The sequence below is a fragment of the Falco cherrug genome, chromosome 1 (genome assembly GCF_023634085.1).
Source record: "Falco cherrug isolate bFalChe1 chromosome 1, bFalChe1.pri, whole genome shotgun sequence".
In the NCBI taxonomy this organism is placed as follows: Eukaryota; Metazoa; Chordata; class Aves; order Falconiformes; family Falconidae; genus Falco; species Falco cherrug.
Genome location: NC_073697.1, coordinates 740775 through 851778, shown reverse-complemented (window position 1 = coordinate 851778; position 111004 = coordinate 740775). Strand labels below are relative to the sequence as shown.

Genomic DNA, 111004 nt, shown 5'->3' with positions numbered 1-111004 from the left:
ATTGTACGTATGAAATGAATGCAGCAGTAAAGAATATTACACAGCATTTGGGGTTTAACTCTGGTAAGAATGATACACAAGTCTGTGTATCAACTTGCCTGAGAACATGCATATGAAAACTCATACTGACAATCAAATCAGAATTACACATTTTAACTGATTGGTTTTAGCCAGACTTCAGTAGATGAACTAGATCTATAAAAAGCATTTAAGCATCACAATGCGTCCTAATTTCTGGTGTGAGATGCAGTTGTAGGAGAATTGATGAAAGATGGTTTGGAATCCTCAGACCAAGAATGGAATAAATTTGAGCTCAAAACTTAGGCTGGAGGCTTGTAGCAGAAGATAAATTCTTCATATATTGTTGTTAAAACACAGCTTTAACTTCAGATGCCTTTAAGATATTTAAGTAAGCAGCAGTTTCACTTTCCCAGGGAAGGTATCATAAGAGTACTTCACTGCTGAACAAATGAAGATAAAATTTGCTCTTTGCCAGTTTCATAATTTGTAAGAGTGGGAAAGCCAAAGTTGTTTTGCCTAACGAACATGTGAAAGTTTAATGTATCTGCTAACCCTGAAACTTACAGGACTACAGTAATACAGCAAATGGAGATAGCTGGACAGAGTTACTGTGTATCTGAGCAGCCTTGGTGATGAGATCGCTTTGCCATACAGGTTGGCATGGTCTGCTCTGGTGGGAACTTCTTGCTGCAGTCTTTCAGCCACTCCTTTCCCATCAAGAGTAGCTGGAGTAACAGCCAAAATCTGTGGTTACTGTTCAGGGAGGAGAGTAAAAAGAAGAGGACTTGGGCTGGGGAAAACTCTGAAATTCTTTAATTTTTGATGTATTTTATACTAATTGGAGACGTTCACACATTGAAATTCAGATTATCTGTCAATTTGGTGTATCTTATTTTTGAATTATTTAGCAGTTGCTAAAGAAAGCTTGGGATTGCTTTCTTTGGGTTTTTTTTGTTGTTGTTGAATGACATTCTGTATCAATTTTATAAGTGCATCTTGTGTGAAACTCAATAAAATTCAATTTTGTAATATTTGTTTAAAAAAAGGAAAAGTACAGTGTCAACATTTCTTTCTTGCTGTTCAGAGTTGGTGAACTTGCAATGTATTTACTGGATTCAGTTCCATTTTCCTTAAAGTGAGATTCTTGCAAATGCGGGGTACAAATGTGCGTGCAGACTGGGTTAGCACTGCCTTTAGTTCTGATTTATTTCTGTACCAGTTAGTTATTGCCACTTGTAGGAAGAAGGTATTGATGCCAGCCTACTGCTATGTTGTTTTTTGAAGACAAAACCCGTGTAAATGCAAAGTTATTATGTCTTAAGGGAGTTGTAATTTATGTAGTCGGTTACTACAACTAGACTAGTTGCAGCGACACAGTGAAGCCAAATGTAACTGCAGTATAAGCTTAGACAGATACTCTCCTGAGCCCAACAGTAGTGGTGAAAAGGTAAAAAGGTAATGGCTAACTGCACTTAAGTCCAGTTCCTGGCCCAGATCCTCGTCCTAAGGCTGGGAGCTTTCTTGCTTTGTTTGCACGCTTGGATTGTGGTAACTGGGCCTGAAGCAGTATAGCTGGGCTTCGGGGGGCATAGCTCTGACTTCTGGGTCACGGTAATTCGAAGGTATACTTGAAGCGTTGGTTGTAGAGGGCATTGCAAATGCAACACTTCCCCCTAAACTCTCTGAAAGTCTCGCAGGGGCCCAACTGAGCATGAAATTTCATTGTTTTCTCCTGCTCCAAGCTCTCTATTTGTTCTCATATTTGTGTTTGCAATTAATAGCGACTCCTTGAACATCTAGCAGTGTACCTTTAATAAAAGGTCACAGCTGCTTCTCTGAGCCTGGGTGGTCCTCTCAGAACTCTAGAGGTGGCTGAGTGGGGGGAAAAAACTACCAGGCAAAACCCCAACACCGAATTTTGGTCTATAGATAGAGGGTTTTATTTCCTCAGGCTTCCTTGAAAAGCTCCTGTCTTAACAGTGAAGTAAGAGCATTGGAGGTTAAGCAGTAAATAAGTTGCATTCTTCAGTTCATAAATCTCTCAAAAAATAAGATCTAGGCAGTTCTGATGCAAATAGTGATATTTCAACTAAAGTCACAGTTGCCAAATTAATTCCAAAAGCAGACGGTGAGTACAGTATATTCATAATTAGCATTATTCATTATGGGAGCATTAAGGAACAACTGTGTTTTCTGTAGGATTATTTGATCGCTTACTTGAAGCCTTTCAGATGTTCATCAGCTGAGCAAGATTTCCCCTCAAGCAAAGTTTTTTACAGTCACAAGTATGCTGTTAATTTAGTTGCCTCTCAGTTTAGAGTGAGTTTGTTGAAACTTTTCAACTTTGTTTTGGTTTTTTGTGGTGCAAATTTTTCTACATTCGAAGTATTCATTTAGAAGTCTGGTTTTGTAAGTCAGCATGGTCGCTGAGGTCACTGTTGTTAAAGCCAGTATTTGCCCAGTTGTGGCTGCTACACCAACTGCTGCAACAATTCTGAATCTCTTTGGTGGTGGTAAGGGAGGATGAATGCTCCTTAATTGTAGCACAAATGTAAGCAGCCTCTGTGAAACTCCTGGAACATTACAACATTTTGTCTTAACGTTTGTAAGCTGCTCTGTGGGTGAGTAAGCTAGTTGTACCGACAGTGTCAGACTTGGGGAATCATGGCTTCAGAAATGCCCTTCGCAATTACTAAACAAAATTTGCTCTTAAAACTTCTTTAGAGTAAGTTAGGAAACTTAGAAGTTTGGACTTTGTTAATTTTGTTGACTCCAAGGAGGCAAATAGTTCCCTGTAAGTACTAAGCAGCTGGCAAAGGGGGCTGGAACAAACACCGGCAAAGTGGTGCAACAGGACCGCTGTGATCTCCAGGGAATTTTCCTGCATGTGGTGGTCTGAGATGCTCAGACTGTGAAGGCTGTCAGAAACACCTAACCTATCGTTTCTGCATGTCTTTTTCTCTAGGAGGATAGTATCTTTCATTGGCCATGCCGACTAAGCCTAACTAAATTTATTTTTTTTAGGACTTTGGTATCTGCTATATTCTGATTTAGAAAAAACGCTGCCAACAGAGCAGTTGTAAGAGGGAGCACAAATATGTAACACCGAAGAACACTCTTTAATAAGCTCACAGCTGTAGTAACAGAAATATTTAAAAACCTATTATAGTTTTGGATTTATTTCTCAATCTTGACCAAAACACCTATTACCATGTTTGCACTGAAATAATCGCAAGACTTCAAAATGTGCCCTTACTGTAAGCAAGCTGCCCACCCGTACCTCCCAGCTACTGTCTTAGGCTGGGCGCTGTCAGTTCTTCAATCCATTACTACTTTGTAGGCGAGCAATGTCGTCAGGCAGAGCCAAGGTTTCGCTCCTGGAGGCAGTGCTGGCTTTAGCCAAGCTGCAGAAAGTGTTGGGCATCCAGGGGAGAGGGAGGAGTCGATTTTTTGTGAATACAAATATGTGAGTTGCAGCAGCAACTTTGGTTGTAAATTTTTAGGGTGACTGGTGCAGTTCTATTGTAAACTTTGCTGAATAAATCCTGTATTGAATATGCAAACACATTGCATGTATTACATGTTACATTGAATTTACTGCTTTCATGGGTTTATATCAGAACTTACTAATCTTAGATCAGTGGTATGAGTGTGATATTGCAAGGCAAGTATGTTTTTGAGTAGAGCAATATTTGGTGTTCAAGGAAGGCTCAGGTTTTATGTTGGTATTGCTTTTTCCCATCCACGCTCTGTTTGTTGGACAAAAGCAGGAGTAAGTTTCTGTGTATGTTGACTGCTTTGAATGTCAGAGTGTGTTCCTGCGATACCCAGTCCTGACAGATGCTTCTGTCTGTTGAAATTAAGTATCAAGGTAGCTCAGGAATCACTTGTTCACCGATAGTTTAAAATGGGTAATTCAGAGAACTGGAATCACAGAGTCTTGGCAAGCGATGCCTCCAATTCACAGAGAAGTGTGGCAAGGAAACTTAAAATTCAGCGTTGGACGCCACATTCTTCGGCTCAGTGCACCAAATCAGAACAGTAAGATGTGTGAGTTGATGCTAGCAAGGACAAGCCTGGTGACAGGACTGACTGTCAGTCCAGAATTTTCCTGCAGATTTGATTTGAACTTGACATTCTCGGTAAGGGCAGCAATATAGCCGTCAGCCAGCTTCTGGCTCTGGCCAAGGCAGCAGGAGCTGTGCTAAACTTGTCTTTTCTGGAAACAATTCTTGAAGTGTCGTGTGTATATGTAGCTAACCTCAAAGCCGTGGGACCTTGTTTTCAGGTCACTTGCTTAATTCTGTGCCCTTTGGAACCCTGCAGGGCGTAGCCGTAATGGAAATGCATTGAGGCTTGGCACTAGCTACTGATGTGAGACAAAGTCCTCGATACGGTAGCAGAGAACCCACCATCAGGCTGATCTAAAAATGTGAGTTGTCTTTGGTGACTTAAAATGACTGACATTAGAGAAGGAGAGTGAACTCTGCTCCATCTGAGGTAATGGTTTATGGTGCCTCTTCTGCTGTTTAACGACCACGTGCTATTTTGCCTCATGTGGGCAGGAGGAACTTCTCTAGCTAGTTTTTGTGCTAGACCCTCGCTGCTTAAAAGCAAGACCCAAAATCCCAGTGTATATTTAATAAGTGATTCTTTACAGTAGATCTTCTGCTAATGGCATCAGAGTAATTGTGTGGAATTGATTTACCTGTTTTGTACACCTTATGTTCAAAATGGCAAATGGCGTGAGGTAAGTTTCAGCTAAAGGTCTTAACACACCTGTCTTTTCTTTTATTGATATTTATTCAATTGATTTGGCAAGTCTAGTTTCTAAAACATTAAAATTCCAGTAGTCCCAACTTTCAGTAATTTACATTTTTTTTGTCCCAAGGGGCCTGAGGGCGTAGGTGCGCTAAGTTCTCGGTAAGCTAACCCAACCACAAACCCTGAGAAACAGGAATACAGGCTTCGTAGTGTCACGTAACCCCGCTGTAAGGAGCAAGATAATCTCCGGTGTCTCTCTGGTGTGAGCAGTCCACGAGAGCGGGAGGAGCACAGTGAGGAAAAGACCAATGCACAGGACAATCAGTTTGCAGGTCTTAACAGTTTACTTGTAAATTCGCCTTACAATTTAAACACCAGGGAAGTAAGTTAGATCTTAAATCTCTTCTCCTTGCTGTCATTTAGGATATGTCAAATTTTCATTGGCCTGGATGAATGCTAGAATAACCATAACCTGCAGCCTTTCCTTTCCTTTTCTTTTTAATAAAAGACTGAATAACTTTTGTCTGTGGAGGAAAAATCTTTTCAACAGAATTTAACTTGAGAAGGGAGGGGCTCTTGGGCTATTAAGAAAACGTTGGTGATCTTATTTTTATAGTAATCACCTTTTCTTCCTCTAAAGACAATATCGTTTGCCATAATATTCCAAGTAGCTGTTGGCAGCCTGTGGCGAATGGTGAAATGGGTATCGGATTGTCAGCGTAATGATTTCACTACGGGATATTATGAGTACGAGGACACCTGGTAACCTTCAAGTACAATCCTACAACAGCTATAAACCGGAGCTCCCTAATTAACGAGAAGCTGTGGCCTAAAAGCCACCTAAAACCCATTAATGCTGTCTAGCATATTATGGAGCATTTGAAAATCTTTCCCAGTGTCTTGAGGAGAAATTGTTCAGGATAATGTTTTTCATAGAAAAAAAATAATCGGGGGCTTTCTCCTGCTAGTGCTCAGCAGACTGGGGCTTCTAAAGCATGTGTCATTTATATGGTGGCCGATGATCTACAAAGAATAGATATTTATTATTTTATTTAAAAAAAGGAGAGGACTGATGAGTAACTTAAGCCAGTGGAGGGAAAAAAATGAAATGTTTGAAAACAGCCTCTGCAAATGTAGAACTGCATGCGTGAAGTGCAGCAGTAGCAGTAATGTGCATTTGTGTGCATCTTGCCAGAGACACATTTGTGTACGTTTATGGGGTGGGGACAAAGTAGGGGAATTATTTTTTCGTTGTCATTCCACACTCCTAAGCCATGCCATCTCGTCACTGACTGTCCGCCTGGCCCTTTCAGATCAACTGAACAGCCCCTGAATGAAATGACCCTGTAACACTCGTGACTGGGCGCTCTTGTTCCCCTGGCTGGGTACCAGGTCTCCAGATCACGCAGCTGCCTCTGCAAAGGTCTGCGCTCAGGACCTGGGGAAGGTCTTGCCACCAGGCAAGAAGCAGTCACAGGGAAAGCTCTGAGTACGTAGGTGAGAGCAAACCCCCTCGTTCATGGGTCGGTGTAACGCTGGGCGCGCTGAGCTGGGGGGCGGGGAGCTGGCGGGGGGCACTTCATGGGAGCAGATACTTCCTCTGCTTTGCTAGACTGTTCAGGAATTTGGGCAGATACGGTTTCCCTGTGCTGATGGGTGCCAAGGTGAGTCCATGGCCTGATGTGAACTCTGACAGGCTCTCCTGGATGTAGATTGCACGTAGAGAACAGCAGAAAATGGAGACCTTTGTCAAAGCCCCCTTCGTGCCTATGAGTAAAGCCCCTCTGTATCGCAGTACAGAAGTTTCCTGCTTGACCTCCTGTTGTAGCAAGCAGTGCACTTGCATCCAGAGAAGCTTCTCCTGGATCTCAAAGCCTACAGCTGAGTGCCCGGAGGAGGGGGGAGGGATGGTGCCATGGTGCTGGTGATGGTGTGATTTGATGGGCACAGGGAGAAGGCGGGTGGGCTTTGTTCCACTTGCCCCATGTAAAATGTAAAATGGGGGGTGGGGGCATGGAGGCATGTAGCAGCCTGGCATACACTGAGAGATGGGGATAAGAACATCTGAGCTCCAGCCAGCGCCTCATAGAAGGTAAGGGAGGCATTTATAAGAGTTATCCTACCAGCACGGCAGGTCCAGCCCTCCCACTACTGGACCCTTGTAAGCTACTTGCCTTACCAAGCCACAGATGCACACAACAGTCACAGCTATTAAACAGTCAGGGAAGTTAGTCCAGTACACCATGCTAGAGCAGCTAGAGTATTTTTGGAGGCCAGTTGTCATAATTTGGATCTTTCTGCTTTCATTCTGCTGGTTTCCTCCTTGTTCCTCTGTGTTGGTGCTCATCACACAGCCCGGCACTGGTGGCTGGGTTCTCTGCCACAAGAGCAGTGCCAGGGCTGAGGTCTGTTCTCAGAGCTGTTGAGCTGGTTCTGCCAGTTTTCTTCCAGTACTCACTGCTGCACTCGCTTGTTTTCCTTGTCTACTTTTCTGAACCTTGTTAATCAAGCATGTTTCACAGTATCAGAAGCTGGGTAGAGCTACTTACTCTAGCTCGGGTCCTGTTTGATGCAGCACCCAACTCGTGTACCTCCTGACAGATACCTGCTCAGCATCTTCCTCGATCTTAAATGACAGATTCCAAGATTCCACGACTTTCTTGAATGGTAAATATGTACACTGCAAATAATAGTATTACTGGTCCTACTGTTTGTTTTAAATCTTCCTTTCTGAAATTTAACCCCTGCTACTTTTTGTCCATCCTGGGCATAGAGAATAAATTTCACCTCCCCACCCCCCACCCACCCCCTTTTTTTTATTTTTACATCCTCGGCAGATGAGACTGTTTCGTGTTTCCCCTCAGGGTCCTTTGCTAAACCACTCCAATGAGTCCAGCTTCTTTGTGCAGACAGCGTGTCCCATGCTTTTCCTGGGCACAGAACTCCAGCTGATGCCTTCCTACACAGCTGAGCTGAGCCTGAGGATTAGACCAGCCAGCTTTTTGTTGCCCGTTCCTGGTATGAGATTTACCTCCTAAAACCAGGGTGCGACTTCTGACCAGGAGGGTGTGAATGCACTGTGAGATCTACGTGCTTTCTGTGGAACTGCCTAATGGTTCCCAAACCTGCACTTGTGCTGTGGTGCAGTGCTGCAAAATCCTGTATTAGAAATGCTTCTGTTCAATATTTTTACCATCCATTTGGTTTCAGGTGTTAGCCAAGCCTGTATTGAGCTCCTGTCATGTAACATATCCACAGCCCGCCCACCAGCACCATACTACTGATTAAAAACACTGAAGAGCCGCGGAGCATGAGACCTCTTGCAGAACTGCTGCTGTGTGATGATGAACTAGTCTAGTGCTAAATACTCCCCAAGCAGGATTTCCCGACAAGCTTTGTCAACAGCTCCATGCAATATTAATCTGTACTGTTTCCTTGGTTTGAGAATATCATGTGAGAGAGTATCAAAAGCCTCATGAAAATCAACATATGTGACTATCTGCTGGTTCTCACCTTACGGTGTGTTATGCCGTTGAAGGAAAACGCACTGGTTTGAAACGATCCAACAAATTTATACTAGCTTTCATTCATCATCCTGTTACTCTTCAGGCACTAAAACAAACAAAACTCAAATCTGATTACTTGATCAGAAAAATTTTGGAAGATTGCAACTGGTTTGATCTATAGTTTCCTTTTTTCCTGTTGTAAAGATTTCTCCTTTAAATCACAAGAATACTGCTAACGACCCGTTAGCCACTCGGGATTTTTTTGTTTGGTTGTCAAGGATCAAACCTAAGCTGAGTGCAAAATATTACATGCCTCGGTACCGCTGTGGCAGGATCTGTATGAGTCCCCGTGAGGCTGCAGGTGGTATATTTGATAAGGAGAATGGTGGGGTCTGTACTGTTGTATTTTGTCATCATGCGGTGTTCCCACAAAGAAGGTTGATGTGAATCTGGTAAGCAGCTCTCTCTAGCAAAGCCTTACTAATGTGCCTGCAAGTACCAATGGGGATAAAAGGAAGAAAGTGCTAACCCATCACCAGAATCAATGTTTATCAAAGCATGTCAAGGAGGAATAGGGAAGAAATGAGAGAACCCACTGAAGTGTCTTGTGGTGTCCTAACGTCCAGTAATGAGAAACAAGAAAGCAAAGGGCTTTTGAAGAGCCAGGCAAGGCAGTGTCCCACCATCACCCTCAAACACAGGGTGAGGGCTGAGGCTCTGCCCCATCCTTTGCTGGCTCGGGAAGGGGGAGCAGCACGCAGCCCAGGCAGTATCCAGGCATCCAAAACATTCAGTGGAGGGATTCCTTCCCGTCCTTCCCTTGGATTTACAGTAACTACCTGATTTCTTCTGGTCCTTTGACTTAAGTCCAGATGGAGACATTATTGCTTGCCAATGGGCTCCTGTTACTCTTTTCCTCCCAAATCTTAAAGCTTCCCCATCCTGTAAATGTGGCAGTCAAAGAGGCTTTCCATGTCAAGAGGAATCCCGTCTTCCTCAACAGCCCATGCAGCGTCACCCTGTGGTCATCTCAGAAACATCTGTGCACTTGCCTCCAGGAAGCATTTGGCACCACCAGGTCTTTAGGCAGAAGGATTAGGAGTCACAAGTCTAGAGCAGCACCACCACCACTTTCTCTGCTGTTCAGGCCTTTCTTGAAAGTATCTCAGTCGAGCAGCCAGGGTCACTTGGTGCGTGGCTCTTGGCTGTCTTTGTGCCTCTCCAGTGCCTTTGAGGCTTGGGTGCCAACAGAGACTCCACCGCCTGGGCAGGAGCCCTTCTGTTGCACCCAGCTGGAAGTCCACAGTTCCTTCTACTTTTTCCTTGCAGTGATGGCTCTGAAATGTTTGGGGGGTTTTAGCAAGCCATTTGTTTTTTTCCCCAACAAAGAGAAAATCCTTACTTTCTGACAGGATACTGGAGCAGCAATTTAAACTGGTGGCTCCCTGTCAAGAACTGAAGCAGAGGAAGCCTGTGATATGTTCATTTCCTTTCTCCTTATCCTAGCAGATAGAGTGAGCAACGAATCACTTCGTAACAATATTTTTAGTAGAAGACCATTATCATATGTCTTCTTGATCTTTTTGCTAGGCTAAAGTAGCTTGATGTTCTTTTCTTTAGACTCTCCATAATGCATCTTCATCCCCAAGAGCAGAAGCAGTGCTCCTGTCGAGGCTTCGCTGGGAACAAAACCAACAGAATAATTATTTCCTTTCCAAGTTATGCTCCTGTTAATGTATCTTATGGTTGATCTAGTAAAATCAACTATAAAACTACATAAAACTTTATAAAACTATATAAAACTTTAATCAACTATTAAAGCAAAATCTTCAGAGAAGTTGTCTCTGCCAGCACAAACTATGGACATTTCCCATGTAGCAGCACGGCCAACTGCACCAAGTCTGGGCTAGGCTTTAAAAGGATTTAGATGCTAATTAATTTTATTTAGGCACCTGAATACTTCTAGAAAACTCCTCTCTTGCATATTGTGTTGAGACTGTCACTTCATTGAGGAGTAATAGCCATAAATATGGATTAATGATTTTGCTTTGGGACCCCGATGCCTTGATTACAGATAATAAAAAGTCACTTTTTTCAAGACCAGAAGCAGGCAATTAAGATGCAATATTGGCTCCACTTACAATGTCAGTATCTTCTCATGAAATCCTAGATGTAGTGCTGTGAAGGAGAGATGAAAGGTGCAGGCTTCGCCTGGTTTCCTTTGCACTTCAATAATCTTTACATTTACACTTCCAGTGAGGTGTCAAATATTTTGATGTTATATTTTTGGATGAGAATTGAAATAAAATACTTCAGGCAAGAATTTAAGTCCTTGAGCCTGTACTCTCAGTGGAATATCAGCAGACTACAAAGAATCAGAAATATATACTTCACAGGTTTCCCACCCAATTAATGTATTTTATACAGTGCTAATTTAGTGTAAAGACCCCACTCTTTTGTCTATAACACCTAAGGAAAAAAACTAAAGTCAAATACTTGTTTAAGAAATAAATAAAATAAATAAATAAAACAATAAAATTAAAAAAAAAACCAAACCAAAACAAAACCAGAAAAACCCAAAACCCCGCAAAACCCACTCCACACTGTCTTTTTTAGGCAAATGATAGCAATTTCCAGGGCACTGCAATGTGCAAAAATCTTCAAAATTATGTGGGGCAGCTCCTCAGTTCTAGCTAGCTTTTCCTAATTAAAACAAATTCAATTAGTAATTCCTAGGTTGTAAGTTGAAAGCACCAATATAGCTTGCCCATGCAGTAACATTTACAGATATGTTTAATGCGAAGTATTTAATTAGGAAATACAATATAGTACCCCTTCGGCAACTCCCCTAGCAAACAACTGGCACTACTTAGAAAGCTTGCGTCTGCTTGAAAGTGATACACATGTTAAAATGTATACTCAAATCCTAGAATAGCTTTCACTTAAGCCACAATACTTTCTCCTTTTTGAAATGTGCAATAAATCCCTGTGCAAACATAATATCATGCTTTCATATATTTCATCCAATAATCTCAAAACCAATAAATCTCAATTAAGCTTCATAGCAGCACATTCTCCCACAGTGGGACATAAAAGACTATTTCTGCTTAAGAAAGTAATGAAACAAAGTGCAGGGATTCTAGCTTGCTAACCCCAAGTGTGTCTCATGGTAAGGGACAAGGCTAGAAGGACCTATAGTGCTGGTTCATCCTAAAGAACAGCACTTCTCCGACACAAAGGAAACTATTTGTTTTATGGTCACTCTGCTGGGCTTCATCAGGGGAATGTGCAAAGGTCCTTCAGGCCTAGGCTTCGGGGCTCCCCGTTCTTCATGGGGAAAAGTCTGAGCAGGCTCTTCCCCTCTGTGAAGCACCATGATTGATACACACCATGAGATTTGAAAAACAAAATGGTTTAGATACCAGTTTCTTTTCTTGGACCTCCAGGACATTACTCTTTTTTTTTTTTTTTTTTTTTTTAAGATTTTGTCTGTAACCTGAAAGCTGGAAGATTTTTCTCTAAAATAAATACACACTCACAGAATCACAGGGTGGTGAAGGTTGGAAGGGACCTCTAGAGATCATCTAGTCCAACCCCCTGCTAAAGCAGGGTCTTCTCGAACAGGTAAATATGTAAATTGCTGTCCCGGTTTCAGCTGGGATAGAATTAATTTTCTTCTTAGTAGCTGGTACGATGCTGTGTTTTGGATTTAGTGTGAGAATAATGTTAATAACATGCTGGTGTTCTAGTTGTTGCTGAGCTGTGCTTACACTAAGTGGAGGACTTTTCGGTTCCCGTGCTCTGCCAGCGAGCAGGGGCACAAGAAGCCAGGAGGGAGCAGTGCCGGGACAGCTGACCTGAACTAGCCAAAGGGATATTCCATACCATGGGATGTCATGCTCAGTATATAACCTGGAGGGGTTGATCACTGCTCTGGGTCTGGCTGGGCATCAATCAGCAGGTAGTGAGCAATTCTGTTGTGTATCACATGGTGGTATTATTATTATTACTACTACTACTACTACTACTATTACTATTATTATTATTATTATTATATTTTGCTTTATTTCAATTATTAAATTATTCTTATCTCAACCCACCTTTTTGTGATTCTCCTCCCCGCCCCACTGGGTGTGTGTAGGAGTGAGCAAGCAGCTGTGTGGTACTTAGTTGCTGGCTGGGGTTAACCCACAATACTTGCAGATTGTCAAACAATTGAAAGACACCAGGAGTTCCAGCCTTAGGAAATACAGCAAGCGTGAGTATTGCAAGACTGGCAGGACTGTAGTGCAAAAATGAGGCTTGCCACCTTAACTAGATGCTTTCTCCTGGGGTGAAATGCTCCTTTACCGCAGATTGTTCTACCATATAATTATATGGGCTTAAAAGCAGTCATAGTAAGAACTGAACAACTCCTAATTCCCATCTCTGTCATGAGCGCACTAGTGAGTGTTGCCTCAACTGTGCGTGCAGCAGTTAAAGCAGACCCTTTCATGAAAAGGATTAGCTGATATTTGGCTTTCAGAACAATTTATTTTGACTGAAGAGTTGTCATGAGTTTTTCTCAGCTTTCTAGAGCTAATAGTAATCTGATAGTGCTGTGAATGCTTTTTCCTTCTTTAATGTGTATCTGAGAATTCTTAAATCTAAGTGTTTTTCATTAAAGAATATGTCTTTCTTTTTCCTGACTTCATGATTTCTCAGTGTCTTTGAATGGTACAGAGGTGAGAAGGCTCTGCTCCAGATCTGATGTCTAAAAATAATTGTACTGCTTTGGTGAGGTAAAGTATACATTAATCTTATCTAGCAGGGAAGTTCTGACCGTGGCAGCAGTACTCTGCTAGAGCTCCCCAGTTCATCTAGCAGAAGTGTTATTGGCTGTAGCAGAAAGCTAACAGTAGATTCAGATTGGGTAAGTACTGAAAAAGCATTACTGAAAAGATTTTCATTCCATTCGAGCAACATCCTCCAAAACATGTCAACCTTTACGTCTGTTGCCCAGTCCTGGCCTAGAAATCATTCTTAAAAATGTCCTGAAATTCAGCACCGGTTACATGCGTGGAGGATGTGCTCTGAATGCATTTCCCTCAATAGCAGGAGTATTTGTTATTCGGTAACTATAACTGTGCTGAGTCGAAGCCAACCACTGTGCTGCGGTTTGGGTCACATTGCGTTAGGGGAGCTATAAACACACGCTGGGAATGACCAGACCAGCCATAGACAGTTGAGGATAGTAACTGATGACCTAGATACTTCACTTCAGAAAGTACCATTTGCTTCTAGCATATTCACCTGCAGAAGCTGAACAGGAGCATGAAAACAGGACGACACAGCAATGTCTCTTGTGCTAAAGTAGGTAGTTTTCATCTGTTACTCTATTGAAAAAAAAATTGAAATTATCTAACTCAGCTTTAGTTTTGATAGGCAAATTCTCTTCAACAAACTCTTTGAGTAAGTTGTAGTTCAAATGTATTTGTTTTCAAGACAAATCACAAGATGTAAATCACTTCTTTTTCAAAATCCAAACGTAATGCGCCTGTATGGTGCTAGCATATAGAACTGATCAAAGATTTAGTAACACTGTTTGAAACAAATGCTGTTTCTCAAACATTCCTCAAAGAAAACACATCAAATGTTCCATTAATTTCAGAGGGCTTTATTAGGAGGCTTTCTTAAGAGAGTCTGAAAGCAGACTACTGCTCGTCTTCGTGGTCTTGTTCATGATAATTCAATGACAAGCCTTAGAGCAGCAAAGGTCATTGTGCAAATCTCATGTGGGATTTCATAGAATCATAGAATTACTTAACATCTTCACAGGTTTCACTCTGGATTGCTGCACAACTGAACCAAGACAGTGAAAGACCAGAAAGGTCTTTCAAACTGTTTTAACTGCAGGAGGAAACTGAACATGGATGTGTCTTAAATGTGATGCTGCTCGTTGACAATGACTCTGGAGTTGTTCAGTGGAGCTTGAGAAAGATCAAACAGGACGCTGTTTCCTTTCTAACGCCTCAGCAGCCTTGCAGCCAGAGCCCTGTCTCAGAGCCTTGTCTTCACATACTTTCTTTTAGGGTCCTGCTACATGTGATTTTGCAGCTGTACCCATGGCAGTCCCCACTGGCTTCCTCTGAGTTCTTTTTCCTCCTCTTGGGTTCATACCTATGCCTACCTAAGCAATACCCAAGTGAGCTTTGTGCCTTAGCCTTGCCCTGGATAAGATTCCTAGAGGCTTCCTCTTTAAACAAATACCACTTCTGAAAACACATCCACGTTACTATAGCACTCCTCTTCCCGTGTTGGGTAAACGTGGTAAATCCTGGTAACTGGTGGAAAGAAATGAGTTTGAACTAGACTGCCGAGGCTTGCTGTGGGGCTTCACACGCGCTTTCCTTCCTGAACTGTCACCCTCCTTTTAAGTTCCAGCCCTTCACCTCAGTGTGTTTGTTTCCTGTTACCAGGCCCTTCTAACACCTGACGAATCTCATTTATCCTAAACGTGTCTTATTTAAACCGATGGTGTCTTACTTAACCCAACAGTTCCCACGGTGAGCTTACAGGAAAGCCAACCATGGCAGAGCAGCGATCATCAGAAAAAAGGATGGTGTCCAAGCATACCAAACAGCAGCTGCCTTTCCGAAAATGACTCAGTATCACTGGCAATAGTGAAAACAGGGAGATAAATGCAACTGTGAATCAGTGCACAAACAGGGCTGTCAAGATTTTCTCATTTCCAGTCACTTAGGATCACGTTTTCCAGGACATCTGGTGTTGATACAAATAATGTCTCCATTTTTGATCTTCCCATTTTTTTACTGCCATTTTATTTCTGCCCTGCACAATTAGTGCCAGTTATTTGTGCCCTTTTATATGGGCACCATGTATTGGAAACCTGAACTCTGCAGGGAGGCTCCGTCAGCGCTGCACAAGCTGCTGCCGTGTTTGAACGGAGCTGCTGGAATTCTGCCAGGGGAGGTTGCTCTGCATCCATCCTGCTGAATTTCTCTCTGTCTGTTTCCCAGACCCTGTAATAGTCCTGACAGCTCTAATGATCAGGGGGGTAGCCTGCACACACACCAGCAAGAGGTAGTTCATATAATCCCTCCAGATTTTCAACAACTGAGAGGCTGCGCTGGGACCTGCTATCTGTGAAGGACTCCAGGGAGAAACATTCCAGGTTTACGTGCTGCTCTGTCCAGTTGTTGTTTGATGTCCAACTCAGAAATACAAAACACTATTGTCACCAGAAATTCTTCTAATGAATATCTGAGAATTATTTCTAGTAGGATCACTATCTCCTCTGAGGTTTCCATTAAAAAAAAAAAAAAAAAAAAAAAGAAGAAGAAGAAGAAAGGTAAGTTACTCAGAAAACAAAGTAAACCTCTTGCATGTTATTTTGATAAGAAGCTCAGTCAATTCCCAATGTTTTTGTACATATCCCATCCTGAAAAAATCTGACTCTCTACAGTTGCCCTGCAGGTGATTTCAGTGTAACTGCACAGCCCCATCTCTCCGACTGAGGGTCTTGGGTTCCTTCAGCCAACATGGACTGTAGCCCTGCACAGGCTCTGGCTGTCTCTTAGATGCTTAACAAAGGTACAGGCAGAGCGCGGGCTGACAGTTTTTGGATGTCAGACATCCCTTCATGCAGGTCTCCTTCATGAGAGGTGAATGAAGGGTAGCCCAACGTGGCAGTCTAACAGTGGCGCTGACTGACTTCACTGCTCCACTCAGTGATCTTGCTCATAGGTGTCCTTACTTATGCTTTGGCTATTAACGTGAAGAGTCTGGTCCCTCTGTGTGAAAAAATGTTGTGTAGAACACAATTGTATAAAAAGAAAGGGTAACTTTGATTTTGAGAGCGTGAAGGAGTTCTCCTTGACCAATGAATGCTATACAGAGGGCAATATTCACCCTGTATGGGTAACAGAGAGATGTTGAGTGGTGAGGGCACAGTATTATATGGACTATCACACTGAGTGGAGCTATCACAACTGCAAATAAAACTCACATTTCTCCAGTCAACCAAACTGCAGATAGAGAGAATGAAACAGCCATAGAGGACAAGATGGCAAATAGTTCAAATATTTTTTTTTTTTCCTCGTCACATAACTGGGTGCACCCAGAAAATACTGAGAGGATGCTGCAGGGTGAACAAAAAATATCTTTATTTCTCTGCAACTGGAAATTAAAAGAACTGATTTTTCTGTTTGCCTTCAGGGTGCATGTTGCTCCAAACCACAGGAGGGAGGATGTCATCTTCCCCTTTTAAGCTGGATAGACTGGGCTGTGAACATCATGAACACTGAAACAAGACTCTGTTGCAGCATGATCCAGCTGCCAGCTTGAGGGTGGACATTTTTTTTTTCATGTTCTTCCAAACAGGCAATGCAAGAGGTTTCAGCACTGTCATTTACTTGGGGAAGAAGTTGTTCTTCCTGCTCAGGAAGAATTCTAGGGAAATTGCATGAGTGACAGTTAATCCCTCACCCTTCCCCGCCCCCCCCCCCCTTTTAATCATTGTTATTTCTGTGCCTTTAAGCAGCTTTGCAGTGTGAATCACATCTATTTTGAAACACAGAGACTAAGTTTTGCATGAATACCAGTTATGGAACCTGAATCCTTATCAGCAAGACTCAAATCCCATTAGTATTGCATTTTGCATAAAATATTCAAAATGAATTATATATATTTGTAGGGCAAAGGAGAAGTAATTAGTAAATAGAAAAAAAGAAAGTATTTTATGTAGGAAAGCATGGCCTGAAGTGTGTTTCTGAGACTTGGGAAGTAATGCATAATGGATAGGTAAGTGTGCTGTTGAATGTGGATATTTTCTGTAGGTGGATGCCGGAAATTGCGTAGCACTTAAGTGTAAATAATGCACATACAGTTAGTAACTCTGACCCGTTGCTGCTGAAACAGAGGAGAATGTACCAGGGAGAGCCTGATAATAGCGTTCAAAATAAGTCTCTAAGCCACAAGAACACACATATCTCCCAGCAGCCATTACAAATTCAGACTGACAATTTTGGAATCGTATTTTGATGAATCCCTCTCTCCTTTTGTCCTCACTCATCACAAGAGGGGTTTGTGACTGTATGGATGGGGGCTTCCAATGCATGACTTCTTCAAATACTGAACTTTTCAGTCGCTAGAGGGTAAATTCACAAAAAATGCACGTCCTCTTTTTGTGCGACTGGAAACAAGTACATACACGGTCTAATTTGTTCAGAAAATCTCAGAGATGGACATGTGCTGCTGTAAATGAGTCTAAATCAGCAGCTGGCTCAAGCTAGATGCTGCGGATTGGAAATACTAATTAATGATTTTCTAAAGGCTGTATCTCATACTGCAATTCACCTCAGGACTAGGGAAAAAAAGATACTCACAGCAAGAGACCAAGCATTGCGAGTGTTTGTATGCTACTGAAACCTTCACTCAAAAGCGGCAAAAGTTTACCCTGAGCTGTTCCTCTGCTTCCGCGTCCTAAATGGCTCTTTGCAACAGATTACAGTGTTCGTATTTGGGGCAAAATGATCATAAATACAGAAGGCAGTAGGCAACCAGTTTTTCTGTATCCCAATATCTTATCTACTGCCTTTCTATTCCAGTAATTGTGGTGGTCTTGGCAGTGAGGAAAGCCCCAGATAATCCTGCCTGGCAGCAGCGTGCAGAACTGGGCCTTCGCAGAGTGGAGGCCACGTGCTGGGGGGTCTTTCTTCAGACACACACGCACACACCCCGCCGTGTTATGTTTTGGTAAGTAAATGTAACCAAGTCCTGTGAAATCCAGAGAAAATAAATCCTCTGCATATTTTTCCAATTACAGAGGAGAAGAAACCCCCGTTTGTCTTGTCTCTGATCTCTGCAGATTAAGTGGGGGGACTTGGCTGACGGCCTGGGCCTTCCTCCTGTCCACAGGAGCGCTCTGGTCTTTATTTCAGCCTCCAGCCTCCAAGGCACCAGGACTCCTGCTGTCCTGGCAAACCTCTCCCAAATAAAATAATGCTGTGGCTTTAATAGCCTCCCACTAGGCTTTTTATTGCCTCACTGGCAGTGTCCCTTCCATGCTGTTTGTTGAGACAGCTTCAACAGCCTTTCTCTTATTGCATGCTAATAAGACCCAAGGAAGATCTTTCCACAGTGCAAAACCCAGAGCTTTGCCCTGTCTGAAATGCTGTCTAACAAAATTGATAAAGGAATTAAATCTTCCAACAAGCATCTCAAATAGATGCGATACTCATGTTTGGAGGTGATGTATGTTCTGCTCTGAATACAGAAAACCAGCTCCCGTCCAGTGCATTCAGAATGGATAAACAAGTTGTCACGCATAATTTTAATGGTGAAAATAACTTTGTGTGGGTGACAGAATGAGGATGAATGCATTTAATATGAAATCTGGTTTTATATATGAGTGCATAGGCTGTATTTCTCATACATGATAGCTTAATTTCTAAAGCATTGTTAAAGTTTGTATAACTCCAGTTCTGCTTAAAAAAGAATTCACCAGACCAAACTCCCCCTCCTTTAGGTGGCTTGGTACCTGAGCAAAACAGACAGTTGCGGAAGACAGAAGCCTGACAGGGACAGGAAAAGCCCTAGAAGAGGCAGCCATCACCTCCTTTGCCTACAAGAATGGGAACTGCTGTTGGTGAGGGCTTCAGCTGTGTGGGGCAGGGCTGCTCCAGTGGTGGGGCAGAGGCAGCTCTGACCCCATTCTTTAATGGGAGCTGTATCAGGGAGATGTTCACAGCTGAAATACAGAAGTCCAGCTTTGTCTGTTCCGTTAAAAAGACTTGCGTTGATAGGCCTTGTCCCATCCTGACCCATGTGAAGCTGAACCTCTGTGCAGGATGCCAGCCTGCGTTTGTAAGACAACACTGATCTCACTGAGCTTCTCCGGTGTTGTGGCAGGGGGGAGCAACTAAAAGCATGGAATGGTCGCTAATATGTATATTTGGAGTCTTCTGCCCTGATGTCCGTGGCCGTGGTAGCTGCTAGGTGTCATGCTGAACGAAGGCAGGCTTTCTCTCAATCAAAATACGGCAAAAGGAAAAAGCTCTCAGTGATGCCAATGCTCTAATTTTACTTCCAATGGGTATTCTACTATCTGAAACAAAAGCTCAGCACTGCCAGAGGGCTCTTGTATGGTTATGACTAATATAAACAAGTATTCAAAAGTGATTCTTCCTTTGCAAGCTGATCCCATGGTGTATTTACCTAAGCCATTCTCTTCTGGGGGTAGCTTGGTGACACTTCAAGCATAAGAATCCCTAAACTAGATTTAGTCATGCATACTTGAGTCAGTCTGGTGTTACTTAATTTAGTACAGGCCATTAAATATTTTTACCTCTGTATTAGGGTCAGGACAGGAGAACCAATCAAATGAGATTCACTGAGGCTTTATGTGTCATACAAAGTACTCAAGCGAATCTTCCACACAGACTTACTCCCCACCACATGTGACTGAGACAGAAATACAGGGAGGTCATGTATTCCATCTCTATACACATATCTTTACTTGTGAGTTTAGTGCGACTAGTGTGCATGTGTGCACATGTGCAAGGGCAATGTTAAACATTAACACCATCTCCATGCAAAAGTAAAGCCTCTTTCAAGGCGAGAATAAAGGTGTTCAAGGTGACAGCCAGAAGAGAGGCGCAGGATCCCCAGCCTGGTCTGGCCTGAAGATGTTTTGTTGGTACAGATACACCACGGATGCATTGCAGCGGCACAAAATACTGCGTACTTTAGCGTGGCTACCTCTGTGCAGGATATGTTCATCAGGGTTTCAAAGCACAGGATTTATTAATATATTAACAGATAGTTACACTGGTGGAAACATCTTTGCTACATAGAGGCCTGAAGTAAAAAGACACATTTGGCACAATCATTTTAGAAATCTTAATCTGTTTAGCCTCTTTAGTATTCATCATGTTAAACATGTACAGCACTAAATAAATTGGAGCTACTTAAATATTTATCAGATGTCTCCCTGCATGTTTAAATAACAAGCAGGCAGCCAGTCATAAACAACTTTTTTTTTTACCATCCCTCCAGGATCATCTACATTTCTTCTTTTTCCCTCAAAGGCTAAACATCACAGTCACCCTGGTGCCACAGAGTGGGGAGAAGCCAGGTAGGGTCTGGACGGCTGTGCGGGAGCAGTCACAGGGGCTGGAACAGAGCCTGGGACCCCCCTTGGGGCTGAAACCCAAGTCCCTGGCACAGCAGCGGGTCTCCTCCCCTGGGGCTGCAGCCCTGGTGCTCGGCTCAGCTGCCTCGGTTACCCAGTGCTGTTTGCAGCACTGAGCAGGCATTTTGGCCCATTTTTGTTTGGAACAAGTTTTGTTTACCCCTGTGATTCCAAATCTCACTGCAGCTTCAAGCTGTTGTATTATTATAACCTTTTGCTGCAAATGAGCTTTAAAAACTGGTTTGCATCATTGCCAGGAAGCTTAAAAGCAGAAAGAAGTCAACTCTTCTAATATGAATGACAAAATCATAGCAACGACCATTAACACAGACTCATCCCACACCCTGTTTCCACTGGTCACTGGTACATTTTAACAGTGTGAAAGTTTGTGTCAGGTGCACAAAGGGAATTGTAACTAGAATTTGTTCCCAGATGTGTGTCACACAGTGCTGATGCCAACCAAGCACAAATGCAGATCCTGCTGCTGAATGCTAGAAGGGGAAATCAAGGCAAAGGGCCCTGAGAAGACCACAACACAGTACAGAGCTGGGTTCTGATACTGGGAGTGCAAGTCCTACAGATTCAAGGGTTAGTTTCAACTAGCATGAGTGATGACTGGGCCCGATACACTACCATCTATATTCTGCACTTCAATAGCATCTTCCCCCCGAGGAGTCACTCACTTCACAAGCATCTTCATTTCTCTCTTACAGACAAGGAAATAAATGAAAAGAGCAATTATAACTTTCTACCACCTGTATTAAAAGTTGGGACAAAATGAACACAAAAAGTCAAAAACCTCTGACTCCCAGTTTTGTGCTTTTACCAGAAAAACATGCAACTGAGAAAACTGATGGCCTGTGAATCCTTTCGTTGTACGCAACACAATGGTTAGATATCAATGGTTCAGTGACAACCCCTGAAAACATTTCAGGTGGGATCTTTTGGGACCCAGTTTTGTGAGGAATACCTTCCTCAATGATACAGATAAGGGAGTGGAGGGTGTCCTTACAAAATATGCCAATTTGAGAGAAACAGTAGCCATTTTGGAGACAGAATTATTCAAAATAATCTTTATAAAATGTGGAAGTTGTACATCAAATATATAAAATTAAAGAAAGTGAAGTGAAAAGGAGGAAAAAAATTGAACACACACAAAAAAAAAAAAAAAACCAGGAAAGACTTGCCTAGGCAGCAGTACTGCTTAAGAGATTCTGAATATTGCAAGGACCAACACACACACTGGGTACGTACCAAGGACAGGACACCCTTACCGAGAAAGCAAATTCAGCAGTGCATGAAGAAGAGGCTATTATGGTGTGGGACATCATTAGGTTGCTTTCCTCAGGAAGGGAACCCTCAGCTGGGGTTGCATGTTTACACAGAGGAACTATATATATTTTAAAGGGCATACACAGATCAAAGAGAGGTCACAAGTCAGAAATTAAAACATGACTCTTAGGATAGCTTTGAAGATCTGGGCTTTGATCCAGAAAACAGAAGACCAGGGGAAGGACATGGTAACATGTGCCAGTTCATGTTCCAATATTTCAAACACTGTTATAAAAATGACAATCAATTACTCTATGTACACTGAGGGAAGGATGAGCTGAAATGAACCTAGTTTGCAGCAAAGAATATTTGGGTTAGATATTAGGAAAACTTTCTAATTATGAGCATAATTAAGTGTTGGACCAGACTGCCTGAGGCACACAGTGAATCTGCCTTCATGGGAGGTGCTGGAGTGTAGGTTGAGCAAGTGCCTCAGGATGCTCTGGGCAGACTTTGCAGCTGCGAGAGGGAGCTGGGGACCCTTCCCACTCTGTTTCTATGCCTACGTGGTATTTCTGAAATTCTGAGATCCAGTACCCAAATTAAATGTAATATTCCCGACACTATCTGTCTTGGCATTTATCTGGTCTTTGAAGTAGCTTCTGGAGCAAAAGAGAGGCTAAAAGTTTACTCCAAATGATTAAGCAACTCAATTGATAAGGCTGAATAGAAGTGCTCCAGAGAAATTTTTTTGGTCACAAATAAGTTCAAAATGACTTCATACCATGATCAAAGCACTGCTAAATCTGTGCTAAACCTCTTCCTGCCCATGGAGAAGAACTGACATTCTACAGATTTGAAATACAGCAACTGAGGCAGCCTGGATACAAAGGTTAACCTAGACAGATTAATATGAGCTTGTATAAAGCTCTTAATGCTATTCCAAATGCTAATAGTGACTGACATTATAGGGTTTCCTGGAACTGATTTAGAAAGATGAGAACTGTTTGCAATAAAAAGCCTGTTTATCTAATAAGAACAGCAAAAATTCCTTAATTACCTGGCACTTTAACAAATTATGATCTCATTTGACAGAAAAATAATTTCTACACATGGCACACATCTGTCCTATTTCCCAAGACACCATACTGTACCATACAGTGCTCTTCAAACAGGGCTCCAGAAGCACTTCTGAAATACATGCTGACAGAAAGCTGTGACAAAAGGCAAGTTTTATTAGGACCGTTTTGCCAACCAGTAAAGTGAACTGCAGCAAGTGAGTGTTTTTCTCAATGTGAGAGGAGACAGATTCACAGAGAGAGATTTTCGCTTTGCAGTGTCCACCCTCCAGACTTTCGTTCCAAGACTTGGAATAGGCAGATGAGATCATAAATGATCCTCAGCGCTCTTCACATAGGTGCTCTGCAGAGATGGTTTTGAAGCTTTTCAGCCATGCACTTGCTTTTCCTTTTTATTTCAGCCATGCACATGGTTTTCCCCTTTTTTGTCTTTTTTACTGAAATAACAAACGTGAGACTATTGTGAATCTGGCAAAGGCGTAACGGGAGTTTTCAGAACCTCGGGGAGCTGAGCCACTTCACTGAGAGTAATCTTAGCTCACAAATAGAACAGCAGTCCCTGGAAGTATTGCAAATCTTGCTTCAGCAGCAAAAATGTATTAGAAGATTTCTTTCCCCTCTTTAACATCAGTGAGAAAATATATATTTAAAATCTTTAAGTGCTTTTGCCAAGAAAGGCTGGACCCTTCCAACCTGGTGTTCTATTATTTCAGCATCCAGTTATAAAAATACTATTCTATTCCCCTTGACCTCCATCACAAAAAACTTCAATATTAAAGAAGAAATTGGGCTTCTCAGTCAAAATCAAAAGACAAGGTATTGAATTTGCTGTCTTTCAGAGATTGTGAAGTGACTGCAGGAAATAAATATCAGAATGGCTATAATATACACAAACTTAGGCTGAAATTCAACTGGAAGGATTTTTCAAGTGCATGTGGTATGCTGTGTCACTTCAGTACACGTGTTAACATTTGAAGTACAGCAGAATTCAGGTTGGGCTGACAGCTACACACAGATATATCTCCTCTTGTTGGGTTCAATACAAACTGTATTCCCATCCCAGGACAGACTTTGTTTCCTAGTCTTTCTGGGAATTTTCACAGATTTCACATAGCCAGGAAATATTTTTCATGTGATCTCTCTGCTCTTACTTTGGCAACTCTTGGGTGGAATTACTATGCACACTTTTTTATAATGTTTTGCTGGGTTTTGCTCTGTGTATTGAGATATTCTGCAAGCTACTTAAATCCAATTTAAAAACTACTGCAACGTGCATGTTTGGTAATACAAAACAGCTGCTAAAGAAAGCTCAAAATACATCTGATGTGCACTTTTTAATTGCATGCCTTTACTGTATCAACTCTCAGCTCATATAGAATATAGAAACTAATATGTTTTACTGCAGTGAATTCTGGATTGCTTTCTATAGGATGATTGCTTTTACAACTACAGCATGATTTGGGAATTTATTTTCCATGCTACAAATAAAGATCTGCAACAGCAAATATTCAAGTCTGTGCAGAGGCAAATGCTAGGCTGAGCAAGGCGCAACAGAAACTGAGAACTGGTAGCCTTGAGAAGGCTTTACCAAAATATGGTGAAAATTACTCTTTTGGTCTTGTAAAGTGTAGTACAACAAAACAGCACAAAGTCCCTAAATTTGTGGGAATAATCTGCCTGGCAGTTAGCTGCCCTCAATTGTCCTGTAAGGCTTTTCTGTCACTGCCTGTTCAGAGAGACAGGCTGAAACGCAGAGGAGTTAAATGAAGGGTCCATTTATTGAGAGGAGTGGGAACAGGAGTTTGCAATCTAAGCTCAGACTATTAGACTTCCATCTCATCAAATGTCTGTAATTCAGTGTTCAGAGAATTAAAGAGCAGAAAGATTGCCACAATATGAGTCAGGCTCAGATTTATAGAGAAAGCATTAAGAGTAATAAACAATGTTCCATGGTTTAACCCCAGCCAGCAACCAAGCCCCACGGAGCCACTCGCTCCCTCTCCCCACACGGGATGGGAGAGAGATCGGAAGAGTAAAAGTGAGAAAACTCATGGGCTGAGATGAAGACAGTTTAACAGGTAAAGCAAAAGCCACGCACACGAGCAAAGCAAACCAAGGGATTAATTCCCCTCTTCCCACCGGCGGGCAGGCTTAGCCACCCCCAGGGCAGCAGGGCTCCAGCACAGGTAACTGTGACTTGGGAAGACAAACGCCATCACACCAAACGTCCTCCCCTTCCTCCTTCTTCCCCCAGCTTATATACCCAACATGATGCTCATTGGTATGGAACATCCCTTTGGCCAGTTTGGGTCAGCTGTCCTGGCTGTGTCCCTTCCCTGCTCCCCGTGCCCCCCCAGCCCTCTTGCTGGCAGGGCCTGAGAAACTGAAAAGTCCTTGACTCAGTGTAAACATCACCCAGCAATGACCAGAAACATCGGTGTGCCATCAACATGGCCATCAACACCGAATGCAAAACACAGCGCTGCACCAGCTGCTAAGAATAAAATCAACCCTATTCCAGCTGAAACCAGGACACAGTGGCTTCCAGCTTTCACAAAAGATCTTTTCTACCTTAGCAGCTGTGTAGGATTTGCAGGCTTTATATGCTGAAGAGGCTACTGCTGCTTTCTAGTTGGAACTGGTGCCAAAATCCCAATCTTTTATCTGTCATGTCTGCTTTGGACCACTGCCTCTTCCAAGCACAGACCTTCTTTTTCTACACTGTATAGCTTGTACTATACTTGATGGCAGGGAAAGCCAACAACATTCAGTCACAAGCATTATTTTAATCAAGTGACCAGGCAATACCAGTGCTGGTGGGTATTAAAACATGTTATTTAACATAGTTCTTTCTAATATTTAGTTCAGAAAAAAAGAGAAAAGCATCAAAGTTCTACTTAGCAAGGTTGCCTTCAAAAATGGAACTACTGTATCCTAACAGGTTTAGTCTGCCAAAGGAAAAGACTAAAAGAATCTTATAAAGGTCAAATGGCAAACTGTTGGGCCAAGATGTAGAGGTTAGACTTGAGGACTAGTACCAGCACTGAGTGGTACCACACCTAATTCTTTGGTATTGCTTGGTGCTGTGGAGCAACTGCATCAGTCATCACTATTAAAAGGCTGTTCAAAACAGTAGAAAAGAAATTGGAAATTGAAACTAGGAAACTCAGGTGAAGGCTAAAATTTTGATCTTTAATAATGAGAGAAGATGGCCATTCAGACAGTTCACAATACAACCAAGGTCCACTGTCACTGGAAACCTAGGCATCTCTCTCCAGAAGTCTGCCTGATGAGCTTGATGTTGAAGCTAGTATGTGAGTCTTCATGGCTTCATGTATGTTGTGCATATGAATCACAGGCAAGGTAACCAGAACAGTCCTCTCTGACTTAAAAAAAGATCCCTGTGAATCAAGGAGTTTATGAAACAGCACCTGATCATTCGTTTCTTCATGGGACGCGCTGCAGACCAAAAAGTGCCTGACTTGCTGCAGTCCCTTTTATGAAAGTAGTTGATGAGTAACTATGATGATAATGAAAGTTATTCTTTGTTTTGCCTAGATTATGTGTGCAATGTCTTTGTTTTCTGTGCCTGTGTGGGCCTCCATTCCCAGGCCAAAGTGCAGACTGTGGGATGTGCACAAGTGGATGACCTGCACCCCAGACTTAACTATTCCTTGAACTATGGCAGTCTGGACACTACCTGTGAACTAATACTTATGCAGCCAGAGACTGGAAACCTGAGCAAAGAGCAAACAAGCATGACAACATGGATGCGTCCCTGCTGTACTCACCAGCTCGACTGTGAACTCTAGCACAGAGAGATGGAAGCTGTAGCCTGCAGCAGGGCAGAACCAAGAGGCACACTGTGGCTCTTGGAGCATGAGGCTGATTTGTGCTCTGCTGGCTGCACAAATACAGTTATACTCTACCTCTTACTCAGGCTAGAATTTAAGGCTACAGATTAACTTTAAGGCAACAAACCTCAGGTGTCCTCCAACAATACAAATGTTCCCAGTTCTCAAATGCTTGGTGTTGTCATGAAGTACTTACAATATGGAAAATCATTTGACATTCTGATGGGCAAAAAGACAGAGGAGCAGAGTTAAAGGTCACCTTTTCTTTTTTATGTTGTGCATGCTTCAACAGCAGAAATACTTTTCCCTTGCTTGGTCTCTCATAGTTTAATCAGCAGAGAGGTAGAATACAGGAAATAATAAATTAATGAGAACATTAGGGAAAGAAAAAAACAATCTCCTCCATAAAATTCTGAAAACACCTTCCTTAAAAAAAAAAAAAAAAAAAAAAAGAAAAGAACAGAATTGTATTATCGAGGAGAAAATGACATTTTGCTTGGTCCATGTTATCATTGTGGCTGCAGTGTTTTGCTCAGCCATAGGGAATAATTTTGTACCACACCTGAGAAGATGAAGGAGGGAGCTGGAGATGTCAGGTGGTAGAGGGGTGAAGCTGCACTTTTTTTGCAAGACAACAGCTTGTAGATAGCTGTTGGCTGCTGTCCGAACAGCATCAGCGAGTGTGGGTTTGGGATGGGGAGGGTCAGAAATGTGGGGGTTTTTTTAAGTGTGCAGTTTAACACGAGGAAACGGAGGAAAAAGTTCACTAACTAGACCAAAAGCCTGGACAAAGTAATAATTTCTCTACCCATGCTATAAGAAACTCAGGGATCAGATACTCAGCACACCTCTGTGAAAGGCTTATAAAACCCAGGCCCCTTACTATCCTGGTAATAACTTTTCAGCTGAGGTACAGTCTGTGTAAGATAAATCGTTATACTGCATATAGTTCATTTGAGGAGACTTGCACTAGGTGTAAAGTTAATAATAGAAACTAGAGCGAAGGGACCCTGTCAGGTTAATCCTGTGATGTGTGTTGTTTATGCGCTTCCTGCAAGATGTTGTAGGTGGTGATGCCATTCTCCCTGAAAACATAATGAACGGACGCCTTCCTTTCTTGTATTTTGTTGTGCTACAGATTATTTTATATTGATATTAAAAATAACCTTCTTCCAATCTTCTTTACTCACATCAGACAGAATTTACTCCGGAGCAAGCAGACAAAAGAAGGTCACTGCAGCAGCTAAGCTCCTAAGGTAGGATTACATTTTGTGGGAAGCATGGGATAGTTAGTCTGCGCTGAGGGTACTTCTGCTTATCATAGGGTCACAAACAGAGATGAAAACCGATCTTTTTTTTTTTCCTGACAACTGACTACTGACATGAATTACTTTGCTGCTGTGCTAGCTTTCCTGAGTGTACTTGGTTTGGCTTGATTAATTACCTCTGTAGTGTTTTGTTCTTACTGACATACAGATACTTTTATTAGATGCACATTATGTTTAAGCTGTATATTACAGTCTCTCTTGCCTCTGTCTAAGCAGTCCAGCTCAGGTCCTGGCTTTCAGAATAGATGAATAAATGCACTAATTAAAACAAAACCAAATCAAATAAATAAGCCACAAGGAAGAACAAAGACTCTATCAGTCCTAATCTCCAGGCGTCCGTGTCTGTAGCCCAAGGTGAGGCAGCATGCTGGGCTTGGTGCTGGATCACATACAGCTGCTGGCCGCTTGCACCATACACACAGGGGGCTTCATTAGCCAGGACTCAACTTTGTGACTGTGTGGCTGAAGCCTGTATGTACCTCCACAAGATACTGGTGTGCCACAAGATACCACCGTAGTGGTAGTAAGAGATTATCTGGTCACAAGCAAGGAATTACCAGTAGTTGAGAACACACGTGCCCCATGGCCATACCCTCATTTCTAAGGGGAAAGGCACCAAACTGTGTGTGCAAGTTTGGTAAACAGGAACATCCTTCTTTAAATTTTTTTTTTCCTAAAAGATCAAATTAAGGGAAATAAGGTGCAGAAGGTTTTCAGGACTTCATTTGAAAGCATTTATTTAAGGCCAGAAGTTGCTTTCTAACAAACTGAAATGCCCTTGCTGGCATGGTCATGTCCTCTGTCAGAAAGGTCATGCTACAGTTCCCACAAAGAGAACCTGGGAGCTGTTGTTCAGGATCTTTATGTCACCAGAGAAACGCAAGGTGCTGGAGCTAGAACCAAAATCGGCGGTGGTAGTTAGCCATTGCTCCACAATCTGTTATCAAACAGCATCAGAACCAAGTCATGCTCCTTTTGTTCCAGTGTCAAAGAGACATGTGCCGTTCCCATTTTAATTTCAAGCATTCCTGACATGGTAATTTATCAGGATGTCAAGCACCAAAGCTTGCGAGCAGAACTAAAACACAGAGATGATGGAAAAACGGGGCGGGGTGGGGAGCTCATGAAAGAAGCTACAAACTCCCAGCACATGCATCATGTAATCCCTGTCAGTTTGTATCTTCGTTTAGCAGTGAAAACTCGATTCCTCAGATGAAAAGCAATGAATATAATTTCTAAGTTCCTTGACGAGTTGTCACGCAGCTCTATCACAGTTGTGAGAAGAGGGCACAGCAGAGCAGTGGCAAGACGTGTAGCTGACAAAACATCAGCTCTCTGAAGGCACCCTAAAGCGATATACAGCAGGATAAATCTTCTGTTCAAATGAAGGCAAACCTCACTGAAATAATATCATAAACTGGCAAGAATCAAAGGTCTACAATGAAATGTCATGTTGTTTTCTAAGTTTGAGAATGAACGTGAGTAAGATTGTCCATTTCCCTTTTTTATTTTCCCTCAGGAGTAAGAAATTAAGCAAATACATGGCAGGCTATAGCACACAGCTATTGTGCTGTTTCACACCATTTTTATGCGTCTTAATCATTTTTTCAAATTTTACATGCTTTGCTTCTAATACAGCAACACATTCCTCCTGCCTGCTGCAAATCCAGTTCGGAGCCTGCAGAGCCTGAGCTAGCCTGGCTCCACCCTGGGAGAGTTCACAGCCCGAAATCTGAGCTGTGAACTCACACAGCCCATAATCCCTTAAACCTCACATCCCACAGGAGAATTAACGATGAGCAGGGATGCAGCTGTGGATGTCAGAGAAGGGAGAAACAGTGCCGATGGGGAGCTGAGCAGAAGAGAGGCACGTTGTATGTGGGTAGCTGGTGGGTGCTGCTGGGCAGCATTAGCTAATTGGGAGGGTTGGCAGAATCCGAGGGGCTAAGCAGACCCAAAGGGAAGAGGGCATTGGGTGGCAGGAGGGAGGGCAGAGCTAGGCAGAGTGCACAGTGGTAGGGGGCACGGAAGGACTCGCAGGTTATAACCCACAGAAACCTAGGCAAAGCGCGCAGGCATCAGGATAAAGGGTAGAGCTGACAAGAGGGATATGTAGACTGGTTGGATTTTGGCATGTTGGCAGAATTCACTCTTCAGCGTGTTCTTGGCAAAGGGTGTAAATCACTTTTCTCCATAGCCCTGGTGCAGGGAAGGCACACTGCTCCTCTTCCCCACTTCCATGCACCCTTCTCTCCCTGAACACATGCTCAGGGAACAGCCAGAGGAAGACTAAATGCAATGTGAGCGGTTTTCTACCTCTACCTTTTCCCTTTGGGAGGTGGAAAGGTTGGAGTTACGATTTTAGATCTCTTCAGGCAATACTATGCCTAGCTTAACTCCAACTAATGAAAAAGGCTATTTGTCTAATAGACCTTTAATCACAAGCTCTACTTAAAAATCAATTACATGATACAACTATTATAGTTAAGCTCTAAATCTCACATATCTTCCTGTTATCTGAGGATTTTCCTCTGAGATAACAGAGATGATTGATATGCAGCCAGATTTTCAAAGGTTCACCATAGAGTACACGCCAGGTTTCTTCATCCAGCTGTTTCTGTTTTGGATGCTTATAAAGCAGCTTTTCAAAGGCCTTAGCACCTATTGCTCTGTGGTTTGAAAGACCACTTCCTCATTTATTTGAGTAATTAGGGGCTTACCTGTCCTGAGAATCTGACTGCAGACCATTTAAAAGTTTTGGCCACAAAGAATAAAGCTAGAAGGCATCTTAATTAATTTTAGCCCAATCGCCCCAAGGCATGAAGGACCACAGATCAAAAGATGGTGTAGTCCTTGGAGAACAAGTTTTCTTGATGCTTTCTGAGCCTGCTAAGACTAAACATCATTTTCACAAGTTTGGCTTCTCTACTGTGACTGCATTACACCATCCACACAAAGCACATACCTGCACATCTTTTGCAGTGCCAACAGCCAAACATCAAACAGGCAGGTGTGCAGCTAAGCAAGCCCAGACACAGTTGCGATTTGGATCGCAGGGAGACACGGAGTGAAGGAAAGGGCTACAAAATGCTGCAGTATTTCCCACTTCACAGCTGTTTGCCTCTACTGGCCATGCAGTTAGCAGAGAGGAAACATCAAGGAAAGGTCAACAGCTCCTCGGAGCGCTTTCAGGTCAGACATATACTTGGGGTTGCCAGCAATGTAATGGGAGGCAGCTGAAGAGCTCATGCTTCCATTTACCATCCCACAGTGATAAGCTCTGATGTTTTAACTAGGTGCTACTCAGAGAACACATTTTCAGGACCGAATGCGATATAAATTATCTTAACTCAGTTCAGTCACTTCCAGAGACCTTAGGCAGACTCCTTGTATCGGGCTAGATACCAATAGTATGAAGAAACTCAGACGCGACTGGAGAGCTTTCTTATATTAATTGCATCATGCATAAAAAGCAGGAAAGCTGTTACACATGGATAACACTAATCAGAAAATAGGTGTTGGTTTAGTTTGCTGAAGAAATGCCTTCATTAACAGTGTTAGTATTGATTTAATTTCAGTTCTTCTCTGAAAGCTATTATCTTTTTCCTGTAACTCTAGTTGCATGTCCTTGTGTATGCAAACTGCAGACATTTCTCACCCAGAAGTCCTGTGGTAGCCTACTATAAATGGTAGTAAACCTATAATGTATAAATTAGTAATCCAAAAGAAAATCTTAGCGTCTTTGGCTCCAGCAAGGCAAGATTTTCTGAAACTTCATTCCATGCTGTTCTCTTCCACATTTCCACATTCTCCTCAAGTTCTGTTCCACCCTTGCAGTGAGATTTGGCCTTTCTGTTTTAACCCTGTATGGAAGCAAGGCAATCAAATCCACCAGATCATCTCATTAACAGTGTTTGGCATTCACAGCCCACTATGTGGAAGGAATGTTCTCTTGTATTTAGAACCATTATCATCCAAAGCTTAAGACAGGAGCTGTACTTCTGGATTTGAGGACTATCCGGCTAATATAACATATTTGTCCCTTTGTCAGGATGTTCTGTGTTTTCCCCATGACTACAGCATTGTCCTCTTTGTCACAGGGCTTAGGGTGCATATGAGAACTATAACAAGAACTAGGTCAAGAGCCTTTCTTTGAGCTCGTTGCCACTCCGTTTTTGGTTGTATCACTACACATCCTCCTGCTGAAGAAGTCCACAATTAGCTGTAGTCAGAATAATAGTTCTGGCTAGGTTCAGCCAATGTAACAACTTGTTCTTTGATGTGCATTGCTGGTAAATGCCCTGAGCTGAAATACAGGTAGAGTTCAGCAACACCAAATACCATTTGGAGGTATTGTGGGTACATGTGGGAAAACCTTTCAATGTTTGGCCAAACCTGCATTAGCAATGCAGTTTGCTGCCACAGCCGTAGCCTTGATTTCTTTCTGCCTGCCAAAAGGGAGACTAACTTGCTTCTCCATCACTCATACCAGCATGACCTTGGATCTCCAGTGCAAATTCTTTCTTTGCCTTGATTTGTGATGCTGAGTAATGGTGGGTCTACTAAGAGGCAAGAATCATGTCTATGTTTCATATATTGCAACAGGGAAACCATATTAAAATACCAAAGCTGCAAATAAAAGTCACAAAGGACAGAGGAGGAATGTGCGGGAGCCTTTGAAAGTCCGTGTTCCTGTATTGCAACCTGTAGGAAAAGCACGTCTCTTTTTACCAGTAAAATCACTGCCCCTCGGAAACAAAACCCACTCAGGAACATGGATACCAGCCCTAAAAGAAACAATAACCCCATCAGGAAATAAGGACAGCCCGTGAGAAGGGTAAACCAAGATGTTTTTTTCCACAAGCTAACGGATAAGTCACCTTGATGGGCAAGCAAGCCCGCCCGAACTCAAAGCTAGCCCTCGGCGAAATCACCGAGGGGGGGGGGGGCGGCACGGCCAGGCTCGGGGCAGCAAGGAGAAGCTGGCCCCTGGCTCCGGGGCGCCTTACCGGCGGGCGAGCGCGGGGTCACCTCTCGCCTCGGAGCCGGCCCGGCCCGGCCCGCAACAGGTCGCCGAGTGGCTGCGCGCTCCCGCCCGCCCGGGCACAGGTTCAGCCTGGCCCCCTCGGCCACGTTCCAGCAGCCGCGGCACGAAGCCCTCCCCCCTTCCAGCTCCCGCTCGGCCCGGGGTTAAACCCCTCACGCTCCTCCTCTTCCTCCCCCCGCCAGCCCCAGCCCCAGCCTGCTGGGGTGGTCCCGCAGCCCCGGCCCGGGGCAGAGCCCGCCCTCCGTAATCCATGCGCGGGCGGCACCGCGACCGCCGCGGCGCTCTGAGGCGGCAGGCTGAGCGAGCCGTGCCGTGCCGTGCCCCGCCACCTCCGTCTCGCTTTCCCCGCCTGGCCGGTGAGTGCTGCCGGGGTAGAGCTCCCCCGCCGCCGCTCTGTCCGCGGGAGGCAGCAGGTGGGGGTGGGTCTCCGCCGCCTTCCCCGGCCGCTCCCGCTGCGGGCGGCAGAAGGTCCTGGCCGGGAGAGTGCGGCGGGGGCAGAGGGCCCCTTCCCCCGCGGGAGGAGCGGTGTCGGCGGGCTGGGGGCCGCTGCGGGAAGCCGGGTGCGGAGGGGACGCGTGGCCGTCGAGGGAGGCGGGTGCCCGAGGGAGCGGGGCTGCCTGCGGGGAGGGGTCCGCGGCGCTGCCGGGAGGGGCTCAGTCGGGGCTGGGAGAGCGAGCTGTGGGGGCGGGGGGCGGCGGGGGGCGGCGCTGGCAGCGGGGGTAGCCCCGGCCCTGGAAGGGCGGGCGGAGGCAGAGGGGCCGGCCGGCGGGCAGGTCTGCGCTGAGGGGGGCGGGCGAGGCGGGTTTTGCTGGCAGGGGCTGTGCGGGAGGGACGGGTTCGGCCGCGGGGCAGGGGCTGCGGCACGGCACGGCGGTGTGTGCGGGTCCGCGGGGAGCGAGGGAGGATCCGCCCGCTGAGGGGAGCGGGGCGGCGGGCGCGGCCGCGGCGAGCGAGGCGGGTTTCCTCCCCGGAGGGCCGCGTGTGGCGGGCCCGGCTGAGGAGGGGTCGGGGCCCGGCCGTGAGTGCCCGGCCGCTGGAGAGAGAGGGGTGGCGGGAGCGGGGCGGGGAGAGCCCCGGCCATCTGCGGGGAGCGGGGGAGCCGCTCCGCGGGGAGGAGGGCGCCCGCTGCGCGCACCTGCCCGGGGGTAAGCGGGTGGTGTGGCCTGAGTGGCGCCGGCGAGGCGGAGCGGTGAGGGGACACCGTGCTGGCCACGGAATCGGCCCGCCGGGTGTCGAAACCCCGCCTGGGCGCTGCAGTGACACCGCGGATGCGAGCGGGGAGGGGGCCCGTCCGCTGCCGCCAGGGGCTGGCGGTCGGTGCTGCGGCGAACGCCGCCGCGCGGGAGTTAAGCAGGCGGTGCCGGCGGTGGCTGGTCGCGCAGCGCGCACCTGGCAGAGCGCGCCGGCCCCCGGCGGTCAGGCCTTGCTCTCGGCAGGGGGGGCTGGGGGCTGGGGCCGAGGGCGGGGGGGGGAGGGCAGGCGCGGCGGTAACCCTGGGCAGTGCCGTCCTCTGCCACACATGCGGGGGAGCGGCTGGGGAAACTACCGAATGGGTCGGTGTTCCCGCAGGGGCAGAGCTGCGGTACCGTGCTGGTGTTGCAGTTTGCAGATCGAGGAGTAAGCAGCGTGCTGGAGGTCTCTACAGTTGTAGTAACTGGAAAGAAGACGAAGGGAAGGCTTGGCCTCAGCTGCCATCGGGAGTACGTGTGGCAGCATCTCGGTAGTGGGATGTGTACTCAGCCCTTGTCGGTTCAGGTTTGCCAGAAAACTGCCAGTTTGTGGGTTGGCTTTACTGTGGTTTAGAATTTTCTATGTGATGCTCAAAAGTCCTCTCACAAGGAATGCTCTATGTATGTATACTAGGGTAAAATCAAGTTAATTGTTTTTTGTTTGTCCAGTTAGTGAAAATATACTTTAAACATTTAGGGAGTTGCTGATGGTGTTCTGGTGAAGATACATCACTTAACAATTTTTACAGGTCTGTCTCTGTTGCTTGCAAACGGTTGTGACATGTACAATGAAAGGATTTTTTGTGTTGCTTTTAAAAAAACTATTTATTTTCACATTATTAAGTAGCTGCTCAAAGCAAACTGGGTTCTGAATATCCAGTTTTTCCTGAGTTGAGCACTTAATCATTTTGAGGATATAGCAAGCATGTCAGGTGCATATTGAGGCTACCTCGTGTGGAACATTTTACTTGTTTTTTGTCAGTGCTGCCAGACTCTATTTTGCAGGCCCTAGTGCTTATTAGGTTTGTTTGCTTCTTACTCCTTCTATAGCAACAGGTTGTAATTGTTGGTAGACTTAGCACAGATTTTATAATGGAAAACTGTACCTTTCTAACTTGCCAACATCTAACGTGGCTTACCGGGTTATGTCTCTTGAATGGGAAGGTGGTTGTTGTTGTTTGGTTTTGGTTTTTTTTTTATACTTGAGAGTTTTAGTCTACCTGTAACTATCTGTTTTGTGGCTGTTTTAATTAATTCTGCTCTTCTGGTGGTTGCTCTCACTGGAGCAACCTCAGTCAAGGGGATTATGGACTTGGATTTTCAAATGACTAACTAAAAAATGTAACAAACATAGCCAGATACTTTGTGGGGGCTTCCTATGGACAACTGCATCCTTCCACCATCCCATCCCATAGTGGTTCATGGCCAGCTGGCTCCCTCATCAAGCTTTAGCAGTCTAGCCTCCGGTTGATTTAATTTCAGTTTGCAGGGTTAATCATTGTTGCATCACTGCACTGCAGCGTTGTATTTGCATGGATTGCAGTGTTAAACAGAGGGAGACCACTCCTGTTGAAACAAAGAGCTGGGCATCATGCTCTTTCAGAGCTCTGTTATTTAGAGTTGATGTATTGTGGAAGCAGTTCTGAACTAATGCATCTCTTGCTCTGTCTCCTCTCCTCCTCTCAGACTTACAGTGGGGTTGCTGAAGCTTTATTGGTTTTGGAAAATACTGCAATATTTTTAATAACAGGTAGGATATATCAGAGATATGATAATACTGAAGCATGCTTGGTAAAAGGATGAGGGTGTTCTCCACAGACAGTGAAGCTCTAGTCTTTTAAAGATGGACACTTGTAAACCACACAGAAAATAAACTCTTTCGTTATTACATATCTGAAGTACTTAACAGGGTTTGTGTTTTGTTTGTTTGTTTTTAATCAAAACATAATGAAATGGATATCTTATTTGATAATTAACATAAGCACTTGAAAGGTTCACACAACTTCTTTTCATTCTCTATTTGCTTGAACTTGGGGAGAGTTGTACTGGCAGTTACTGTAGCTCACTGACTGCAGGGATGCCACACTGTTTCTGAGGAAATGGGATGGCTGTATGCTGCAATGAAGAGTGCTATGAACTGCTATGTAATTCTCTTTACATGTGTCACTTTTGTGTGAGTCGTTCTTGCAGTTCTCAATTACAAATTTCATGGATAGATTTTTGCTCTTTGGTGCTATATGTCTTGCATATTTAACAACTGATATGCTCCCAGCTAAGTTTCCTTTAGATACCAAGATAAGGATAACTGCTGGGAGCTTTTTTATATCTGGGTTATTTTTAGGTAGGTTGAATACATATTGAATGCTCAGATGTATCCTGAGTTACAGGTTTAATAGTGTTTCTGTGAGTTCCTGATCATTATTAATGTAACCTTGAGAATACATTAGTGTTTTCTGTAGTATGGAGCGGATCTGGTGTCAGTGTGGAGGAATCGCCCAGTAAGACTATATATACCACATTTATCGTGATACATTTGTCAAAAAAGGGAGAAGAAGAGACTATGGTCAGAATTCTGCAGATTTTGTGATACGCAAGAAACCCACCTGCTTTGAAAGATTCTGAACTTTATAAAAGTTTAACTGAAAGTTAGGTAGAGTTGGAGACTGCAGTAATGTCTTTGGAGTTGAAAGCTGGTTATGTGTCTCCGCTTAGCAGGATATTGTTTGTATCTGCAGTACAGGTAGTGTCCTTGGAATTTCAGTAGTGTCCTTGTCTTAAAACTGCCACCCTTTTGTCTTGGTTAATACATGACTTCATGTTTCTAGCAGTTGTAGTGATTATTTTCTTATATTGGGAGGATGTTTTGACAGTGCTTTATTTGCCTGCTTGTGCAATTAGATACACTTTAAATTGTTCCTAACCTAAAATCTTAACAGCAACAAAAACCCCCGAGCAACTTGTGTGTACTTCTGCCCTTTGTCTAGTATAACAGAATGCACTCAGTCTTCTGGATTTGCCTTAAGCCACCAGTTAGGTAGGTCATCTTCCTCTCAATTTCATTCTTCACAAACACACCTAAAATTTCTCAGTACTGTACACTTTTGTATCTGTTTCCTTAACTCTTGGAATCGTGGCTCAGTCACCATGTGTGAGCTTTTTCTCCTGACTCTTCTCCTGAAGTGTTGCAGCTGTACTTGAGAAATCTCCAGAAAACTAAACTAAACTTAGAGGAAGTGTTCAAACTTTAAGAAAACCAAGTTTTACTGTACTGTATCAAATTTGTACAATCTTCGCTGTTCTGTCATTAAGGCAAAATAATTTTTTTTCACTTAGTTCTGGTCTTGTGATATTTTGTCCTGGAGAGTTTCTGTAGATTAGATAATAAATGACTGCAGCCTAAGAAAGTTTTGGGTTCTGACGATTTCTGTGACCAACCTAACTTAAAATTCCACTGAAAAAGATCTTTTATGTTGAAGAAAACTAGTCTTAAGAAAATTTAAAGGAGGAAAAATAATAATTTGGAGCTGCACTGGTTTTTTTCTTTCATTATTCTTTAACAAAATATTCTTTTCCAGATAGGAAAAATACTTACGGTTTGTGGTTTAAGTTCTTATGTTTCTGTGTTGAGCATCATATTTCAGAGTGGTCGCTAACATCACCTTTTTGAATAAGGCTTGGATAATTCTACTATTCATAGCATTATTACTATTCATTCTTGGTTTTCAGTAGCCATGAGGGGGAAAAGTAGATTTGTTTTTCTTCTTAACTCGATTGGACTTCAGGGAAGCAAAACTACCTCTGGTTCTTTGATCTGGTCTTGTATTCCTTTTGTTCCGTATTTGTCTTGATCTATCCTTTGAATGTAGCACAGACTATTAAACAAGACTGCAACGTGGTTTCTTGCAAGTCAGTGCTGGTTTTTGGAAGGGTAGCCTGGTTTTGCCAGACACTGTAAAGCATGGGAGAGACTTAAGACTCACTACCAATTTTAAGTCTTCTGTCTTCAGCATCACCTTGACCTGGAAGCACCTTGGAAGAAAAAGTATTGGTGTAGGCTTGGACTGACTGAGGCCATGAGGTGTCTGTGTTATTTTGCTGTCATTTGTCACATGTCAGCACCACATGAATGGTCTGAACACCAAGGTGGAGATTAAAAATATTTCTATTGGGTAGTGCTGCTGAAAAAGGCAACAGAGGGATAACTATGCTAAGCAAAGGCAGTTTGTGCTGGGTGCTCTCTGATTTGAAGTGTGCAGTTTGTTGGGCGCAGTGTCCCCAGATGTCCCCACCAATGGCACTTTGGTAGATCACCAAAGACATTTCAAAGGTAAGCCAGTCTGATGGGTGGGAAGGTCAGCGCAGTGATTGCTGGCACACTTGCCAAGTACAGGAGGCTTCGGAAGCTGAAAATGTTTCTGTTAACTTTTGTTGTTAGTTTTTTTTGTCTGTTTCCAAAGTCAGAAAATGTTTCTGTTGCTGGTTGGTTGTTTTTTGATTTTCTTCTGGTCTGTTTCCTTGGAGGCCACCACAGCCCATGCTGAAGTGAAGGAGCCTTACTTAGCCCCAGATAGATGATGTGATCAGTTGTTTTGCAGGAAACTTTGTTGGGGGTTCTGTTTGCATTTCTTAAGTGGTGGTTGATTAAACTGCTGTCATTTCTGTAGATTCAGAATGTTCTTAAAACATGTGTAAGCACCCAAAGTCATCTTAATGACACTCAGCTTTAGCAAGCTATGAATAAAAATTGTTGAGTTGACTTTTCCAGTTCCGAAGGAGAGCCTTGAGATAGTTTGAGTTAATAGAAGGTAATGACTGACACCCATTGTCACCTGTCAGGAGAGTGAAGTTCTTGTTCTGTTTTTTTTGTTTTGTTAACTTTTCAGCGATGAATAATTTCTTTCCTCTGTCTTGGAAGACAATTAAGAGTAGTTGGCATCTGGAACGTTTTACTGAAAGGTTGAGATTAAAGAAGCTACAGGATATGACTAGTAATAATTGCCATCAACTATGGTAACATCAGGTGGCTGATTAAATGCATTGTGTAACTGTTGTGACATGACATATTGTACTCAGTCAGAAGTGCAATTCATACATTGTTCCTTTAGTTTTGTTTCCCTTGGAGCTGTCCCAGTACTCTGCTTTATTTGTTTTTGAAAACTCACTGACCTGGAACTATGCATAACTGTTCGTTTCCGCCCCCCCCCCCCAAGTACAGTATGTTATAGACTGTATTACTGACAAGCCTCAATCTTTTTTTTGTTTTTTTTCTTTTCTATCCTATCTGGCTTGCTTTTATAACTATTGATCAATTTTCACAGAAGACTGCAGGTTATCTTGCACTTTCTAATTTGCTTCCACACACCTTAACAAGCTCTTTCTTGATTTTGCCAGAGATGGTGCGCTGAGTCATTTCCACAAGAGGCTTCTGTACTACTCTGAAGAAAGAATACATTGAAGGATAGATAAAAGGTGTGAGGGCGCACCTGCATTTTCCCGGTTAGAAAGCTAACCCCCAAGTGAATGTTTGAAGACTTCTAGGCTTGGTGGGACAGATATCTCTACCTCCAATTTTATGAATACCGCTAGCTATGGCTGTGGAACTTTGTTTGCTGCTGCTGCTGTTTTGTGGAAGTACCATTTCAGAGGTACAGCCTATATACAAACCACCTCCTGGGACTTTGGATTTTGGATTTGTACCAGCCAAGACCTATGATACAGGTGCATACCATGAACCTGGGCCAATAGGAATTTTGTTCAAAATAGTACATGCATTCCTGTACTTAGTGCAGCCAAATTATTTTCCTCAAGGTAAGCAATAAACTATATTTTTTTCTTTTTTTTAAATAAAGATTTGTTACTGATGTGTTCATCCTGTTGTAGTTATCAAGACCATAATCTGGAAGTAAATGATACAAAGGGTTTTGTTAGTAGCATGTGTTACGGCTTGGAAATGTGTACAGTTCCATATAAATAACATTTTTCTGCTAAGCATAGTGGGGAGGAGGTTGTTAATGAAAATGAAATACTGGTGAAATTTCATACATGCTTACAGATCTCAAAGCTGTCACTGATGAATCTGAGACTTTTTCTTAAGTATGCTTAGAAGCATGAGGTAGGTGTAAAGCATGAACTGCTTTATATTTAGTAGTAAATCTATAAGAGACAACTCTCTTAGAATTGCATATGATAAACAGTCAGGTGGTTTCGGTATTACAAGATTTTGCTTAGGAAATGGAAGTTTAGCAACTTGAAATAAATTTCATTTGTTTCATACCTGTGCATCCACAGTGTATGGTTTTATGTAAGGGCAGTTCCATTACACATTCCTTTGTGAGCTGTCATTTTAAGACTTGATGTTTTATTGTGTGGGGTTTTTTTTTTTCCATTCCTTTCTTACTAAGTTGTCTCTTCTTCTAAAGGAAGAGTTAAGATATCAGAGAAGTGTGTGCTTACTGAGGTTGTATTGATTAAAAGGTGCTTTTGTGAACTCTGTGTGTTTGTGGGTATGGTGGTTGTATCCACTTTCCAACATTTCTCTTTCTTTTAGCTCTTAAAAGAAAATGCTAATGTGTTTGTATAATACAGGCATATAAAATTATATTGAGGTGAAGCGCTAATAAAATCTAAGAATGGCTTTGTTTTGTTATTAGTGTCTTTTGGTGGTTTAGCTGTATCTGTGTATAAAAGGCATCTGTGTTGTTTTGTAGTACATCTTTCAATTTATATATTAAAACTGTTAGTAATTTAAAGTCTTAAATAAATTCTGTGGTCATGTACCTGTGTGATACCGGTGAACTATTATTTGCTTGTATTTTTGACACTTCTTCAATAGCTATAGAAGAATGAGCTCAAATGAACAGGAGTGAATGAATTCTATTTAGACAGGTGCCCAGAATCCCAGGTGTTAACCAGGAGAGCAAAATCCTGGCCTGTTCCCTGCAGGGGAGCCTGAGCAGGTCTTGCACAAGATGTAAATGAGGGCAATTGCATGAAGTAATGTCACCTTTTAGAGGAACTGTTTCCAGATACCTCTGCTTTCGTGGCCTCTTTCCTTCCATTAAATACGCAGATGAACTATTTGCCTCTCTGTGTGACCTGGTGTGTTAGGGTTACTGTGTGATGCAGTAGAATCATCTGCATTCAGCTCTCAGAACTTTGTTCTGCCCGAAGTCCTGCTTGAGTATTTTATTCTCTTGTGATTGTGGAAACTTGATTTCAGTGAGATGTTTACTGTGTCTTTATTTTAACAGGAATTTAGTCCTGTTTTGTATGTATCCTTGTATGTCAAACTTACTATTATGCACCCTAAGCATATAAATAATTGAGTATAGAGTTTATGATCGAGATTATAGCCCTGCGTGACTGCTTGTAGTAAGTTCTGTATCAAGTAGGTGTTGTGAAATCCATCATTAAAGAGAAAGGAGACATCCAGAAGTAAATCACTTATTCTTAACTTACAAGTTTTGCACATCTCATAACTCTTCCTTCCTTGTGGATACTTTTTGCCAAATCGGTTATTTTTGAAGTTTGGCTTTCATTACTTGCATTAGGTGAAGTCCTTTTCCCATGCCCCCACATACCTCACTACAAAATACAGATTTGACAGATCATGACAGTTTGAGTCATACCATTTAATTGGTTAATCCCCATAATCTCTTTTGCCATATGCTGTTCTATTTTCACATTCGGTGTATTAGTGGTGTAGCTACATACTTGAAATGCTTCTTTTATTTTTTTAAACTGCCAACTTGAAGTAGAGTTAATTCTGATTCAGAGATGAAAATAAACATAATCACAAATGGGCACAGAAGGCAAGCCTTTTGATGTTTCTAACTCAAAACTTCATCATTCCAATTGGGCTGGTGCTTCAGAAGAGTTAGCTCCAGGTTGATGCCCCAGTGTATTGCGTATAACCATAACAGTGGAGAAGTGTGATTTGTGTGCAGAACTTGACATCAATCATTTAGACCTTTGATCTTCGTAGGCTTTTTTTTTTCTTAGTACTTGGAAGTACTTGCTGTTTGGTTTTCCAATCTACTGTAAGTCCTCTTAGCTGAGAGGAAAAAAGTGACAGGATTGTCTAATTGCATTTAGATATTCCTGCCTTTGTAATTTTTGTCCTTTCAGTAGTGCTCTGATGGAGCTGAATATGTTACAGTACAACATTCATATTCCTTCAGTCCCAAGTGTGCCTTTTAGGAAGAAAGCTTAAATGAGCTTCATACTGTTACAATAAAGCAAAATATGAAGTACATCAGAGTCTTTGGAAAATGTTCTTAAAGTATTTGCATGCTGCTAAGCCTTAACATTTAAATAAATGTTCTTATGTTACTTAAGTTGAAAGAGATCACTTCATGTAAAGAAAAATCAGTCAAATATTTTGTAAGGGGTTTTTTTGGTTAAATCTAACTATTTATTCACTTCCAAATTTGTGCATGCCATCAGGTTTGTGGACATACAACTTAAATCTAAGTTTAGATTTAATAGGTAAATTATTAATGTGATTAAATACAGTGCTGCGTAAAGTACGATAACAGAACCTAGTCAAGGATCTGTAACTCCTGAAGTTTTTTTTAAATTGCTGAACATTTAAGACCAGCACTGTGCTCTTTAGCTGTGGCAAGAAACTAATTTAACAAAAGTGAACTAGGTTATCTGATTGCAGTGGTTCAGTGAGTGTAAACAGATTCTGCTTTCAGCTCCAGCAGTCAAATGGTTTTGTCCTCACCAGATGGTGTGCAGGTGTAAGTGGGAGTGAATTTACTCCTCTAAGCATAAAATGTTACGCAGGAGAGCAGCCCCCATTTTGAGTTAATGGTAACACTGGAATGGAAAAGACTGGTCACTGGCTTGCTGCCTGAAGCTCAGCAGGTCACTTGAATCTTGCTTTACCTTGGTTTCTCCATTTGTAAAATGGAAATGAAGGTGCCACTGCTGCTTTTGTCGACTGTGTAGTATAGACCATCATTATTCTTTGCTGTTAATAGCACCACTTACAATAAATAGATGATAACAGGAAAATTACAAGTTGTTTCTATCACTCAGCTAAGAGGATGTCTAACAAAACATTGTCAGTTCTCCTTTCTTGTATGTCATAAACCGAAGCATTAATTTATTAGTAAAGTTAGGTTAGTTCATGGTTGTGACATGTTGCATGTCATCTGTTCTGCCACAGACCTTCAGATGTGAACCTGGTGTAGACACGGCCTGGTCAGTATGATCCTCTGGCTGCTATGAATTATCTTACTATGGTTTTGTCTTTGTTCCCATGGAAACCAGTTGTTAGTTGCAGTAAGACAATGTTAATCTGAGATTCCATTTGCCAGCAGGATGTACACAAATCTTCAGCTTCACAGCTTGTGTCTTGTCAGGAGAATGTGAAGAGTTCACAAAGGAAATAAGCTGGGAATAAAGCTCCTGTACCTATTTTTAGGTGAAATAAGACAAAAACTTACAGGCCTGTTTACCTTACTCCGCTGTACCTGAATGTATTGCAGGACAGCTGTGCCACTTCTGTTAAGTTACAGCTGCCTTGTTCCAGCTTCTGTTTTTTGTTTTGGGTAAGCCTGTTTCTGCTGAAGCAGGAATAAAACTTTATCATAAAAATCAGCTGTTGAATGCAGGTACTTCCTGGGCAAAACATAGTATGGAGAGGTAAATGTACTGTTTGCCTGTGGGGAGCAAGGGCAAGCTAGGTTTTAGACCTGGAGTACACCTCTCAATTCTGTATGTGGAGTTTCACTTGTTGAACAGTTTGAGCATAAGACTTGAGGATCAGGACTTGACTATTTTAATGCAAAGTCCTGCCTCTGACCCCTTTTGGTCTTCCTTTCTCCTTACCTGGTCAGCCTTTAAAGCAGCTGCAGATTGCAGAGTTCAGCAAGTTAGTCTTGTGTGAAATCTCTTCAATTAATCTCTCACATTAGTGTATTCAGCAATTAAAACATTGTAACATTTTTTTACAAAATTGCATAATAATGTGAAAATAAACAGTGTATCTGTACCTAGTATAGCTGTAACAAAATGTATATGCAAAACCCTATTGTAGGTAGGTTTGAGCTTCTAGGATATTAATTCTTCTTTTAAATATACATTAGCTATGTTGGCTATGAGGTTCAAAAGGAAATAATAAAAATGCTTTATCACCCCCTCAGTTAAAAACTCACTCAGATTTATTTTTCTTTTTGTGCAAGACTAACTTTGCCTTTTGTAACTAGTTCTTGGTTGCCTGTTTCTACTGCAGTTTTGCTTCCTGATAGTAATAAATCTTCCACAACGCTCCTACCAAAAAAAAAAGCACGTCGGGATGTTGTGGCATTGGAACCAAACTCAGTTACATGTAGCTGGCAATGCCCTTTCTTTTTTTTTTTTTTTTTTTTTTTTTTTAAACTTGAGACTTTCCCAGGAGTGTTGGCCATGTCTGCCACAGGCAGGTGGTGAAGGGATGTGAGTTCTGACATACACAGATGCTGCAGTCAAGCAATGTAAGATACTGCGCAGGTACCCAAAACAGTTATGACCTCTTGTAAAAACTTAAATTACAGTATCTTTTTGTCCAGTTGTACGAAGTCTCAGTTTTAGTTTGGGTGTGAAACTGCACTGATGCAAGAGACTGCTTTTTTGAGCTAGTGTTTGACAGCTACCCCCCTGTGTATGTGGATTGGTTTTCTTAAAGCTTATTACGTCCTGGAGCTGGGTTGGGGGGTGCAATAACTGAGAAGAAGGGAAGAAGAGCAAGACTCGCCGTCCAGGTTACCTGTTAGATTGTTTTTTTCACAATAGCGCTTAGCCAATTTCAGTAAGCTGTAGAGTCAGTGCCTTCACCACAACCTTCTAACTGTTGGTTGGTTGGTTGCTGGTGTTTGTTTTTCCCCAGCACTGTGGCTAGAGCTGTGATATGACTTTAGAGTAGTAGTTGAAGTGTGCATATCAAAAATACAGGTTTAGTGACAGAGGTTATATATAGCAAGTAGTGGTGGTGTCATTTGTGTAGAACTGGGGTAAGAAGGGGGACTTGCAGTGCTTCTTTACTTGGTAATGTGTATGCATTGAAAGAAATTTTTTGTGTTTAATGTTGGAAATACTGGGGAAGATGGAGCAGCAGGAAGATACAAGATAAATTAGCCTCTTCTCTGCCCACTCATATACATTTAAGGAAAGTGTGTTTAAAAAGATCATTGTTCATTTCATGCTGGGAAGTTAAGAGATGCTTTACTTGATGACATACCCGTGTAAACAAGGAACACTTGGAATGTTTCTGAAGTAGATTTAAGGCCTGATTTTTTTATTTTTTATTTTCCTAGGTGTCAGAAGAGTAATTCCTTTTTCACTGAACTATTGCAGACTGCAGACTATCTAACAGATTGCTCGCCAAAAGGATTTTTGGTGGACAGGGAGGGAAGGCTTATACAGATTATCTGCTAGAGGCTACTGCAGAGAACTGTAGTTGCAGACATTAACTTTTCTTTAATGTCTTCCTGCCCACTTCTTTTGGGTGATGTAAACAAGGAATCTCTCTTGCAGACAGGTTTTCCGTTATTTATTTTTTTTTTTTTAAAGTGTAGCATGGCTGATCATCTGAACGTCTTGCACTATACGCACATGTGGAATCCTTTTTGTACAGCATCCTCAGTGCGTGCCCTGGTCTGGTTTAATACCGCCTGCCTGCTGTGCCTGGGAGAAAAACATGCCTTGACAGCAATTGGAAAATGACAATCCAGCTTCACAACTTCAATATTACCAGGACAGAAGGGAAAAACTAATGAAAGTGAACCTCAAGCAGAGTCTGAGGGAGCTGAGTTACTTTCTGTGGGGAGAATGTTCAGAAGTGGCATCACCACAGGTGGCTATGGTGATAGGCTGGAGGGCACCTGAAGCAGCAGTGCCTTTTGGAAGCTAGATTATAATAATAAATAAAATGGGCCTACAGTTGTGTGGTATTGAGACTCGCTCATGTTCCCCAAACCTAAATTGCCTTCTATCCCTTCCAAATTAGACAGCTGTGTCAGTCGTGTCTGTTGGGAACATTTCATAGCAAATGGGTTGGGCATTTTCTGGGCAAGGTACTGACCTGGCTCAGGAGACCTGCTGATAGTCACAGCATGGGCAGTGCCAGACCAGTGCTGAAAGTGTCCTGACCCTGTTCTGTTTGTCTGTGGATATCAATGGGAGACACAACATATAACCAAAGAGGTGATCAGCAGTGTTCTGTGCCTTGGTGCGCAGGGGATGACTTCTGGGCGCAGCTAAATCCAGGGGTGCTGGCTACAGGGAAGGGAAGGGTGGGAGCTACAGGATGGTATTGTGACAGAGAGTAGCCTTATTGTTTGTTTATCGTCCTAGGTAAAGTAGCTTCATTGGTAGGGTTTGTGTATTTATTTTTAAAAAAACATGCAATTTTAGGACACAGTACCTTTGCATCTAGATTACTGTGTGGTGTGTGTATTGGGTGTGGTAACGTTAGATAAGTTGAATATAGCATGGTGTCTGTGTGCTACCAATAACAGTAAACCACAATTTGAATTAAGCTCTGGGTGCATTAATTTTTCTTCTCTAAAAGATTGCTTGTCCCATTTAGTATCTCGTAGCAAAGAGATAAGTACCTTGGGCATCACCTTGGTCAAAGCCTAAGGTTCACCTTTCAGCTGCCAGTGCACAATCACAGTCAGAGTATACCATGTGAAGAAGGCAGTTCTTTGTGTCACTTCTGCTGTTAATAGGAAATCTAAACCGCTAAAAGCATGAAAGCTTATTTGAGACTTCCAGAGCATACCTGCAGCGTCTTGTATGGTAAGAAGTAGGATGAAATAGGTTTTGGGTCAGCCACATTCTCTGGTAACATGTTTCACGTGTGAACCTCTGAAAACGTATCTGTGACTGCAGACATCTTACAGGTTTTCAGGCCACTCTGCTGAGGCTCCGTGATTTTCCTAGCTTAACGATGGCTGTCCGTTCTCCCCCTCCATTTAGTTTTTACAAGCTCATCTATCTGCATAGTATCCAACCTTGTTCTCTTTTCTAACTTGTAGTTCATGGAACTGACAGGGAGAGGTGGGGGATGTCACTGGACTTACAGGAATAATGTTTTCACAAGCCTCTAAGGGACCTCTCAGTTCCTTCGTCATCTTGGCTGTTACAAAGCATTTTGAGTTAATCATGTGAGATACTGTATGGATACTGCCTGTCATTGGAAAAGCAGTCATTTGACTTTTTCTTTTCTTTGGTACAGACCATCATTAGATAACATTAGCCTAGCCCTCTCATTTTTTTGTCTGACAATTTTCTTAGGTTGTCATTTAACAAAGCAACAAACTCCTAGGTCCCGTTAAATGATGGCTTTTTCTTCAATGATGTCAGCCAAAGTAATAAGAATTTGATAAATGTTTGCAACAAATCTTCTTCCCACGGTCCTCATCTTCAATGTTTAATTACATCAAAAGATACGACAATTAGAATTTTTTCCTCTCCTTTTTCTCACTGTTTTTTTCTTCTCAAGATGCTTTGTGTAACTTCTAGATCTGAACAAAAGTGATGCTTTTTTAAAGTTAATATGTGTTATTCAAAAGTTGCTGGAGCAAAATATATGTGTATTAATTTTAGTGGGGTTTGTCATCCTTTTAACAGTATTAAATCTTTTCATATTGCTATTAAACTTTTTGAGTACACTTCTTCCTTTTCTGCAACCAGATTATCTCATTGTTAGAAAGGAAACCAGCTGCCATGAATGTCAGCTATTGTAGTTTCAGCTGAGCAATGAATCAGTGTATATATCTTAGTCTAAGCCTACCTGTTACAAACCCCCCCCCCCCCCCCCCAAACCTGTTTTGACACTTTTTGGCAATATGCAGATATATTTCTTCTTATCTAAAGAGAGTTCTGTGTTTAAATTGTGACCTGTATTGCATTATAACATAGTCAAGATACTTATTTTCTCTGAAAATATACCAAATCATTTAATTTTTGTGAACTTTAAACAGTGATTACAATGGTAAGTATGAATATTCTTAATACTACTAAGTATTGGTTTGGCTGTTTAACTGAGCTGAAAGATGCCTGGGTGTACCTGTATAGACGAAATACAAACTTGAGGCCTAATTAACTTCCTTCAGAGTAGCAACCATTACTTTTGCTTTGATTCTTTCAGTGAAGTAGTGATTTCTGTAGTACTTCAAACTAATACGCGTGCCACAGTTAGCCTACGTGTGTGGAAAATTGTGGCCCTTGCAGAAGTGGGAAAACAGAGAGAAAGAATTCTGAGGAATCTCACTGGAGCTGCCAGAATGCCAGTCACTGAAGTAATAAAAAGCTGGTACTGGCAGGGCTCCAGCATGTAATCCCCAATTATCTGTGTTCATATTTCCAATAATTCAATGATATGAGAAGATTTTCTGTGCTTTCCTTGGTTTACAGCAACTTCTGAGAAGAGAAAGGAGTAGGAAAAATGCTTTTGTTCATCCAGTCTAAATATTTACTGCTTTGATCAAAGTTGCAAGTCCAATATGTCTGCACAACCCACACTATCGAGAAGTTGCTCAGTCTCTGCAGTGTGCTAAAACAGACAAGCACATACAGTGCACCAAGTTAAATCTTCGCCTGTAATCTGTTGTAAATCTTTACCAGATGGTGGCCTAGGGAGAACTTGAGGTAGCTGCTGCAAAGTAAGTGGCAAAAAATAGCTGCCATGGCAGAAACAATGTGCTGCAGAAGTTTTGTTGCCTTCAGAAAATGAGAGTATGCAGTTTCTGTCTGCAGTACTTCTTCAAAGCTTTGTACTTGACTTTGTGTCTGTGTGATACATGCAAATTTATTACAGCCTCCTAAGCAAAGATTTTTCTAAAGGCTTCTCTCTTTTTGTTCTTTTTCCAAAACTTCAGCAAGAACAGAACTTTCTTTGTAGCGAAGAACAACTAGAAAGCCCTGCAAAGGTTATTTTCAAAGGAGAAATCTTTATTCAAAGCATCCTGTAACAGTCAATACTGTGGTTATTTACTTTTTTTTCCAAACCTTTTCCTGAGCAGGCTCTTTAACATTGTGCATGTTGATGGAAAGCAGAATGTGCCTAAACAGAAAGCAGAACTGCACTAAAGGAATAACCTCAAGTTTGGGGCTGCTCTAAGATATGAGGATTTTCTGTAGAAGACTTCCATTACCCAGTTGGTCTTCCTGACTAATAACAGCCTTGAGGAAGCTGATTTTATAAAACTTCATTGTTTCATCCACATTTTTGTGAAGTGTTGTGTGAACTTCTTGTGTGCACGAAGGAAGCTCATCGACTGTTAGTGGATTATCTGATCCACTGCTGTATAATTTCTTCAGTGGATCAATGATATTTTTTTGTCAGGAAGGGTGCAGAGAGGGTCTCCTTAGTTTCACATCCTGGTTCCTTCAGCAGCTGTTGCTGCCCTGCAATTCCTTATCTTCAGCAGTTGCACCATGCTTAGTCCTATCTGCCCTCTGGTTAAAGCTCACCCTGTTTAGACCATTCCTACCGCTTTGCTCCTGCTCATAGCTGTTCATCTCTTCATTACCTACTTCACATTGCAGCTTTACCCGCTCTCACGTCGTCCCTTACTGCATCCAGTGTAAGCTAGGACTCATTTCTAGGTGGTCTAGTAGCTTGTCCTTTCAACGATGAATAAAGCAGTATGTGCTTTACAAGTCTGCTGAGGCCTTAAAAATGCATTTACTGTGTTTTTGCTTGTGTTGTATTGTGTGTTCCTGGATTTTGAGAATGAGTGTGTGCTGTAGGATAAGAGTATTTCTCTTGCTTTTAATCAGCACATAATTAAAGAGTGCAGGGTCAGGGAATGGACAATGATCGTGTTGATGAGAGGAAATGGCTTACTGAACGCAGAAGAGGGTGAGAAGACAGACAGCCCATAGCAGATGAGATTAGATGTTAACATAGTTCAGCAATTTAGTATGAATTTGCTGGTTTTTACCTCCATTAAAATGACTTCTTCTAGCCATTGTGGAACAACAGGTTCTAGGGCTTCATTTTGGATGTCATTGGTGAGGTACAATAGCAAGGTTCCTTTCTTGTCTTTTTTTCTTGTCCAAAGGCATGGCTGATGGTTTAAGATTAGGTTTTGCACCTTATTTCTTTAATGCAGATGAATAAACAGGTGATTGAACAGGTAATTCCCTTTTACCATCTCTGTAGTGTAAGTAGGTGGTCTTGTGTGGAGGCTTCAGAAGCAAGGGGGGGAAGGTGGGTGTTGCTCAGTTGTGCTTGAAGTGAAGGGAGCCAGAATGGCCTCTCATGAGGAGCAGGAGGTGAAAGCTGAACCAACTTCATGTTCCCAGTAACTCTAAGAAAAAAACCTGGAAATTGTATAGAGAGATGACTTGCCTGAAAGTTGTGGGGAGAATTTATCTGAGAAGGCTGCTTTTTTCCTTAGTTTAGGGGCAAGGGTTATGGCCCAAGACTGTCTGAGGTAGACGTTGTGAAAAGGGGAGTGAACCTTTCGAGTCTGGAGTTGGAAAGGAATGGACTAGACTATTTGAGTGAATGCATGGATTAGACTCCTCATCTGCGGACTATAAAGTGGTCTCTTACTGTGTGGGAAGTGGGAAGATCTCCTCATCTTTGAGACTTCCCCACTTGGCCTACAGAGTGAGTTTTCTTCTTGCTCTGTGGAAAGAGGACAGGCTGCAGGGGGTGAGGAATGCGGCAGGACCCTCTCTGCAGTCGCTGCACCAAAGTGCATGGTGGATTCTTTGGCCATCAACATTACTGAACTGTCAGCTTGCTCTGTGGTGGGATCAGAGCCAAGTGATGATTGCAGGATGAGGGACAGTAAGAATGAGCAGAGTCCTTAAGCAGGTAGAGGTGGTAAAGGGAACCAAAAGTAACCTTGGGTTAGCTGCTGAAGGACACCTCTTCAGTGGGAGCTGAGTCTGACCATAGTAAAGGCTAATGGCCAGAGGCTTTCTAACTTTGGGGAAGCATCCAAAGCCCCACTCAAGTGAAAGCAAGTATTTTAAAATGTCAATAAACTGAACTCGCAGTAAAACTTGCTGTAAGATACCAGAAAGGCTTTTATCTCTGGTAAGTCTGAAAGGCTAATAGGGCTTTCCTGGTTTTCTTGGACTTGCAAGAGTTATTCATTACTCTGAGTCATAATTAGAGAGGAAAAAAACAAGCTTGAAGTTATTTTCATTAATTAATTTCAGACTAATCTTATTTATGACACTAAGTGTGGTCAAACTGGCCCATATTCAGAGAGATGCTGAACTATTCAGCATGTCTGTAGTCTGCTGACTCTTATCTACTATGTGTGAAGAGGAATGGGATGAAATACAGTTTAATGCATTACAATCAGGTGGCATTAAAGCAGTTATTAACTTATCATGTATTTTATCTATCTAATTCTCCCCTGTTATTCTGAAAAATCTCCATTCAGTGTGACATGAATGTTTCAGTCATGGCTCTTACTGTTTTGTTTGAAGTCCTTTTCAGAATAGGAGCCTAATATGGTATATTATGAATAAAAAGATAAATTAATTTCTGGCATAATTTGATTAATGCTGGAGTTGCACTATAGCTGAACTGGCTCAATGGAATTGTTTGAGTGAGGAGAAAGCATAGCATTCCCAAAGGTTTTACTCCAACTGTTTTCCTGTCACCTAGATTTGAAAAGCTTTCTTGGTGGATGAATTTGTAACTAATTTATGTTGGTACTTAATAGCCAGACAGCTTTATTTTAAATCTCTATTATTTTTGCTATTCCTTTCTGTAGAGCAGTTCTAAGCCAGCCTAGTGATAACCTCATTTTCTTGCCTGGGTAATGAGATAGCGAGTGTATGTACACAATACTTATGCAATGCAGGAGTTGGTGATTATGTTTTCTGAACTGGAGCTCCTCAGAGGTGCTTAATATTTCATCACAAATTGCATTGGTGAATTAACAGTTCATCTGGCTAGTTAGATTTACTAGGGCAGATGGCATTTTGCATGTGTGATGAGAGCAGGAAAGAGACAGAGCAAAGCAGTAATGTAATTAGCCATGTAAATGAGCCTCACAAGGTAAAGCTCTTTAACCCCAGTGATAAAATGTGTTCTGTACTAAAGCCGTGGATTACTGGTCCTGTGAAACAATGTGTGCAGCTGGTCAAGCTGAGATTTCAGAAGTAATCCTGTTAATCAGAAAATAGAGGGCACTGCTTTTTATCACACCTTCCTGGCACTTTTGTGTTTGAAACAGAAATCAGCCTCAAGGTGGTACTCTACCAGTAATGTAGGAGAAAGTCATGGAGTTACCTTAGTTAAATTTTCATAAAAACTTACTTGAATGCTAGAAATGAGATGTTCTAGATAGGGAGGAAAGATGCTTCATAAAAGCAAACCAAAAGCACAGACTGGATTAAATGTGAGCTGAGGTGTCTCTTCACTGTGCTACAGTAAGCAGTGTAGCCATATGTAAAAATAGGATGCTTATGTTTACACAGTACCTGGCACAGGGTGTTTGCCTGCTTAACCCTTAAACGCTGCAGTAGGAATTGTGATTACTATCAATGTAAAACCTAATAGAATCGTAGAATTGTTTGGGTTGGAAGGGACCTTTAAAGATCATCTAGTCCAACCCCCCTGCAATGTGCAGGGAGATTCTTGATGCTGCAAAACCACTGAGGCATGTTTCTGCTTACAGATGTGTGGGTTAGTAACTGCGGGTAATTAATTAACTGGGAATATGTCTAATGCAGTTGATAGTAAGGCTATTGAAATAGCAAGTTGATGGCAAAGACTGGTCAGTCACTGGTGAGGAAAACACCCTGAAGCATCATGTTACTTATGAAAAATCATTGCAAAGTAATACAAGTAGTAAATCTTTATTCAGCAGGAATGTCTCACACTCTGGAAAACTAAGGGGAGAAAATGGGCAGTGTAATGGTGGGCATTGCACTATGTATAAAACCTGTATTGTTCTCACTATTTAACTTACTCAATCCATGTTGGAACTTTTTGTACCTGTTTTCAGGCTTTCTTGTTTATTATAAATATGAAGGTGTTTTCATTTCAGATGAAAAGGCTTTAGAGCCTCTGAAATTCAAACCCACGTTGAAAATGCTGTTTTCTGCATCAGTTTGTTAAGAGTGTATTCAGGTTGATTTCTGTCATTGTTTTGACTGGCAGGCTATAAATTACAGAAACAGTATAAATAAATGGTGAATCGGGAACTTTCTGAGCAATTTAAGCATATTGCAAGTAATGAGTGGTTTGGGGGTTTTTGTTTGGGTTTTTTATGTGTGGGTTTTTTTGGGAGGGGGGTGATTGGTTGGGTTTTTTTAAGTATTAAATATTCTCCTTAGAGATATTGAAAACCTGACTGGATGTCGCCCTGGATGACCTGTGGTGGGTGACTTTGTACTGCACTGGGGGCTTGAACTGGATGATCTTGGAAGGTCCCTTTCCAGCCTCAACCATCCTGTTTCTTTTGAGTAGTGTAACATGTGTGTATGCTTGTGCATACAGATGTCCATAAATATATATGCGTGTATGTAAAAGTTCATGTAAAATGTTTTGTTGTTGGGTTTTGTTTGTCATTTTTTAATTTTAATGTATGATGGGGACAGACTCAACTAGAAGAATGGGGGAAAACTTCCAACTTTTATTTAACAGGAAAGGCTAATTTTCTAAAATTTGACTTTGTACCAATTCCCAACAACAGGAAATGTATCAAAGGAAGTTTTTGTCAATAATAAAATCTAGTTTTCATACACGCTTCCTAGCAGTGCTTTCACTCCTTCATTAAGTAATTTATAAGACAAAGTCATAATGATTGTAGGATAACTTTGGAATACTTCAGATTGGAAGGAACCTCTGGAAGTCATCAGGTCCAACCCTCTTCCAAAGCACGATGAACCTCTGAGTTAGGAGCAGCCTGGAAGCAAAGGCAGGTTGCCGGGGGCTCTCCTCTCTGCTTTGGAGTGGCACCAAGGAGGGTGATGCCACAGCATCCTGGATGGTCAGCTGCCACGTTTGGCTGCCCGCACACAGTCCGTACAGTCTGTACTGCTTTGTGCCACTGAGGATCACAGGAGCTATTCCTTTCTTCTTTCCCATCACGTTCTCATTTAAGTTGGTAGAAGTTTTTCTTTAGCTGCTGTTCTGCAGTGTGTTGTCACATAATGTCAAATGGTTGAATAAATGTGTAAACAAGAGTTGGTTTAGCCCTTTTCTTTTCCTGCTTGTTAAAAGGCACCTAGCTGTAGAGAAAATTCATTGCATGATAGTTTATGAACCAATATTTCCTAAATTTGTTTATGTGGTAGGTATATAAACAAAAAGAAAGGAATGTTATCTCTGCTGAAGAAGAAAAAAATGTCTAACAACTATTGTGAGTTACATCTTTGGGGTTTGTGCAGTCCTGCCTCATTTTGCTTTGTATGTCCTTGCCGCTCAAACTCCCAGAGAAACACCGTTTCTGCTTAGAACGGTCTTAATACAGGGAGGACTCTGCTGGTCCCAGTCTGTGAGATGTGTCAGTGGTGTATCAGTTGTGTGTTACCCATGCGGTGGTGTATGCCCTTTCCTTCAGCGGTCTCCTGACTCTTAAGCTGCAGAGCCTGAAAGCATTTTGTTTGTCCCAGGTGCTTATTTACATAAGTTCTGGCTTTACTTCTGTTATTGTGGGATTCAGCCTTATCTTCTGCCTTATGTATGGTCTTTCCGAAATGAGGTTGCCTCACCACAGAGTCCTTGATCATCTGCTGCTAGCACTCTTTCTGCGTTACAGAATATACTTCCAGTCTGTGGGTGATTCGTGGCTTGACACTCCTGTGATACGTTAACAGATTCTTGTTTTGTAGCCGGCAGCCTTGCTGGCTGCAGCTTCCTCGCAGGGAGTACCTTCTCTAGGACAGCAGTTGTCACCTCACTGTTGTGTGTTTTCTTTCCTGGGATGCAGTTTTCTGTGAGGAGCTCTGGAGGATCTCTTCACCTTGCAGATCAGCCCAGTCTGTGTTCCCGCTGTAGGGTGCTGGGGAGGGAGGACTGTGGGTTTACTTAGGGATTTGTTTTCCTGAGCCATGTGCAGGATTAGAAAGGAATGAGATCACAGCCCCTGTGAACTCACTGAACATATTTAATGAGTGCTACAGTGAATTCTGAGGGGGCTTGGATTTGTGGGAGATGAACAGTCCGTTTTGAGCTGTCAGGCCCTGTATTGGTCCCCAGGATAGGTAACTTACTGGAGGTTTTTATCAAGTACGTTCATTTGCATATGGGGAGACTAAGGACAGGGCAATAGTACCATGAAGTCCACCTCTGTATGAACATGGGGGGTAGAGTGCTCCTCCTTGAGGTGTAGGGTGCTCCTTCCTAATGTGTTTCCTCTTCATTGGAGGAGACCAGAAGTTCATCAGTTATTTCTTCCCAAACATTCGAACGATGCTGCTTTTACACAACTTGGCATAGAGCATGCCCAGAGTTGCTGATGCCCATCTGAGGCAGAGGGTTTGCAGAGCTGCTGGTGCCCCCCCTTCAAGTGCAGGGTGTCACAGAAATGGCTGGGGGCCATAATTCCCTGCAGAGTTCCCATAGGGATGGCAAAACCTTGATAAAGATAGGCTGGTGTTGTCCCAGAAAGGGGATCCATTCATTGCAGCTACTGGGGTTTACTGAAAGAAACTGGTGTAATAAAATGACACTTCTAATGTTACATTCCTACTTTCTTTTTTTTTGGTGGTTACTGTATTCTGTCTATATTGTGAATAAATGAGGAATGAGTGTGTTAGATGGAGCTGCATGTTATGTTTCTTATGCTCTGTGTGTGTATGTATCTATGTCTATATGCATGTATATAGTTGGCATAAATTTGAAGCAAAAGGGATAGCCAGAACATTGTCCAAGTAATTGATAAGTTTGTGATTAACTTTTAATAATGATTTTATGGTACAGAGGATGACCTCAGAAAAACCTTCACTGTATTTTAGGGGGAATTGATTGATTGATAGATAGCCTGGTTATCTTCCTGTGAGCTCATAAAACACACAGTTGATTAAAAAAGTTGCTACTAGACAGGTTTATGGAAACACTTATGTGCTTGCCTGTCCTGTTGATGTCTGTTCTTAATTTCATCTTGCCTACTGAACTGATTCATACCATCCTCTTACCCCCATTTTTATAATTTGTTGTTTAAAACTCTGGAATATTCTTGCTTATTTTCAGATCTCATCAGAAAACTAGCACAGCAGAAGTTTGGAAATACACAGGGCGATTATCAAAAGGTAAATTGTCTATGTGTATCTGCATAAAATAAAGGAAACAATGACTTTGAAATTAAGTTTTGTTTCTAAAACAGGAGATAAGTGTTTTAAAGCTATTAACAACAGGATGAAAGAATGAAGTTTGTGAATAACAAGTCTGATGGCTTCATACAAAAAGTGGGACCAAAACCTTTCCAAAAATATTGTGAAGAAAATTTCATAAGCCACTGTAAAGAAGCTATGCGTGGTTAAGGCTCACTTACAAATTCCAGCTGTAATGTGATTGTGGTGTGTGTTGCACAAAGATTGGAGACTGTGTATTGAAAAATTTTGCTTTTATTTAAAAATGCTTAGAGAGAACCATTACTGCTCAGCTCTCATTCTAGCTAAAGCTATTGTCCTCAAAAAGCTGCGTTTTTATGCTGGGTCTGGTGCCTTTGTAAAATAAAGTTTCCGCAGCCTACATATAAAATGTATTTTAGTTTATGTAGCGTGCTAATCATGTCAAGGGTATTTTCCATTCTCTCTTTAGGTTGGTAATCATCTTGTAACAGTTGAAATTCTTAAGTCTGGTAGCATGAGAAGTTTGAATGTAACGTGCTCTGATTTTAGGTTGTTCTCAAATATAGTGGCCCACTGTTGAAGCAGTATCGCTGGTTGAGTTCTGCAGCAGGAACCTTAACCGCGACCATGCAATGGGCACGTTACCTCATGTGAGCTCCTTGCTTGTAGTCCCTGCAGTATGGTGTACCTGTCAGGAAGATGAGTATGGCGCTTGGCATGCAGGCACTGAGCTATCGCTTTGAATCAGGATGACCGGGATGAGCTTGTGATTAGAAGGGGGAAAGCCTTGTGCTTCCATGGCCTCCTGACAACAAGCCTATTGCTCCAGTAGCTTGATAACCTCTGCATGACATCCAAGTGCGTGGGTATTGTCATGCTGTATCAAGTGACTCTTGCCAGTCCGATAGGCTTGTTTGTGGGGCTTTGTGACAGCGGTGTGCCGTAGGCTGTGCCTGTACACCTGGGAGGAGTGTAGGGTGGGTTTGCTCGGTAGAGGCTTTGGACAAAACCATTAGACCATAGGTGGTATACATGATCACTAGTATTTAGTAACTAGTGCGAAAATCATGGGAAATTTGAGACTAATGACAGCTGTAATCCTGCATAGTGGAGGCGCTTGTTAAAATACTGTGAGATTATAGGGAGGCAAATACAATATTAGGTGTGCTTAAGAGGCAAAACAGAGGCTGTTTATAGGTCCTAATTATGATCTGAATACCATGCAAAACTGTAAAACAAATTTGGAAAAGGAAAATATATCAGGACAAGTAGAGAATCCCCTCGAAGACAGAAGCATCAGTGAGAGGTAGCTGTGAAGAGGCCAGTGTGGCTGTAGAAGTGCCCCTGGAAGAATTTCCAGTGAGGATAGGGAGGTGTGAATGTCACAGAAGGGTGTGAGTAAGTAGTTAGAAATGTTGCCTATGGTTTTGATCACTCAAATTCTAGGAGAATGAACTCCGGCTAGGATGAGTTCAGAAAGTGTCTCTTAGGGTCACCTGGGAAACACAGAGGTCTTCAGAGGGGACTAGAGAGTTTGCTTTGCTTAGGAAAAGAATGGATAAGGGGTGCAATTACCCTTTTTAAATATATACCTGGAGAGGAAACACCAGGAAGAAAACACTGCTGTTTGGGAGAACGATGACGCTTTCACAGAAGCAAAGGGCAGAAATGGGCCATGTATAAATCCATGTGAGAAAGACGAGTTGTTGACCAAGCGCTGGGAACAGGCCTTCAGTAGCAAGAACAGGAAATCTGCTTCTCGTTTATCCTGCTAAGTATCTGCTGCCATTCCTCTGCTGGTTTTTTGTTTGTTTGGTTGTTTTGTTTTTTTTAATCCTATTTGTGGGATGTGTTTAGTGACCCAGGAGGCTTTTTCCACTTCTGTGCTGTGTGTCCCAGTGTTCCCAGTTGGACTCTTACTGTCGACATCTCCTGGTCCCCTGTCAGGGGCAGCAATCTGTCAGGACAGCCCAGCAGTTGAGCGCAGCTGCTGTGCCTGCTCAAGGCGAGCCAGCTCGCTGCTGCCGTTGTTTTACTTCTGCTGGGAGATGGGCTTGCTTGAAATGTTCAAAATCGTACTTGGTACCAGATTTATAAGGGTGGGTAAGCATTTGTTTTCCTCCCATTAAAAATATAGTTCCAAATATGATTTTGAACATTTTAAGTATGTTGTACAGTAGAAGTTTCATAAAGATATGTGTGATGCTGAAAAAAAATTTCCTAAACCTTGAGAACATTTCTGATTCTCACACGTCAGACTCGGGTCTGAGGAGTCTTGCCATCTTTAGCTTCTCTGCTTCCCTTTTCCACTTACAAGAAAGGGGAAAAGAGTTATCAGCTGTGAACTTGTCATATGGAGATGAAGGGGAAAAATACAAGAAATTCTGTTTCCATTGTGCAAATCGAATTCTTCTCAAATTCCTCTAATTGAATGTTTAGTTTTCAGTGTTGTTTTGAAATTATGGATAAGAAGACAGTGAAGAAACTGTTAAATAGACTTCTTCAGTCTTTCTTGAATGCCTTTTCTGTTATACTTTGGAATGATTTAAAATAAACCTGTACATAATTAGTTAGAAGTGAAGGTGAATTTTGCATGTGATGTGTTAAGGTCCCAAAACTGCTTTTGAAGCTGCAAAAATGAAATAAGCATTGAAAAGAAAAAGTCAGGAATATTATAGCAGTTATGACAGGTGGAATTCATGAAGACATCACTAAACCACGAAGTATAATGCAAGCCCTGTCCTTCTCTTCTGTGAGATGTGTTGGGAATGATACAAAACAGATGCTCAGTGCGAAAATAACTGGTCTGTTGTTGTTTTAATATGGGAATATTTTTTGGACAAATACTAGATTCCTTTCACTTACCAAGGAAACCAGAAATTATCTGCTATGTATTTTACTGTAAATATTTTTTGCATAATTATTTAATGGTGCTTCTGTGCATTATTTTACTTTAGTTGCTTCTTGTTATTGTTTCTGTGTTGTTAATTGTTTTGGTCATGGTTAATTATTCATTATTCACGTGATTTGTTTTTGTGCATGCTGCCTGTGTATTACACACATTCTTCATTTGTTTTGACTTCCACAGCCAGAAAATGTTGTCCTGACTCTTCAGGTAATGTTTTATGGTAGATGTACAGCTTTCAAAAGACACTAACCACATCTGTATGCACTACTACTATTAAAACATCCATAACTATTTTTAATGGTTTTTTTTAATAGTGTTTTTCCATCTAACCTATTTTAAGATCGTTTATGTTGTCAAATAGTTTTTGAAGTGTTCAGCTAATTAGAAAGGAGAACAGTAATCCTTTTGCAAAATCTAGCCAAGTTCTTCTTCCAAGCATCTAGTTTGTATTCTTCAGAAGGGCTAACAGCTTTTAACCAGCAGTTAATAACAATAATAAATTAAAAAATAGGCTTTATCCTAGAATGGGTAATTAGGTCAGAAATTTGCAACTCTGCTAATGGTGATGATTGCCGTATTTGGATCAGTTGGTAATTAGGGATTGTGAGGAAGGGCATCAGCAAAGCTGGAACTGGAGCATGAGTGATAGCTTGTGAGAAATTGTAACTTATTTTGCAGGACTATATCCAGCCTCAATTTCATCCGTTTGCTGCCAAGTTGCCCTTGTGCTGGCTGATTTGTAAAACAGAAGAGGGCTTAAAGTACTAGCGTGAGAATTAGTTCTCCTAAAATTGGGAAAGGAAAGGAGAAGAGAGATGTATCAGGGAAGGTAAACGGGGTGGGGGGGTGCCCACGCCGTGCTGTCTAGCTCTGTGCACAGACACCCGCCCAATCCAGTTTTGAATGTGTTGGCTTGTGTTTGCAGCAGTGGGAAGCAGTGTGGCCAGCTCCCAGCTTATCCCCTGAAGCCACAGCGCCTTGTGTAGGGGCTATGCCAGGGCTGCCTGGCCCCAGGGCTGCCTGGCCCTGCTTCTTGGTCCTGGGGCACTTGCACAGCTTCCGCAGTAAAAGCTAATTAGGCTCTTGCATTGCATCGTTCCCTTTCACTCTTTCCAGCTTCTGAAAGTGTCCTTTTAGTTGCTGGTGCTCTGCTGTTCAGCAGCAGAATAAATGTCTTTACCTGAGAGAGCTTAAAATCCACTTCTTTGTGTTTTCCAGTCCCTAAGCAGTTTTAGCATCAGCAGTTTGGAGAAGCATTTGCAATTGATCATCCGTTGAAGTGCTTCCCTTTGCGGTTCATATGAACCTTTCTGCCCATTACTGATTAAAAAGGAGAACAAGGCAAGCCTCCCGCCCCCAATGAAGTGTTGATCTAGTTAGCCTTGCAGATAATTTGTGGAGTCTTTTTGGAAGCAGATGTGAGAAACAGTAAATTTGTGGTCCAGGAAATCAAATGTGTTCATTTTTAACCTGTTTCAATTGCATTGATTCACATTTGTTCCTTGTGAGCATATTTCTCTTAGCACTCATTCCTGTAGTTTACCTAGCTAATACTCTACGTAAATAATTATTAGCTATCAGTATTTACAATGTTATGTATCTTTTTGTTGTATCAAAAGTTGTCAGCTATTGACAAAATACAGAACGTCCTTAACCTTGGGAACTTTGTAGATGGTTTAGTCTGTAGTTTGTTTTTTGGGTTTTTTTTTTTTATTAATATTATTTGCTCTATATTGATTGCAGTTACTGTGTGATATCTGCTATTACCACTGTTTTTGTCTGAATTACAGGCTATCTACTATGAAATCGGTTTTATAGTCTCCGCAGCCTTGGGATTGCTATTTATTTTGTTACTGCCTCTTGTGGGACTTTGCTTCTGTATGTGTCGTTGCTGTGACAACTGTGGTGGGGAAATGCATCAAAGACAGAAGAAAAATGCTGACTGTCAGAGGAGCTGTTTTGCAACATTTCTTTTTGTTGCTTCTTTAATAATAAGGCAAGTGTAATAAAGAGAACAATATGAAGCTTGGTATAGCACTAATTTTGCAGTATCATGTGACAAATAATGTTACTGTATTAGCCTACAGGTGCAGAATTATTAAAGAAAATGTGACTACATTGTAAAAAGGCTGCTACCATTGCTATCCACAGGTCATTATGTACTTGCTTGAGAGGAATGTAGGTGTGAAACAAAAAAAAAAATAAGCTCGATTTTGGCAAATGAAGTTTTCACCAGTCTCAAAATGGCAGCTGCAGAAGGTTTTGTTAGCCTTAGGAATATAGGATATAGTGTCCTATGTTCAGTTACCGTCCCATAAGAGAACCTGAGGTACAAAATGCTAGTTTGTTCTTGATAGTGTAGCGGCAGTGAGAAAAATAGTTGTGTGACCTCCTTCAGTATTTGCTGTCCCCCTGATTTTCATATTAGTTCAGAATAATGGGTTTTCTTGTGGGCACTGTGTTGTTTACAGCCTGCATGCACTCACTGTGAAATCCTGGAGTCTGGAGACACTTCGGTGCTACTGGTGTTAGGAGCACACTCTTGTTCTCTGCTGGGTGTGTAACAGATGATAAAGGACTACTGTCAAGACTTTTCCCTGTAGATGCTCTCAAAATACATTGCTTTCAGGCTTTTTATTTTCCTTCAACCTTTTCGTATTTTCACCTGCCTACTATCCTTATTTTGTGATTATAGATCAAGTCTTTTGATCTATACTGTGTCAGTCAGGTGGGACTTACTTTGTCACTTCACTATAACCTAGAATATTTTTTTTTCTTTTTACTACTGCTTTTCATGACAAATTGAGACCTTGCCTATGCTCAAATGTGGGCCACACTGATATCTGGTGTGGGAACATGCTCTTTTCTCCCAGGCATCACTAACAAATGTGACACTTCAGTATCCTGAAGACCAGAAAGTTAAATGGTACTGCAGGTGGTAGGTGCATCCCTGCCATGATGACAGGACAAAAGTTCTCCATAGTACAATGGTGCCTTAAAGAAAGTAAGTTATTAAATTATCTCTCAGCATGCCAAAACTGAAGGTAGCTCACAGACCTTGCCAGCTATCTTTACACCACGTTGCAGGATGCTGTGTTCTGGTAATAATGACTGAGGAATGTTGCCTGTCAGCAGAGAAACTGGGAGATCATCTGCCCAGTTGGTCTCTTTATCTTGCGCGTTTGCTGCGAGCTATTCTTGTGGTATTAAGCATACCCAGCACTGGCAAATGATTCTTTGCAGATCATGACTGGGAAGTCAGTGATCCCTACTGACATGCTTTCCATGCCTAGGGAGTCTGCCTCGGACTCATCCTTTTTTTGTAAGACATCAGGAGTATCAGATGCTTAATTTAAGGGAGGTGTTGGCGTGAGCTCTGTCTGCAGGTTTGCACAGGTGGAGATAATCTCCTATGACTTGCTGGCTAAGTCTCTAACGCTGTGAGTGCTGTGCAAGGCAAGATAGGACTTTATGAGACAAATATTACTTAGGCCAGCTTGGCTTGAGTGCTTGGGTCTCCGTACAAAGCAGATTCTGCTGCCCTTCCTGGATGTTCTTTCACAAGAGAAGAGAAGATGATGTGCCCTGGATCTATTTAAGCCTATGTCAACTTGCTTGCTGCTGTGCTGAAACACAAAAGGACAGGTAGCCATTGCCCCAACAAAAAAAAACCCAAAAAACAAAAAAAAAACCCAACCCACCCCCCAAAAAAACCCAAAAGAACCCCCCGAGAAAGCCTGAGATTTACTTAAAACTGTTTATTTCTTGTATTGTATGCAGGCTGTCTCCTTGTGGACTATTCTCTACTTTTTCCCCCAAGTTGCCATAGAATTTCATATTAGGTGGAAGATTTACCTGTAGTTGTTCTTCCAAAATCACACTTCTCAAGGAATGTGCCACAGCTGAATACATATGCTATGACAATAATCAAAAGGTTCATCCTGTTCAAGTAAAATGCTTATGGCTACTTGCAAACAGAGCCAAAAGAACAAAAACTTGAATGATCTCTGCTAATACAGGATTACATCAAGATGCAACATTAAATTGTTAAGGTGGATCCTCTCATTTTTTGGGTAAAGGTCGTGGAGCATCAGGGGCCTCCTTTGGGAGTGTCCCCCCCAAACCCTTGCCAGGTGACTGGAATGCTGTAGACTTCTTCACCCCAACTAGTGTGCTGCTTCAGGAGATGCATTTAGCAAGACACGCATCCGTCAGAGTGCCTCGAACCTGCACCTCTGCCAGTGGAGCTTTGCTTTAAATTAAGGCTGTCCAGTGGAAGGTACATGCAGACAGCTGATGGGGGGAATGGGAAGGTTTTCTAGGTGATGGACTTCTTCAGGATTACTATTTAAGTGTACATTCTGCATCCTCCTGTCCCTTTCCCTTGCAATGCCAGACATTATGGGATTCACACAGTCAAATGATCAGAACTTTGAAAGTAGGAAGCATGAGAATTATTTCTTTTTCATTAAACTTTTTATTTTTTCCAGTCCTTGGTATGGAAAGATGGGTTCAAACTGTATTTCCTTGGCTGGGCAGGACAGGTCAAATGCATAGTAGAGAGTATTAGTAGGGGAAAGACTCTGAATGTGGAGGTTGCAGTAGATTGTGTATATAGGTGACATCTCTTGAAAACTCTAGTAAAGGGTGGGGAATGGCTTTTCTGTGTGTCAGCATGCAAGTTCACACTGACATATATATGCAGTTAATACAGATTTTAGAAGATTTCAGCTAGTAGATTTTAATCTCAAGGAACATTTCTTCTCACTTTTCCATTGATAGGGTCCTCTGGTAATTAGGATGAAGTCAATACTAAGCTTACTGGAATCATGTGTAAAGGAATTAAAGATGACAGATTTTTTTTTTTTTTAATTAAAAAAAAAAACCACAAACCACTCTACCTAGATCTGCTCTCTGAAGGTGGGGTGCATGTGGGAAGTATGCTTTCCTCAAGGAAAGGTACAAGAGACCATTCAGAAGACTTGTGATTACATACACTGTTGTTTATCTTAAATAGGCCTTCAGTGTGTAATTTTCCAGTACGTGCATTTGTTTGATGCATTTGAAATACTTCTTTTGGTAGATTGAACCAAGAACACATGTGGTGTTTTTGGTAATTTGCAGTTTTTCTGTATGAATGTTGTCCTACAAAGTAGGATTCTATTGCTAAAGGGCATAGGATGTAGAAATAATCTATCAAATATATAGCTGAGTAATTTGATTTTTTGATATTCCAAATTTATCATCAAAAAATTATGTGCTTTTCTGCAAAGGTTAACTCGAATTCAGGATCAGAGACCTGCTATTAAATCTGATTTCCTAGTCATCTGCAAGCTTAGGCAAACATATGTTTTCTTTGGGAAAGAAATGTGATTTCATTAAGTTCTAAATTGTAAAGTCAAGGAAGGGACACTTGATTTCTTTAGAAAAATATCCTGATACATCACAGTACCAAATTTAATACTGGTGATAGAAGGTGTCCTGGCTATTGGATAGAAAAACACATAGTCAGTTTTCTGTCCTTCCAAGAGAGGTTGTGTTGTAAGTTTTGTGAAGTTGTGGATGTCGTTATGTATGAGGCTAGGGAAAGCCAAGTCCGAAGGAAGGGAATGGTACTTGGCATCTGGTGAAAAAGTTGTTACAGAAGTTTCTAGCCTGTTATTTTCTTAAATTTGTTAGTTAGTAGTGAGGAAGGTAAGATTCTTACAATATGTAAATCTGTTCAAGTTTTCTATTCTGTGACTTGGGATTTTTTGCAAACACAGCTAAAGGAGAAGCTTCGGTCCCCCACTGCAGCTGGATTAGTAACATTTATATCTGTGAAACCCGATAAGAAATTGAGGGTGGAATATCTGATTCCTGAAGAGACTGTTTAAACAATTCTCTAATCTGTTAGAGAATGTAGAAAAGGCATGTCCTTTTCATTCCTGCTTTATGACTTTCTCCTTGTAGCCTTTTATTGAATGTTGACTCCAGCCTCAGTTACATGTTAAATAGATTTATTTTTATCCTCTCTCATGTTGTGTGTTTGTTTAGTTACATTCAGAATGTAGTCACAATTGTTCTGAGTGCCTTGTCTGCTTACAGCATCTCTGCTATCTTGTTTCCTCCCACTCCTTCCCTTTAGGAGATGAAGAGAAAAACTATCATGCTCATATCTTACAAAGTACTGTTTTGTTAGCTTCCAGTTGACCTTTCTGCTCTGGAAGCATAATATTGAAAAGACATAAAAACGCTGGCTGTCCAAAGAACAAGGACATGATAAACTCCAAACCTCATAGTGACATATAAATGCTTGTTTATCAGGAAAAATTGAGATAGTTCATCTTCTGATTTAAAAAAAAACACAATTACCATCACTGTAGAGTGAAAAGAAGTAATACATTGCATGTGTCTATGATAAGCAAAGTAACTGGTTTCATTTTAGAATCATCAAATGGTTTGGGATTTTTATGCATTCTGAGCTACCCATGGGGGGTAGCTGATGGTAATGGCTGCTCAAATGTTTTTTGTAGTGGAAATACAACTATGTCATTTGCTGTTAGTTAAGTAAATAGCAAGATAAATTTTGGTGTCCCTTCATTCATTAATGACTTCTGGGAAGATAGTTAATTGCCAGTTTTGAAGACATAGCTGTGAAATTTTGGCTAGGGAAGCAACCGCTTTGTCAGACTCTGTTATCCTGTTATGAATATTCTTGGATGTTGAGAAAAATGTTATTGAAGCATTTGTAGTAGACCAGCACCTGTAGCATATAGTCTTGCCATCTCTCTGTATCATGCTCTGAAATCAGAATTTTCCTACTGAGAGTATTTGTCAGGGCAGAAGAGATTCTTGTACTTGAGACTAGTTTTACCAGGAGAACAAGCCTTTACGTTGTTTGGGAAGGCTAAAATAGGAAAAGCAAAATAAAGTTGAAGGTTTGGTTTTGGATCACTGATAAGAGGAGACATGCATCATCAGGGTGTTCGCTTCTGTCTTGCTAGGATATGCAAATCATGTTGGTTTAAGTACCCATTTGCTCTCCACCATCCCATTTCTCATTTATCTGGTTGTATTATGGCTTCCTTTGAACACACGTTTTTTTGCAGTAAGAATTATTCTTACCCTGTATATTTTGCCCCATCAGAAGCCCGTTACAGTATTTCTCTAAGTCTTACTTAAAAATAGTATTTAGGCTGTCTTGACACCCCAACTCAGGAAGTTTGACAGTCTGGGTGGAGCGCAATACCATTGGTGTTAGTGACTCCCTTTTGTGCGGATGTCCACAGTGACCTTTCAGGGTACTGCCTGCCTCTCCAGTGTTGAGCTGATGTGCTGTAATGCGCAGTACAGGACTGACCCAATGTGCCATCCAGCAACTGCTTGTGATGCACCCAGCTGCAGCCCCTGGGCGGTGCTTGCCCTTTGAGGCTGTATTGAGCCGGTGTTGAGTGGATCTGTGCTGTCCGCCAGTTAAACCTGCGGAAGGTTAGTGCTTAGCTTAGCCCATCAAGTGGGTTTGTAGTGAGCTGCCTTTGAGGCTACTACCACTCTAATGCTTACTTGATTTTTCTGGTATTTGTCTGAAAGGTTAGCTGTTGTGACCAAGAGATGTTTACAAAAAAAAGTGAATCATAGAATCGTTTATATTGGGAAAGACCTTTAAGATCATACAGTCCTACCGTAAACCCAACGTTTACCAAGTCCACCACTAAACCACGTCCCCAAGTGTCATGTCTACGTGTCTTTTAGATACCTCCAAGGATGGTGACTCCACCACTTCCCTGGGCTGCCTGTTCCAGTGCTTCACAGCCCTTTTAGGGAAGAATTTTTTCCTAATATCCAATCGAAACCTCCCCTGGCACAACTTGAGGCCATTTTCTCTTATCCTATTACTTGTTACTTGGGAGAAGAGACTGACCCCCACCTTGCTACAGCCTCCTTTTGGGTGGTTGTAGACAGTGAGAAGGTCCCCCCTGAGCCTCCTTTTCTTCAGGCTAAATGACGCCAGTTCCCTCAGCTGCTCCTCATAAGACTTGTTCTCTAGACCCTTCACCAGCTTCATTGCCCACCTCTGGACGCCTTCCAGCACCTCCATGTCTGTCTTGCAGTGAGGGGCCCACAACTGAACACAGTATTCGAGGTGCGGCCTCACCAGTGCTGAGTACAGAGGGACAGTCACTTCCCTAGTCCTGCTGGCCACACAGTTATGGATGCAAGTTGCCATTTGTCTGTTGGCAAAGAAAACTGGCCAGTGTGGAAGCCATTGTCTGTGTGAAAATGTACATGTTGTCTAATTCTCCTATCAGTTCTAGTTTCTTCACCAGTTTCTCTTATCAGGTCATCTACTGAAGTTTCCACCACTTTCTATAAGCATCATCAAGAAACTGTATTGAAGAGTTAGTCATTGGAGTCTGCTTGTCAAGTGCTTGTCATCCTTCTGTTTAAGTCTATTTTACATCTAAACTAAACAAAGAAACGTAAGGGTGATATATGCTAAGAGAGCTTTTGAAGCCTCTCACGGGACTTCTAATTGCCTTTTTACTTACTGTTTGTGCAGATCTGTCATATTGTAATTAGAATTTTACAGTGGGGTATGATCAAATAGAAAATCAGCAGCAGTGCTGACTGGAAGTCTAACTCGCTACCTTTTGGCTTAGTATCAGGAAATGCCTATATATTATTTTAGTGTTAACAGGGACTATTCGTGTGCTTTTAAAAGATCCTTGTAATTATGTAAATAAATTGGGCCATTAGCAGTAAATGTTGCTGACATTTTCAAATGTAAAATATTTCTTTTCACTGTTAACTTATGCACGTTTGCTGGTAGCTGTGTCAAGGTTAATAATACTTGTAAAAAAGCCTAACGTTTCTAAGTCTGGTACAATTTACCTGGGCTATATACATCTTCTGACAGTATCAATGCAAATGGATAAGTAGTTGTGCTTTAGTAACTTCTGAAGACTTCAGGTTAACATTGCTTTCTCCTTTCTGTTTTTTGAATGAGTAGTGAGAACTTGCAGAAAGAAAAAGAGAATGTGTGAATTTATGGAAGTGTTTATTGTGATAAAGTTGACCTTTTTTAGCTGTAATTTTTTGTATCTATTTTATGTCAGAATGGTCGTTTACAATAATAATTACCTGTATTTTTTATAGTGTTGGAGTGCTCTGTGCTTATGCTGCCAACCAGCATTTAACTAACCAAGTCCGAGGAGCAAAGAAACTGGTTAACAGTAACTTTAAAGATCTGAAAATTTTCCTTAACGACACTCCAGCGGTAAAGAATTTTTATCTTTATGGGGAGTGGGAGGGAAGAAGTGTAAGAAAGAAATATTGCAGAACATAGTTGTTTGTTTGGCATAAATTACTTTTTTGTATTTTGTTTATTCTTTATATGTCAGTCTCACAAAGTAGAACAAATGATGCAAGGTAAGACAGCAGTAAACGTTTGGGAGTTATCCTGATGGATCAGTATTCTTTGAGCAACTTCTGAGCTGTACTCCTGGAGTATGGTGCGATGGTGCTTGTAGGCCCTCTTCCTTCTGCAGAACTACTGCAGGTTGCTAGCAGAAGGTGAATCATTTGGAAAAAATATGTTTTTAAAAGGAATACATACAAAAAAGGGAAAGAAGGTTTTTCATGAGAATGTGGATTCTGTGTTTCTCTTTCCTGTTTCCTTGTATTTTGGACTTGTTATGTGCTCTGGGACTGAGCTACAGTAACTTCTTTTCCACAAGTATTTTTACTGTTTTTTCTTTAAACCAGGGTCATACTGTGCCATAATAAACAGGAAAGATTCTTTTCTTTCCACTCTCAAGCTTTCCTTAGAGTCTGGAAAGGAGCCCTCTACGTATCTTTTTTGCATGGGGGGGGAAATGCTAGTAAGGAAGATTTTAAACTTTGCCATGTACAAATGTCAATTCTTAATGGATTAGGAGGGAAAAAAAAGCCCGACAGTCCTGTTACCTTGGCTTTCATTAATTTTAATTAATTACATTTAATTAATCTGTTTTACTTCCATGTGACTGATAAATTGGAAACAGGAGGGATCCGTGAGTGTGGTAGCATCACAGTCACAGTAACTCTGGGCTGTTCTCAAACAGGAGACATCTGGGTGGTGCCTTTAAATGTTTCCCTAGCTGGAGTTGTTCCCTATAGAATTAGTCATTTGCTCATGGTGTTGTGACAGTCTAGTGATGAACATATGTGGCAGGAAGTGGACACTATGCCAACAATTTCTTTCTTGAAGCAGAGTGCCTTTTTGTCAGTTTGGAACTGACTCAGGCACAGAAAGATGCAATCCAGTTGCATTCAGAAACCACTAGACTCCCCTTCGCAGTACATTGAGCGATGACAAGAAATGTCGGAACAGAAAATCTGTTATGTAGAACTAACTATCTTAATAGATAAAAAACCCACAGACACTAGCTAAAAAAGTTAATAAACACCTGAATTACTGAATTTAAGTGTCAGGATTTGAACACTTGTGCCAGGGGTTCCTCAAAGTCTCACTTAGGTAGCAGGTTTTTAGTTTCTAGGCAGCATTATTTTTCTTTTTACACTTGCTACTTAATGATGCAGTCACCAGTTATATCTTTTAAGTAATTTTGTCAGAGAAGGTACGTATCATGTATACACACATGTTTGTAAGAATTTCTTGAGGATAGGAGAAGGATGTCAGCTTCTTGAAAAAGTTGTAGAATACAACTATTTGGCTATAAAGCTCTGAAATCCTAACTGGTGTCCTTGACTCATCAGTATGAGGTATACAGCATATAAGAGGATTTATAAAAAGAAGTCACATGTTAAGTGTCCATGTCATAGAAGATTTGCAGACCGAGTATTGAGCGATAACACTGTTAGTTACACAGAATCGCCTTTTGTCTGTGACATTGCTGGAGACAATGCAAAACCTGTAGCTCTGCAACATTTTAGTCCTTAGGTTAGCCTAGGAAGACAAAAGAAATAAACAAAAAATATACCTGCAGCTGCCTTTAGTAAGCGATTCTCAGGTTTGTTGTTTTGGGGTTTTTTTTCCACTTTTTTTTTTTTAGAAAAATGAGCTCTGCCTCATACTTTATCATTTAATTACATCCAGTGCTGTATGATCAATATGTTGGTTTGAGGGTGGTTTTTTGTCTGTTCGGGTTTTTTTCGTTACTCAACAGAAAGTTTGAGACTGCAAGCCAGATACGCTTTGGTACACATTTGAGTCACATTTAAACTCGGAAACCCATTTGTCAAGTGTGTTAACTTTTACATTACTTAAGCTCAGTTGGGGTAGGATTCGTAATGCACCATTTTAAATGTGCAGAAATCAGTAAAGGTGGTTAATGTCTTTTCAAAACTAGTATGGTAAGATTTCCACTTGGGATGGCTCTTTGGTAGCCTTTTGTCCAAACTCCGCATCCACTGGTAACCAGGTTTTAATGGTGTCTTGGTAGAGCTCAGGTTGTGACTGGGCCAAACCTACCTGGGGTTAAGGAAAACCATTTGCATTAAGTGAGAGCAGCCAGCTCCTTTCCGAAAGAGAAGCTCTGAGGGGCTGCCCAGGTACAAGCCAGTCTGGTGGTCAATCGTTTCCAAATTACCACCCTGTCGTCTTGCGCATGTCTCTTCACGAAGGAGGAGCTAATGCCACTAGAAAATCAAATAACAGAGATGATGATGTGCAAAACCTTATTGGCCTGACTGACTTGAGGCCTTCATAAGGCCAGAGTTCCTGCTACTTAACACTTTTCAGTGGAATCATTTACTCCAGTGATGTTCTAGTTAAGTAGTTTTCCCAAATAAACACATCTTTTATTACATGCAGTTCTGCCAAGGAAGTTTTTTAAATACTTAGTTAACTGAAAACAGTAGAGTGCCAGGATTTTGGGGGTTTGCACAAGTGTTTTGATTGCTTCAAAGAGGCAGTTTGACTCATTATTTAAAAGCATAACTTTTTTCCAGTTGTTTTAATAGTTATTTTATCATCTTCTTTTCAGCAAATTGACTACTTGGTGAGCCAGTACAACACAACTAAGGATAAAGCACTCTCTGACCTAAATAGTAAGTACTTTGATTTAAAGAGGGTTAGCAATGTGTATTTAAAGACTTGAATAAGATGATGTCAATAGCTCATAATGCAAAATGAAATTTTCTTTATGAGAATATGGTTTTCAAACAAGTGCTGTTGTCAGTGGTAAATGAGACTAAAACCTGAAATTAATTTCACATAAAATGTCTTGGAGCTGGTATAATGCATATTATTTCCTGAAATAGAAGTATTTTCTTAAATACTGTATACCATAAGTCAGGCTAGTATTTTATTTTCCTTTTTATAGTTCAATAACCACTAATATTCAAGGCTTTTTCAGAATATTGTTCCCTGGTTTTTAATGTGGAGCCAAATGTCAAGGAACAGAGCTGCTAGCTGTTTTGATGGTTCCAGTGAGTGAGAGAGCTCTGTATTTATTTTTGTTGTTACACCTTTGTCCTCTACTCAGCTAGAAGTTGAGGTATAAGCTTATCTTCTTTCTAAAGCTGCTTAACGTATTTGCCATTTCAGAATGAGCAGTTGAAGAGCAGGAGATAAAATTGAAATACAACAGCTGCCCTTTCCCCTTCAGCACAGTTAAAGTGCGAGGCGTTACCTTTTAAAGATCTCAGTAAACAGAAACAACCAAATGACTGACTTTTGTTTTTAATTTAAGCATTGCTTTCCAAAACAGATAACAGAAAGGGCTGACCAAATACAGTGCAGATTATAATTCAAGATGTCTTCTTAGCAGGTGTTGATAAATGTGTTCAGATCTGCATTTCAGACTGAAGTGAAATACAGAAATACCAAAAAACCAAGGATTGTTGCTGGGATCAAACTATGCAAATGTGGCAGCATGCCACTTATCCTAAACTGATTTATTTTACCCAGAATCCATGCTTCTGTCTAGGTTTAAAATGTATTTTTAAGGTAGTCCTCAATGCAGCCAGCTTGGCATGACCCAGGGTCAGTATGTCTTGTCTCTGTGAGGCTACTAATGCACATTGAATGTTCTTGTGAAACAAGGAGCAACAATAGTCTTGCAACTTAATTCTGGGCAGAAACACTCTTGTCTAAAAGGTGTGTGTCATCTTTAAGTCTATAATAATAATGAATTGACACCTGCATTTCAAGTGCTAGCTTGTAGCTTACCAGGCGCTCCAAACTGAAATTTCAAATTAAATATTTACTTGTTCTCAATGCTAATTTAATATGTTAACAGAAAACGAACTGGATTTGTGATGAGAGTGCTCATCAATAAATAAAGATAGCTTTTATTTTCTTGAAATACCAGAATTAAGTATGTGACACCTGGGGGCAAAAAAATTCATTCTAAGGGAATCAGTACCATAAATTTGGAGAGAAGTGTAGATGAGTTCAGTTTGCCCACCCTAAGGAAATGCTGAGAAGTGTTTTCTGCTTGATAAAAATTCTCATCCCAAGCCAGACCTGGCAGTGTTGACAGTAATGGATGCTTCTGTAGCATGCAGTATTCCCATCTCATCAAGAACAAAACACTCAAAAAGCTGTTTACCGTGATCTGCAAATGGAGGGGACCCAGAAACTACCTAAAGGATATGTTACATTAAAATGCTTCACCGAACTCTGCTCAGCGTCTGTCTGTTTGGAGGTGGGGATAGCTGTAGGGTAAGCGCGAAACCAGCCCTGAGCAGGGGTGCCAGGTGCACTGCACGAGGGGTCAGGGACCAGAGACAGGTGCCTGACACGCTTACGGGATTTCAGCGGAGATGGCTGACAGGTCTGGGCTGTGGGTGACCTTGACATTGCTGGGTACATGAGGAACAGGAGAAAGGAAAATAATCCATTTTCTAGATTCTCTTGCACTATGAAAACAGTGTGTAGTGAAAGAGTATGACACAACATTGCTGTCCAGACCTCTTTTGAGATAGATGGTGAAAAAAAATACCTGTTTCCAAAAAAGTAGTAAATGCAATAAACCACATATTTTGGAGAAGTGTTGTGTCTTTACCTATATAGTTATGTGCTAGTGAATGTTCTCAGTCACATTTTGATTCACTGCTTTAATTTACAGGCCTATAGCTAGCTAAAGGAGAACTGTGTACCTGCGTTATCTTCTGTCATTAAGTTCTCGCTGTCAGGACTTAGAGAAATTTTAATCTTATAGGTATACTTTAACTTAAGAGTCTGACAGCGCCTATACTAAGAGGTTGTTTAAATTGAACTAGTGTGTAATGGGTATTTTTATCTGTCCACACATATAGATGTAGGACCCTTGCTTGGAAATAGAGTTCAAGAACAGCTGGGAAAAGAAGTACGCCCTGCACTTGATGCAGCTCTGACAATGGCAGGAGGTAAAGATGTACATATCATTGTATTAATGTTCTGTTGCTGTGGTAAAACAGGCATCATCTTTCTAGTGCGCAGTATGGGATGGCTTTATGCAGTAACATGGTTCAACTTACCATTTTTCTACGTGCCTCAATGTTTCTTTTAAACTGAAGACTTCAGATATTTTAAAATGTATAAATACATTTATAAACTAAACCAAGATTTATGTGGTATTGTTGATACCTAGTTTCAGCATCATTGAAGAGAGATGAAATCCAAATTCCCTGCTCCAGCTTGTTGTTCCTTTCCATTGAATATAAGGGAGATTAGGAAAGCTGTGCTTTAAGAGCTGTCCATAGGTCTTTGCAGGTTAGTCTTAGACATACAATGGCCTCATCCTGTACACTCCCAAGCTTTGCTAACCATCATTTCTTCAGTCTCTTTGAGTTAAGCATTGCTCATGCCTAGTTCTGTCTCCATTTAAAGAAAGTACTCTTTTATTACATTTTCTGTATAAGGAATTAGGTACTGTTTATAGAGAAAATCAGGTACAGCTAATAGCACAAAGTGAAAGACACCCATGAACTTGAGTCACTCTGGTTTTTCTATCCATGAATTCTTTTTCATTCACTCGTCATCATTCTCCTTTTTTGCTTTATTTCTCTTACTTGTCTTGAAGTCAAAGTGGAAAGGGCTATCAAAGGTAAAAAAACATGATAAAACCTTGTGTTGTGTGAAGTGCACTTTATTTTTGTGACTTGTGTATTTTTAGTTGTATCTGTGTGGGTTTTTTGTCTATTAAACATCTGATCAGTGGTTTGTTTGGTGTGATTGGGATGAAACCTAAAGCCAGACAGCATTGCGCACTCATGATGCTTGACTGATGCAACATAGTCTCTTTCCCTTTCTTGCAGCTACATAATTTGTGAGTTGGATTATAAAAAAATACTGAAAATACAGTTTTGTGGACATGGGCTTTCTTTTGATACCTAATGACCAAGTGTTAAAGTTCTTTACTGAAACCACTTGAGTAAGGAGAGGTAGGGAAAGGGTAGAAAAGAATAATCTGGGAGATGGATAGAATCTCAATAAAAGTAGCCTGAGCACATTAATTTGTTTGTAGGAAGGCATAACTTGTGTATTTTTGTGCGCCATAAATACATATTCTGTGCTAGAGGGTTTTTCTGGAGGGGAAGCAGGGTTATTTAAATCAGTGTTGTTGAGAATGTCATAGCATTTACATGTGCTCTTTCTCTTCATAACTGTATCTATAGACTGGTTTCTAATTAAAGTGTTTTGTTTTTTTTTTTAAACTTCACATCTTTGCAGCCATCAGAGAAACAAAGGAAGCACTAGAAAATGTGAGTGTCTCTGTAGAGGTTTTGCAGGAGGGAACAGAGAGGCTTCATGCAAACTTGACAGACGTTAAAATGCATCTAAGCAACACCCTCAATGATTCTGCATGCTCTGCAGCTCAGGCTGCCTCCACTTGCAATATCATCAGGAATTCATTACATCAGTTGAACATCAATGCCAATTTTAGTGGGGTAAGAGAATATTTTTCAGATTCTTACAGTGTGATTGCCTTGAATAAGCCCAGCAGTATCTCTGCAACTTAATGGCTCAGTGAGTGCTGTCACTTGTGAGATAAGTCACCTTTCCTTATTGTGTTTCTGGGTAATTCCAGTCACTGTTTTCATCTGTGTAGGAAAGAATAAAATGTGTGTCAAGCAGCTACATTAAAGTGCTTGCAGTGCCCAGGCAGTGAAGTAATCTGCCCTTGCAAAAATGCTGAGATTAAGCTTTGCTTTTGTACAAGTTTGCTAGAAAGAATCTACTACAAAACATCTTTCCAGTTTATTTACCCTCTCTCCTGCCTTTGAAATATTTAGTAAATTAGCAAGACTACTACTTCGATGTGACTCAAGAATGCTTTTTGCTTCCTAGTTGCCAGGAGTGAGTTCACAGCTTGCGAAGGTCAATGATGTTCTAAAAACAGACCTTTCTAGTCTGGTTCAAAAGGTATGTTTCTTGGCAGGCTTGTAAACTGTTAATTAAACTGGGGTACTTGTGTATCACTTGTTTTTTTCCTTTGACTTTTTCAAGCAGAATTGTCTTTTTCCCACCTCATCCTGCCTCATGGCGGGTATCTCTCCTTATTCCATTGTTTGGCCAAGATTTAATATTTGAAAGTATGAATGTAGTGCTTTTTGTCTCCAGGATACTACAGATTAAGAAGTATTGCTAATTGTCTGCCTGAAAAGACAATCATTAAAAAACAAAAAAGCAGAAATATGGATCCACTAGCATGTTCTATATCTTTTGGTTCAAATTAAAGAAAAAATCCATGCTGTCCTAATTAATTTTATTGTATTCCAGCTATTTTGAAATATGCCTTTCAAATTCTTTATGTGTATATTTGTTATTAAATCTGGTGCAATGGACCTAATGGAATTACTAATAGTATTCTTGCAAGACTATCCACAAAACACGATGATTTTCATCTAGAAAAAAAATGGCTTAGCTTGAGCAGTTTAAAAATCTAGCAATCAGAAAATGTTCGTGAGGAATGGAAGGCGCTTTCTGAAACCATAGGCTGTGTGTAGGTTAGACCTCTGCCTGCTTCTGAAGTGACCATGCCTGCAAGAAGTAAGACTTCAAGCACCTGCTGCAGTGGCTGCTGCTTTCAGTCCGGTTGAGCTACTGAGCTTGGTTCCCCTGGTTTAGACCCTTGCTTTCCCCTTCTCACTGAAGAAAGCGTTGCAGTGTCTTTAGTGGCAGTTGGATTCCATGGTTGTGTGACATGCATTTCAGGTTAGGAAGGCACAGGCTTGCAGAGAGGAGGTGTTCAGTATGCGGTAAGTCCTTCTACTTAGTGAGTCTTCACGTGTGTATTCTCAGTTTTACGTGAGTTAGATCTGACAGGTAACAGTACTATAAAGTTTGAGATTATTGTGACTGATGCATGTATATTTCAATCTAGATTTTCTAAATTTTTTTTTCAAGGAATATCCCAGAGAGCAAACTGAATCTGAAATATACTTGAGTTCCTGTTTTGCTTTGACCTTTTCTAATGTGCAGTGATAAAAATATATTTTTCATAGTATTGACACATACATTTTAGCATGTGTATACTGTTACTCCTTCTATAAAAGAAAAAAAATGCAAGTAATTTGACAATAGAAATTTCTTATAATTTTTTCAACTTTTATTCTTAGGGTTATGCAGCATTTAATGATACTCCAGATTTAGTGGTGAATCAAACCAGGAACATTTTATCAGGTGAGGACAAACGATGTTTTCACTTTGATTGTTTAATATTGATGGTTTTGTATCACTTACTGATGATCTTGTTTTCTTTTATTGATAGTATATTTTCTGGGCTAAAGATAATTAAAAATGGCAATGTAGAAGTTAACAATTTTTTTTTAATTTGGTGCCACAAAAAAACTCATAGAAAGCAACCGTGTAGTAGTGAAGACACAAAATTAAATCTAAAAATAGGCCATATGGTATTTTATGGAGGAGTTTTATTTGATAGGGGGTTTACTGCTCAAGTAATGAGAAATTTTGGGATCACAACTGCACACTTTATCTTTATTTGGTTGAAAAGCTAATTTTCCTTGACCAACGTGCCTATGATGTGTTTAGTAGTGTGATGTTAAAAACTGAACCTGCCTGCTGCTGTGTTAAAATGTAGTGAATGGCAAAGGGGAGGTAAAAATACACCTGAAGGATAATTTAAACGTCTATCTTAGTTGTTTTGTTACTTGGGCTTTACACTGTTATTCTTTGACAATACCTGGACACCTGACATTTGAATAAAATGTAGTATAGTGTATGTATACTAACCTGTTTTAACTTTTGTTCTTGCACTGTGGACCCGTTCTGCATTATATTAACAGCTGTTCCTTGTAAGTTTTTCTTTTTTTTTTTTTTTTTTTTTCCCTCCCAGGCAAATTGAAACACAGTATGTATACAAGCATAGCATGCTGTGTGAACTTCCCTAAAATGAGCCAGTGTTCTAAAATTGATGTTATGCATTTCATTAGGATATCTAGTGCAGATTTACTCAATTTTCAGTATCTGCTGATATGCCTGAACACAGACAAGCCATCTTAATTAATCTATTTATAAGTTGTCAAGGTGGTTTTTTTTTATAAAAACTGAGTTTGAGTTACAAAGCAAATGAAAAAATAGGTTTACAGCAAAAAAAAATGCATTTATTTGTAAACTTTTAAAAGAAGAGTGTTTTGGTACCTGGTTGAATTTAGAAAAGTAAACAACAAAACAAACATCCAGAAACTTGCTCAGTTCTTGTTTGAGAAAGAGGAAGGTGTTGCCTACTACCAAATAGCAGCCTATAGTTATACATCCTGCTGTTTCAACTATATTCCAAGTTGAAAGAAGGGCAAGAGTGAACAGAAACTGCATTTTACAAATAGGTGATGTGTAATAAGTGAACTAATCATGTCTTCGTGTATCTAAGTAGTGTGTAAGTATAAGATAGCATGTTTGTACATAATTTGAGGGGAAAAATGGCTTTAAGTGGTCATTATCTGAAGAGTGTTGCTAACTCATCGGAATGAATTTAAGTGATCTTTTTTAATAAGATTGAAAATAACTGGTATAGATTCTCAATATAAGCAGTCTAATTTCTTCCACAGTGTTGTATTCCCAAGGGATGGAGTTTTAAATAGATATTCATCTTCTCCTTCTTAAACTTAGTGGCTAATTATCTTGCTTAGTGTTACCTTTTGCAATATTGCATGAAAAGCAACATATAAGCTGGCTAGATAGAAAGTGACACATTCCTTATAACAAAAGGAAAGAGAATTCTGGCTTGACATCTACATCTTTCATCATTAAACTGAATGCTAAAAGTGTGTGTTTTAAAATGCCATTGTGTTACTTTGAAGTTTTCGTTGCCTGCTTGTCTCTTCCTCACGCTTGTCTTCATGGCTTGCTTGTTACATGTGGCAAATGGCTTATTACCATTTTATAATGCATATGTGGAATATAAATTTCTTCTATGAATCTGTAATGGTGCAATATGGTTTTTTTTTCTTTTAGATATCAAAAATTTGCTGGAATCAATTGGTTCAAATATCACTACCTTCACAAAAACACTCCCTGTTCAGAAGATTTTAGCAGATTTGACAATATATCTTACACAGAGTGAAGCATATGTTCAAGATTATTTTCCAGTAGTGGAGCAGTATGATTTCTACAGGTATGTACAGGAAATAAGGCAGTAGTGAGGTGCTACCTGTTGTTAATACTTTAATATTTTAATGTTCTGTAAAGGTAATTAAACTATTAATGATAAACACAGTGAAACAAATATGCTGTAAGGCAATTGTTTGTTACTGGTGTTTTGGTAAAAGCCAAAACTGCAGCTAATCAACAACTGGGTGCTGTTCCACTTCAGAGCAAGAGGTAGTTTCCACTAGGTCTTCAGGTCTTTTTCAGGAAGGATATACCTAGGTGGACATTGAAGACGTAATGTGTAAAGGAATGGATTGTTTCACAGTGTCTGAGTGACTTCTTATTTAGGTCTTGGTTTTGCTGAGTTGCAGGGTAAGTGGCTGAGAGCATGTGACTGGAGAGACTTTGAAGTGAATCCCTTTTTATTGCCCCCTTCCTACCGCGGAGGAGGAGTAGCAGGGATTCTGCTTTGCACCTTGTAAATCCTTGCGCACCCTTGCTTGTTCCTACTGGTGTATTACTTCTCCTTGTGAATGCATGGGTTGAATGTACCTTGAAGAAACCATATTCTTCCTATTTGGGGCTTGTGTGATGCCTATAATTGATCAATAATCTCATATTTTGAAGCATAAGGCTTTTCTTTTCATACCATTTAACTTTGTCCACATTTAGTCATTTCAGTCCTCAAGCTCATCCTATGCTCTCCCTACATTTTGACATTTCAATTGATCCTATAATTTGATAATTGTTTCTATCTTTGTGTCATAATCAGTTTCTCTGTTACAGAATAACTGCGGTAATGGCTTTAATACAGTGGTTAATAAAAGTAAGCAGAAGTCTGAACTTTAAGAACCTTACTTTTAATGTTACCTTTAGGCCATTCCTTATCTGGCACTTTTTGTAGTGAGCCTAATTTGACAAATTTAGCAATGTTTTCTTTGAAGCTCAGATTGCATTTAGTCAAATAAATATATTGCTTCATTCTGCTACAGTGTGTATATGTTAATCTTTTATTTAGGTTCAAAAAAGTGGCAAAATATCTTATCTGCATGACACTGAAATACCCATTCTTGTCAAACCTAAACTAGTAGTACTTCAAGTACAAATGAAACCAAGTAGCTTGTGGCTGTCCAAATTACTTTCTGTTCATCCCTTTCATGATTACAGGTGCATTTTCTGTGGTTCTTACTAAGTATTCTTTTATGAATGTACCTGTCAGCATTAATGTTTTTCTTTATTGGCTGTGCGTATTCATTACGGTATTCCCTTTTCTGATTTTTCTTGTTCCTGCTTTCTCTCTACAAAGGTATAGAGAGAAGAAAAGGGAACTTAAGAAATATAAGCTGGGAGAAGTGATAACAGGGGAAAAGGAAGAGCAGAGGGAATTGGTAGAGGATGAAAGGCTAGAATGAGATATAAAACATGAATAAATGGATGTGCTCCAAATACGTGGGCAGATAGAACTGGTACTTGTGTAACAAATAATTAAATGTGATTTAATTAATAAAAATGAAAGTTCAATTCCTATCCAAGATCTTTCCCATGATGGAGTTCTGTTATCTGCTCCGTACATTGAAAGCATTCCAGTGCAGACAAGCAAAGCCTTAGGTTTTAATAGCCTTATATACAGTTAATTACAATTACATGACCAATCCACATTCATAAATTTCTCAGTTGCTTCTTGAATAAATTACTGTTTGACCATCTGCCTCCTCTGTGTCAGTTTGCTTGGAGCAACCTGGAGTAACTGAGGTTGGAAACACCTTGTTCTTGTGATGTTTGTTCCCCAGCTCTTCAGCAGCAGCTGTTTATAATCCAACAGTGATCATGTTCGGCCCAAAATACATGCTAGTGTAGGAAAAGCATTTTTTCGTTGCTAGCATGTGTTGCTCAAACAAAACCACAAGTGGGCCAGTTGGGAATATGGTATTGCCTGAAGTAATCTGCAGGTCTCTGGTGTGTTCTTTACATTCTATTAACAAAGCACTTTGGTTTTTATTCTTTAGGTGGCTGGGTTGTCTCATCCTGTGCTGCATGGTGGTCCTCATTCTGGTCTTTTACTATCTTGGATTGCTGTGTGGCACCTGTGGTTATGATAAACACGCTTCTCCAACCACCAGAGGCTGCATCTCCAACACTGGGGGAAACTTTCTTATGGCGTAAGTTTCACTTATTGGTGTCTGTAGAAGGTTGGTTTTATTGATTTTGAAGGACATATAGATGGATAGATATGGAAAGAATTTAGTTTGTTACCTATGTATATGTGCTGAAAAAAAGAACAAAAATAAGTATTGTTCTTATGTACTTCTGCTGAGGGACTTGGGGATTTTTGGTTGCTCTTTCGTTAAGTATCATAGCTGAAGGATAAAACCTCTGAATCTGCTGTTTTAAGGTGAGTAAATTACAGCTAGTGAATTTCTTAGTAAGGCCATTTGGAAACTGCAAAAACTGGGAACAGATAATTGCAAATACAAAGGAAATTCATAGCTTTTTAGTATACTTGAGCATTTGCTGAAAAGAAAAAAAAAAACATGCAAGGGACAAGAAACACTTGATTTTCTCAGAGCCCTTTGGTTTGGCACTTCAGGTTTGGGGATGCTCTTGGAAGTTCCCAGTAGTGGTTTAATATAATTTCTGCTGGGTGCAAGAGAAAATTGCATCTGAAATCTGTCTAAAACTCATTTGAGAGCACAAGGCTAGAGAGTTGAATTTAAAAAAGAAAATTGTAGGCTTTTGTGGCTCTTAAACTTAATGCTTAAAAGAGTTTGCATGCATAATGCAAATGTGAGCATTTTATATTCATTTTAGCTGAAGACTACAGGGCTGAAACATGTAAGATGTTTCAGAGGGCAAGAACGTACCTTGAAAACAGAAGTTTTTCAACCATTTTTTTATGTTTTTCTTATCTCTGTTACAACTGCTAACTGTTGGCTTCACTTTTGCCCCATGTATATATACTTTGTTCTTAAAAAGCAAAAACTTATTCAGCTTATTTCTTTTTCAGTGGTGTTGGATTCAGTTTTCTTTTCTCCTGGGTGCTGATGATTGTCGTGGTGCTCACCTTTGTCACAGGTGGAAATGTAGAAAAACTGGTCTGTGAGCCCTTTGAAGATAAAACTTTATTCAAGGTGAAGTTATTCAAGCTATTAAATAATGAGTAGAATCCCCATGAGTCCCCATGGTTTTGTCAGTTGTGTGGCATATTTATTTTATGGGACACTTCAAGTGAGTTTGGATCTGGGTTTGCTTTGCCCTTATACACCAAATAGAGACATTTATCCTTTATTGGTTGAATTTCCTTTGTGATGTAAATACTGCATGTCTGTCTTCCTTTGGAGATAAGTATTTCTGTGATTCAGCATTTCTTGGTGACATGGAGCTTTAATATTTGCCTTCTGCACCGGAGAGTTGAATTCACTGTTTTGCTTGTATTTCCATTAGTGGGTAATAAGCTTAGATGTAGGTATGTGTCAAAAGTTTGCATGTGAATAAATTCATTAATTGAAAACTCAGAATCATAGTAACGTTACGGAATTTTGTCTCCTAGGTTTTGGATACTCCCTACTTACTAAATCAACACTGGAAAAACTATCTTTCTGGCATCCTGTTTAAAAATCCAAATATTAACTTGACTTTTGAAAAAGTGTACAGGTATTAAAGTTAATGCTCAAGATTTAATTCAATTTATACATTTTGTTTTTGTGGTATCTCCGTGCTTCATTTGAAGCACATGCAAAAATCACATTGCAGAAGATGTTCTGATTTTTCTGCTCCTATATATGGGTTATTAGAGGTGGTCTTGGTGCAATAATACTACTTGAGAGAACATTTTGCATCTTTGAGACCAGCAGAAGTTGTTAATTACTTGCTTTCTTGTAGAATGATCAAAAAATATAGCCAGAACATTTTTTAAAGTGCTGATTTTCTTAGAATATGAAAATGTTGTTAACCATTTTCATAATACTTGGTCCTTAAGGTCGTTTTTAGGCTAATATATGTATTTTTATTTTTATAGTGATTGCAAGGAAAACAAAGGAATTTATACTTCACTTCACCTAGAACAACTGTTCAATATCAATGAATTTTTAAATGTTAGTATGGTAAGTAAAGAAAGTTTGAATGAGTGCATGATTATTTTTGAAGGCTGGAGAGGGGTTTGCTCTTAAACACAGTATACCATGTCTCTGTTTTAGGGGATTTTTGTTTTTATATACAATATACCCTGCAAGGAGGGAAGAACTCTCCAAGCTAATTTGAAAGAAAGAAATCTATTTACGAATATGGTGTTCTTTACCAGTCTTGGTGGGCCATGGGACATTTTCTGATGTGCTTTTTTTTTTGTGGGTGCTGATAATAATGTTGGTTTTAATTTTGAAAATTGCATAGAAGGTTCAAGTCTAGCATCTTGCAAAGGCTGCTTGTGGTGTTTATGGAGAGTCTTGTTTTTTATATAAATGCCTTTCTTGGTGTGACCTCTTCTTCCTGCAGTCAGATTTATGTTGATCCAGGATATGATACACCATGCTCCTAAGAATGGTTCTGGTTTCAGTGGGAAGGTGTTGGGATAAAATAAAATCTTTTCAATTAAGCTGTAGTAGTACACGACTGCATTTTTATTACATGCCTGTACTAATTGTGGGGTTGCCTGTAATAGTGGTCTTCATTACAGCAGCCCCTAGGGGATCTGTGTTCTCTTCTGCCAGGCAGTGTACCCACATTTAATAGATACGGTTCCTGTCCCAAATAATGTACGAAATTAACAGGGAAGATTCATTAAGAGGGGAAAACTGAGTTTCAGTAACAGACTAATGGTGGAGGCTGGGAGGCAAGTTGGGTTTCCAGATTCCTCATCCATTGTTTTGCGGCCTCTACAGGACAGGTAACATTTTAGATTTGGGTGCGGTGCAGGAGTACTTTGGGTAACAATAAGCAAGTCATCTTTGGTCGTCACTAGACATCTTAGAGGAATCTCATCCAGTCCTGTAGCCAATACAGCAGATAGCATCTGTCCTGGCCACAGCTAAGGTACTGAATTCTTTATGTTTCCTTGATTAGGGCCAGGGGTACAACTTAAAATTTGTAAGGGTACCGTTTCCTGGAGGGGAAAGAGAATTCTGTTTTATCTCAGTCTCTTCTTAGGAGGGACTAACATCTATTTGGAGTAGCCTGCTTAAAATTTAATGGAAGGCAAATAATTAATTGGTATGAAAGATGCATAGGTAGGTTATAACATGGCATGGCTAGACTGTGTGGATACTGCAGGGAAGGTAGGAACATTACCTGGTGGGTTCTGTTAAAGTTAATTGAATTAAACTGATGTGAGCAAAAATGAATGCCTGCTTCTTCATGGAAGTGAAGAGCCAGCAAAATCTAGATTTTTGGCAGTGGGGGGGGACACCTATAGAAGAATATTCACTGGGTGCAAACTACTTTTGTGTTTTATTTTGTTTCCCTCAGTATACAGAAGATGTAGCACTTAAAATTGAACATATTCAGATTAACCTCAGCAAAATCATTCTACTGGATGAAATTGGAAAGGAGAATCTTCTGAATTTTAGCTCTTCAGGAATAGAAGGGATAAACTTTGCAGCATATTTGACAGAGGTGAGACTAATAAACTAGAGACACAGTCAGAAGAAAGCATAAAATGAAATGTTTCTTTAACAACGGGCAAAATGGAAAAAAATCTGCTTTTGTGTGATAGGGCAGAAGAATCACAAAACTTGGAGTAAAAGCACTTCAGAAGTTAAGGTCAATAAACATTTAAAGAAATAAAGGATTGAAAAAGTAGGTGGTGTGGTTAAGTGCAAATTGTATACACAATAACAACATACTCTTTTTCTTTCCCTACTGTTCACATCTTGTTTCAGATCAATAAAAGCGTTACCAAGGTTGATCTTCTGTCATTTGCTAATGACTTAGAAGCAAGGGCAGACCAGCTGGTAAGTTTAATTCACTAATAAACAATACATTTTATGTATTATTGTATATACTATATAAGTATAAATAAATGGACAAGTATTTAGACTTCCTATGAGAGAATTCTTGTACTTATATATGTACTTATATACAAGATGGATTGTCACATAACGAAAAACTTTAAAGAACAATCTTGTGTGTGAGCTGTATTTTAAATATTGCTAATTATTTATTTTTGTACGCTAACTGTTCTACAATTTTTCTTTGGAAGTGTAATTTCTTAAAATTCCACTGTTTGCTTAAGAAAAGAGGGGAATACTCTGTTAGAGTATTTCTTGTTATGCTGTCTACATTTTAGGGTCCCAATTGGAAGAAAAGTTGGTTAGATTATGATGGGAAAGACTATTTGAATGAATTTTCTTTCAGTTAGTGAGCAGATTTGACAATTAGCAATAAAATTAATACTGTGGCAGCATAAAGGCTCTAATGAGAAGTGGGGCTCCATTGTGGAGGGAGAGTGCACAAAAGAGATCCTGTCTGCTCTGAAAAGCGTTTTGAATGCGGACACATGGACAATGGTCGGAGGATATAGCTACAACACTGCCTGCGAATGAATCTGCAGAATGACACAGCTGTGGTAACAGATAGTGAATATTCAGTTGATACGTTTGTAATGCATGTCAAGGTCACTTTATGTTTATTTTTCAAAATGAGTCATCGTTTGGATACTAGATTGAGCACTGGCTCAAGACAGATCCCTGCATTGTGATGTAGGAGAAGGAGTTATGCTGCACACGTACTACAATTGCTTGGATCACTAAGGGACACAGACAGCAGAGTGAGACCATGCTGTTTGGAATTTATCAGATATCCATCCCTACTCCAGGGAGAGGAGGGCACCAACAGAGACTCCTAATGTGTTTACTGCAGCTTATTGCGTAATTTGATTACATCTGTTGGGTTTTGTTGTTTTGGGTTGTTTTTTTCCTGCCACACATGCATTCATGTCAAGGTTAGGCTGCTCATGATTTTTTTTTTTTTTTTTTGTATTGTAGTTAACATCTTCTCCAGGCACTGTGAGTGAGCTGCACATTTCCTCTTTACTCGTGTAGGCTGTCTGCTAACTTGGACAGACACCAGTAGCTTCACTTCCATTCTCAATTTTTACTGTGCTATTTTGAAGGCTATACAGGTGGGGGAGTGTTTTGCTGCTGTTTTGGGGCTATTTTCTAAGTGAAAGCTGAGGTTCTTCAAACGTGTCGCATCTTACGTAGAATTGCTTCTGAGATGTCTTCTTAAAGGTATATTCCATGTAGTTCCACAAAGGAAAATATATTGTGCTGATAGATTGTTTTATTCATTATTTTTTGTAATAGAATCTAAAGCAAGCATTAGAATTGAGAATAGATCAGGCAAAGTAATTTCTCCATATAAAAGACAAAGATAAATACAATATTAAATGTGTTTGCTGTCACAAACACAAAGGGTACATGTTTATTTCTTCTTTGTGATGGTATTTAGTGTAATCTATGAAATGTCTAAAAAAAAAAGTCCAACCCACAAGAATATGACATACTGCAAAAGTTAGATTGTTTCATAATTTATAGTGGTTTCCAAGGATATTTTATAATCCCACCCTGTTATTAGTGATAGCTTTTGCAGTTTACAAGGCTAATCAATTAAGAAATAAACTAACAGCTTCTGGAATTAACTAACTTTGGGTGTATAGTTTACATTTTCTGGCACCTTACATAAAATGGAGCCTATGTTTTTACACTGGAAGTAGCGAGTGTAATAAAACTCGCATCAACCCAAGGGGTCAGGGTATGGAGGAGGGTGCAATACCAACCCCAAGTGTCATTAGGTAAGTGAATTAAACTTGTCAGTACAGGAGATGTCTTGAAGACGCTTAGTGCCCACAGCTGACTGCTTACATGAACACTTCACAGGAAGCAAGCACATCTCTGAGCATTGAAGTGTGTTGTTATTACACTTCCAAAGTGCAGTTAGCAGTGTGTATTCAGTGTGTATGCAGGGAACCAAGTGATTTTGCTACCAAAAGGAAATGGAAAAGGAATGTATTGTTGAGAGTAAAACCAAATTTTGTAGTATTTTGGAACAAGTATGAGCTCCAGACAGGCACTCAGGCATGGAAATTGGGGCACAAACTCATATCTTCTGACTGAAGGGCAGGAGCCCTCAAAATGACAAATACCCTTCCTAGATGCCTTTCCAAGTTACTGGCTGAAAATATTTAAACTTTTGTGCCCCTCAAAGCAGAGGGTGCTTCAGGGTGGTGTTGGCAGTGGCCAAAACAAAAGCAAGCATCCACGACTGGGAGATGCTCATCCCAGCTGGGAACCATGCTGCACGGTTCTTGTGATGAAGTCTGGCTGTTGATCCACTGGCAGAAGTGATGAGCGAGAGGTGAATGTGCTTGCTCTTCTGTATTTAAAATGACTTATTGCACCATGTGAAAACTCTCTTCGGTGAAATCTGTGCTGATAATGTCATAGCCTGAAAAGCGGTGTAATACATCTGTCTCTTGGTTGCTGAGGTTTGAATTATTGATATGGCTATTTTTCCCCTCCTTGTGTTGAGAAATTCAATTTGCCATATCCCATTGTTAGCATCAGCTGTTCTGCAGTGGATGAGTATAATATACAGCTTTCATTGGTTTGTTGCTTTGTTGGAAGGCTTTTGATACTACTGAACAATACTGCATAATTGCATTTTTTGCAGCCGAAAGGAGCACTGGAAAATGCCTTAAAAGGACACGCAAACAGCATTCGAATGATTCATAACCAGCAAGTCATTCCACTAGAGCAAGCTATGGTAAAATATTAAAGCAATGTTAAAACATATTTGTAGAAGTATGAATCTCTAAATCTCTTAAATACAATTTAGAAAGCTGGACTTTCAATATTATATAAGCACAGGTTGCATTTGCATTGTCACTGAAGAGTAATCTGGTTAAAGTATGTGTGTAATAAATAGTTTTACTCCTTGTAATACTACTGCTATATAATACTGTCTAAAATATTGACCCTTTTCTTTCCCATTTTTTTATGTATCTATTTGTGATTATATATGGATAAGAGAGGAAGCAGGGGAGAACTTTGCAAAATTCTAGTCCTAAATCCCTTTTTGGTTTTTATTTTTTTCCCATTTGTCTTCAGTAACAAGAGCATTTGCCAGTTTCACACTATTTCTTGGGAGTTAGCAATCACCTAACAGTATTGGAACTGGAAACTCCTGGCAGTAGTATTTAGGGCCAAAGAAAAATCTCTTTTATTGATGCTATAGAAGACGTGAAAGGGGTGCTTCTGCCTGATTTTGCCAGGCACCAATCTGTGTAGTATGGAGCTGTGAATCTCATACATGCTAGGTGTTGCTTTTTGCTCTTCGTAACATGAAGACTTTACTTTATCCTAGCATCTGGTACAGTATTTCTGCCCCTATCAAAGTCCTCTTGTAGAAAAGCAGTAAGTCTTCTCTTCCACTCTGATTCTATACTGTTCTTCCCTAATTAACTCCTAATTATTCTCATATCTTTTTTTCTTTTACAAAACTGACTGTCAAGAAATATGTTAAAGCTAGGGTAAGTGCTTTTTCCCTTCTGAAATTGCATAATACAGAATTCTCTGAACACTTGCTTCTGATTTTAACTGTTCCCTCTTCCCTCTAAATAAATCCTGCTCAGTTTATTGCTACTAACTTTAGTTAAATCTGAAGTCTTCCAGTACACAATTCATGACTAAGTGCTGTCAGTGAAATACTGATTCAGCTATTAAAACCACAATAAATTTGTTTTAATAGAACTGTTGTTACTATATATAATGTGCTATGTTGTATTAGAAGCAAAATAATTTATAGATGAACGAATCATGCATATAATGTTAAAACAGGTGGGCTTTTACCTGTAGTGATGACTTGAATCTTCTCCCCCCCCCCCCCCCCCCCCCCCCTTTTAATAGAGCACTTTAAATCAGAGCATCAGGTTATTGAAGAGGACATCATCTGAACTTACGGTAAGCTTTTCTTTCTGGCAACAGGAATATTTTTATGCATTTTAAATCCATCTGCCACATATGCAGGGCATATATTTTCAGTACAGCTTTTTCTGGTTCTTGCGGTTCTGTTATTGGAAGAGATTGTAATGTTTTGAGGTAGTAACAGGGATTTAGATATCTCTTCTGCACAGATTTTTCTACCCTGGTTTTCCTTTCTTTGTAGAGGAGGTGGGGAAAAAAAGGCAAAAAAAAAAAAAAAAGTTTGGGAAATTTTTTGAAGTATAAATTGTAAACTTAATTGTCACATGATAAATAGACTTCAGTACAGTTCCATATACTGTGTTATTTATTTTCCTAAAAATATAGTTGTTTTTTCTAGACTCCTTGAATGCAAAACTTCAGGGGGGACAATCAAGAAACAAAATGCAAAAATACAATGGAGAAGAGAGAGCTTGGTGATTCACAGCATTAACCTCCTCTTGCCCAATGTCCAGCTCCCAGCAGGGCCCGTGTTGTTAGCACTGTGCTCTGTACCTCCCTGGTTCCGCAGCATTGGCCTCGCTGTGTGGAGGCTTCCCCAGGGCAGCCCATGTTTCACCTCTGAAGCAGCAGGTAGTGCGGGCACCACTGTGAGCCCAGCTGCCTCCGTGCTTTGCTGGACTCAGGAGAGTAAGCACTAGGTTGGTTACTTTTGTGGCAGCAAAGCTTCCTGGTGCCATCGGCCTGCCTTGGCTCCGGCAGCAGGGATCCAGCCGCACTAGCTACCACTTGGTCATTAATAAAAACAGCTTGGTGGGCCCTACCTACCTCAGTTTCTCCCATTATGGCTTTCACCCATCCACAGCAGCAGACCGGCTAGATTTCTTCTAAAAATCTGTGATTTGAATCTGGATGGGGAGGTAAGAAGTCATGAAATAAGGTGTTGGTAAGAAGAGGATGATATTTGACCCATTAGTATGTTTAAGAAATGTCTCTAAAGTTTGAGGCTGCATGTTACATTTTCCTTTGTGTGCATTCTTTCTGAGACTTTATGGGGTTGTACATTTACGGAAGAAGTGTCTTGATCCTTTGGGATATGGATTAGCAGCATATTCTAGCTGTATAGAATCATACTCTAGTAATCAAGAGCTGTGATAGTTTATAGCCCACTGTTTCCTTCCTGTGCACTGTGGGGGTCTGTAGTTTATATAAATACATGGATGGAAACTATTTCTACGTTTCAGGAAAGGAAAGAGAATGGAAGAGAAAGCTGATCTAGTGTATAGTTACAAAGGTTTCAGGAAAAGGTGCTGTTTGTAGCCACTGATACCTTCCTTTCGTAGTAGTGAGAGAATTTTAGTCAAATGATCATGAATCCTTAGGCAGGCTCACGTTCTGTCTGGAATTGTGTATTTTTTCAGGTTAGTGACGCTGGTTTATCAAGAGAATAAGTTTCTAATAATGGCTGCAGAGCCATTGTAACAGCTTGGAAGGGATTTATTTGTGTTAAACGCCATTTCTTCCTCTCCAGGTTAAGGTGAAAAATGTCATTAGTGCCGTTAATGCTGCCCAGCTTCTCATAAATAACAATGCTTCTCTAGTTATTGTCCAGGTAAGCTTTATTTGATTAAAGTACATTAATTTATAATGTCATGGAGATAGAGGTTCACTTACTTTTGTTCACTTATTTTGTCTGTTCCTAGGAGACAAAAAAGTACATGGATACCATAGTTGGCTACTTTGAGCAATACGTTGAGTGGGTCAAGGAGTCGGTAAGGTGCATTTACTTCATTGGGAGAAGCTGCATTTAAAAACATGTAAAAAAGCTAAATAATAACGAAAATAAAAATGTTACTTCGATGGTATATTTTATAGTTTCAGTTTGTAAGGTATTTGTACTTACTATGAAGAGGAAACTTGTCTTCTAGAAATAGTTTTGTTGTTTTTGAAGTAGAATGGAAATGATGAATTGTGGTGATTGGGATAAAATGCAAATTGAACATAGTACCGTTTTTTCCAGGGCTAGCCTGAAATAATTTGTGCTAATACTGCACTGAGCCTGACCCTGCTTAGTTCAAATTGATGTCATTAACTTCTTGGTTTATTTTTCTCTGTTCAGCTGCAGTCTTTGAGAACATAAGCTGATCTTGTAAAGATGTTCAGTTGATAACACTGGAATTTATTTTTAATTTTGATAGGGTGAGAGTTAACAATTTAGTAACAGTATCTGTAACTAAGCAAGTTTTGAGATTCTTATTTTATTCTGTTAAGTACTTAAACTGTTTCTTGGTTTTGTTTTTTTTTTAATTTGTCTTTCAGATTGCCATGGAGGTAGCAGCATGCAAGCCTATTGCCAATGTGATAGATACAGCAGTGGATATTTTTTTATGCAGCTATATAACTGATTCTGTGGTAAGAAATATTTTCTGTTATTCAAAATTGGGGCAATCTTTGAACATTAATCTGCTTTTAATTATTATGGAGTATGATAGTAAAGTATCACGTCCAGACTTACGCAAGGAAAAACTATTCTGGATCAAGTCCAACAATGCTGGACTTCTTTTAGGTTCCCATTGAACTTAGGCTTCTATTAGCAAGAAATCTGTAAAATTGTTTCCTTAGTAAATTTCTTCCAACTTGAATTGCAAAGTAAATGCAGTACGACTGCTTTGGAATAAAAATTTTGGAAAAGGTGGGGTTTGGTTTGCTTGATTCTGAATCACCTTAAAATGGAAAAGCATAAAGAACTGAAGTTTGAGCTGTACTCATTTCTAATTTATGGGAATAGGGTGGGGGCAGAAAGTGAGTGAGAAATACCAAGGAAATCTCAAGTATCTTTCTGGATATCTAGATTTATCTGGTATCTAGAAAACCCAGATGAGGTTTTATCACTTGTGACAGATGTTGATTCATTCCTGTACAGTGGAGGCTCGAGCATGACTGGTAGCAGTATATAAGGGCTTTTTCATCATTTTTTTCATAAAATTGGCTTTTTCATCTTGCCAGAGTAGCTTGGAAAGAGGACAGCATGTGTTAAAAATAGAATAAGAAACCATGTGCCTGGAACCCCCCTAAAACCTCTAGCTATTGTTTAGCTTCGTGATACATTTATCCAGGTCCTAAGCATACCAACAGTAAATGCATGTAACAATCAAAGCCAAAGCACTCTAACCTTGAAAATGCTTGACCATGAAATGCTTAACCTTCGTAATGCTTAACCATGAAAACCTCTTAATCTGCTAGAATCATGTTGTACTTACAGATTATCTGGTATGTTACACAGCTTCTGTTCTCCTGTGTGTAGCCACTAACCATCTGGTGGCAGATGTACCATAGTTTTCCTGATGATAGAACTTAGCTGAGTCACTTATAAGTCAAAATGCCTCCAGCCAATACAAATCAAATTTGAAAAATCATCATTTTAACATCTGGTGATAACTCAGTTCAACTGTACAATAATGAAATTAATTACACAAACAGGCTGCAGTTAGTAAGTTAAAAAGTACTTCGAGAAAGTGCTGGAAACTCAGATTTTGTCTTTCTTGTGGTTCTTGCCAAATACTTCAAAATATCAAGAAAGGAAAAAGAAATAATGCGGCTAGTAAATTAAATGCTGAGACACCAAATCACTTTCTAGCATAAGGCTGACTACATTGAAATAACTTCGTAGGGCTATGTAACTTTGGGAAACCGTGAACATATTCCTGTTTGGTTAAATTTGTAAGACGGTGGAGTTCTTGATTTAGTTCACATTGACAGTGGAGAATGCTTAATTTGCCCTATTCCGCGCTGGTATAAGGAGCCTCAGATAGCCACTGATTTCTACTGTGTTCTTCCAGTAACAATGCTTAGAATATCAAGCAAGGATTCAGCACTTTTCTGATACATTTTCTCTATGATCTTTTTTTGCCTGGATTTTGCTTTGTTTCAGAATACATTCTGGTTTGGTTTGGGAGGCTCTTCAATATTTTTAATTCCTGCCATAATTTTTGCTGTGAAACTCTCCAAATACTATCGTAGAATGGATACAGAGGATGTATATGATGAGTAAGTATATAGTCCTAAGCAAGCCAATTAGCAAATGAATTGAAATGCTTTTTCTAGTGTCTCACATGAAAGCACCATAATCCTTAAACCTTCTGTGCTGTCAGATTAGAACTGTATGTTATTGTGAAATGCTGCAGGTTTGGGTTGGTGCCTGCAAAGGGGGCTTTGATTGCCTTGCCTTGCCCTGACTGTGCAGATATTTCTAGCTCTGACTTTGAGAAACTTATTTCAGAATGAGGTCTTCAGGGCTTTGTATGCAGCATTTATATAAATACATTTCCAATGTGCAAGTAATTAGCTTTGTTAAATAACTTGTTAAGGTGAACTATGCCTGCTTTTGCAATGTCCTTGAATTAATTATTTGCTTTCTTACTGTCTTAGTTATTCCTAACCAGTCTTTCCTTTTTCAATTGCAGTTCCTCTGTCTCAGGGACTTGGCATTTTACTTTATGATAACTGTTCTTACAAATTTTCCAATCAGTTTTGTTTTTACTGTTCTCTTCTACTTCGTTTTACTCATTGTTTAGTTAGCCTGTGCACTGCATTTCTCAAATTTCACACTGGTCATTTTTCATTACACATTCACAAGTCAGTAGAGCAGAAACAGGCATGTACAGCTAAAATGACTCGCTTATTGGTGTCCAGTTAATTACTCCTCCTTTTCTGTGTTTTTTAGTGTTAAAACTATACTCATGAAAACATAAGACATTTTTGCTGGTATTTATTAAAATTATTATATTGGGAGGGAGGGTTTATATTTTTAATGTAACTTGCTACTTCAAAAGAGGTAACATGTTCTGTTTCGCCAGACTCTATTAGAGTATCCAACTCAACAAGAATAACAAAATAATTAATTTTTGGAGAATATAAAAAAATATTTTAAAATGTATAATTATAATTGTGTCAGAACTCCTGAATGTTACAAAGGAAAAGTTATATTCTATTGTACAGACACAGTTTATCTTTGCATATAATACCATCATCGACATACATGTCTTAGAAGCCATACTGTACATACTGCATCTTATAGTTAACGTGGATTTTCTTGGTGTATTTATTTTATTACAGTACGGAAAATGGTAATAATGGTTATCATAAAGAGCATTTATATGGTATACACAATCCTGTTTTTACAAGGTAAACCAAGTCTGAAACTGCATGCTTTCATGTGTCCATACTTAATCTACTATATTAATCACCTATCCAATTCTCTACGCGTTCTTAAAGTGAACCACTTTATTCTCCATTTATGTTTTTTGCATGATTACTCTCTATAGCAAATGCTATATGATTTGTATTTCTCAAATATTCTTTGCATAACAGCAGATATTGTAGTAATTTCCAGCAACTTAACAAAGCAATTCCCTAAATTTGATTTTAAAATCCAGGTAATTAGGTATTTATCTAGTGCAGTGGGTGGTCCTGAACTGATAAACATATTAAAATACCCTGACAGCAGTTGAAAGTGGTGGAATGGGATCCATTCTCATTCGTGAGTTGTTTTATTTTTTAGATGGTGAGGAAAAGAGCTTTTCCTGTGCAAAAAGCAGGTGATCCAGGCTAAGCAGAAAACAGGAACAGAGAAAATGGGTGATTCTGCATGGGCAGAACTAGTGTAATATCACAAGACAAGAAATTCAAGTTAAGTTTAAACAGGAGGAGATTTGGGTTCTTCTGTCTCTACAATTTCTGTGCTGTAAATAGTCGTGAGACTTCCCGTTTACATCCCACAATTTCAATATTTGGGTTTGAAAAATTATCAGAGTTTAGGAAAGGATCTATTTTATGATTGAAATCTGTAGCTCACTGTGCCTAACTTGCAACTTCATGATTGAAAGTATAGGTTGAGTATTGGCAGAGAAGTGAGATACCACCATTCTTTCAGTAATGTGTAAATACCAAGAGAGCCCGAAGTTTGGAAGTCTGGCCAGAATTTATGGCTGCATCACTTGTATATTATTATTTATTAGAACTGTATTTTACAATATTATTTACTGACCAAATCTTGACTCCACATTTCCTTCTGAAGAAGTATTTATATATAATGATTTTTTTTTTTAGTGATATTTATGATCATGATTATCGTGGTCCCTTCTTCAGCGTAAGGGTACTCCCTAAATTAACCTACAACACGTTCAATTCAAAAGTGCTCTCCACTGGTGTATCTAAGGACTCTCAGTTTTAAAGACTTTTGATACTTCACATAAGAAGAAACTAATAATTGCTCAGGCCTTAGAAGTTGCTTTCTGATCTTTGAATCTTTAATACGGATGTTAATACTTGAGGTTCATAGCATGTTTTCTTTGATATTTCAGTGATTGACAAATAGTTTTATACAATGTTCCTGAATAAGCTAAAAATTACTAATATAAAATAAGTTTTTGAACAAAGGTGCATTAGTTCAGTCCTGACTTCCCAAGTTTTAAGTTACTCAAAGTGGGCTTCCATAATAAAATATAAGTATTTGGTTTGAAGCAATCCTGTCTTCTGATGTGCTGAAATAATGTGAAAACCTGCTAATTATATATGCATTGAATTTCTCAGTCTGGGATTCCCATATCAATAGTCTTGGGTTTAATTTTCATATCACAAACTCTTCGCTTTTATGCTATCTTTGCTGTTTCTCATTTCCTACAAATTATTTTGAGACATACTTTGAGAGATCTGACTTTGAATAGATCTCTGTACGCCTGTACTTTTGCAGGTGTAAAGAATCCCATGGGTTGTTGGGATTTCTTTTTTGTCCTTTGAAATCAGCTGGGTTATTTTGCTGGGAAGAGATGCAGATATCTATCTTTATAAATATAAGATACATAAATACAAGTATGAGAACTATGTGAGTTATATTTGTATAAATATCTCACACAGATGTTTTTATATATACGTCAAAGATACAAATAACCTCAAATGCAGCCACCATTTTTGTGAGAGCAAAATTGGAGGCTGCATTAAGAAGTGCTGTTGAATAGGTAATCCAAGTGTTTCTTTCCATCATAAAACAAAGATAACCAGAAAGGTTGGTGGAGGAAACCATGAATCTTTTTCCTCTTCTTTGAAAAATTCTTGAATAAATGGGTAAAAGTTTGAGAATAGTTTGCGCCGGCTGAGCTTGTCTAGCCTTAGTTAGACACGATATTTCTGTTCCATTTGTGGGCAAAAGAAAATGACTGTTTTGGTTTGTGTGGTTTTTTTGTTTTTCCTTTTTTTTTCTTTTTTTTTATAGCTCTATGGAACAGTGGTAACACGTGCTGGGAACATTAAGGGGTAAGTAATAAGCCAGTTCTAGTATATTACTACTTTACTGTTTTGAAGAAGGCTGCTCTGCTTTCTGCAAAATTAGTGCTGTAAGGTTTTAAATAAAAAAAAATACTGAACCATATTGATATTCATGTGAAAATCTATTACTTTATTCTGCTTAAATTGTATTATAATTCTGTCTTCATCAAATTTTCCTGATTTTTTTTTTTTTTTGTGTGTGTGTGTGTGTGATTATTTACAGGCTACATAAATGAGGCTCAAGATTCTTCTACAGGAATATATCGTTATTCTTCCAAGTGTATTGGCATTTGCATTCATCTTCCAAATCCTGAGCCACTTGTTTTATGACACCTGTACTGTAAATCCCAAATGTACTATCGAATGTTATGCCACAAACTACTGCATAGAATATTTTGCGATCAGGGCACTGCCTCTCAAATACCACTGTTCAAAGCTTGAATAAAAATGTTTTTTGTTTTTTACTTTTTTTACACTGGGCTTTCTACCTTACATCACAGTATACAAATTAATTAGATTAACAGCCTTTCCCTAGCAATCCTCTGACAGTTAGTCAAGTTCTTAAATTGTAGATTTGTGTTAAATACAAGTACATACACGTTTACATAAAAATACATTTTGTATACAGAGACTTTTGTATATACTTTTTTCTTAAAACTTTTAAGTGTTTAGTTAAGATTTTAATATTGTATGATACTCTTCACAAATGAATTTACCAGCATGTTCAGTGTTGCTATCTGGTGCTCTTGAATGACCACTTTGGACTAAATTTGAAGTGTAATGGGATCCACAGTGTCTCTTTGTGTCTGAAAAGTTCAGTTGCAGTTTTGTTTTCTCCCTTTTTTTAAATTATTTAATATCTAGTGGGTTTTGCAGTATAGACCTAAAAGGGACTTTTTGGAGAAGTTTGTTTTGAAACTTTGGGTGGGAGGGTTGGGACTGTGCATAATGCATAATGCATAATATAGTGAAAAAGCTAAGCTTCCTACAGTTCGATAGTACTCAAAAAGAGCATGAAAGGTGTCATATGTTGGTGATTTTTAGAATGCTTTACATTCTCTGACTTCCTTTTCCTCATTCACACTCAATTCTATAATGTCCTTAACAGTGTCAATATTAAGCTTTGTCTCTTTCAGGGGGCAGCGAGACTATTTTTTGCTAAATAATACCAAAATATGGTTACCAATACTGAAATTCAAATGCGTTTAGGAATTGAAATTAACATTTGTACTATTAGAGTTACTGCCTTGAATTTTGGCATACAGTTGCATTGCTGAATTAGTTAACAGTAGAATTCATCAACAAGGCCAAAAGTATTTGTTAGTAGCGTAAAACATTTCAGCAGGTAAAGTAACTGGGTATATTGATCTAAACAAGTGTCTCTTCATGTATCAGTATTGTTAGCTTTGTTTCCAACAAGGTTCATTGGCTTGAAGTAGGGACAATCCTGTAAATCATTTATATAATTTTAAAGGAACACTGAAAAGTGATACCGGTATTTAATCTGGAATAACCTTAATTTTTTTTTATTTTTAGGTCATAAATGGAAACATTTCTAATTGACAGTATGTAGCATATGTGTATATGTAATGTTCAGAACTGCAGATTTTTAAGTCTCAATTTTTAATTTGAGAAAATGTTCCCAGTTCATTTAAATAAAAAAGAACTTGCTTAACTACCTGATGTTTGATTCTCAATTGTTTTGTTGTGTAGAGCTGTCTCAGAAGAGTTGCACTGAATTAAAATCTTACGAAAATGAATTTTTTTACCTTGATTAAAAATTTCTGCTATATTTGACTTTTATTGATGACTTTAACTTAAGCAAGATAAGAGACCAAGAACTAGAGCAGAAGAGACTGAAAGCATATTGGGTGAGGCACTTCTGACTTCCACAAAGAATGTGGTCTATGCAGAGGTGGTAGAATTCAAGCTGATGAGTTGTGGAGGATATCCACATACTCTGTAAGTGCTCAAGACTCACTGCTTGCCTCTGCTTTTGTAGCACTGACAACAGAATTAAATGCTTGGCAGCTCTTCAGCTCCCAGAGTTCACTGCTGGCATCCTGGCTTAACTTGTAAAAGGACAATTGTTTTCCACTAATAAAACAGACTATGAGTTGTTTCATCTGATAGGCAGGCAGGCAGAGTACAAACATCAGGTGGAAGTGAGACAGGCGCTTGGCAATAACATATTAACTGTGATACACAAATATACCAGAGCTCTTGAGTCCAAGCTTTGGCATTTGTCCTTATCATTGTAGTCTGATTTGTTTTCACGATTACACTTTAAAAAGTGTCAGAAAAAGAGGTCTGAAACTGGTATAAAATGACTTTTAAGTAGCTTTGGATTCTTTAGCAATTGTTAGAACAGGAGAGATGAGTGCCTTTAGTTTCTAATCTAGGGACTGTCAGTGCTTTTGTGCATAACCAAGTGTAAATAACACATTTGTTTGCCGAATATTAGGAGGTCTTTCAGTGCTTGCAGTAGGGATTTGAAATCCTTGAAATTGAAGTAGGAGGTGGGCAACAAGATTCTGGCTGGCTGGATGATGGGTGAGAAGACGCACCAGAAAACAACAGAAGAGTGAATTGTAAATCTTGAGTAGGCTTGTACCATTAGTGTTTCTCCTAAGACTTGACTGGAGAGCCGCACCACTATGCTTTGAAAGAGAGACAGTCAGGAGGAACAAGTGGCAGAAGCTAGAAATGAGACCTCTGCTAAAAATGTTATTAAAACAGCCTTAGCAAGGGGATGAAAAGAAAACAGTGGTGTTCTCTCTGTCAAATGGTATTTAGTCCTGGGGAATTTCATGACATTTACTGGAAGAACAAGGTTCAGGCTACCCAGAATGGCTATTCCAGGTGGCTTCATCTTCAAGCAGGCGGCTCTCAGGCTAGCTGGGATGCCACAGCAGCTAAGGGTCTCTGTTGTCAAGTATTACAGAAGCATTTTCTGCATTTTTTTTTTGTTTGTTTGTTTGTTCAGCTTCACTGTCTGTGTGGAATGAATGTGTTTTGCCTTGGTATTTTCTGTAGTGATACTTGTTGAGTGGCCAGACATACAGAATGGTGTTCTGTCCTATTATAAATGGTCATTCTTAACCCCAGGGTTTCTAGCACCTCGCAGTTATTCAAGCATACCCCTAAATAATACAATGCGCCTTCCAGAAGTTGTTCAGGTCAGGCTGAGTGTAGCATACGGGTCTTTGAAGGAAGTGCATGGTGGAGTCTTATTAGCCAGAAAAGTCCTATGGCTCGGAACAGCATGGGAGGGGTTTTATCTCCTGACCCGCTAAATGCCAAGGGAGTCAACACAATTTTCCTTAGCTCTGCTTTTAGTTACTGCAGCAGAAACTGCAAGTACAGGACTCTGCACTAAAATATTTCTATTCTCTTGCCTTCGTTTTATGGCATTTTTACAGCTCATTTATTATGAACAGGAAAATATGTATTAAAAAAAAAAAAGTGAAAGGTGATAAAGCACAGATATCTCTGGCATGCTCTAGAGTTATTTCCCTGCTGCTGAGACCCATGGTAAGCTAGTTCTCTAGTCTTGCTCTGTTGGCTGAAAATATTCCATGGTATGACAGTGATGATAAAACTTCCAAATGTTTTGTTTATGTTTAGGCCTGGAATATCTTTATTTGGCTAATGCTTTATTCCTTATCTTGCTTAAATATTGCAAGTCTAAAAATCTTTCATGGCTCACAGAATGTGCAGTTGATTCTTCCATGTGTCTCCACTGCAAGTCATGTGCTGACAAAATGAAGTATTAAAATTGCATCCTCACGGTGAAGACATGTTCCACAAATCAGCCTTTATTAGTAGGACACATTTATAATCATGCAGATGTAGCTGCATAGATTGCTTTGGCACTTCTATCCTTTTTTACTTCAATATGGTCTTACAAGCTCTGGCATGAAGATAGCTATAAAGCAGCTGGAGAATGGAAAATATCTGTTAAAAATCAAATATGACATGTTCATCCTGGAAAGGAATGCACTTTTTCGTTATACAACTATCGTTCTGTATTTAACTGCGTTTACAAGAGTTGTCTTGTTACCTTCTTGAGAGTTCACAGGCTATTTGACGCTGTCTCAGGCTATAAATTGTGGGCACTTGCCTACTGAAGTGTGATTTATGATTTTTATTTAAGAAAAACCCTTATATCCCATGTTGCACTGGAAAGAGGCTTCTTTGTGCACCAAGCCTTTAAATTGTGAGCAGCCACTTAACAGCTTTCACTCTTTTGGATTGTGTTGCTCGAGGATCTTGGTCAACTCCTGTCACCATGAAGAGTGTCGCTCTTCTCTTTGTGGTAGTGATCTGTGGCTTGGGAGGACTGGGAGAGAAGCTGAAGCCAAACAGAAGAAGCAGTGGTGAAGAAATCAATTTTCGGACTAAAACCAAAGATGTTTGCACAATGAGCATGAGTGGGGATGAGGAAATGAAACTTAGAATTGAATGTCAAAGCCAAGGCATGTCCTACTGGTGTGAATTCACTGGCAAGCCGTCAGTCTGCCGTGCTTTCCTAAACAATCCAAAGATCTACTGGAATCAGATTGCCATGGAACTTAGAAAGCTCCCGCATGCTTGTGAATCCACGGAAGTGTTGAAGATCACCATGTGCCAAAAGGCTCACCCAGAGGCTCTCATGAAGCAAGTAGCTGCTGGCATGGAGCTGGAAGATCTAGTGAACCAGGACAAATCAGTCCAGGAAACTTCCACTTCTATGAGCGAAGCAGGAATAAGCTCTGTTAAGAAAATAGGGAAACCTCCAATACTACCTCTTATAAAAACAGCCCAACATGGTCAAGGGTCTGAAGTTGAAACAGAAGCAATGAAACTGGCACGGGAACATTGCTGGGAATCCCTGCATGGTTTCTGCTCCTACATTATTGGCTTCTTCAGGGGTTAAGGATTTGGTTCAGGTAAAACTCCCATCCTGAAGCACAGCAAAATAGATGTAAGAGTAATCCTGTTGTAGTTTTGGTTTAGTTTGATCTTTGGGGTCTCAGGGGTGTGGGCTGAGAGGTTCTAGGCTCACTTACTAAAATCTAACATGGCAAAGCCTGTACCGTGGCTTCCAAGCAGCTGGACGGCATAAACTCCCAGTGATAGCTGCTGGTTTGGAACTCCCTGACAGCCTCCTGTGAAGTCTTTAATACGTACAGAGGTGTTTGTCCTACCTGTTATTAATCCTATGGTGTTTCAGTTCTAACTGAATTGGGCTTGTTTTCCACCTCCTGTCATTCCTTCCCTTTTGTGCTGACTTCTGGACTTAAGCCAGTGAAGTAAGATAAGTAAGAAATGCGTCAGATCCAATAACAAATACAACAGCTGGAACAATTTAAAATTACATTCAGAAATTGAGAGGATAATGTTGGTTCATTAAAACTACTAGTTAATAATTAACCATTTTAACTTAAAAACTGAGTTCATAAACAGTTGGCAGAAATGCGTAAAACCAAATGCACTGTCTTGGTTTGCGGGTTTGTAGGGGCGACAGGGGATCGCATGCAGGTGGTTGTCTGGGAAGTCTTAGGTTTTCAGCCAGGATTTAAAAATGCAAAGCCCTTGCAGAAGGATTGGCTTTATACCAACCTCTGTTTCGGCTTGGTGAGAAAGCCAGGAGCTGCTGACTAAACCTGGCAAACTTTTGACAGAAATGGGAATATATGCTCTGTAAGCCAGCAAGTGTTTAGGCAGCTAATGATCTTACCTGTGCTTAATACAGCAAAGTCACTAATTTTTTTTTTCTTTTTTGTTTTGCAGAGCAAAATTTTTATAGCTGAAGAGGGTCCTCGCTGTAGTTTAAGAATTTAGATGTAAGAATTTTGGTTTAAAAATGAGTCATCTCTATAAATCTTGCAGCTGTTTTCTTTTTGCACCCCTAAAATGAAACTTTAACAGCCCTGAAAAATGCATGAAACTGGAGTGATCATACTTAAAAGTGTTAGGATGAACTAACTGTTCCTAGGTCTGTTACACACCAGGGTGTAAGCATTTATGTAACCAAGGTTCCACTTTGAGTGCTGACCTTGAAAAAGTCTTTGTGTGCTGATCTACTTCAATTTATTAGAGATAAGAACTGTAAATGATGCTGCAGTTAGTGCAAACAATAAAAGTAAGATTTTTTGAAACATACCCAATGTGCTTTCTTAAAACTTTAAATGGTGTTACTTGTATAAAATCATGGTATTTGATACTTATTTCTTAAGAGATTGTTGGTAGAATGTGAGGAGAAATTACAGGTCTGAGTTATTACTTTCCCACTGTGAACATGTTTTCATTAATATTAATATTTTTTATGTTACTACACTTATATTACAATGATAAGTTTCAGCCAGCAGGGAAAAAGAGATGGGAGAAGTAAGAGTAATGTAATAATACATTTCTAAACGTAGCAGATTAGAAGTGTTCATCTGTGATGCATCTGCAGAGTTCAGTGTGGCAGGATCTGTTAGTGGTAATATTAATGTTTTGTGAATATTCTGAAAAGTCACTCATACCTGCACTTGGGCACTTGCAGAAGTCTCATCAAAACACAAAGCAAAACCTAATAGCCTGTTGTCAGAGATTACAACACATTTATATTCAGATTATTTTTTAACAACTATCCCTTTTGTTCCCAAGTGAGCTTTGCAGCAGGGATATAACTGGAAAAACTTAGCACCACAGAAGTTAGTAGTGCTCTGTATTTGCTTGTTTCTGCAAGGTGTTGTTACACTTAAGTACTTCTCCAGCTTTACTCACAGATTAGTAATTCTTACTTCATAATTCCAGACCGTGACTGTCGTATCGATAAATGTTGTGCCTTGTACCAAAAGAACTTGAAATCATTTTCTGTCCCCAAACCTCTTAAAATACATGGAAAGGAAAGGCAAGTAATGAACATGGATCAGTGCAGAAGGTTGTGTGTACAAGGCAGAAAAATAGCTTGAATGCTGATGAGCTGCAAGCTCAAGCAAGTCTGTATTTTTGTCAGCCATAAATATAATGTGGTTAATCTTCATTTGTAACTTGTTACCCTTGCCGTGCTCTTGTGCTGTGAGTAAAAAAATGTAGTAGTACAGCTGTAATAGTTGGACTCGATCTTAAAGTCTTCCAACCTAAATGGTTCTAATACCTATTTACTTATTTCTGTCATAGAAATGAATATAATTTTTTGATTTGCAAACATGCAAAATGCATCACAGTGATGTTTGGGAACTATTTGGAAATGTTACAGGGATGTTAAGATTTTTCTTGAGGTGTGTTTTAAATGTTTTGAAACTCTTCTTCTGTATGATCCAAAATCCACACTGCAGGGTGAATATTTTGCAGTAGTATCCACAATAACAGAAATGACCTCAAAAATGAGACAGTGTCTTGCATTGAGAGGAGTCTGGGAGATTCATTCACCTGCTGTACTGCTAGCAGAAGAAAAGAGGAGATTTCATCAGTTCACCAAAAGAAAAATTTCCCCTTTATGCCCTCTTGTATGTAATGCACTGAGCACAGAAGGCAGCAGTTGTCTGACCCTTTGTAGAATTCTTGATGATACAGTCAAATATATTATATATATATATATGGTTATCACTGATTCTGCTTAGTAGAGGACAAATGCCACGTATACTTGCTAGTGCCCTGTTTCCTAGGGAACTCGTATCTCATTTCAGTAGAGCAGAGCTCTGCTGCACAGGGCTCTGTATTTGGGACTGCGTTGTCTAGAATCATCACTTGAAGCTTCACTGTTGAAACCAGAAATCAAATAGTCTTGCACCAAAGGCCCCTCTTTCATGAAATGCTTTTTGTAAAATACCCAGGATCCAAAATACAGAGTTAAGCACTAAATCTAAAAAAAAAAAAATAAATACATAATTGTGGCACCAAGGTGATGCATGGCATGGATTGCATTTTATTAGGCAGCACTATGCACTCTTCGCAAGTCAGTTAACTATAATGATCTTGCTTTCAAAAGGTTTAAAAAATTGGATGCTAACTGAAATGGCCCACCCTAGTGTAACAGCACTGTGATTATATCAGCTATGTTGCTGGTTTAATTGTGTTCAGGACTAGAAACATACAGTTGTGATGTTTCAGTTATCTTGTTCATATGGAAGTGCTATTCATTAATGAAAGGATGAATGGAGAAGTGTTTGTGGTGAGTTTAATGCAGTTTTCGTGTACCTTATGAATGCATGAAATCTGCTGATTCATTCATTTTAGGTTAGTCCCCACGTATGTAAGCACCTCAGGAAATCTGCTTCAGTGGGGATGAAATTGGTCTTTATTTTCTTGACAGAGGAACAGCCGGCAAAAATGTTTGTCTTGTTCCTACAGCCAGGGAGACTCTTGACATCCAGGCCCATTGCTTCTGCTGCTAACTCGGTGCAATGTGAAGTAGTCCACCTGCCTCAAGACCCTCATCTTTAGGTTCCCACAGAAGCATCATGAGTATTTGCTACTTTGACAAGATAATCTTCCAAGCAAAGCAACGTGATGTGTTTGGAGAACCTGTGTATAAAACAATGTGTATTTAACACGCATAGGTAAGATCCAAGAAAGGCTGGAGCAAGTCGATGGAGAGCCACCAAGATGGTCAGGACTGGAACACACTCCTGTGAGGAAAGAGGAAGGAAATGGGCCTTGTTTAGCTTCGAGAAGGTTTTAGGGGAGGCCTAATAGCTGCGCCCCAGTATGTATGAGCAAGCTATAGAGAATGCAGACCTAGACCCTTCCCTGACCTGTCTGATAGGAGAAAAATAGATCATGGTCAGAAAATGATACAGGTAAGGTTCTGACTTGGTGTCAGGAAAAACATTCACTGTAAGAGGAACAGGTTCCCCAGAGCAGCTCTGGAATCTCCCATCTTTGGAGCTTTTCAAGACCAACTGGACAGAGTTTATGCAACACAGTCTGAATTTGCTGTGACCCTTCTTTGAGCAGGAGGTTGGTCTATAAACCTCCCAAGGTGCCTTCTGTCCTGAATGATTCTGTGATGTACAGTGGAAACAGAAGAAATCTTAGAAGTTCAGGTTATTTAATAATGAACACCTCTGCATTCGTGTCTCCTTAAAGTGCAAAAAATGCTCTTGAATTGGCCATTCTAACTGTATCAAATCGAACTAAAGAGACTAATTTCTTAAGTATGTCCTGATGGCAGATCCCATCATTATGTCGAATGCATCATCTTGGATAACTTCACGTTTAGTGCCCCTGGGTTTTAGTGCATGCTTCTATTTAGTCTGGTTTTGACAGCAGAGAAAATCAACAAGAGATTCAGGTGCTAAGGAACACCGAACATCAAGTCTGTCTGTCTTAAAATGAAGTATCTGAAAGTAAGAAGATTGCTGTTTGCAGTGTGCAGGTTATTTGTGTTAAAGTAGAGCAAATCCACACCTCAAAAACAGTGCTGCTTGTCTACCTGTAAATCATCTCAGCTATGCAGTAGTGCACTCCGGTGTTTTCTGAGGGAATTGTTCAGCTGTGTTGCCTGGTTGTTCTGGCATGGCTTGCAGTCTTACTTTTTGCATTCTTGATTTTTCAATAGGTGTCATAGTTGCTGTGACATGGATTTTAGGGACAGACAACTTCCACAAAAATAAAACAAGGGGGAAACTAAAATTTCCCCAAGTTGCCCATTGCCATTCCTGCTTTTTCAGGAGCTTTATGGTTGTTGATTTCTTTTTTTGTTTCTCTTGCTATTAATTTTCCTAATCTCTGCTTTCCTCTCTGAAGAGGAGTCAGATGCAGCGCAGGAGATTTCTTTTGGCTCTCTGCTTTTCCCCTTACAAACCAGAACTGCTGTCCCCAGAATTCGCAGATCATTTTACAATGACAAAAAATATGTGATACGTATACAAAAGCAAAAATAAGAAAACAAAGTAGAAGAGATGCAGTCAGTCTGACAACAAGACATTGGTGTTACCTCGTGGACACCGTAACAGACATACTGAGAATCTTTCTTTCACATCTTGCACACAAAGTTGACTGCTTACATGTTAGGCAGGAGGCCAGCTGCTGAATTTCCAGAGTAGCTATATTATGGGCTGTACGGAGCAAGAAGAAGTTGATGCCTGATCTGGAGTGGAAGTTCGTGTTTGCCTCCCCATCTCCCTCTCCTCAGCAGGTTATAACACTGTTTGCATAACTGGCTGCTTGCCATGGGTGTACATCCGTACATCCATCCATCCATCCCGTGCTGCGCTCCTGCTGCCTCCGGGCTCACAATGCTTGTAGTCAGGAGTGGAAACAGAGGTGTCCTTTCAGGTCAGCTGCCTGCAGACGTGAAAAAATGGCGTTACTCTGTCGCTGGTGCTGCCTGTTAAAAATTAATGTGCGAATGGTGAAGTTGGTTGCCCTGTTATTTGTCTTACCCATATAATGGGGGGGGAGGGCTCCCCACAAATGCAGCTGTAATGAAATTAATTTGGCTAGGAATTGTAGAGGGCTGGAAACTTCCAGCTGAGGGAAATGGTGACGTGTGGGCTCTGGGCCCTGACTGGGGCCTTGCCGCTCACCCTGCCAGGGCAGGCGGGCAGGAGTGCTGCCTGCTGCCTCCCCCCTCCGCTCTCCTCGCTCCAAGTCAGGCGCAGGCCGTGGGCATGCTGTCATCAAGGCACTGAGGTGCTCCAGAAATGTAATGTGGGAATCCACAGACTTGCCTCCAATGCCCTGGTGATAACGTGGGAGAGCCGGTCAGTGTGGGAAGGCAGCAGGAGGGAAACGTGGAGTAGGGTTTCCACATCATCGGGCAGAAAGCACTGCCGGAGACAGTCATGGCTCTTCTGTGCCTCTGATGGCCCACGTGAAGCTGAAACTCAAGCATTGGGGCCGTGCCTGGTTTTGTGGGGAAAAAATTGCATGGCCTTGAGCAGGGTGGTCTCCTGGTTGAGCTGCCCGTGGACCAGGTGCAAGCAGCTGTGCGGGCCCCGGGGGCTGCATGCTGTCGGGCTGTGGGGCCGTGTTGCGGTGCTGGGCTGGGGCCGTGGCTCCCGAGCCCTGGGCAGGGCTGAGGAGGAGGTTTGCGGGCAGGTGGAGGTGTCCTGGCTGTTCAGCAGGGTCTGGCTGGGAGCAGCGGCGCTCGGCAGAGGTATGGCTGACAGGACCCTGCAGGGGGCTGGAGGCCAGAGCGGCGGAGGCACCGGTATCTTTCATGTCATGTTAGTGAACTTGGGCCACGGGGTAGTGGTTTTGCCCAAAGGGAGGATGCTGGAGCAGGCCATGGAGATGTGGTTCCTCAGGACAAAATCTTCATCTTTCCACAAGACCTGCCTCAAGTACTGTTGTCACCCATGACTCACTCACATCACTTTCTCTCATCAGGAAGATGTTCCAAGACTTGTTGTTAAAACCCATCCGTAGAAATCCACATTGCATCTGCCACGAAGGTAAGCTGTGCAGGATGACAGGAGATGCTTTTCACAATACACCAGACAGGAGGTGAGAGCCTCTGGGTAGTACTAATGAGGAACATCATCTGTAGCCATCTGCTTCCCCTGCCTTCTCAGGCCTGAAATCTTTTACATAGCTGGAGTTAATTCGATAGCCTTTGCTTTTGCTTCACGCTGATCACATTGTGTCTGGACATCTTCCTGGCTCAGGGTGAGTCAACAACTGAAAGAAATCAGAAACACTTTTCCTTCAGCTTAGGGAACTACAAAACTTTTTGTAGAACACTACATATTTCATTGCAGTGGCAGCAGTGTCCTTTGGCAGGTACATATTTCATTTCAAGTGCAATAGATCAATCACAGTATTTCAGGGAACAGGGAAACTTTTTTTCTTCCTCATTATAAATCATATTTCTGTGGAGGATTGTGTCTGAAGTATTTCTGACTTGCAAAAAAATCAAGATCCAAAATTAAAGTTTACCTTAAATCCTTACCACCAGACAAATTATTCTTCAGGGTATATTGTGGCCCTTTCTAAATATCTATGTATTAGTTGAACTTGAATAGCAAAGAACTGCATGTGACTACTTTGCAGCTCCAGCATAATTTATGTGAGCAAAGAAAATCTGCTGTCAAGGGCTAGAAAGCAATGTAGAAAACTGTCTTCAGCATCTGTGAGAAGAAAGGCATGTTGTAAATACCTGAGGGAGAAGAAGAAATCCATCTGAAAAGGAAATCCTCAGGTAATTAATTTTCCACATCATCATCATGTCTATGTTTTCTCCTGCATTATCTAAACCAAAAATAGTTCTTGCTGTTTACAGAGACATAGAAGGATTTAATTGCTAGTGTGCTTTCTACAACAGCTTTGTGTAAGCGCATCACTTACCAGTGTGTAGTAGACCTGTAGACCTGGAAAGGAAAACTGAATGCAACAGAGTACTGAACTCACCTAGAAGTTAGTTTCTAAGTCGTAGAAATTGTTTAAAATTGTAATACATTTTGTTTCCACATTGCCTTCTATTTGTAGATTTCAGGATGTTTCCAGAAAAAGAAATATCAAGGTAACTTTCTTGCATCTCTCTGACAGACAAGTATTGTTACACACCTCTAAAAGATTAGGAAACAGAGTCATGCCTTTGACAGCAGATGTTTCGACAGAAGCTAGTATGTTGAACAGTACTAGATGTGTTCTTAAGCAGAAACAAAAATGTAACATGTTTTTGTAATTCTACTAGATGAGAACACACATGGGAACAAAGTCTATCCCTCACGTGCCCCAGCTCTGGACCTTGAAGACGCAATGAGGGCTCTCAAACAGAGCCAGCCTGGTACACAGTTTTACTGCGGCTGTAATCGGTAGGTTATGCATATAGATACAACAATGAAATTCTGCACTGCAAACTCCATCTCTTTCGCAGGTCTTGCTGTTTACCATTTTATCGGCTTGCATATCTGTTTGTCTGCATCTCTTCAGTTGTTCCAACTGTAAATCTGTCATGCTGCAAAGTGCAGATTAATATCTATAGTGTGCCCAGTGAATACAGACCTGCCTACGTGTGCCGGCAGGTAGTTTAATGTAAATCTCCCATCTGAATGCAACAGTGTTCCTCTGGTCTCGTTACGTTTATACTTTATTTAAACCATTCCTCTTGGGTTCTCTAGTTCATTACCTTAAATATAATGATTCAGAGAAGGGAGAAAGAGCTGATAAGGGGAGGAACAAAAATACTTAAAACCTAGTCTGTGTTTTTATATAAAAACAAGCTTTGTACAAATATTAAGAAACTGCTCTGAGGTAGCTGGAGGAACACAGTACGTATTGATGGGTTAACAGGAAAGGGCCCTTGAGAATGCCAAGATTTCACTGATTATTCAAAACTAAAATTTACAAATGTCTACGTGGCAAGGAGACAGCAATGAAAAAGGTTGCTTTTTCCCTTTGTAGTCAATTTTTTGCCATCTTTAAAATAATAGTTTTGAAATTATTTTATGAGCTAATTTAATAAATTTTATTTGTCTTCAAAAATATCTTTTTTGTTCTTTCAGAGCTGTCGAAATGTTATTGTTTTTCTTCTTGATTTCAACCTAGTGCTGGAGTGAAAGAAGCCTGCCTGGTGCACCCCATCTCACCCCCTACCATGGCAGTGGGGCAGCCAATCGAGCCTTTTTGTACTGTAGATTGCGGTTACAGAGAACACTTCAGTCGCGAGCTTATCCTAGTTCAGAGAAGCTTTGGGCTTTTAGCGGTGCTGAAACAAGGAAGGACTGAGGTTTCCTTGCTGAGCTCAACTATATGTCAAAAAATATAAAATACTGTTCTCAAAAGGAATTAGCTAGCTCCATTTATTTTAGATCTGAGGTCAAAACCTGAGCAGAGCTAACAGAAAGAATCCTACAACCCTCCCTACCTATTCTGAGACCTGGCTTAAGGACACACTTTTTAAAAGAAAGCAGGAAAGAGTGCTTTACCACGTGTACCACTCCGGTACTAATCAATAGTGGATGTGAATTCAGATCACTGGACATACATTAAAAATGTGGCTTGCAGGCCAAATCTAATAGCACCTGAAGTCTCTCTTCTTTCCATATTTTCTTCCACTTCCTATTTAACCCCAAGCCTTTAATAAAAAGTGTCAAAAGAGAACTTTTTGTTAATTACAAGCATACATCAGATATCCTTGTGATGACTGAAAGCTATCTGAACAACCTTTGAGAACATTGGCCGTTTCCATTTCAGCAGTGAGAATGGGCAGGAGAGAGAGTCTCTCTTCATGCCACATTTGTTCCTTCTGGAGGGGTATGAGGGGATGGTGAGTGCCAGCAACTACTCTCCAAAATTCCTGCAGAGTATCAGGTGGTGCTCTTTTCTTATCTTATCAGTTTCCTCAAGCCTAGTGCTTATTAGTCTTTAATGAAATAATTTGTATTGTGTCATCATAACATGCAGATAATATTCACTATCAAATAATTGTTTTAAATATTGCATTAAATAATCTAGAACTCCAATTCTGAAGGCTGTGGACAGGCAGTATGAGAAGGGGTTATGGGAAGGATGTTCTTTACTAGATACAGCCTTCAGCCCTGTTCTCAACCATCAGGTTAGTTAACCAGGATTTAGGTCCTCTTTGCCAACATACAGAAGAAAATCCCCAAATTCCCTCATAGCATAAAGTAGGACATTGATGTGATATTCCTACACAGGCACACAGGAATAAATACAATTAAATATGAGTAAAAGTTAGTGTAATTCATGTGATAACAGAGGAAAAAGGGTAATTAAAATTAGAATAGGAATTGCAATGCTGCAGCATTAGCAGTGACATTCTGATGTATGGAATTACTGCATATTCAGAAATGCTTTTCACCCATTTTCAGAAAATGAGTTTCAGGCTGA

General features: G+C 40.4%; 2 protein-coding genes across 21 annotated transcripts; both read left to right on the top strand.

Annotated features, from left to right (window-relative positions):
* Positions 1-27751: 27751 nt before the first annotated feature.
* PROM1 (prominin 1) lies at positions 27752-97908 on the top strand. 20 transcript variants are annotated; one of them, XM_055698031.1, is made up of 30 exons: positions 27752-27945; positions 35980-36043; positions 39685-40101; positions 56465-56523; positions 59654-59680; positions 61264-61469; positions 68612-68732; positions 71443-71506; positions 73721-73810; positions 74467-74490; positions 75117-75334; positions 75735-75809; positions 77006-77069; positions 78861-79020; positions 81002-81154; positions 82000-82123; positions 82543-82646; positions 83011-83095; positions 84453-84599; positions 84866-84937; positions 87657-87749; positions 88498-88515; positions 88892-88945; positions 90438-90518; positions 90610-90678; positions 91226-91318; positions 92838-92953; positions 94022-94090; positions 96177-96217; positions 96453-97874. In XM_055698031.1, exons 3-29 carry the CDS (start codon positions 39882-39884, stop codon positions 96193-96195), a joined length of 2625 nt encoding a protein of 874 aa, XP_055554006.1. In that variant the 5' UTR covers positions 27752-27945; positions 35980-36043; positions 39685-39881; the 3' UTR covers positions 96196-96217; positions 96453-97874. The 20 variants fall into 20 exon arrangements, with proteins under 20 accessions (XP_055554006.1, XP_055554018.1, XP_055554026.1 ...); XM_055698011.1 differs by lacking the exon at positions 27752-27945 and adding an exon at positions 33247-33420; XM_055698022.1 differs by lacking the exon at positions 27752-27945 and adding an exon at positions 33487-33624.
* Positions 97909-98065: 157 nt separating this feature from the next.
* FGFBP2 (fibroblast growth factor binding protein 2) lies at positions 98066-102343 on the top strand. Its single transcript, XM_055698133.1, has one exon. The coding sequence runs from the start codon at positions 100521-100523 to the stop codon at positions 101145-101147; it is 627 nt and encodes a 208-aa protein (XP_055554108.1). The 5' UTR covers positions 98066-100520; the 3' UTR covers positions 101148-102343.
* Positions 102344-111004: the final 8661 nt, after the last annotated feature.

Bases quoted from the DNA above. Each gene is read 5' to 3' on its own strand.
- PROM1 (XM_055698043.1), top strand. From the start codon at position 39,882: ATGGCTGTGGAACTTTGTTTGCTGCTGCTGCTGTTTTGTGGAAGTACC. The intron at 56,524-59,653 runs GTAAATTGTCTA...TGACTTCCACAG, and splicing joins CACAGGGCGATTATCAAAAG to CCAGAAAATGTTGTCCTGAC. The intron at 84,600-84,865 runs GTGAGACTAATA...ATCTTGTTTCAG, and splicing joins TTGCAGCATATTTGACAGAG to ATCAATAAAAGCGTTACCAA.
- FGFBP2 (XM_055698133.1), top strand. From the start codon at position 100,521: ATGAAGAGTGTCGCTCTTCTCTTTGTGGTAGTGATCTGTGGCTTGGGA.